The following is a 123,254-nucleotide window of genomic DNA, read 5'->3' as shown; positions in this document are numbered from 1 at the left end:
ACCCAAAGGGTGCTCATCAATGGCTCCTCCTCATCCTGGAGAGTAGTGACTAGTGGGGTGCCACAGGGTTCTGTCTTGGGCCCAGTCTTATTCAACATCTTTATCAATGACTTGGATGGGCTTGAGGGCATCCTGAGCAAGTTTGCAGACGACACCAAATTGGGAGGGGTGGCTAATACCCCAGAGGACAGGATCACACTTCAAAATGACCTTAACAGATTAGACAACTGGGCCAAAGCAAACAAGATGAATTTTAACAAGGAGAAATGTAAAGTACTACACTTGGGCAAAAAAATGAAAGGCACAAATACAGGATGGGAGACACCTGGCTTGAGAGCAGTACATGTGAAAAGGATGTAGGAGTCTTGGTAGACCACAAACTTGACATGAGTCAACAGTGTGATGCAGCAGCTAAAAAAGCCAATGCAATTCTGGGCTGCATCAATAGGAGTATAGCATCTAGATCAAGGGAAGTAATAGTACCACTGTATTCTGCTCTGGTCAGACCTCACCTGGAGTACTGTGTCCAGTTCTGGGCACCACAGTTCAAGAAGGATACTGACAAGCTGGAACTTGTGCAGAGGAGGGCAACCAAAATTGTCAAAGGCCTGAAAATGATGCCTTATGAGGAACGGCTTGCGGAGCTGGGTATGTTTAGCCTGGAGAAGAGAAGGTTAAGGGGTGATATGATAGCCATGTTCAAATATATAAAAGGATGTCATATATAGGAGGGAGAAAGGTTGTTTTCTGCTGCTCCAGAGAAGTGGACCCAGAGCAATGGATTCAAACTACAGTACAAGAAAGAAGATTCCACCTAAACATTAGGAAGAACTTCCTGACAGTAAGAGCTGTTCGGCAGTGGAATTTGCTACCAAGGAGTGTGGTGGAGTCTCCTTCTTTGGAGGTCTTTAAACAGAGGCTTGACAGGCATATGTCAAGAATGCTTTGATGGTGTTTCCTGCTTGGCAGGGGGTTGGACTGGATGGCCCTTGTGGTCTCTTCCAACTCTATGATTCTATGATTCTAGGTCTCAGTTACAATCCTCAGCATCTCCAGGCAGGGCTGGACTCCCCGTCTGAAATCCTGGAGAACCGATGCCAGTTAGTGAACTAGGTGGAGCCAGGGTCTGGCTCCATATAAGGCTGCTTCTTAACAAGTGGCACTCCAGATTGTGCACTGTCACAGAATTGTAGAAGGGACCACGAGGATCATCTAGTCCAACCCCCTGCAATGCAAGAATCTTTTGCCCAACATGGGGCTCAAACCGACAACCCTGAGAATGAGAGTCTCAGGCTTCACCAGCTGAGCTGCCCATTACCCACACTTTCCTGGACTTCCCTTTGTATCTTTCCTGCCAATCTAATCAGCTCAATGTAATCATCTCTTCTTCGGGCTGCGAGAGTGCTATATTTTCCCAAACAGATTGACCACTTTGTTCTCGAGTTATCGTGACCAGATAAATGATGCAATTTCTCTTTCAGAACAAACAAACAAAAAAGCAGATAAAAATGACAAACCGATTTGTTACCTTCAGAATAGCCCGCCATTCGGCAAAGAAAACAAACACTTTCTGGTGTTTCGGGCACCGAGCAGTTTTTGAAGGGCCGCCAGTCATCAACCTTGGCCAGGGGAACAGAGGGTTATCTCTTCAAAACCACCACTTATCGCTTTGATTCATGGCTCGTAAGTATGGAAAATGCCAGGCATTTTTCACACCCTGGCAGTTGGTGTGGGGGTTTAATGTGGGAGTGGGGGACGGCACACTGACCTTAAAACGTCTGTTATCTGTTAAAATACTTGTGGGGCATATGGGGTGTTAAGGGAGACACATCATTCTGGGATAGTTTGCCCACCTTTGGTCCCCACCCTGCACTCAGCTCTCTCACCTGTGGCTCCTAGAAGCTGTCAGCATGCAACAGGGGCCACACTCCGGGAAACAGCTTCGATTGGCCAGCTTAACCAGGTGAGGGCAGCTGATGGGTCTTAATAATAATAATAATAATAATAATAATAATAATAATAATAATAAATATTTGTACCCTGCCCACTCTGGGTGGCTTCCAACAAAGACTTCAAATACATTAAAATGCATGCTGCCTGGGCTTGAGCCCCAGGGAGGTCACCTTGGTGCTGATAACACAGTGGTTTGAGGCGCACTCCGTTCTCTCTCAAGATGAGTGGATGCCAAAGACAATACACCACTACTGAAAAATAAAATCAAAGCAATTTACAGTATCTAGCCGCTCAGCAACCCCACACCTGACCAACCTCCTCCCTTAATTCCTCACCCACCCTCTCTCCTATCCCCCCACAGCTCACCCCATCCGCTTTTAATGGAGAGGTAGGCAAGCCACACAGCAGCTTGCTAAACCACTGTGTAAAGAAGGGCCTCCCCCCTCCATTGAACCTGCTGCTCCTCACGTTGGAGAGCGTGACAACACCTTCCATTTTTATGTATATAGAAAGACAATTGTTGTTTAGTCGTTTAGTCATGTCCGACTCTTCGTGACCCCATGGACCAGAGCACGCCAGGCACTCCTGTCTTCCACTGCCTCCCGCAGTTTGGTCAGACTTCGAGAACACTGTCCAACCATCTCATCCTCTTTCATCCCCTTCTCCTTGTGCCCTCAATCTTTCCCAACATCAGGGTCTTTTCCAGTGAGTCTTCTCTTCTCATGAGGTGGCCAAAGTATTGGAGCCTCAGCTTCACGATCTGTCCTTCCAGGGAGCACTCAGGGATGATTTCCTTAAGAATGGATAGGTTTGATCTTCTTGCAGTCCATGGGACTCTCAAGAGTCTCCTCCAGCACCATAATTCAAAAGCATCAATTCTTCGGCGATCAGCCTTCTTTATGGTCCAGCTCTCACTTCCATACATCACTACTGGGAAAACCATAGCTTTAACTATACGGACCTTTGTCGGCAAGGTGATGTCTCTGCTTTTTAAGATGCTGTCTAGGTTTGTCATCACTTTTCTCCCAAGAAGCAGGCACATTTTAATTTCGTGACTGCTGTCACCATCTGCAGTGATCATGGAGCCCATCTGACTGCCTCTATTTCTTCCCCTTTTATTTGCCAGGAGGTGATGGGACCAGTGGCCATCTTAGGGTTTTTTTCGATGTTGAGCTTCAGACCATGTTTTGCACTCTCCTCTTTCACCCTCATTAAAAGGTTCTTTAATTCCTCCTCACTTTCTGCCATAAAGGTTGTGTGATCAGCATATCTGAGGTTGTTGATATTTCTTCCGGCAATCTTAATTCCAGTTTTGGATTCATCCAGTCCAGCCTTTCGCATGATGAATTCTGCATATAAGTTAAATAAGCAGGGAGTCAATATGCAGCCTTGTTGTACTCCTTTCCCAATTTTGAACCAATCAGTTGCTCATCTTCCAGCTCCATAACTTTTATATACCTGTTGTCTTTGTCCATGGAGTTTTCTTGGCAGGGATACTGGAATGGCTCCAGGTGGATCACGTTTAGTCAAAACTCTCCACTATGACCTGTCCATCTTGGGTGGCCCTGCACGGCATAGCTCATAGCTTCTCTGAGTTATTCAAGCCCCTTCGCCACACAAGGCAAATGATCCATGAAGGATGATAATAAAAATGTGTTATTCAATGCCAGCTCTTCACAGAGTATAAACATTGAAATGAATGAGCCTGTTAGCTGTACATGTTAATTGCAGCAGGTCTACTCTGAGCAGGGCCAGGGATATCAGAGAATTTCAACAGGAGCGGAAGAGTGGCAGGCAAAAACTCCTACCGTGTACATATTATTCTTAAGAATAATTTTATTATTTATATGCCACCTACCTGACTGGGTTGCCCCAGACAATCGTCACACGTTGTTAGGAATGGATGCAACTGGACTATAACTTTGAACTCTGGCAATGCCTCTTCCCTGCCCTTGGATGGACGTCAGAAAGGTGTGTGTTCAGAAACTTGTCTACTGTCCAAAGGTGAACATTTGTTGCTCCTCCCACTTTTGCCTCTGTTGGCATATGGCCCTTGAAAGTTTGCCTATAAGGCAATGTGGCCCACAGATTCCCCAAACTTTGGCTGGTCCAGTAAGGTTCTCCTCCTGTTCTTACACCCTCCTCACCACCGTACACACCCAGGAAGGACGGAAAAGGTGTACAAATGTTCAAACCCGCTTTATTAAAACTTTGACAGAAAACATCGTGCATTGTTTAAAAAGAAAAGGGGGTTCACTCATTCCTCATCTCTCCATCCCGGCTCTGCTGCCCTGGCATTCACTGTTGGTTTGGAAAATGACCTGTGTGTATTTGCTCTGCAGGTTTCTGACAGGATTTTTCTGACAGAGGAAAGTGTAGCAGTTACATGGACACCCGCAACACACTTATCAGAGCACCAAAGGAAAAAGGAAACTTGTGGGGAAAGGAGAACTCGAATCATGAAGAAAATGGTGATGAAATTAGGCCAAATCCTCACTCAGCTACGTGGTTTGCTGTTGGCCAAATCACCGCCTCTCTGCCTACCTCGCAGGGTTGTTGAGAGTCTTTCTGCATCTCACACTCATTGGTTAAATGAGCAACATTTTTCTTTAAAAAAACAATTATGTCTTTTAAAAAAAATTGAGGACTGCAAATTACCTACTTTTCTAGACTTTTCTAGAGACACCACTCTAACCACTACACCACCGTGAGCTCCCCAGCAGCTGGTCACAGTGCTGGGCAGAGAGTCCCCTTGCCTAGGACCTCAGAAAGCCACCGGGAGCTGATGTGAGTCAAAACCAGCTGCAAATTATTCCCAGATCCATTCCGATCAAGATTATCGGGCTGCAGCCCCAAGTGTGCATCAACTTGGAAGCCAACCCCACTGAAAGCACAAATGCATCACCAGCCATGTGATCCTTCTCCAACTCTCACCCCCCCCCCAAAAAAATCCACTTTTTAGGCTTGTTCCAAATGAAGCCGAGGCTTCTGCCAACAGCAACAAATCCCTTTAATCAAGGTCCGGCAGATATTTCAACAATTGCCAAGGTCAGATCTCTAGGGTCCCCCCCCCCAAATCTATCTAGCCTTGCTTGGAAGGACTAACTCCACCGCCACACTGTCCAGGATTTCGTAATCCATGCAAGTTCCATGTTCCCAAAATGTTTTATTCTCATGTATTGATTGATAAATATTTACACACTGGGAGGTACGAATCAGCTGATTTTCAGCTGCCTGTCCAGCAGCTTTTCCAGGAAAGGGGAATGTTTTTTTCCTGGGTTTGCTTTCAAAGAAAAGCAGAGTTGTACCAAATATCACATTTGTTGTTGTTGTTGTTTTTTAGTCGTTTAGTCGTGTCCGACTCTTCGTGATCCCATGGACCAGAGCACGCCAGGCACTCCTGTCTTCCACTGCCTCCCGCAGTTTGGTCAAACTCATATTCGTAGCTTCGAGCACTCCTTCGTAGCACTCCTGCCTTGAGTGCTTGCAGGTCCTGTCCCTGCCTCCCACCACCTGGCCTAGGGCGGGGCCTGGCAGGCCTCATAAGAACTTCCAGCTCTGCTGCTGCCCAGGACAGTAAGAGCTGTTCGGCAGTGGAATTTGCTACCAAGGAGTGTGGTGGAGTCTCCTTCTTTGGAGGTCTTTAAGCAGAGGCTTGACAGCCATATGTCAAGAATGCTTTGATGGTGTTTCCTGCTTGGCAGGGGGTTGGACTGGATGGCCCTTGTGGTCTTTTCCAACTCTATGATTCTATGACTCTCCTGCCGTGTGTGCCTGCAGGTCCTGTCCCTGCCTCCCACCACCTGGCCTAGGGCGGGGCCTGGCAGGCCTCCCGGGGACAGTTGTTGTCCAGTGTGAACTGTGCAGAGTCCTTTTTAAAATGTTTTAAAATGCTTTTTTATTTCCTTTCACCTTTTTAATTTGGAGGTTTGTTTGGGGTTGGGAATTTGTTTAATTTGGGTTTGCTTAATTTTAGTTTGTAATTTTCTGTCTTTGGTTGTATTGTTTTATTGTATTTTTTGTTTTATATAGGTTTTATTCTGATTTTAAGGGGAGGGGTCAGGGCTGCCTGGGAGTGGGTCCCAGCCAACAAAATGGCTGGGGCAGGTTCCACCGGGGGGGGGGGGTGCACTGGGACAACAGATCTCAGTGATCATGGGTAGGAGGAGGAGTTATGCTGAGACCAGACCATGTCATTACCGAGGAGGCAGGCTCAGTCATTGTTTGAGGACTATCCCTGCCTCCGGGTCTGGTCCTGACCGGACAGATACTGGAATCGGCAAGGGATACCCACATGACCTGAAGGTGCTGCTGTGCAATGCCAGGTCAATTATCCACAAGACCACTGCCATCCAGGACCTGATTGTGGATGGAGGATTTGACCTGGCTTGTGTGACAGAGACCTGGTTGCATGAAGCAGATGGGCCTGTCCTTGCCGCTGCTTGTCCACCAGGTTTCTCTTATGCACAGCAACCCAGGCCATCTGGGCAGGGAGGGGGGGTTGCAGTGATTTTTAGGAAGTCACTAGTTTGCACCAGGCGCCCTATTAGTGAGACCAGGTTTTCTGAGTGCATGTTCTGGAAGTTGGGCAATAGGGGCAGTACAGGATTCCTTTTGGTGTACCAACCTCCCCGCTGCACCAAGGATTCCCTGCCCGAGCTGCTTCAGGTCGTGTCGGATATGCTCCTGGAGACACCTAGCTTGGTTGTCTTAGGGGATTTTAACATCCATGCCGAAATGACCTTACAAGGAGCCGCTCGGGACTTCATGGAAAGCATGGCCTCCATGGGGCTGTCCCTGAATAAGTCTGGCCCAACTCATAGCCGCGGACATGCCTTGGACCTGGTGTTTACCTCTATGGATGTTGGTGATCTGACACTAAGTAAAAGCGAAACTAACGAAGTGCCATGGTCAGATCACTACCTGGTGCAACTGGACTTCTCCGCGACCCTTCCCCTCTGCAGGGAGGTGGGACCTATTCAGATGGTCCGCCCCCGCCACTTAATGGATCCAAAAGGTTTCCAGAGAGTGGTAGGGGATGCTTTATCCCATGTTGATGGCCTCTCAGCCGACTCCCTGGTGGCCCGCTGGAATGTGGAGTTAACCAGGGCCATTGACTATTTGGCTCCGAAGCGCCCTCTCCGATTGCATGGAGCCCTGACAGCCCCGTGGTTTTCCCTGGAGCTGAGGGCGATGAAACAGTCGCTGAGACGGCTAGAGCGCCGGTGGCGGAAAACTCATTCTGAATCTGACCGAACACAGGCTAGAGCTCAACTTCGAGCCTACCAAGTGGCAATAGCGACGACGAAGAGGAGCTTCTTCACCGTTTCTATTGCATCTGCAGAAAACAGCAGCAGGAGACTATTCCAGGTGATTCGCAATCTATCCGAACCACCTTCGTCATCGGGGCCTGATAGGGACCCCAATATCTCCTGCAATGCTTTTGCGAAGTTTTTTGCAGATAAAGTAGCTCAGATTCGGAGGGAGGTAGACTCCACCGTGGGAGCAGGGCCGGGGCGGGAGAGTGCTAGAGACCTGTCTAGTCCAGTTGTGTGGGATCAATTCCAATCTGTTACCTCCGAGGATGTGGACAGGCTGCTTGGACGAGTGAAACCAACCACCTGTCTCCTTGATCCTTGCCCATCCTGGCTTATAAAAGCTAGCCGGGAAGGGCTGGGCGATGGGCTTCGCGGGTTGGTGAATGCTTCTCTCTGTGAGGGAGCCTTTCCAGACCCGCTGAAAGAGGCGGTTATTAAACCGCTTCTTAAAAAACCATCTTTAGATGCGGCCAATATGGCCAACTATCGCCCAGTCTCAAATCTTCCATTCTTGGGCAAGGTGATTGAGCGGGTGGTTGCTGAACAACTCCAGGCATTTGGATCCCTTCCAGTCGGGATTCAGGCCTCATCATGGGACTGAAACTGCCTTGGTCGCACTGGTTGATTATCTCCGGCGTGCTAGGGACAAAGGTGACAGCTGTTTCCTAGTTCTGCTGGATCTCTCAGCGGCTTTCGACACCATTGACCATAACATCCTTCTGGACCGCCTAGAGGGGTTGGGAGCTGGGGGCACTGTCATACAGTGGTTCCGCTCCTTCCTACTGGGCCGTGTTCAGAAAGTGGTGGTGGGGGATGAGTGTTCGGACCCCTGGGCTCTCACTTGTGGGGTGCCTCAGGGTTCTGTCCTCTCCCCCATGCTTTTTAACATCTACATGCAGCCACTGGGAGAGCTCATCAGGGGGTTTGGGCTGGGTGTTCATCAGTATGCGGACGATACCCAGCTCTACCTCTCTTTCAAATCAGAACCAGTGAAGGCAGTGAAGGTCTTGTGTGAGTGCCTGGAGGCGGTTGGAGGATGGATGGCGGCTAACAGATTGAGATTGAATCCTGACAAGACAGAAGTACTGTTTGTGGGGGACAGGAGGCGGGCAGGTGTGGAGGACTCCCTGGTCCTGAATGGGGTAACTGTGCCCCTGAAGGACCAGGTGCGCAGCCTGGGAGTCATTCTGGACTCACAGCTGTCCATGGAGGCACAGGTCAATTCTGTGTCCAGGGCAGCTGTCTATCAGCTCCACCTGGTACGCAGGCTGAGACCCTACCTGCCTGCAGATTGTCTCGCCAGAGTGGTGCATGCTCTGGTTATCTCCCGCTTGGACTACTTCAAAGCGCTCTACGTGGGGCTACCTTTGAAGGTGACCCGGAAACTACAACTAATCCAGAATGTGGCAGCTAGACTGGTGACTGGGAGTGGCCGCCGAGACCACATAACACCGGTCTTGAAAGATCTACATTGGCTTCCAGTACGTTTCCGAGCACAGTTCAAAGTGTTGGTGCTGACCTTTAAAGCCCTAAACGGCCTTGGTCCCGTATACGTGAAGGAGCGGCTCCACCCCCATCGTTCTGCCCGGACACTGAGGTCCAGCTCCGAGGGCCTTCTGGCGGTTCCCTCATTGCGAGAAGCCAAGTTGCAGGGAACCAGGCAGAGGGCCTTCTCGGTGGTGGCGCCTGCCCTGTGGAACGCCCTCCCATCAGATGTCAAAAAGGAAAACAGCTACCAGATTTTTAGAAGACATCTGAAGGCAGCCCTGTTTAGGGAGGCTTTTAATGTTTAACAAATTAGTGTATTTTAATGTTTCTGTTGGAAGCCACCCAGAGTGGCTGGGGAAACCCGGCCAGATGGGCGGGGTATAAATAATAAATTATTATTATTATTATTATTCGAGAACACTGTCCAACAATCTCGTCCTCGGTCGTCCCCTTCGTCCCCTTCTCCTAGAATATCACATTTATTTATTTTTTAAGGCATGGGAAGACAAAGGAGTGTGGAGGGGAGGGGGGGAGAGAGAATAGGCTCCTACTAGGATATATTGAAATCTTGCTACACTGTTAGGCTTTGTAATCCTGCCAAGCCACACAATTTGCCCAAAATCACAAAAAGGGATTTGGGAGAGATGGAGACTCCTCCCCAAAGGTGCTATTCATCCTGGGTGATGTAGAGCAGGGATGGGGAAACATACAGGTGAAACTCGGAAAATTAGAATATCATCGAAAAGTGCATTTATTTCAGTAACGCAACTTAAAAGATGAAACCAATATATGAGATACAGTAGATGCATGACATGTCAAGCCTTTATTTGTTGTAATTGTAATTATTTGTCATTAGGTGGGTCAATTATAAATGGAATGTAATTAATGAAATGTAATAGCGATGTTTATATTTGTTTATTATTGTATTATTGTAACTGTTTGTTTTATTACTGTGGAATTTCCAAAAGAAAGCATTCGTAAAAACTAAAAGAAAAAGAAAAAAAATAAGAAGTTACATTACTGAAATAAATGCACTTTTTGACGATATTCTAATTTTCCGAGTTTCAACTGTATATGGCCCTCCAGGTCTCTCAATCTGGCCCCCTGAACTCTCCTCAGGCCACCCTTTGTGCTCTCCTTGAGTGCTCTGGCCTGGCTGGGATGTGGCCTTGAACTCCCTCTTTCTTGCCTGGATACAGAGGGGTGTGTGAGCGTGGGTACAAACTACCCCCTAAATTCATCATAGATACATCATGTAAGGGGAGGTCTGGTGGCAGTAATCTGAGCATCCTGGACCCTGCCCCCTGCCCCGAAAACCTAACCAAGTAAAAAAAGAGAGAGAGAGAGAGAGAGAGAGATTTACATTTCCCTGTTTCCCAGCCAAGTTAATCACACCCTTTTGTCCGGCACTCAGGTATCAGGATGCCAGGAATTATCACTTTAATTCCTGAGACAATGAGAAGGTTTCCCCCACCCCCCTTCTTCCTTGCAGAGGAACACCTGGTCAGAGAGAGTTAAATTGGTGTCAGTCAGGCCTGTCTTCCTGTGCTGCTTCAGACATGTGCCTGTACATTCATGTGCATGTTTATGAACAATTATTTTATATATATAATTTTAAGGTTATATATATATATAAAACCTTAAAATTTACAACATCTTCTAAAAGTCTGGTCGTTGTTTTCCTCTTTGACATCTGCTGGGAGGGCGTTCCACAGGGCAGGCGCCGCTACCAAGAAGACCTTCTGCCTGGTTACCTGTAACCTCACTTCTCGCAGTGGGGGAACTGCCAGAAGGTCCTCGGAGCTGGACCTCAGCGTCCAGGCACAACGATGAGGGTGGAGACGCTCCTTCACATATACTGGACCGAGGCCGTTTAGGGTTTTAAGGTCAGCACCAACACTTTGAATTGTGCTCGGAAAATGTACTGTAAAGAGTTTATTGAGCATAATACGTTCTTGCAAGAGCGGAGTCCAAAGCAGGCACAGTTCAGCGGGCAAAGTATGAGTTTATATTCCCTATGCACACGTTTCTTCCCTCGTCTCCCCATTGGCTGGGTGCTACAAGGTTTTCCTTCCCCCAATTATCAAATAACAGGCGCGGCGTGGGGGGAAACTTCTCCTTCCTCCCCAGAGTTGCCTCCACTTCCGGCTTCACCAGCAGAGATAAAATCGGGGCTTGCAAAGGAGGGAGGGAAGGAGGCGGGGGGCGGGGCTGCATCGTGCGGAGGCAGAGGAGGGGGCTGCTTCCCAATTAAGCCTCCTAATTAAGCGCCATCACTCCTTACCCCACACGCGGGGTCTCCCATTCCCGTTCCCCCCTGCCCAGGATTTCAGGTGAGTGCAAAGCCAATGGCGGGGAAGGAGGGAAGGGGCTTTGCAAGGGGGCCCAGGATGAGAAGCCCCGGGACAAGGGGGTTGAAGAGAGAGGAGGAAAGGGAGCTGTTTTTTAAATGGGGGCTTTGAAGGCGGAGTGGGGGGGGGGGGAGAGAAGCTTCCTCCTGCATGGATCTGGTGCAAAGGGAGTTGCAGGGAAGGAGGCGGGAGAGGAGTGGACATTGCTGGCCAGGATCGCCTTAATAATAGTTTTAATTTTAATATCTGTACCCTGGCAGAAGACCCCCTCGGAGGAGGACCTTATCTTTAGGCAACAGGCGAAAGCATTCCTCTTCTCCCAGGCGTTTGGCTCCTTAAACAATCTATGGCCTTCACAACTGCGGTTGGGGGGGGGGGTTGTCGATTTTGTTTCTTACTCTGTTATGCATCTCTGTGTTTTTCTATTGCAAGCTGCCCTGTGATCTTCGGAGGAAGGACAGTAAAAAATGTAAAGAATAGCAGTAAAAACAGGAGACCATGTTGCATTAAAGGGGATGGTTGGAACAGAGTATGATCAGCATGCATAGCAAGACAGGCTTAGCAAGGAGTAATAATAATAATAATAATAATAATAATAATAAATTCATTACTTGCACCCTGCCCATCTGGGCGGCTTCTAACAAAATAAAACACATTAAAACATCAAAAACTTTCCTGTACAGGGCTGCCATCAGAAGTATTCCAGTTTGTAGAAATGGTCTTCAATTTTAAAGAAATGCCCACTTTAATGAATCACGTGGTATAAACATGTATGTTATCCTCTAGGTCCATACACACACATAATATTGGCAAGCAGTGCTCCAAAGTGCTTATCCTGGGAACTTGCAATCTAAGTTGATTACTTAGGGGGAGCAGAGGAGCAAATGGATGGGTTTGAAGGCTCTTTCCATCAGCCGCCTCTCTCCCCTGAGCAACAAGAGAAAAGGGTGTTTGCAGGGCAGGAGAACAGAGGAGGAGGCAACGAGGGCAGAGGGAGCAGTGGGTAGATCCACCTCCTCTCCCAGGGGAGTTCAGATGCAAGCAAGGGGGTTCCTCCATCTCCATGCAAGGGCCACTCATGTATTCAGAGCAGTCCATTGCAGGTTAACTCTTAAGTTCCATGGGATCTTCTCTCAGGCCACTAATGTGCATACCATGCCAGCCTTGGAAGGGAGGTGGGCCAAGGAAGATAAAAGGAATGGGCAATGTTGTTTGAAAATGGGCGGGGGCTCTTGGGAAGGGGTCTTTTTGTATGCAACAATGGCAGCGAGGATGCTGATTGCCAAGGGATAGAAAGGAGATAAAATTCCATCAAAAGAGGAGTGGCAAGTAAAAATGCTTCAATATATAGAAGTAGCATAGATGATGGAAAAGATCAGAGATCGATCAACCCAAAAATTGAAAAGAGAATGGGAGATCTGTAGACAATATTTAAAAGAACAGTGTCCCCATATAAAAACTTTAGAACGCTTCAAATAACTCTCGGAATTGAGTAAGGTTTAAAGAATTCAGACAAGATTTAATCAAGATAAAGTTTATTGAAAAATAGAGGCAAGTAATTAAGAAAACAAATAATCCATATAAAGGAAGACGGAAGTTGATGGTTGGAACAATTCTGTGCATCTGTGATGCGTTCTATTTTTGTAAGATGTATTGTGCTTTTTTGTTTTGTTTTCTTCTTTTTCCTTTTTCCTTTTTATACACTTTCATTGTGTGTGTGTGTGTGTGTTGATTTTAAACCAATAAAGATTGAATATCGAAAATAAAAAAGGGAGGTGATGAAAGGAATTACTAAAGGTGTTTGAATATGGGTGGGGGCTCTTGGGATGGGGGTGCCCAATTGGAGCTTCTCCAGGGGCAGCAGAATGTCTTGGGCAGGAGAAGCCCTGCAGGGGCTCTGTGACTCCCTTGACTTCTTCCTCCCTCCCAGGAAGCTGCAACTTGCTGTGATTTCTGCCCTCCTTGGGAAGCTGAACCTGAAAACCTGGCCAGGATGGAAGGAGGATGATGGACTGTTGACCTGGTCAGGCTGTCTCCCGCATCCCTCCCCACAACCTCTGAGCATTCCCTCCCAGGACCCTGGGAGAAATCTGGTGAGTTCCAGGGGAGAGGAGATGGGGACAGGGATGGATGGATGGTGGAGGGAGAAAGAGGAAAAGATGGAGAGGAGACAAAAGGCAGAGAGTTCCTGGCAGGAAGAATGAAGAGGTGAGGCCTTCTCCAAAGTAGCTCTTTGTTTTTTTAATCCTTTTCATAAAGTAGTGGGGACAGATTTTCTTCCTCCAGGCTTTTAGGTGCTATTCCCACTGCAGAATTAATTGACTATAATGATGTTGCACATCAATCCAAAAAAATGGGTGAAGGGGGCTATGGAAATGCTTCCCATAATTATTTATACTTCATATATTTAAATTGTATCTGTTACTTGCATTTTTATAGACACGTCAGAAAGAGGCTTTTAATGTTTAATAGATTACTGCAGGGGTGTCAAAGTCAAATTCATCGGGGCCGCATCATCAGTTTGGTCACCCTCAAAGGGCCGGTTGTATCTGTAGGACTATGTGTCCACTCTTTATTATCATAAATTATTGTCACTGCATTCAATTCTTACTGTTTTTTGTAATAATGTAAGTAATAACTAGCTCTGAAAGCAGAAACATAGTCAGAATAATGGCAGTAGATATTCAAATGTACAATTATTGTACAATTTATTGAAAAATGATTTTTGGTAACTGCACTGGGTGGTGGAGGCTCGCTAGGGTTTCATGCAGGACCTTTGCAGAGCTACTAGTACCTGGAGATGCTGGGGTCCTTCTGCATGCAGGACAGATGTTCTGCCAGTGAGCCACCACCCTTCACCAAAGGGACTGGCTGAGGTTGACTCACTGGAGCTGCTCTCCTGGTTCCAGGGTTTAAGGGCCAGAAGTATAAAGCAGCATCCTATGTTTCTAAGGAGAGGGAGAGGGAGGGGAGGGAGGAAGGAAGGAAGGAAGAAAAGAGGGAGTGGGAGGGAGAGAGGAAGGAAGGAAAGAGGGGAGAGAAAGAAGAGTAGGAAATAAGGAAGGGAATGAAGAAGGAAAGAAAAAGAAAGAGGGAGAGAAGACGGAAAGGGAGAAAGAAGGAAGGAAGTAGAGGGAAAGAAAGAATAAGAATGAGGGAGAGGAAGAAAGATGGGAAGGGAGGGAGGGAGGGAGGGAGGGAGGGAGGGAGGAAGGAAGGAAGGAAGGAAGGAAGGAAGGAAGGAAGGAAGAAAAGAGGGAGCAGGAGGGAGAGGAAGGAAAGAGGTGAGAGAAATAAGAGTAGGAAAGAAGGAATAAAGAAGGAAAGAAAAAGAAAGAGGGAGAGAAGACAGAGATAAAGAAGGAAGGAAGGAGAGGGAAAGAAAGAATAAGAACGAGAGAATGTTCTCCTAGAGTGGACATTCAAGGGAATGTTTGGTCCAGCCAGTTGAAACTTCCTGTTCCTCCTGCCCTGGAGCATCCTTCCTTGCATGTGACTAGTGGGTGGGCGTGACCTTTCCAGACTTGGTAAAAGGCCAAGGCATGCTGCCACTCTCTCCGTTTCCATTTTCCTTTCATCATGTGAACTTCCCGGACTGCTAACTGCAGTCACTAGGTCGGGGGTCGGCAACCCGCAGCTCCGGAGCCGCATGCGGCTCTTTTACACCTTTGCCGCGGCTCCGGGGCGGATACTAACGCCACCGTCGCCTGCCGCCCTCCCACGGCGCCCCTGTGCGCCTTTCTTTTGGTTTTTCCCCCCCGGCGCGTCTGTGGATTCCTTTTTTTTCTGAAGCTGCCGGGCTGGGGGGCGGGACCTGGGAGGTGAGGGGCGGGCTAGGCTAGCATGGCGGCGCGTTATTGGCTGGCTGACGCTGACGCCCCTCCCTCCTAACTGGCCCGCCCCTCGCCTCCATGCCGGCTGCAGCTTCCTCTTTTATTTTTTCTCCTCCCGCTGCTGCCGGGCGAGGGGCGGGCTAGCGAGGCGCCACGCTAGTGGCTGACTGGCGTGACGCCCCTCCTCGCTGGCCCGCCCCTCGCCCGACAATGCCGGGAAAAGAGAAAATTAAAAAGGAAGCACCGGCCGAGCGAGGAGCCCCGCCCAGCAGCCCTCCGGGCACTGAGCCTATGCCTGAGCCAGCAGGCACGGAGTGGCAGCCCTGCCTGCCAGGGCGTGCTGCCAAGCGCCAGGGCCGGAGACGGCTGGGCAAGCCAGCAAGCCTTGGGTGCCTGGTTCCTCAGCGGAGTCTCCTGGGTGCGTCGCCGCTGGGACAGAGAGAACTTAGCTGAGGAAAGAGAAGGTGTGTGTGGGTGGGTGTGAGTGAGTGAGTGAGAGAGAGACAGACAGACAAACAGACTGTGAGGGAGAGGGGGGAGCCTTGCCCCCTTCTCTGTTTCTTCCCCTCCCTCCCATCCCTAGTCTGTACAAAGTGGGCCAATGCCATGTGGGGAATTTCTTGATAGGCATGGAGTGATCGGCCAATAGGGGTGTAAGGAAGGGAGGCCAAAGAGGGAGGCTGGTCAGGCTTTACCCCACCCTCTAAGAGAGGCATCATAGAACCATGGAATGGGGTGGAATTGGAAGGCACCCAGGGATCATCTAGTCCACCCCCCTGCAATGCAGGAATCTCAACTAACGTATCCAAATGGTCCTCCAACCTTTTTTTCAAAGCCTTCCCGGAAGGAGAGTCCACCACCTTGGGGGGGGGGGGCGCCAGAAGGTGATCTTGCCTAGGGCGTAAAAAACCCTAGCACCGGCCCTGCTAACGAGGCCAACTGGCCTGGGCCAACAAGGCTCCGCCCCTTGTCCGCCGGGCGCGCTCCGGCTTTTCTCGATCGCGAGGTACGCACTTTTGCCGGGCGACCTCCACTGCCGTGCGCCATCAACGGCATTTTAAAGAGGCGCAGGGCAGCGCATGACTCCGGCTTTCCGGCTGGCTTTCCCGAGGGGGCCAGCAGCGCGCGCGCCTCCAGTCTCACATTTCCACCACGTCTTCTTTCTTGGAAAGGGCTTTTGCGAGGCGAGCAGCTACTTGTGGAAAAATGTAACCGAAGGGGAGGAAGGAGGAGAAGAGCTGAGCGGGCGGTGGCGGGGTGTGTGTGGAGGAAAAGGAGGGACACACACACACACACACACACGTCCCGGGCGCCCTCCGTCCTTTCCTTCCTTCCTTCCTTCCTTCCTTCGCCAGCCACTCAGTCTCTCCAAGGTACAGTCAGAGGGCGCTTTAGCCATGCCTGCCCCCTGCGGTTGCTGCTGCTGCTGCCACTCCAGCGCTGAGGAGGCTCCCGTTCCCGGGCTTCCGGTTCAGCGCCAGCGCCGTCCGGCGGGGTTCGTCTCGAGCTGCGAGGCGACCCGACTCTGCAGGGGGAGGGGAAGCAGCGGGAGCGCCGCTGCTCCCCATAGAACCCCAAATTGAGCGTTTTGGGGGCGGATTTTGCCCAGCAGCGCCCCAATCCCGACTCCCCAACTCTCCGGTAGACTCTAATAAGAGCTCCGGAGCGAGAAGGGTCGAAGTCGCGGGGGCCATTTTGGAGCGCCATCGCTACCCTTGCAGAGAGAAGCTCCGTGCCGGAGGCGGAGAGCGCTGGATTTTTCCGAAGAAGGATTTGGCAAATTGAGAGACTGTGAGTAAGGATTTAAAAGTTTTAAAAAATCTTAACATTCGGAATGGGGGTGAGATTTAAAAAACGGAAGCCGATCTCCCCCCTACTGGTATAAGAGGAAGCAGCTTAAAGAAGATTCCCGGTGCCGGGGCATAGAACTTTATTGCTTGAATATACCCAAAAAGCGGACTTAAGATTCTCCCCCGGAGGCAGGGTAAAGGGGGAGAAAGGTCTCTGATTGTAAGAACCCTGCACGTACATGTAATTGAAGAATAGACCCCTCCTTGCCTTGGAAATCGGCACCCCGAACAGAACAGTGAGTGGAAAATAATGGGGTGAGTGAAAGGAAGAAATTATTTTTTTTAAAGACTTTGTTTGGACCTTTGAGGGCTGAACGCAGCCTTTTGGAAATTTCTAAAAAGTTGAAGAAACATATGGGATATAATGCATCCAGTTTGGACTATATGGAATAATTATAATTTGTAACCACCTCCTGTTTTCCAAGCTTTGCTCTGACCTTGAAAGCTAGAAAAATGTCAACAGGAGATTATACATCCGGCTTCCAGGAGAAAGTTCTCAGACTCTTGTGGGAAATAAAAATTAGCATGCATAAGACTTTACAACAATCTGAAGGAATAAATCAAGATGTACAGAAAGGCGAGATATCTCAAGAAATGGTCCAAGAGGAATCTCAAGAAATGGTCCAAGAGGATAAAAAGACTGATGACTCGAACTACAACAGAACCGAAGAAAATGGGGACGGGACACAGGATCCGCCAAAGAGCAAAGAAATAGCTGAGAGTTGGAAAACCCCTCCTTTCGAGGGGAAGAAGCAAGAGTTTTGGATGAGACAGAAAATCCACAAGAAAAGCACCCAGCAAAGAACAAGGGCCTTCTGGGGGGAAGAGATCAGACAAGATTGGACTGAAAAATTTGACAGGAAGGGGGTGGGATGAAGTAGGAAAGTATTTTGTTTAATAGGATGGATAAAATAAGGTTTGAAAACTGGATTGCAGACTTTGGTACTTGCTGGACTGAAAGGGGAAGGCCGAGACCAGGGGAGGGGGGGGGGGAGAATTGGGGATAAGGAGAAAATTTAGAATTGGAAATGTAAAAAGGTGTTAAGGAATCTAGAAGTTTTTTGGGGGGAAATTGGGGCATGGGAAGAAAAAATATGATGATGAAATAGAAACATGATTTAAGAGTTATTTAGAAGTTTTATATAAGAGTTGGAGGAGGGAGAGAAGATTCAATTGGAAAAAGAATCATTGTCTCCTCCCCTTCTTCCCCCTAGGAACTCTCTGTGGCAGGGGGAGTGCTAGGGGGATATGGGGGGGAGAGAATGAGAAATGATGATAGAAGAAAATTTAATAGAAAACAAGGATGGTATTGATTTAAGATTGGAGAATATTGAAAATAGACTGGGGAATATGACAAGAAAACTGCTCAAAGGGTGTTGAAAATGAAAATCAGTAAGGGGGGAGGTAGGGGAAGCCCATAATATAAGGTTTTGGAAAAAAGATTTATTCTATTATTATTATTGTTGTTGTTTTTCTTAATTTTTTCTTTCTACTTCTTTTTTTGTTTTTTTTTCTCTTTTTTTTGTTTGTTTTTCTTTTAGAGGAAATGGTTGGGTGGACTCCCACCTATTCTCTTCTCACCATTCTGGGACCCCTCGGTGGCAGGGAGGGTTCCCGGGGGGAGGAGGGAGGGGTGGAGACAAGTCCTATTATAAACTGCATTATCTTCGACTGCGCACTGTTCATGGGAACACCTTGTGGCAGGAGGGGCCTCGTGGAGGGTGGGTTAGAAGAAGAGGGAAATTATGTATTTAATTGTGTATGTGTTTTTTCTTTCTTTTTTCGTCTTGTCAATATGCAAAAACTAATAAAAATTAATTTAAAAAAAAAAAAAGAGGAGGCTCCCGTTCCCCGGCCCCTGCTGCCGCTGCCACTGACAGACGCCCGGGGAAGCGGTGAGGAGTCGGAGCCGCGCCACTGCCCCTCACCGCCTTTGTCCCTCCTTGGCATATAGCCCCCCCTGGTGGCTTTTCTGTATGGGGGCTGGTGGCTTTTTTGTATGGTTGGACAAATCCATCTATTTCTGGTCTATACTAATTCTGCACAAGTCCATTCCATTAATCTGCCACCTATTTAAACAAGAACCCCAAAAACACACATTTTGAAATGTATATTCTTTTAAAAAGACATGTTTCTAAAGATATTTTCGCTTTTTTAAATAGGCATTTTTAAACAGAGGGGGTTTTTTTGGCCAGTAACTACATTTGAACATCTGAGAAGTCTAAAAGCCAGTAGATAATGATCCTAACCATGTTTCTCAGAAGTAAGTCCCACTGAATTATATAGCATTAAGGTAAGAAACAATATATGCAGTGTTATATTTGTTTTAAATGTCGCAATGGTTTTGTGGCTCCCAGTTTGTTTGTTTTCTTTGGAAACGGGTCCAAGTGGCTCTTTTTGTCTTAAAGGTTGCAGACCCCTGCACTAGGTCAACCCACATATGGGGTAAACCTGTTTGTATATGCTTGTAACTTTAAGCCTTAAGCCTGCCTTCAGGGATCACATTGTGCTCTGTCTGATAATGAGTAAACTTTCTTTTTATTGCTTATGAATAATACTATGGTGTCTTTATCCTTTTAATGAGGGATTTGAAAAGGGGATCTTATCCAGGAACATATAATTCAATCTGAGGGAGATTGAAATGCATAATAGTAAGTGGATCTAACAAGCCTGCAACCAGATTTCTGCTGTGTGTGAGAAGAGGAATGTAAATTGTGCTAAGTAAATGAACATACTAGCGCAAGTTAGGAAGGATATTAATAAACAATATGTCCCCTCCTGCCACCCTGAGCATTCCCACAAAGCCAACAAAGAGACTCACAAGTTTATAGTGGCCCCAGCTTTCCTGGTCAAGAGTCCACTTTGTCAGACTGCAGCCCACAAAAGTTTAGGCCATAATACATTTATCAGCCTGAATCTCGTGACTTCCGCCCATTCCCTTCATGGCATTTTGATGCATTCTCCACAGTTTTCATTTATCTGAATTGTCCATAAACTTCTTTAGAAGTGATTCTTAAAGCCCATCTAACGTTTTGATTTGCTTGCAGCTTGCTCTGGCTTCTGGGCTCCTTGGGAAGCTGAACCTGCAAACCTAGCTGAGACGGAACCTGCAAACCTGGCCAGGATGGAAGGAGGAAGATGGACGGTTGATCTTGTCAGGCTGTCTCCTGCATCCCTCCCAGCAACCTCTGAGCATTCCCTCCCAGGACCCTTGGAGAAATTGGGTGAGTTCCAGGGGAGAGGAGATGGGGACAGGGATGGATGGATGGATGGTGGAGGGAGAAAGAGAAAAGATGGAGAGGAGACAAAAGGCAGAGAGTTCCTGGCAGGAAGAATGAAGGGGTGAGGCCTCTTAAACAGCTCTTTGTTTTTTGAATCCTTTTCATTAAGTAGTGGGGGCAGATTTTCTTCCTCCAGGCTTCTAAATCTTAGGAGTTACAGTGGTACCTTGGTTCTCAAACTTAATCGGTTCCGGAAGACTTCCAAAACCAGGGCGCACTTTACCATAGAAAGTAATGCAAAATGAGAAAATAAAATATTTTTAATTGGAAAGAATTGGCCACAGGAGGAAATTTAAACAGGACGTTGATTTCCCCCGATTGAGAGAACTGTAACACAGTTAATTTGCCTGTAGCCGGAAAGATTGAAAGGAATCTTCCAATTTACCAAGAATTGGACTTGAACCAGGGGACCCCAAACTAAGGCCCGGGGGCCGGATGCGGCCCAATCGCCTTCTAAATTCGGCCCGCAGACATTTCAGGAATCAGCATGTTTTTACATGAGAATGTATTCTTTTATTTAAAATGCATCTCTAGTTATTTGTGGGACCTGCCTGGTGTTTTTACATGAGTAGAATGTGTCCTTTTGTTTAAAATGCATCTCTGGGTTATTTGTGGGGAGTCCGGCCCCGCACAAGGTCTGAGGGACAGTGGACCGGCCCCCTGCTGAAAAAGTTTGCTGACCCCTGACTTAAACCCTTCTCCCGAGGAAGGGTAAAGGGGAGAAGGCTTAAATTTACTAAAATCCCAGTTTGGACGGGGGAAGGGCCCCCTGGAAGCTGGAGTCGGGTCCCTGGAGAGGGATCAGCGAGCCACCATTATGACGTTACAATAGAAAGGAATGTGTTTACCTATTTGAGACTGAGAACTGTCTTTTTTTTTTAAACATACTTTTTATTAATTTTACAAAATACAAAAAAGAAAAAAACGGTACATACATAAACACCTTTTCCACCTCCTTCCTACCCACCCACATGGGTCCTCCCCTGCCACAGAAGTATCCCATGTATGTGAACAGTCAGAGATGGTCCATTTTATGCTTGGATTTCTGTCTTCCTCCCCCTCCCCTGACCCCAAAGCCCCCCCCTGCCACCAGGGAACTCCAGCAAACCAGGGCAGTACGCAGGAGGCCATCCATCCAACCATCTATTGTCATACCAAAAAAAGAGAAAAATAGAAATAGGAAAAAAGAGAAAAAAGAAAAAGCAAAAAAAAAGAGGAAAAAAAACACAATACAAAACAGAAAAAAATTTCTTACATTCATAATTGTAAAACCATATTTTGTGGGCTTCCCCTCCCCCCCCTTCCCCGGTTTTCATCCCTTTTTTATCATCTGCAACAGTTTCTTACTTTATAAAAATACACCTTTGTATCTTATACAACTTATAAATCAATTATTAACATTTTCATCTAATATTCAAATCACCGAAAAATCAAACTCTCATTTTATCTTCCCGTGCCTAATTTTTCTCCCTCTATAAGCCTCCATATTTTCACATTTTTCCAAAATCCATTCACCTTTAAAACTATAACTATTCTCAAATTAACCTTACATCCCCGATTACCGGCTCCACCCCCCCAATCCAGCAAATTCCATAATCAGCAGACCAGTTATAAACCTGTTAATCCATCCTAATAATTACAACATCACTTTCCCTTCACCCCACCCCCTGTTTACAGTCTTTTGCCATCCAGGCCACCATACAGGACCCCTGAATTTCTTCTCTTCTCTGCATATTTTTTCCTTCTTCCCTGTGGGCGTTCTGGAATTCCAATAATACCAATCGTGCCCCCCTCAAAGGCAGGGCACTCCATCCAACTTTTTGTAGAGTAAAGTCATCATTTTTTTCGTGGTGTGCTACATTTTGTGTTGAATCATCACAGTCCTCATCTTCATCTTTTGCTTCCAAATCACAGTCACCATCACTGTCATTCTCGCATTCATCTTTTTCAATGTCAAAAACTTCATCTTCTAAAAAATCATATTCTGCCATCACCATCTGAAATTTTTGCTGTAACTCTTGCCGTCGTGCCTCCTCTTGACATAGCTCTATTCTTGTTTCCCACATTAAAGTCAAAACAGACCGCTGGAACTCAGTGGAACACTTTTTTGTTGACATAATTCAATCCTGCCAAGGTCAAAACTTGTCACGTGGGGTGGAATATGATCACAGTTTATTTTCTCGACTCCATTTTAACAAGCTGGCTGCATTCTTCAAGTCTTATTAACAATAAAGTTCGAACTCACATTTCACAAACATTTAAACCAAAAAAGAAATTCCACAAAGTCCAGAAATACAAAGTGAAAAAATTGACTTATAAATCCTGATCAACTCACTGGGTTGTCTGAGCTGCCGGCTCCCGGGGAAAAAAAAAGGTTTTCCTTAGTCTTTACCATAAACCACAGTCTCTCTCCTCTTTCACCCTGCATCAAAGGGTAGATTCTCTTTGATGCCTTTGAGGGATCCTTTTAAGTTAAGATCTTCTGTTTACGGCTTCGGGTTTCTGTTTACTGTCTCTTATGTTACCGTGGGGGGGGGGGTGGCTTCCTCTTTTCCCCCTCTCTCCCAAATCCAAATTGCCTTAATTTAAATTCCAAACAATCCAAATTACTCACAGTCTATTCATTTGCTAATTATTCTTGGAAGAATTGGCCGCCTCCACTTCCCAGACTCGCAGCTTCGCGCTCTCAGAGCAGCAGTGTCAGCCTGTCCGCCGCGGTTCACCTCCTCGCTCTCGGGGGCTTAAACAAAGCCGATCCGGGGAGGAGAGAGCCCGCTTTTGGCGCCGCCAGGCAAAATCCGTCCCCAAAAAGCTCGATTTGGGGCTTTTAAGGAGGTTTTGCTTCGCTGGAGCAATTCCCTCCACCTCTGAAGCGCCGAGGTCCGCTCCGCTGATCGGACCCCCGTCTGAGCAAAGATGGCGCGGTCAACCGGAAGCCCGAGACTGAGAACTGTCAATTGCGAAGAGAGCGTAAAATATGTAAAAAATGCGTATATGAAGTTTAATCAATGCACTTTTCATAAATAGTCACAAGATTTTTAAACCATGAAGAAGATTTTAAAAGGAGACTATAATTAGATCAGATAAAAACTTGATTTTTTGATGCTTTTGGAAATATGAATCACGCCACCTCCTGCTCTGCTCAGTTCCTATGAAATTAGAGATGAACAGGATGTCTGTAGTCTGATGACCTTTTGGGATTGCTTTTGGATGTGAAAGATGAAATATTACAAAATAATATGCAGCTGCGTGAATGTCGTGAAAGGAATCAGAATTGTTTGGACAGTCAAAAAGGATTAACACTAACAGAGAATGAAGTTGAGCAAGAGGAACAACCATCAGTCATGAACAGTGTCACTGACATTAAAAAAGATGAGGAAGAAATATGGAATATTGTTCCCCCAGTGAGACCCAAGGAGTCTCCAAACAAGAACCAGCATGGAGTAATGTCCTCCCAGTGAAAGAGGGAGGGCAGGATCCATAATGGAGCCAGAACCCAAAGGGAATAAAATTTGACATCGATTTTTTTTAGGGGGGGGCTTAAATTAGCTGTGCAACAGTAAAAATGGACGCTCAGGAGCGGAACACTACTTCTGGGTTTGCAGTGTTTCGGTTCCGAGTTGTTCAGGAACTCAGCTGTTCGAAAACCAAGATACAGCACCACTGTATTTCCACTGCTGGAACAACAAACCAAAAAATGGGTGAAGGGGGCTATGGAAATGCTTCCCATCATAATTTATATATTGAAATAGTTTCTATTTTTTTTTTATGGACTGGGTCAGAATGATACATTCCACCAGCATCAAAACACAATAAATGCATGCACCTCCCCAGTTTGGTGGGCTTAAAGGACAAAGGGCCCAGTATCAAGATACACAATTCCTGTGGCTGGAGGCTCTACACATAGGATTGAGCACAAAAAGACCAAGGGTGGCCAGAATTAAAGGCCAATTGTGCAAATTTACCAATCTTAAAGACTAGGGTTGGGTGAGTGAATGAGTGGAATAATTTATAGCGCCCCTGTAATTTTGTCCATTCCTTAGCTTCCATGGAGATAATGCGGTTCAACCTTGGTTCAAATTTCAAAATAAGTACATAAAGCCAACAAAGAGACTCACAAGTTTATAGTGGCACCAGCTTTCCTGGTCAAGAGTCCATTTTGTCAGACTGCAGCCCACAAAAGCTTAGGCCAGGGCTCCAAAACTAAGGCCCAATCACCTTCTAAATCCGGCCCACGGACGGTAAAGGAATCAGCATGTGTCCTTTTATTTATAACTAGTTGACCCGGCCACGTGTTGCTGTGGTTCTTTCCTGTGATCCCCACCCCACCCTGTCCCGATCCATGACGTATCCTGCCCCTCCTCCCTCCACCCCGGCTCATCCCTGTGTTTCGGTAGGATACCCTTCCCTCTGTTATCCCTGGGGAGTGTTGACCCCTCCCCCATGTATCTCCATACCTTGGCCCCCACCCTTGGAGAAGGAAATGTCAGCTGCTAGGTTCTATTTCTCAGCATGCACTTTTGTCTGAGCCTTCTGTTGTCCCTGGGGAGTGTTGGCCCCTCCCCCTGTATCTCCATACATTGGCCCCTGCGCACGGGCCTGTGCCACCCCCTCCGAGGCAGGCCCCTACCTCCACTTGGCAATGTTGGTTATTTGGTGGGGGTTTTTTTGGGGGGGGGTGTAGTGGTGCTAAATGGTAAAGTGAAAACCCCTTACCGTGCAGGGGCCTACATAAATCAAAGGCCGTGCTGCGGTCTGTGCCAAACCCCCCCCCCCAGGCATGCCCCTACATCCACTTAGCAATGTCAAATCACACACCTGGGCAGGTACAGACCTGGTTTTCCACCAAGTCAAACAGCGCCCTCAAGTGGCATTATACCCTCCTCCACCCCCTCCCTTCCTGTGAAATATAAGCCACACCCACAAACCAAGTGACATACCGTGTTTCTCCCAAAATAAGACGGGCCTAAAAAATAAGACATGGCATGATTTTTTAACGGCAAAAAAATATAAGACATCCCCCCAAAATAAGACGTGTTGGGGTACTGGAGCAGGTCTGGATGGCGCTTCCGTAAGGAACAGGAAAAGGGAGGTGCCTTTCCTGTCAGGAAGCGGATGCGCAACGTGCGCCACATGGAGCGCAGACGGACCGGGAGCCGGGAGAAGCTGCAGCACGCGCCGCGCAGAGCCTCGACCCAGCAGGACCCTGCGCGATCCGCAGCTCGTGCCGCGCCAAGCCCTGACCCAGCGGGACCGGCAAGGGCAGCAGCGCGCGCTTTTCTGAGCCCTGACCCAACGGGAGCCAGCAAAGGCAGCAGCGCGCGCGCCCTGCCGAGCCCTGAACTGCCGAGCCCTGCCGACTGAACTGAGCGGCAGCTGGCAAAAGCAGTAGCGTGCGCGTCCTGCCAAGCCCCGACAGAGCGGGAGCCGGCAAAGCCAGCGGCGCGCGCGTCCTGCCAACCCCTGAGCCGGCAAAAGCAGTAGCGCGCGCGCCCTGCCAAGCCCCGACAGAGCGGGAGCCGGCAAAGCCGGCAAAGCCAGCGGCGCACGCGCCCTGTGGACCCCTGAACTGCCGAGCCCTGCCGACTGAACTGAGCGGGAGCCGGCAAAAGCAGTAGCGTGCGCGCCCGCCCTGCCAAGCCCCGACAGAGCGGGAGCTGGCAAAGCCAGTGGCGCGCTGTGCCGAGCCCCGACAGAGTTTAATAAAAAAATAAAAAAATAAAAAATAAGACATCCCCTGAAAATAAGCCGTGGTGTGTTTTTTTGCAAGAAAAATAAATATAAGACGTGTCTTATTTTAGGAGAAACACGGTAGTCAACTCAGCAACTGAAACCACCAAGGCGGCCATTATCAGACCCCTAGGCCCCTGCCAGGCTCCTAGGGAGAGGACAAGCGCATGGATCACAGGCCGCAGCACGGCCTTTGATTTATGTAGGCCCCTGCACAGCAAGGGGTTTTTACTTTACCATTTAGCACCACTACACCCCCCCCAAAAAAAATTCCCCGCCAAATAACCACCATTGCCAAGTGGAGGTAGGGGCCTGCCTCGGGGTGTGTGTGTGTGGCACAGGCCCGTGTGCAGGGGCCAATGTATGGAGATACAGGGGGGAAGTGACAACAGAGGGCTCAGTCAAAAGTAAATACTGGGAAATGAAACCCAGAACCTAACAGTTCCTTCTCCAAGGGTGGGGGCCAAGGTACAGTGGTGCCTTGCTTAAGGATTGCCCTACTTAACGAAATTTCCGCTTAACGAAAGGATTTTTCGAGCAGAAGTTGCCTCGCTAGACGAATTCGTTTTACGAAAAATTCGTCTAGCGAATCGCTGTTTCCCATAGGAATGCTTTGAAATTCAATTAATGGGTTCCTATGGGCAAAAAAAATACAAAAAAATCCAATGCATTCCTATGGGATTCGCTAGACGAATTTTTCATGTGGAACGAATTAAATTCGTCTAGCGAGGCACCACTGTATGGAGATACATGGGGGAGGGGCCAACACTCCCCAGGGACAACAGCGGTAAGGGTATCCTACTGAAACACAGGGATGAGCCGGGGTGGAGGGAGGAGGGGCAGGATACGTCATGGATCGGGACAGGGTGGGTGGGGGCATCACAGGAAAGAATCACAGCAACGCGTGGTCGAGTCAGCTAGTAGATTATAAAATAATGCAGTTTATTAAGTGTGAGTGGAGTTATTGTGTTGTTCTTGCCATTTTCTCATCAGCATTCCTGAAAATTTGGAACATACAGTGGAGAAAGGAAACAGTGTTAAAATAAGAGAAGGTGCATGTTGGGATTGGTGTGTGTTCAGTTTCTTTCTTGTATTTCTTGTATTTCAAACAGGATTCTCTTTCCATCCAGACTCCCAAACAGGTGAGGAAGATGATAGCCAGAATTCTATGGAGTCATCTGTGAATTCATTGGGAAGAACAAAGGGAAAGTTTAAATGCATGGAATGTGGGATGTGTTTTAGTCACAGTGGAACACTTAGAAGACATCAACAAACTCACACAGGGGAGAAACCATTTGAATGTATTGAATATGGAAAGAGCTTCACTCAATATGGACACCTTAGAATACATCAACGAACTCACACAGGGGAGAAATCATTTAAATGCATTGAATGTGGAAAGAGCTTCAGCAACAGTGGAGCACTTAGAAGACATCAACGAACTCACACAGGGGAGAAACCATTTAAATGTATTGAATGTGGAAAGAGCTTCAGTGTAAATGGACACCTTAGAAGACATCAACGAACTCACACAGGGGAGAAACCATTTGAATGTATTGAATGTGGAAAGAGCTTCAGTGAAAATGGACACCTTAGAATACATCAACGAACTCACACAGGGGAGAAACCATTTAAATGTATTGAATGTGGAAAGAGCTTCAGTGTAAATGGACACCTTAGAATACATCAACGAACTCACACGGGAGAGAAACCATATGAATGTATTGAATGTGGAAAGAGCTTCAGTCGAAATGAACACCTTAGAATACATCAACGAACTCACACGGGAGAGAAACCATATGAATGTATTGAATGTGGAAAGAGCTTCAGTGAAAGTGGAGCACTTAGAATACATCAACGAACTCACACGGGGGAGAAACCATTTAAATGTATTGAATGTGGAAAGAGCTTCAGTGAAAATGGACACCTTAGAATACATCAACGAACTCACACAGGGGAGAAACCATTTGAATGTATTGAATGTGGAAAGAGCTTCAGTGTAAATGGACACCTTAGAATACATCAACGAACTCACACGGGGGAGAAACCATTTAAATGTATTGAATGTGGAAAGAGCTTCAGTCGAAATGAACACCTTAGAATACATCAACAAACTCACACGGGAGAGAAACCATATGAATGTATTGAATGTGGAAAGAGCTTCAGTCGAAATGAACACCTTAGAATACATCAACGAACTCACACGGGAGAGAAACCATATGAATGTATTGAATGTGGAAAGAGCTTCAGGGAAAATGGAACTCTTAGAAAACATCAACGAACTCACACGGGGGAGAAACCATTTGAATGTATTGAATGTGGAGCAAGCTTCAGTGAAAGTAAAAGGCTTAGAATACATCAACGAACTCACACGGGGTAGAAACCATTTAAATGTATTGAATGTGAAAAGAGCTTCAACAGGAAGGATAAACTTACATTACATTGGCGAACTAACACGGGGGAGAAACCATTTAAATGTATTGAATGTGGAAAGAGCTTTAACAGGAAGGATAAACTTACATTACATTGGCAGACTCACACAGGGAAGATGCTTTAGTCAATATGGAACCTTAGGAAACATCAGCTAACTTCCTCGGGGAAACCACCGATTTATGAAATGTGGAAAGGGCTTCAGAGGGAGTGGAGACCTATAATAATAATAATAATAATAATAATAATAATAATAATAGGTTTCCCCAGCCACTCTGGCTGGCTTCAAACAAAGATTAAAAATACATTAAAATGTCACACATTAAAAACACATATTAAAAACATATCTGAACAGGGCTGCCTTCAGATGACTTCTAAATGTCAGGTAGTTATTTATCTGTTTGACATCTGATGGGAGGGCATTCCACAGGGCAGGTGCCACTACCAAGAAGGCCCTCTGCCTGGTTCCCTGTAGCTTTGCTTCTCGCAGTGAGGGAACAGGCAGAAGGCCCTTGGCACTGGACCACAGTGTCCAGGCAGAATGATGGGGGTGGAGAATTTCATAAGCAAATTCACACGGGAAAAACCAGATAAATGTATGGAGTTTTCCACTCATGTTTCCCATATTTCCTGGGAAGTGAAGATGACTGTCAAGTCTCTGGGCCATAGCTGCCAAGTTCCGCATTAAAAAATAAGGGATCGGCTGACTCACCCAGCGGCGCGGCACCGGAAGTCGTTTCTGCACATGTCCAGACAGCACCAGAAATCCTGTAAATTCACCGGATTTCCCAGCAGGGAGGGAGAGGAGCTGCTTCCTCGGAAATCCGGTAAATTTACAGGTTTTTACCAATCCGGAGGTGCAGCGGGAAACGGATTTAAATCCGGGGGTTTCCCGCCAAAAACGGGAGACTTGGCAGCTATGCTCTGGATGTGTCGAAAAGAATTTGGTAGTGTTTGTTTTCTGTCTTGGAGGCTACGCTATTTGGCGATCCTCTCTTTTTCAGGAGGTATCTGAAGACTGTTGATCTGGATAACTTGGAATCTGGCATTCTGGAATTTCCCTGCAATGCTGCGTATTGCTCAGAACAGAGAGCTGGATTTGTATTTCCTGTGTCAGTCCTTCATTCCCACCTACAGTTCCTCCGTTTGTGAATATGGCTGGCTTGGGTTCCTTTCGACCAGTTGCTAATAATATACTGTATTCTGCTCTGGTCAGACCTCACCTGGAGTACTGTATCCAGTTCTGGGCACCACAGTTCAAGAAGGATACTGACAAGCTGGAACGTGTCCAGAAGAGGGCAACCAATATGGTCAAAGGCCTGGAAACGATGCCTTATGAGGAACGGCTTAGGGAGCTGGGTATGTTTAGCCTGGAGAAGAGAAGGTTAAGAGGTGATATGATAACCATGTTCAAATATATATAAGGATGTCATATAGAGGAGGGTGGAAGGTTGTTTTCTGCTGCTCCAGAGAAGCGGACACGGAGCAATGGATTCAAACTACAAGAAAGAAACTTCCACCTAAACATTAGGAAGAACTTCTGACAGTAAGAGCTGTTCAACAGTGGAATTTGCTGCCAAGGAGTGTGGTGGAGTCTCCTTCTTTGGAGGTCTTTAAGCGGAGGCTTGACAGCCATATGTCAAGAATGCTTTGATGGTGTTTCCTGCTTGGCAGGGGGTTGGACTGGATGGCCCTTGTGGTCTCTTCCAACTCTATTGTCACAGGTGCCTGGTGTAGGCTACTTCAGAGTAACGACTCTACACAGCTCTGCATTTTATTCTTTTATTGGTGCTGTGTATTTACAGTGCTAATCAATAGGGCTATTTACAGGTAGTTACTACATGTTAGTCTCCCACAGAACCTCTGAATGGCGGTTCACACGTTTTCCTCCAGCATAATAATCTCAGCATACTGAATCTCCTCCCCCGGCGCTTCCTGCGCAATTCCGGCGTCGGTGGGATCGGCCTCTTTTCCACCGTCTCCCTGCTCCCTTGTTCCCTTCCCCGGCGGTGCCTTGGCTCCGCTAGGGTACTCATGCTCTTGTCTCCACTTCCTGACTCACCACTCGAAGTCTCCCCCTCCCCGCTGGGGGAGGAGCTAGTATTCAAGATGGGAGGGGGTTGTCGGTAACTCTTCTCCCTCACATCTATGATTCTATGATTCTACTTTTGTTGTTCTAAATGGGGTTTTGCTGGTAATGGGTTCATAAAATTTTAATAAAGCACAGATCCGTTTCAAAAAGTTCATTCTGACGTATTCTATTATATAGTTTGGTGGACTCCCTCACCCGGTTGTTTTGTTTCTTGCAGTCTTTTGGGGAAGTGTGTTTGTTGTGCAAGAACTCCAATGCAGCTTTAATTATGCAACCTGAATTTGCCTGTGCGTGACTGAATCCCACCCCAAAACAGAGATTGTTTGGAAATGTGCTTTGTCAGATGCATGAAGTATGAAATTAAGGTTGCAGTTACAGTGGACCATCCAGATACAAATGGGTATAAATAATACCCTCCAGATGGGCGGCATATAAATAAATAAATAAATAAATGATAAAATAATTCGTTCCAGGGGTCCGTGCATAACCCGAAAAGTCCGCAACCAGAGGTGGAGATAACAAGGGGTATGACTGTATGTTTATCTCTAACACACACACACACACACACACACACACACACACACACACATGTATGTTCATGGGTGGAAAGAAGAAAAGTGAGAGAGGTCAGTCAGACAGACAATGAAATGCAAGGAATCCAGAAGGGCAGGTTTCTCAAGTTGTTCCAGCTCATTTCCATTTCTATTGTTGTTTTGCAGCAGATTTAGTTAATGTAAAAGCACAAAACAACCACAAAGAATCTTGAGGCAGGTTACACATTTATTCCAGATCATTCTTTCGTTCTTGGCATTTATAGCCCCCAAACCTATTCAGCTAACAGACTGCCTCTCTCCCCTGCCCCTACAGGACCAACAGTAAGATTTTCTGTAGAGACACTGGGGATTGTTCCATGACAGTTGTCACTTGCTGACAATGCAGAAGGAAGCCACCTTGGCACAACCTGAAAATACCAGGTGTTTGGTTGTAGTTGCATCTATACAGAGTGCATTGCCTTTGCCCCTCCATAAAGAAATGGGGAGGAATGATGAGCAGGGATGGGGAAACATACAGGTGAAACTAAAATTCTTACAACACGGGAAATTAGAATATCATCGAAAAGTGCATTTATTTCAGTAACGCAACTTAAAAGTTGCTCATACCAAATTAAAAACTTAGTTGGTCTTTAAGGTGCTACTGAAGGAATTTTTTTATTTTGCTTCGACTCAGACCAACACGGCTGCCTACCTGTAACTGCAACTTAAAAGGTGAAACCAATATATGAGATAGATGCATGACATGCAAAGCAAGATATATCAAACCTTTATTTGTTGTAATTGTAATTATTTGTCGTTAGGTGGGTAATTATAAATGGAATGTAATTACAATTAAATGTAATAGCGATGTTTATATTTGTATTATTGGAGCTATTTCTTTCATTACTGTGGAATTTGCAAAAGAAAGCATTTGTAAAAATTAAAAGAAAAATTAAAAATAATAAGTTGCGTTACTGAAATAAATGCACTTTTTGACGATATTCTAATTTTCCGAGTTTCACCCATATATGGCCCTCCAGGTCTCTCAATCTGGCCCCTTGAACTCTCCTCAGGCCACCCTTTGTGTTCTCCTTGAGTGTCCTGGCCTGGTTGGGATGTGGCCTTGAACTCCAATAATGTAGTATTATATCCTGGACAATGTATTCCTATGATTCAGTCTGATCAGTTGTGCCGATGATCGGTGAAGCTTGACCAAGGGGTACTTGGTGGGAGTTGTAGCTTAGAGAATTGGCTGGGTCAGACTGAATGATCTTGGGATACCTTTGTCTACAGAGGAGATGTTTCTCCATTCTGTGAAAGTGAAGGGTCATGTAAAGTGATGCAGAAACAATTTGGTTTCCTCTGCCTTTGATGTAGAATTCCAGCCTTAATGCAGGAGTGTTAAGAGTTTATCTCTCATCTTTTGTTCTCTGCAGATCCCAGGAATTACAGATCTGCATACCCTGCCATTCCCCTCTCTTCCTGTTTTCCTGTTTAGAGGAATGCTTTGAGGTGTAGATAAGGGATGACCAGAACTTCTTCAATGCTTGACTGTACACGTGGAAGATGGGTGGAAACTTTGTGGGTTGTCCTGGGATGTGTTGGAGAGATTTCATTGGTTTGTTTGAATTCTACGACGCAAGTTCTTTTCTGTAATAAAGAACCCTGGGAGGATTGAGAGAAGGAACTTCACTCCACTTCTATTCTCTCTTTTTCTCCATCGGGGCTTTCCTGGCAAGGCTCCTGTGTGTTTCTTTCTTTGCACTCTGTACATGTGGAGACACTACACGATAAGGCCTCTTTCTTGCCTGGATACAGAGGGGTGTGTGAGTGTGTGTACAAACTACCCTTTTTTGATATTCACCTCAAGAGGTCGCTCTAGCTGCGGAGCGGTATCGGATCTCTCAAGCCAGGTGGGCCCTAGCATCCCATCCTCATTGCCAAAGTTATATAGACAACTTGAAGGGAGACCGAGTCAGCATTGTTCTTTTAAGATCGTTTATTCAACACTGGTCAGTTAACAACAGCAACTCCAACTGTCAAAAACTGCCACCGGAGAAAAACTGCTGAATATAACTACCAGTTCGCACGCTTAGTTCTGATTGGAGCGTTCGCCTGCCCATACACTACAGCGATTGGTTAGGTCACGCCAGGCGGCGGACCCTGATTGGAAGCCGAACTGTCCCTAGTAATTTCAGTCTCAATACATAACAGATTCTGCTTAACCTTTCCCCGTCTGCTCCTTTTCTGGATCAAAATCCCCAGTTGGGCTGCCTGGCGGCAGCTGCTCCAATTACTCCATATCACTGTTCCTGTGTCTCTGTGGTGTGTTTCTGTGAGGAGAATACAGGACACTGTCTGTCCAGGAGATTTCTGTATAAAGGACTCTTTGGTGAGGTGGAAGTGGGGTCTAAGTGAGGTTGGAGTGGAACCATGACATGTTTGCATGAACATGAGAAGGTAAAATATGCTCTTCATTGAAATATTTATTAAAATAATTTATTCAGTTACCCAGAAGAGCTATTAGGCTTTTTTGCCGTAAGTTACTTCATACATTGTAAGTGGGTCCTGACACTTGATCCCGTTCCTTAAAACACCATATGAACAAAATTGGGGAAGCAGTAAAAAGTTTATTGAGGACAACACGTTCTTGCAAAAGCGGGGATCCAAAGCAAGCACAGTCCGGCGGGCAATGTATGAGCTTATATTCCCTATGCACCCGTTCCTTCCCTCGTCTCCTCATTGACTGCTGCGCTACAAGGTTTTCCTTCCCCCAATTATGAAATAACAGACAAAAGGCTGGGCGTGGAGAGAAACTTCTTCCTCCCCAGAGTTGCCTCCACTTCCGCCTTCACAAGCAGAGATAAAATCGGAGCTTGCAAAGGAGGAAGGGAAGGAGGCAGGAAGCGGGGCTGCATTGTGCGGAGGCAGAGGAGGGGGCTGCTTCCCAATTAAGCCTCCTAATTAAGCGCCGTCGCTCCCTGCCTCACACGCGGGGTCTCCCATCCCCCCCCCCGCTGCCCAGGATTTCGGGTGAGTGCAAAGCCAATGGCGGAGAAGGAGGGAAGGGGCTTTGCGAGGGGGTCCAGGATGAGAAGCCCCGGGGCGGGGAGAAGAGAAGGGAGGAAAGGGAGCTCTTTTCTTAAAGGGGGCCTTGAAGGCGGAGTGGGGGGGGGAGAGAAAAGATTCCTCCTTCAGGGATCTGGTGCAAAGGGGGAGAGGACTGGGCATTGCTGGCCAGGATCGCCTTAATAACATTATTAATTTTAATTTTAATATCTACCCTGGCAGAAGACCCCTCTTCTCCCAGGCGTTTGGCTCATTAAACCATCTATGGCCTTCACAACTGCGTTTGGGGGGGGGTGTTTTTGTTTCTTACTCTGTTATGCATCTCTATGTAAAGAATAGAAGTAAAAATAGGAGGCCCTGTTGCATTAAAGGGGATGGTTGGAAAAGAGTCTGATTAGCATGCATAGCAAGAAAGGCTTAGGAAGGAATAATAATAATAATAATAAATTCATTACTTGCACCCTGCCCATCTGGGCGGCTTCCAACAAAATAAAACACATTAAAACATCAACATCAAAAACTTAACTGTACAGGGGTTCAATCAGAATTATTCCAGTTTGTAGAAATGGTCTTCAAATGCCCTCTTTAATGAATCACGTGGTATAAACATGTATGTTAACTGCGGGAGGCAGTGCAAGACAGGAGTGCCTGGCGTGCTATGGTCCATAGGGTCACGAAGAGTCGGACACGACTAAACGACTAAACAAACAAAACAAACATGTATGTTATCCTCTCCATAAACACATATAATATATAGACCTTTACTCCTGACCAAAGTTCCTGTTTCCCAAAAGGACAGGAGGTGCAGCAGAGCATCAAAGGGATGGGTTTGAAGGCTCTTTCCATCAGCCGCCTCTCTCCCCTGAGCAACAAGAGAAAAGGGTGTTTGCAAGGCAGGAGGACAGAGTAGGAGGCAGGGAGGCCAGAGGGAGCAGTGGGTAGATCCACCTCCTCTCCCAGGGGGTCCAGATGCAAGCAAGGGGCTTCCTTTTTCTCCATGCAAGTGCCACCCATGTATTCAGAGCAGAGCATTGCCGATAAACTCTTAAGGTCCCAGAGATCTACTCTCAGGCCACTAATGTGCATACCATGCTAGCCTTCGAAGGGAGGTGGGACAGGCAGATAAATGGAAAAGATCAGAGATCGATCAACCCAAAAATTTAAAAGAGACTGGGAGATCTATAGATAATATTTAAAAGAACAGTGTCCCCATATAAAAACTTTAAAGGTAAAAGGTAAAGGGACCCCTGACCATTAGGTCCAGTCGTGACCGACTCTGGGGTTGCGCGCTCATCTCGCATTATTGGCCGAGGGAGCCGGCGTATAGCTTCCAGGTCATGTGGCCAGCATGACAAAGCCGCTTCTGGCAAACCAGAGCAGCACATGGAAACGCCGTTTACCTTCCCACTGTTGTTGTTGTTGTTGTTTAGTCGTTTACTCGTGTCCGACTCTTCGTGACCCCATGGACCATAGCACGCCAGGCACTCCTGTCTTGCACTGCCTCCCGCAGTTTGGTCAAACTCATGTTCGTAGCTTCGAGAACACTGTCCAACCATCTTGTCCTCTGACGTCCCCTTCTCCTAGTGCCCTCAATCTTTCCCAACATCAGGGTCTTTTCCAAGGATTCTTCTCTTCTCATGAGGTGGCCAAAGTATTGGAGCCTCAGCTTCACGATCTGTCCTTCCAGGGAGCACTCAGGGCTGATTTCCTGAAGAATGGATAGGTTTGATCTTCTTGCAGTCCATGGGACTCTCAAGAGTCTCCTCCAGCACCATAATTCAAAAGCATCAATTCTTCGGCGATCAGCCTTCTTTATGGTCCAGCTCTCACTTCCATACATCACTACTGGGAAAACCATAGCTTTAACTATACGGACCTTTGTCGGCAAGGTGATGTCTCTGCTTTTTAAGATGCTGTCTAGGTTTGTCATTGCTTTTCTCCCAAGAAGCAGGCGTCTTTTAATTTCGTGACTGCTGTCACCATCTGCAGTGATCAAGGAGCCCAAGAAAGTAAAATCTCTCACTGCCTCCATTTCTTCCCCTTCTATTTGCCAGGAGGTGATGGGACCAGTGGCCATGATCTTGGTTTTTTTGATGTTGAGCGTCAGACCATATTTTGCGCTCTCCTCTTTCACCCTCATTAAAAGGTTCTTTAATTCCTCCTCGCTTTCTGCCATCAAGGTTGTGTCATCTGCATATCTGAGGTTGTTGATATTTCTTCCGGCAATCTTAATTCCTGCTTGGGATTCATCTAGTCCAGCCTTTCGCATGATGAATTCTGCATATAAGTTAAATAAGCAGGGAGACAATATACAACCTTGTCGTACTCCTTTCCCAATTTTGAACCAATCAGTTCTTCCATATCCAGTTCTAACTGTAGCTTCTTGTCCCACATAGATATTTCTCAGGAGACAGATGAGGTGATCAGGCACTCCCATTTCTTTAAGAACTTGCCATAGTTTGCTGTGGTCGACACAGTCAAAGGCTTTTGCATAGTCAATGAAGCAGAAGTAGACGTTTTTCTGGAACTCTCTAGCTTTCTCCATAATCCAGCGCATGTTTGCTATTTGGTCTCTGGTTCCTCTGCCCTTTCGAAATCCAGCTTGCACTTCTGGGAGTTCTCGGTCCACATACTGCCTAAGCCTGCCTTGTAGAATTTTAAGCATGACCTTGCTAGCGTGTGAAATGAGCGCAATTGTGCAGTAGTTGGAGCATTCTTTGGCACTGCCCTTCTTTGGAATTGGGATGTAGACTGATCTTCTCCAATCCTCTGGCCATTGCTGAGTTTTCCAAACTTGCTGGCATATTGGGTGTAGCACCTCAACAGCATCATCTTTTAAAATTTTAAATAGTTCAGCTGGGATATCATCACTTCCACTGGCCTTGTTATTAGCAATGCTTTCTAAGGCCCATTTGACTTCACTCTCCAAGATGTCTGGCTCAAGGTCAGCAGCCACACTACCTGAGGTGTACGAGACCTCCATATCTTTCTGGTATAATTCCTCTGTGTATTCTTGCCACCTCTTCTTGATGTCTTCTGCTTCTGTTAGGTCCTTACCACTTTTGTCCTTGATTATGGTAATCTTTGTACGAAATGTTCCTTTCATATCTCCAATTTTCTTGAACAGATCTCTGGTTTTCCCCATTCTATTGTTTTCCTCTATTTCTTTGCATTGCTCATTTAAGAAGACCATCTTGTCTCTCCTTGCTGTTTTTTGGAAATCTGCATTCAGTTTCCTGTATCTTTCCCTATCTCCCTTGCATTTTGCTTGCCTCCTCTCCTCCGCTATTTGTAAGGCCTCGTTGGACAGCCATTTTGCTTTCTTGCATTTCCTTTTCCTTGGGATGGTTTTCGTTGCTGCCTCCTGTATAATGTTACGAGCCTCCATCCATAGTTCTTCAGGCACTCTGTCCACCAAATCTAAATCCTTAAACCTGTTCCTCACTTCCACTGTGTATTCATAAGGGATTTGATTTAGATTGTATCTTACTGGCCCAGTGGTTTTTCCTACTTTCTTCAGTTTAAGCTGGAATTTTGCTATAAGAAGCTGATGATCTGAGTTACAGTCAGCTCCAGGTCTTGTTTTTGCTGACTGTATAGAGCTTCTCCATCTTTGGCTGCAGAGAATATAATCAATCTGATTTCGATGCTGCCCATTTGGTGATATCCATGTGTAGAGTCGTCTCTTGTGTTGTTGGAAGAGAGTGTTTGTGATGACCAGCTTGTTCTCTTGACAGAACTCTATTAGCCTTTGCCCTGCTTCATTTTGAACTCCAAGGCCAAACTTGCCAGTTGTTCCTTTTATCTCTTGATTCCCTACTTTAGCATTCCAATCCCCTGTAATGAGAAGAACATCCTTCTTTGGTGTCATTTCTAGAAGGTGTTTTAGGTCTTCATAGAATTGGTCAATTTCACTTTCTTCAGCACCGGTAGTTGGTGCATAAACTTGGATTACTGTGATGTTAAAAGGTCTGCCTTGGATTCGTATCGAGATCATTCTGTCATTTTTGAGATTGCATCCCATTACAGCTTTTGCCACTCTTTTGTTGACTCTGAGGGCCACTCCATTTCTTCTACGGGATTCTTGCCCACAGTAGTAGATATGATAGTCATCCGAACTGAATTCGCCCATTCCCTTCCATTTTAGTTCACTGATGCCCAGGATGTCAATATTTATTCTTGTCATCTCATTTTTGACCACATCCAGCTTACCTCCATCCATGGTTCTTACATTCCAGGTTCCTATGCAATATTTTTCTTTACAGCATCGGACTTTCCTTTCGCTTCCAGGCATATCTGCAACTGAGCGTCCTTTCGGCTTTGGCCCAGCCGCTTCATCAGCTCTGAATCTACTTGTACTTGTCCTCCGCTCTTCCTCAGTAGCATGTTGGACGCCTTCCGACCTGAGGGGCTCATCTTCCAGCGTCATAACTTTTATATGCCTGTTGTCTTTGTCCATGGAGTTTTCTTGGCAGGGATACTGGAGTGGCTTGCCAGTTCCTTCTCCAGGTGGATCACGTTTAGTCAAAACTCTCCACTATGACCTGTCCATCTTGGGTGGCCCTGCATGGCATAGCTCATAGCTTCTCTGAGTTATTCAAGCCCCTTCGCCACGACAAGGCATTGATCCATGAAGGGGCCTTCCCACTGTAGCGGTTCCTATTTATCTACTTGTATTTTGACATGCTTTCGAACTGCTAGGTTGGCAGGAGCTGGGACCAAGCAACGGGAGCTCTCACTTTAGAACGCTTCTCACTTTAGAACGTTCTCACTTTAGAACGCTTCAAATAACTCTAGGAATTGAGTAAGGTATAAAAAATTCAGACAAGATTTGATCAAGATAAAGTTTATTGAAAAATAGAGGCAAGTAATTAAGAAAACAAATAACCCATATAAAGGAAGACGGAAGTTGATGGTTGGAACAATTTTGTGCATCTGTGATGCGTTGTTCTATTTTTGTAAGAGATGTATTGCAATTTTTTGTTTGTTTTTTCCTTTTTGTACACTTTCATTGTGTGTGTGTGTGTGTGTGTGTTGATTTTAAACCAATAAAGATTGAACATCGAAAATAAAAAATAAAAAAGGAAGGGAGGTGATGAATGGAATTACTAAAGGTGTTTGAATATGGGTGGGGGCTCTTGGGATGGGGGTGCCCAGTTGGGGCTTCTGAGACTCCCTTGGCTTCTTCCTCCCTCCTAGGAAGCTGCAACTTGCTGTGATTTCTGCCCTCCTTGGGAAGCTGAACCTGAAAACCTGGCCAGGATGGAAGGAGGAAGATGGACAGTTGACCTGGTCAGGCTGTCTCCCGCATCCCTCCCCACAACCTCTGAGCATTCCCTCCCAGGACCCTGGGAGAAATCTAGTGAGTTCCAGGGAAGAAGAGATGGGGACAGGGGTGGGTGGTTGGAGAAAGGAAAAGATTGAGAGGAGACAAAAGGCAGGGAGTTCTTGGCAGGAAGAATGAAGGGGTGAGGCCTTCTTCAAAGCAACTCTTTGGTTTTTTTTTAACCTTTTTCATAAAGTAGTGGAGGCAGATTTTCTTCCTCCAGGCTTTTAAATCTTAGGTGCTATTTCCACTGCAGAATAATGATGATAATGATGTTGCATATCCAAAAATGGATGAAGGGGGCTATGGAAATGCTTCCCATAATTATTTATACTTCATATATTTTAATTGTATCTATTACTTTTATTTTTTATAGACACGTCAGAATGATACATTCCACCAGCATCAAAACACAATAAATGCATGCACCTCCCCAGTTTGGTGGGCTTAAGGGACAAAGGAGCCATTATCATGATAGAGGACTCCTGTGTCTGGAGGCTCTACACATAGGATTGGGCATATGAAGACCAAGAGTGGCCAGTATTAGAAGCAAATTGTGTAAACTTGCCAATCTTACAGACACAGGTGGTGCTGTGGGTTAAACCACAGAGCCTAGGGCTTGCTGATCAGAAAGTCGGAGGTTCGAATCCCTGCGATGGGGTGAGCTCCCGTTGCTCAGTCCCAGCTCCTGCCAACCTAGCAGTTCGAAAGCATGAGCGCCACAACCCCAGAGTCGGTCAAGACTTGACCTAATGGTCAGGGGTCCCTTTACCTTTAAGCTTACATGGAGATACTGTGGTACAAGCTCGGTACAAATTTCAAAGTAAGTACACAAAGCCTGTGGGATGTAATCCACTGGGAGCATTCCCTGTTTTCTTAGAGTGGACATTCAAGGGAATGTTTGGTCCAGCCAGTTGAAACTTCTTGTTCCTCCTGCCCTGGAGCATCCTTCCTTGCATGTGACTAGTGGGTGGGCGTGACCTTTCCAGACCTGGTAAAAGGCCAAGGCATGCTGCCACTCTCTCCGTTTCCATTTTCCTTTCATCATGTGAACTTCCCGGACTGCTAACTGCAGTCACTAGGTCAACCCACATATGGGGTAAACCTGTTTGTATATGCTTGTAACTTTAAGCCTTAAGCCTGCCTTCAGGGATCACACTGTGCTCTGCCTGATAATGAGTAAACTTTCTTTTTATTGCTTATGAATAATACTATGGTGTCTTTATCCTTTTAATGAGGGATTTGAAAAGGGGATCTTATCCAGGAACATATAATTCAATCTGAGGGAGATTGAATTGCATAATAGTAAGTGGGTCTAACAAGCCTGCAACCAGATTTCTGCTGTGTGTGAGAAGAAGAATGTAAATTGTGCTAAGTAAATGAACATACTAGTGCAAGTTAGGAAGGATATTAATAAACAATATGTCCCCTCCTGCCACCCTGAGCATTCCCACAAAGCCAACAAAGAGACTCACAAGTTTATAGTGGCCCCAGCTTTCAAGAGTCCACTTTGTCAGACTGCAGCCCACAAAAGCTTAGGCCTTAATACATTTATCAGCCTGAATCCCGTGATTTCCCCCCATTCCTTTCATGGCATTTTGATGCATTCTCCACAGTTTTCATTTATCTGAATTGTCCATAAACTTCTTTAGAAGTGATTCTTAAAGCCCATCTAATGTTTTGATTTGCTTGCAGCTTCCTCTGGCTTCTGGGCTCCTCAGGAAGCTAAACCTGCAAACCTAGCTGAGACGGAACCTACAAACCTGGCCAGGATGGAAGGAGGAAGATGGACGGTTGACCTGGTCAGGCTGTCTCCCGCATCCCTCTCCACAACCTCTGAGCATTCCCTCCCAGGACCCTCGGAGAAATCTAGTGAGTTTCAGGGAAGAGGAGATGGAGACAGGGATGGATGGATGGTGGAGGGAGAAAGAGGAAAAGATGGAGAGGAGACAAAAGGCAGGGAGTTCTTGGCAGGAAGAATGAAGGCGTGAGGCCTTCTCCAAAGCAACTTTTTGTTTCTTGAATCCCTTTCATAAAGTAGTGGGGGAAGATTTCAAAACCAGGGCGCACTTTCCCCTAGAAACTAATGCAACATGGATTAATCCATTCCGGACTTTTAAAAACAACCCCTAAAACAGCAATTTAGCATGAATTTTACTATCTAACAAGACCATTGATCCATAAAATGAAAAGCAATAATCAATGTTCTGTACCATAAAATAAATAAGACAGTATTGTAGATAAAAATTAAAATAAATTTTTTTTGTACCTGCACTGATGATAGTCATTGTTTGGGTGGGGAGCTTTTATCCCTTTCCACAGTCACTCTCACTCACTCACTCACTCAAACAATCAATCAGAAAACATAAAAACAAGTCACAGTCAAAAATGGAGAAGCCACACAAACAGAAACGCAAAATAATGGAAGCCCAGGAGCACGTTCGGTTTCCGAGGGAAAGTTCAAATACAGGAACACCTACTTCTGGGTTTGCAGCGTTCGGGTTCTGAGTTGTTCAGGAACTAAGCTGTTTGAAAACGGAGGTACCACTGTATTTCCACTACAGGAACAACAATCCTGCAGTAACAAAACACAATAAATGCATGCACCTCCCCAGTTTGGTGGGCTTAAAGGACAAAGGACCTATTATCATGATACACAATTCCTGTGGCTGGAGGCTCTACACATAGGTTTGGGCACATGAAGACCAAGGGTAGCCAGTATTATGAGTCAATTGTGCTAATTTACCAATCTTAAAGACTAGGGTTGGGTGAGAGGGTGAGTGAATGAGTGGAATAATTCATAGCGCCCCTGTAATTTTGTCCATTCCTTAGCTTACATGGAGATACTGTGCTTGCTTCAAATAAGTACACAAAGCCAACAAAGAGACTCACAAGTTTATAGTGGCACCAGCTTTCCTGGTCAAGAGTCCATTTTGTCAGACTGCAGCCCACAAAAGCTTAGGCCATAATACATTTACAAGCCTTTAAGGGCTGCAAATGATGAATCCACAGAAGCATAGTCAATCTATGAACTTCTTTTTTGGGGAAATATTTTTATTGGTTTTACAAATACAAGTTTATATCAAAGACATTTATATAATCATTTCATGAGATTCTCTGAATCACATGACTTCGCTCCATCCCTTTCATGGATCCTTATATTAATTTTTCCAGAACTACATACAGTGGTACCTCCGGTTCTGAACAGGATCCGTTCCGGAGCTCCGGACGGATCCCGAAGTTTTTGCAAACCGGAGGGCCGCTTCTGCACACGCACATGGCGCAATAGAGTGTTTCTACGCGTGCGAGCAGCGAAACCCGGAAAAATACCAGAGGGTTACGTAACACGAGGTACCACTGTATTGACACATTCTCCACAGTTTTCATTTATCTTAATTGTCCATAAACCTAAGTCCTTGTTTTCTTCATTCCCGTGTCTCGCCGCTAATTTTGCCATTTTTTTCATCTCCTCTTTCCCAATCTTATAGCCCTCTATCCTTCCAAAGTTCCTCATCCTTTCCACTAGTTGTTCTATAACCATTATAAATAGGAACGGCGAAAGAGGACACCCCTGTCGAACTCCTCTGTATATTGGGAAAGATTGGGAGTATTTACCATTAACTCTCACTGCTGCTGTTCCGTCCTTATATAGTTCGTGTATCACAAACCTCTCCTATTCCATATTTTGTCATTATTTCCCATAAAAATTATTGTGAGAATGTATCAAATGCTTTAAAGACGTCTAATTTCAGTAGCCCAAACTTTTTCCCTTGTACGTGATATATTAGATTAATAATATTTCTAACCGGGTGCGTGATATTCCTACCCTTAACAAATCCATATTGGTCTTCTTTTATTATTTGAGGGAAGACATTTTTTAGCCTAGTTGCAGGTAGGTAGCCGTGTTGGTCTGAGTCGAAACAAAATAAAAAAATTCCTTCAGTAGCACCTTAAAGACCAACTAAGTTTTTATTTTGGTATGAGCTTTCGTGTGCATGCACACTTCATCAGATACACTGAGACAGAATCCACCAGACCCTTATGTATATTCAGAGGGTGGGGGTGGGGGTGATGGGAATGGGTGATGGGCTGATAGGAGTGGTAAACCTGTTGATGACTGTTAACGACTGTTAATGACTGCAATTGGTCTTGCGGGGGGGGGGAAGCAAGGGCTGAGGTGCTAAGGAAAGCTTGATCATGTATAATGAGATAAGAATCCTATGTCTTTGTTCATTCCAGGTGGCTCCATGGTTTTCAGCTTGCTAATGAGTTGCAATTCAGCAACTTCTCTTTCCAGTCTGTTTCTGAAAATTTTCTGTAATAAAACAGCTGCTTTGAGATCTTGTATAGAATGTCCTGGGAGATTGAAGTGTTCTCCTACTGGTTTCTATGTCTTGTGGTTCCTGATGTCAGATTTGTGTCCATTTATCCTTTGGCGTAGGGTTTGGCCTGTTTGTCCAATATAGAGAGCTGAAGGGCACTGTTGGCATTTGATGGCATACACAATGTTAGAAGATGAGCAGTTAAATAGTCCTGAGATGGTATGTTGGATGTTGTTGGGGCCAGTGATGGTCTTGTCCGGGTGTATGTGGCAGCAAAGTTGGCATCTGGGTTTATTGCAGGCTCTGGTACCAGTGTCCATGTTAAGTCTGGTGGTTGTATTATTGTGGGTGAGGAGTTGTTTAAGATTGGGTGGCTGTCTGTAGGCAATGAAAGGTCTTCCTCCCAGAGCTTGAGAAAGAGAGCTGTCATTGTCCAGGAGAGGTTGTAGATCTCTGATGATGCGTTGTACTGTTTTAACTTGGGAGCTGTATGTGATAACTAGTGGTGTTCTGTTATTTTCTTATTTGGGTCTGTCTTGCAGCAGGTTGTCTCTAGGTATCAGTCTGGCTCTGTTGATCTGTTGTTTAACTTCATCAGGTGGATATTTTAGTTCTAAAAAGGTTTGCTGTAGATCTCTTAGGTGAGATTCTCTGTAGAGTTGGAACAGATTTTCATACCAAAATAAAAACTTAGTTGGTCTTTAAGGTGCTACTGAAGGAATTTTTTTTATTTTTTAGCCTGTTTGCCATAATTTTGGCAAAGATTTTATAATCTTGGTTTAATAGACTTATACGGTAGGTCTATATGAGCCTACTTCTTTAGGGTCTTTGTTTGGTTTTAAGATTACCATTATTTCTGTCTTTCTCTCTTAGATCCGTTAATTTATTTTCTATCCTTGGTTTCTTCCCTTTCCAGATAAACCTAGATACCGTATTTTTCGCTCCATAAGACACACCTGACCATTTGACGCACCCAGTTTTTAGAGGAGGAAAACAAGAAAAAAAATTCTTTCTTGAATTGTCCTAGGCATAGCGGCCAACTCCTAGAGGCCTAGCTCCCTTTGCCCCCCATTAAATATTTGAGGAAGTCGTCGTCGTCGTCCCCATGTTGATGGGCATTGTCATTCATATAGTGTGCATGCACTTTGTCTTGAGATCAATTGCAGATCAATCTCAACCTGTTGGTCCCCAGATGTTGTTGGACTACAACTCCCATCATCCCTCAACTCCCATCATCCCTGAGCTCTGGCCTTGCTAGCTAGGGGCGATGGGACCCAAAGGTTGAGAAAAGCTGATACGGTATGTGAGGTGGGGCTTACCTGTCCGTCCCCCAATATTTTATTCATGCTGGAAGAGGGATGGAGGGAAGGAAGGAGTGAGTGAGAGCGAGAAAGAGACAAGGAAGGAAGGGGTGAGAGAGAGGGGGGGAAGCAGCCCTCTCCGCTGTCATGGAAGCAGCCCGAGATCCGGTCTCCCGCTGTGTGCAGCTCTAGCTCTTGCTCTGGCTCTTGCATTCGCTCCATAGGACGCACAGACTTTCCGCCTTCCTTTTTGGGAGGGAAAAAGTGTGTCTTATGGAGTGAAAAATATGGTATATCTTCTTGCCATTTTTCAAAGCAACCTGCGTTGCCTATTGCTGGGACTGATTGGAATAAAAAGAACATTTTTGGCAATACATTCACTTTTATTACAGATATTCTTTCACTAAATGATAAATTCATTCTTCCCATATCTAATTTTTTTTTATTTCCGCACATTCTCGTAATTGTCTTTAAAAATATTAATATTCTTAGCTGTCAAACAAATCTCTCAGAATTTGACTTTTTATGTATAACTAACTAAGCCTGTTTTCTGTTGCAATTCCTTTTTGTCTTGCTCCATCGTGTTTTTTACCAAAAGCTTAGTCTTATTCTTGTTTAGTTTAAAGCCTGCGACCTGCCCGAAGTCCTGTATCTTTTCTACCAACTTCGGTAGAGTATTTTTGGGATCCGTCACTGTAATTACAAGGTTAACTGCAAAAGCTTTTAATATACAGTGGTGCCTCGCTAGACGAATGCCCTGTAAAACAAATTTTTTGCTTAACGAATAGGTTTTGTGATGGGAGGTTGCCTCGCAAGACGACGAGGTTTTCTATGGCCGCCGCTTCGTCTTGCGAAACGTGGCCATAAAAACCTCCAATCACAAAACCTATTTGCAAAAGGCATTCCTCTAGCGAAAGGGGAACCAGCTGTAGGAAGGGAAGAAGGCAAAGGAAGATCAGCCGAGAGGCGCTGACAGTTGTTGCTACAGCTGGTTCCCCTTTGTTTTCCGCTGGTCTCTGCCGGTTGCCCCGAGCAGTGAGGGGCAACCGGCAGAGACCAGCGGAACACTAGCGCAGGAAGAAGGCAAAGTTCTTCCCCCGCCTCATCTCCGATCCAGGCGGGAGGCAGCAGCAAGGAGAAGAGCTTTCCCGCCGTCTCTCGCCTCGCACAGCCGGCATGGAGCGCAGTTTTGGAGACCTCCACAGCTGCGCTCCATGTCGGGGGAGGTGGCAGCGGGAGAAGCTCTTCCCCCGCTGCCGCCTCTTGCAGCGCAAAGCTGTATGGAGCGCAACTTCGGAGGTCTCCGAAGCTGCGCTCCATGTTGTGGGAGGTAGGCAAGGCGGTGGCTGGGAGAAGAGAACTTCTCCCCCTGGGCCCCACCACCTCGCACACAGCCGGCATCGGACGGGGCTTCGGAGACCTTCTCCGAAGCCCCGTCGCATGCCCCCGCCAGTCCCCCAGAGCCTATAGGAACACATTGATTAAGTTTCAATGCATTCCTATGGGAAACTGGGACTCGCTAGACGAAAAATTCATTACACGAATTGACCCGTGGAACAAATTAATTTCGTCTAGCGAGGCACCACTGTATATGCTTTATTTCCTACTGTTATTCCTCTAATTAATTTCTCCGCTCTTTCTCTCTTGCCAGGGCCTCTAATACCAAAATAAATAATAATGGTGATAGGGGATATCCTTGTCCTCTTCATTATTTTACAGTTTTCTGTTATAACCTTATTAACAATCAGCATGGCCTGTTGGTAAGAATAAATTGCATCAATTCCTCTCCCACATTCATTTATTTCTATTATCGTTTTCATAAAAGCCCATGAAACGTTATCAAAAGCCTTTTCAGCATCTAAAAGTATTGCCTCTTTTCCCCTCATTTCTTACTTCCAAATATTCAATAATATCTATTATATTCCGTATATTCTCCTTCATCTGATGTCCTGGTAGAAAGCAGGCCTGAGTGTGATGAATTTTTTCCTGCTAAAACACCTTTCATTCTGTTGCCCAAAATATGCCCAAAATATGAGCAATACTCTAAATCAGTGGTCCTCAACCCCCGGGCCGCCCAAGGAACATTTAAAAACAATTAAATTAAAATTATTAACTCAAAACAATCTAAATAAAATATAAACAATCAATGTCGTCCCCCTCCTCAGCGGGCCGCGGTAAAATTATCGAACGTCGACTGGTCCACGGCGATAAAAAGGTTGGGGAGCACTGCTCTAAATGGAATAATTTTCTCACCTTTTAGTACAAGAAATATTGAGTTCTGGTCCGAAAGCGTTCTTCGTTGTATTTCTACTTTTCCAATCTATGGACTTCCATCCTACAGGAGACATTGATGACCAACAACTGGATAGCTTGAAAAAGAGGATTAGACCGATGTCTGCTCTGCTCTGCCCTCACGGTCCTAGGCAATAATGCTTCTTAATACTAGTTCCTGGAAGGCAGAGGGCTCTTTTGCTCAAATCCTGCTTGTTGGTTTCCCACAGGCATCTGGTTGGCCACTGTGAGAACAGGATGCTGGACTAGGATGCCTAATCGAGCGGGCTCTTCTTATGTTCTAATACAGGCACCCCCAAACTTGGCCCTCCACATGTTTTGGGACTACAACTCCCATCATCCCTAGCTAACAGGACCAGTGGTCAGGGATGATGGGAACTGTAGTCCCAAAACATCTGGAGGGCAGAGTTTGGGGGTGCCTGTTCTAATATATTGCAATATTTTTAGACTTACATTTGGCATACCGGCAGTAACACTAAAGTTTTACTTCTTAGTCATAGGAGAGACTGCTACTCAAGCCTGTGATCACTTCCTAATTCCAATATATATGATAAAATAATGCAGTTTATTAAGTGTGAATGGATTTAGCGTGTTGTTCTTGCCATTATCTCATCTGCATTCCTAAAAATTTGGAACATAGCAAGGACAGTGGAGAATGGAGACGGTGTTAAAATAAGAGAAGGTGCATATTGGGATTGACATGTGTTCAGTTTCTTTCTTGTCTTTCTTGAAAGTCTAATAGGATTTTCTTCTGCTCAATCCAAAACAGGTGAGGAAGATGAGGGCCAGAATTATCTGGAGCCACCTGTGACTTCATTGGGAAGAACAAAGAAACAGTTTAAATGCATGGAATGTGGAATGTGCTTTAGTCACAGTGGAACACTTAGAAGACATCAACGAACTCACACGGGGGAGAAACCATTTGAATGTATTGAATGTGGAAAGAGCTTCAGTGTAAGTGGAGCACTTAGAAGACATCAACGAACTCACACAGGGGAGAAACCATTTAAATGTATTGAATGTGGAAAGAGCTTCAGTGTAAATGGACACCTTAGAATACATCAACGAACTCACACGGGAGAGAAACCATTTGAATGTATTGAATGTGGAAAGAGCTTCAGTGTAAGTGGAGCACTTAAAATACATCAACGAACTCACACAGGGGAGAAACCATTTAAATGTATTGAATGTGGAAAGAGCTTCATGGAAAATGGAGTACTTAGAAGACATCAACGAACTCACACGGGGGAGAAGCCATTTAAATGCATTGAATGTGGAAAGAGCTTCAGTCAATATGGACACCTTAGAATACATCAACAAACTCACACGGGGGAGAAACCATTTAAATGTATTGAATGTGGAAAGAGCTTCAGTGTAAGTGGAGCACTTAGAATACATCAACGAACTCACACGGGGGAGAAACCATTTAAATGTATTGAATGTGGAAAGTGCTTCAGTCGAAATGAACAACTTAGAATACATCAAAAAAATCACACGGGTGAGAAACCATTTATGTGTACTGAATGTGGAAAGTGCTTCAGTCAAAATGGACACCTTAGAATACATCAAAGAACTCACACGGGGGAGAAACCATTTAAATGTATTGAATGTGGAAAGAGCTTCAGTGAAAATGGACAACTTAGAATACATCATCGAACTCACACGGGGGAGAAACCATTTAAATGTATTGAATGTGGAAAGAGCTTCAGTGTAAGTGGAGCACTTAGAAGACATCAACGAACTCACAAAGGGGAGAAACCATTTAAATGTATTGAATGTGGAAAGAGCTTCAGTGTAAATGGACACCTTAGAATACATCAACGAACTCACACGGGAGAGAAACCATTTGAATGTATTGAATGTGGAAAGAGCTTCAGTGTAAGTGGAGCACTTAGAAGACATCAACGAACTCACACGGGGGAGAAACCATTTGAATGTATTGAATGTGGAGCGAGCTTCAGGGAAAATGGAACTCTTAGAAAACATCAACGAACTCACACGGGGGAGAAACCATTTAAATGTATTGAATGTGGAAAGAGCTTCAGTGAAAATGGAACACTTAGAATACATCAACGAACTCACACAGGGGAGAAACCATTTAAATGTATTGAATGTGGAAAGAGCTTCCGTGAAAATGGAACACTTAGAATACATCAACGAATTCACACGGGAGAGAAACCATTTGAATGTATTGAATGTGGAAAGAGCTTCAGTGAAAGTGGAGCACTTAGAATACATCAACGAACTCACACGGGGGAGAAACCATTTAAATGTATTGAATGTGGCAAGAGCTTCAGGGAAAATGGAACTCTTAGAAAACATCAACGAACTCACACGGGGGAGAAACCATTTGAATGTATTAAATGTGGAGCAAGCTTCAGTGAAAGTAAAAGGCTTAGAAAACATCAACGAACTCACACGGGGGAGAAACCATTTGAATGTATTAAATGTGGAGCAAGCTTCAGTGAAAGTAAAAGGCTTAGAATACATCAACGAACTCACACGGGGTAGAAACCATTTAAATGTATTGAATGTGGAAAGAGCTTCAGTCAATATGGACACCTTAGAATACATCAACGAAGTCACACGGGGGAGAAACCATTTAAATGTATTGAATGTGGAAAGAGCTTTAACAGGAAGGATAAACTTACATTACATTGGCAGACTCACACAGGAGAAGCTTTAGTCAATATGGAACCTTAGGAAACATCAGCTAACTCCCTCGGGGAAACCACCGATTTATGAAATGTGGAAAGGGCTTCAGAGGGAGTGGAGACCTTTAATAATAATAATAATAATAATAATAATAATAATAATAATAATAGGTTTCCCCAGCCACTCTGGCTGGCTTCAAACAAAGATTAAAAATACATTAAAATGTCACACATTAAAAACACATATTAAAAACATATCTGAACAGGGCTGCCTTCAGATGACTTCTAAATGTCAGGTAGTTATTTATCTGTTTGACATCTGATGGGAGGGCATTCCACAGGGCAGGTGCCACTACCAAGAAGGCCCTCTGCCTGGTTCCCTGTAGCTTTGCTTCTCACAGTGAGGGAACAGGCAGAAGGCCCTTGGTGCTGGACCTCAGTGTCTGGGCAGAACAATGGGGGTGGAGAATTTCATAAGCAAATTCACACGGGAAAAACCACATAAATGTATGGAGTTTTCCACTCATGTTTCCCATATTTCCTGGGAAGTGAAGATTACTGTCAAGTCTCTGGATCATAGCTGCCAAGTTCCGCATTAAAAAATAAGGGATCGGCTGACTCACCCAGTGGCGCGGCACCGAAAGTCGCTTCTGCGCATGTCTGTACATGCGCAGAATTGATTTTCGGTGCCGGCTCTGCCCATGACGGCACCAAAGGAAAATCGCTTCTGGATTTTAATAGACTTGGCTTCATGCCTGGGACAAAGCTGAGCTCCGTGAGTCAACTGATGTTTGTCTTTCGTACACTTGGAAAGATACAAACCATGTCAAAAGTGTATGATTTGTTGTTAGAATGGTATACAAAAGATGAATTGACAAAAGATGTGATGATAAAATGGGCAAAAGATTTTGGGTATAATATCGAATACGATGCGTGGTTGAAATTATGGAATCAAACACTGAAGTTTACTGCATGTACTGCCCTGAAAGAGAATGTTTTGAAGATGATGTATAGATGGTATTTAACTCCAGTAAAATTGGCTAAGATGTATAGGATGAGTAGTAAAACATGCTGGAAATGTAGAGAGAAGGGTGGTGAATTTTACCATATGTGGTGGACATGCAAAAAAATTAAAATGAACTGAAAAAGATTTTTAAACACACCTTTCCCAAAAAAAAGGAGGCTTTTTTGTTAGGACTTATAGAAGAGATTGCAAAAGGAGATCAAGTATTATTTATGTATGCGACAACCGCGGCTAGGACTTTGTTAGCCCAAAAATGGAAAACTCAGCAGTTACCGACAATTGAAGAGTGGCAGACGAAAATGATAGACTATGTGGAACTAGCAAGACTGACTAGCAGGATCTGAAACCAGGGAGAGGCAAAGTTCCAAAAAGACTGGAGTAAATTTGTGGACTATATGGAGATGAACTGTAGGAGTTTAAAGACACTTGCAGGACTCAAATAAATCAGGTAAGCTGAGCTTGGGAGACACTCTGTAGGTTTTGTGGTTTTGTCTTTTGGGGCTGTGTGTGAGTAAGTTTGTGTGCTTATTTGTTTTCTTACTTGTTTGTGTGCTTGTGCTGGTTTTCAAGGGCTGCTGCCTCTTGGATTTGGGTGACTGTCCAGGCTTGTGTGGGTGTTTGTTTCTGGCTGTGACCTTGTTTGTTTCTGGCTGTGACCTTTCACCTAGAAGTGTGAGTCAGGAAGTTCAGGTGATTAGCTGTGGGCGGAGCTAGTCAGAGCTTGGAGTGCAGCGACTGAGGAAGGAGCAGAAGGGCTGCTGCCTCTTGGATTTGGGTGACTGTCCAGAGCTTGGAGTGCAGCGGCGCGCGCAGTTTGACCCATCTTTTTGACCTAGGGCAGCAAGTCTCATACGTTTGTTAGGGGGGACCTAGGCCTCTTCCTCTTTCCCCCTTGACCTCAAGGTTTTCAAGATGGAGGTGGAGGGAACAACCATTGTCACCTGCAATTCCTGTGCAATGTTTGTTTTCTTGCCAAAGGATGTGGGTAGCTACACCTGCAACAATTGCAAGTTGGTTGCCCTACTAGAAAACAAGGTTGCCCTTCTGGAAGAGAAGGTGCAGCAGCTTCAGGGGCGTGTATCTACGCTCCAGAGAATTAAAGAGCTGGAGCTTTTCTTGGATGCAGCAGAGCACACTGTCTGCACCAAGGAGGAGACAGGGGATCTCCCTGAGGAGGAGGTCAGTTCCCCAACACAGCAGCCAGATGTATGGAGGAACGTGACTCATAGAAGTAGAAGGCCCAGGGATCGCTCTGAGTGCTTAGAATTACACAACCGTTTTGAAGTGCTCATGGAAGACGAGGAACAGACTCCACCTGAGGATCTCTCCCTCATCACAGTTGATGAGGAATATGAAGACGAGCAACCAAGTCAGTCCTCTGGAAATATGCAGGTAACCTTGGAAGGGACAGCACATAGAAGAATCCCAACCAAGCCTATGAAGAGGCGTGTAGTGGTGATTGGGGATTCCCTACTGAGGGGTACAGAAGCAGTGATCTGTGGGCCTGACAAGATGTCTCGAGAGGTGTGCTGTCTACCTGGGGCCAAGATCAAAGATGTAACAGAACGGCTGCAAGGAATCATAAAACCCACCGACAAATACCCCTTCCTTTTGGTGCATGTGGGAACCAATGACACTGCAAGCCATAGCTTACAGAAGATCAAAAATGATTATGAGGCTCTGGGCAGGAAGTTGAAGCAATTAGATGCACAAATTGTCATCTCTTCTGTCCTCCCAGTTGAACGACATGGCCCAGGGAGAGAGGGAAAAATAGGGGAAGTGAACAACTGGCTTCGCAAATGGTGCAAACAGGAACGGTTTGGATTCCTAGATCACGGTCTGCAGTTTCTTGAAGATGGACTTCTGGCAAGTGATGGACTGCACCTCACAAAAGTTGGGAGGAATGTTTTTGCCACAAAACTCAAAAACCTCATCAGGAGGGCTTTAAACTGACTTATGTGGGGGAGGGAGACAGTGGTCCTGAAGGTAGGAGTCTATCAAATGCTGAAGATGATCATCCAAATGTCAAGGACCAAATGGAGCAAGCAGCATGCAGACCTAGTGGTGGGACGAAAATATCCTTCAATAAGAGACATGGGGGAATGATCAACGGTCTTCAATGTCTGTATACTAGTGCACAGAGCATGGGAAATAAACAAGATGAACTTGAGCTCTTGGTACAGCAAACTAAATATGACATAATAGGCATCACTGAAACCTGGTGGGATGAGTCTCATGACTGGAATGTAGTAATAGAGGGATACAATCTATTTAAGAGAAATAGACCAAACAGGAAAGGAGGAGGAGTAGCTTTATATGTTAGGGATATGTATACCTGTGAAGAGATCCAGGATTTAAAACTTCAAAGCCAAATTGAGAGTATCTGGGTCAAAATTAAGGGAGAGAAAAACAACAGTGATCTCATTGTGGGAGTTTACTATAGATCCCCAAGCCAAACTGAGGACACAGATGATGCCTTCCTGGAACAGATGGCCAAGCATTCCAAAGGAAGTGAGATAGTAGTAATGGGGGATTTCAACTATCCTGATATTTGTTGGATGTCAAACTCAGCCAAGAGCATAAGGTCGAACAGATTCCTCACTGGCCTTGCAGACAACTTCATTGTCCAGAAAGTGGGAGAAGCAACAAGAGGATCAGCCATTTTAGATCTGGTCCTAACCAATAGTGATGACTTGGTTAGTGGGGTAGAAGTGGCAGGATCATTAGGTGGGAGTGACCATGCTCTTCTGGAGTTTATTATCCAGCGGAAAGGAGCAACCAAGCATACTAAGGTCCAAATTCTAGACTTTAAGAAAGCCGACTTCAGAAAACTTAGGGAAACGCTGGGTGAAATCCCATGGACAGTAATACTAAAAGGGAAGGGAGTTCATGATGGTTGGGAGTTTGTTAAAAGGGAGATATTAAAAGCACAACTTCAGGCAATACCAATGAGACGGAAACATGGAAGGTGCCTAAAGAAGCCAGGCTGGCTATCTAAAGAACTTTTGACTGAGTTAAGATTTAAAAGGGATATGTACAAAAAATGGAAAAGGGGGGAAATCTCCAGAGAGGAATTCAAACATATAGCCAGCACGTGTAGAGACAAAGTCAGAAAAGCTAAAGCACAGAATGAACTCAGGCTCGCCAGAGAGGTTAAAAGCAACAAAAAGGGCTTTTATGGGTATGTCCGTAGCAAAAGGAAAAACAAGGAAACAGTGGGGTCACTCAGAGGAGAAGATGGTGAAATGCAAACAGGGGACAGAGAAAGGGCAGAACTCCTCAATGCCTTCTTTGCCTCAGTCTTCTCCAAGAAAGAAAACAACGCCCGACCTGAAGAATATGGAGCAGATGATTCAGCAGGGGAAACACAGCCCAGAATAAGTAAGGAGGTAGTACAAGAATACTTGGCTAGTTTAGATGTATTCAAGTCTCCAGGGCCAGATGAACTACATCCAAGAGTATTAAAAGAACTGGCAGAGGTGATTTCAGAACCACTGGCAATAATCTTTGAAAATTCCTGGAGAACAGGCGAAGTTCCAGCAGACTGGAGGAGGGCAAATGTTGTCCCTATTTTCAAAAAGGGGAAAAGAGAGGACCCAAACAATTACCGCCCAGTCAGCCTGACATCAATACCAGGAAAGATTCTAGAGCAGATCATTAAGCAAACAGTCTGTGAGCACCTAGAAAGAAACTCTGTGATCACTAAAAGTCAGCATGGGTTCCTGAAAAATAAGTCATGTCAGACTAATCTGATCTCATTTTTTGACAGAATTACAAGCCTGGTAGATGAAGGGAACGCTGTGGATGTAGCCTATCTTGATTTCAGCAAGGCCTTTGACAAGGTGCCCCATGATATTCTTGTAAAGAAGCTGGAAAATGTGGGCTAGACAATGCTACCATTCAGTGGATTTGTAGCTGGATTACTGACCGAACCCAAAGGGTGCTCATCAATGGCTCCTCCTCATCCTGGAGAGTAGTGACTAGTGGGGTGCCACAGGGTTCTGTCTTGGGCCCAGTCTTGTTCAACATCTTTATCAATGACTTGGATGATGGGCTTGAGGGAATCCTGAGCAAGTTTGCAGATGACACCAAGTTGGGAGGGGTGGCTAACACCCTAGAGGACAGGATCACACTTCAGAATGACCTTAACAGATTAGACAACTGGGCCAAAGCAAACAAGATGAATTTTAACAAGGAGAAATGTAAAGTACTACACTTGGGCAAAAAAAATGAAAGGCACAAATACAGGATGGGAGACACCTGGCTTGAGAGCAGTACATGTGAAAAGGATCTAGGAGTTTTGGTTGACCACAAACTTGACATGAGTCAGCAGTGTGATGCAGCAGCTAAAAAAGCCAATGCAATTCTGGGCTGCATCAATAGGAGTATAGCATCTAGATCAAGGGAAGTAATAGTACCACTGTATTCTGCTCTGGTCAGACCTCACCTGGAGTATTGTGTCCAGTTCTGGGCACCACAGTTCAAGAAGGATACTGATAAGCTGGAACGTGTCCAGAAGAGGGCAGCCAAAATGGTCAAAGGCCTGGAAACGATGCCTTATGAGGAACGGCTTAGGGAGCTGGGTATGTTTAGCCTGGAGAAGAGAAGGTTAAGGGGTGATATGATAACCATGTTCAAATATATTAAAGGATGTCATATAAAGGAGGGAGAAAGGTTGTTTTCTGCTGCTCCAGAGAAGCGGACACGGAGCAACGGATTCAAACTACAAGAAAGAAAATTCCACCTAAACATTAGGAAGAACTTCCTGACAGTAAGAGCTGTTCGGCAGTGGAATTTGCTGCCAAGAAGTGTGGTGGAGTCTCCTTCTTTGGAGGTCTTTAAGCAGAGGCTTGACAGCCATCTGTCAGGAATGCTTTGATGGTGTTTCCTGCTTGGCAGGGGGTTGGACTGGATGGCCCTTGTGGTCTCTTCCAACTCTATGATTCTATGATTCTATGAAATCCTACGAAATGATTTTAAGCAGATGGAGTAAAGGAACTGCGAGAAAGGAGTGGATGAGAAAACCGAATGAAGGGAGGGAGGGAAGTCAAAGCTTGGCAGAGGATAGTGAATTTGAGATAATTGAATAGATGTTAAAAGGATAAAATTTTGTGGTTATTGTGTGTTTTTGTGTTGTTGAATGTTTTGTTATTGTTTAATTTAATAAGTTGCTTTTTTTAAAAAAGATACAAACCATTTGACTAGTGGAAACTCGCTGCAACGAAACTTTGAAAATCCTTGCTCATAGCTGAAGTCCAGCCTAATTTGCAGTCCTCTGGTCTCCTAAAACAGTATTTTCCTCTTTGGGCATGGGAAAACAATAAGGAACAGGGCAGAGCAAGTCTCATAGGCCCTAAGGGAGCCTTCATCAACCAGGTGCCCTGCAGATGTGTTGGGCTACATCTGTCCCACCCTACACATCCTGAGGGCAGAGGATGCTCAAATAGTTAGTTGTTGTTAGTTTACACTTCGACTAAACTGTGGGAGGCAGTGGAAGACAGGAGTGCCTGGCGTGCTCTGGTCCATGGAGTCATGAAGAGTCGGACACAACTAAATGACTAAACAACAAACAAAACCATTTGCGGTTGTCGCATACATAAAAAACCATTTGCAGTCGTTTCCGGTCATCAACAGCTATCAGTCAGTCAATCACCCATTTCCACCACCCTTCTGAGTGATCCCCCCTCCTCATCCCCACCCCTCCCCACCCCTTCTCTACATAAGTGCCTGGAAACTTCCATTTCACTGTATCTGAAGAAGTGTGCATGCACACGAAAGCTCATACCAAAATAAAAACTTAGTTGGTCTTTAAGGTGCTACTGAAGGAATTTTTTTATTTTACAATAAACAAAAGTTTACACTTGTCTAGGACTAACAGATCAATCCTAACCACGTCACTTTAAGTTCTTTTTTTAATAATAATAAAAAAGCAACTGACTAATGCAATTAACAGCACTGCTACTCATAGGTAAGTCATATTGAATTCAATGGAGCTTACACCCAGGTAAGCAGGGTTAGGGCAGCTACCGAAACCAGTTTAAATTTCAAGTGCAGTGTAAATGGGTCACAGCTTATGACTGGGGAGGGGGAGCTGAAAGGGGGTCAGCTGGGAAATTTTGCCTTAAATCTGATGCAAGAGATGGATGGCCAAGTTGCTCCTATACCCCAAACTCCATCCACACAAGAGGAACTAATAAAGGAGGAGTTTATACTATAAAAACCAGACAAAACAACAGCTGGTGTTCCTTGCTCTTCATATAATAGCACAAGCTGCACATTTGGTGAGGAAGGAAGCACCAGGTATATGAAAAGGAGAGGGATTTCAAAGCAGGACACAGCCAGTTTGGAGAGCTGGAGGGAAGAAATGTGGGAAGCGTATCAACAAAAGGTCACCACACAGAGAAAAGCTGGCAGGAAAAACCTCTTAGAAGTACAACCTCCCTGGCTGCTGAGGAAACTCCGATTTTCAAAAAAGACAAACGGCAAAGCTGGTCTCAAGGAGCAAGAAAGATTCGTACAGAAGTTGAAAAGCAGATATAAGAACCAGAGGGTTCATCCTTGCCGTCGTCCCTCCACAAAATGTAAACACACACGAGGCATGCTTCAGTTGAGATTCCTGCATCGCAAGGGGGTTGGACTAGACGACCCTCGGGGTCCCCTTCCTATTCTATGGTTCTGTGAGGCAATCTGCCGCCCAAGTTGCAGAGCCACGATCGCCTCCCCTCACAAAACTCCCTGGCTTCCCTTGTCCCAGAAGAGAATTTGAGGGGCAGGTGGGGGGTCTCCACAGAACCCAGAGTTGAGCCAAAGAGCAAAGGTGGGGCGGTGGGCGTCTCAGCTGTACCCACCTCTCTCCTCCTGCTGCTTCTCTCGCTTCTACCACCCGCACCGCACCCACAGCACCTCTCCTGCAGAAAACGAACTTCCGCCGCTCGCGGCTCCTTTGTGACCCCTCCCCTTGGCCAATACCAGTGTGCTCTGCTTCCCTTTTTCCGGAGGCTACCGCCAATGCTCCTCCCTTGAGGATGTCCACGCTGAAGCGAGCAGCCTCCAGCTCGCAGGCGATTTTTCCCTTGCAGCCTCCCCAGCCCGCTCTGCCCACCCCGGATTCCTTTCAGGAGCAGCCGTGGCACACAATGGCTCTCCTGCGCGTTCCTCTTCCCAGGCAGGGGACCGACATGTCTGGGCAGCCGCGCAGCACCAGAAATCCCGTAAATTTACCGGATTTCCCAGCAGGGTGGGAGAGGAGCTGCTTCCTCTGAAATCCGGTAAATTTATGGGTTTTTTACCAATCCAGGGGCGCAGCAGGAAACGGATTTAAATCTGGGTGTTTCCCGCCAAAAATGGGAGGCTTGACAGCTATGCTCTGGATGTGTCGAAAATATTTTGGTAGTGTTTGTTTTCTATCTTGGGGGCCACGCTATTTGCATAGCTGCCAGGTTATCCCTTTTTTCAGGGATTTTCCATTATGCTGAATAGGCTTCCTCGCGAGAAAAGGGAAAACTTGGCAGCTATGTATTTGGCGATTCTCTCTTTTTCTAGAGGTCTCTGAAGACTGTTGATCTGGATAGCTTGGAATCTGGCATTCTGGACTTTGTCTGCAATGCTGCGTATTGCTCAGAACAGAGAGCTGGATTTGTATTTCCTGTATCAGTCCTTCATTCCCACCTAAAATTCCTCGGTTTGTGAATATGGCTGGTTTGGGTTTCTTTCAACCAGTTGCTAATAATCTACTTTTGTTGTTGTTCTAAATGGGTTTTTGCTGGTAATGGGTTCATAAAACTTTAATAAAGCACAGATCCCTTTCAAAAATCTTTTGGGGAAGTGTGTTTGTTGTGCAAGAACTCCAATGCAGCTTTAATTATACAACCTGAATTTGCCTGTGTGTGACTGAATCCCACCCCAAAACAGAGATTGTTTGGAAATGTGCTTTGTCAAATGCATGGAAATTAAGTTTGCAGTTACAGTGGTGCCTTGCTTTCCGAATGCCTCGCACGACGAAAAACTCGCTAGACGAAAGAGTTTTGTGTTGCGCGAGGCATTTGCAAGACGACACGGTTTTTAATGATCGCCGCTTCATCTTACGAAGCGCGGCCATAGAAAGCGGCAAAGGAAAATCAGCTGACAGCGCGGGAAGCTGACAGCTAATCTTCCTTTGCCATGGGGGACGGAGCCGAAATGTGGCGGTGCGACTGCTGCCCCTGCCTGTCTTCCCCTTGGCTCGGGGAAGACAGGCAGGGGCAAGCAGCACCCGCCGCGATTTGTCTCCGTTCCCCCGGAGCTACCACACCGCCGCGCACATCCGGGGAAGGGAGGCGGCAGGGGGGGAGAAGCGCTTCTCCGCCTCGCCGTGCACCGCTGGCAGCCCGCCTGCTTGCCTTCGCCGAGGAAGCCGAAGTGCAGGCGGGGCGGGGGGGAAGCGCAGACTCTTTCCTCCGCTTCCCCCCCCCTGCCTGTCACACAGCGGGGAGAGAACGAGGCTTCTCAAGCCCCGTCCCATCCCCGCTGTGTTCCTCGCGCTTCGGCTCGGGGACTGGCAGCGGCAGCGCTTGCTCTCTTGGCTCGGGGAAGGCAGGCAGCACTCGGTAAAATAATGAAAGTCTACTACCCTCTCCCCCCCCTCTCCCCACCTCTCTACTCCCCAACCTTATACTGTATACAACATTAAAGTCTGTGTGTGAATTTTGATGATATCCAAAGTAACAAAGTTGCTTACAGCTAGGAAGCTATCTTTTAGGTGTTAAGTTTCTTTTTACCGACTCTACATGTCCATACATGTAACTGAGAATAATATATTTATAATCTCCTGCTTATTCAAACACGGGTACATTCTCACTTGAATTCTCTTACCGTTTCTTACGAAAGGTTTTTCCTTTCACCTCAGCAGTATTCTCTCTGTTCCTGCACAGGTTTCTCCCTATTTACATTTAGAGATCTTCCTCAGTTTCACTTCAGACAGATCACTCTGACGCCAGGGATGTAGGAAGGGGGGGCTGCGGGGGTGGTCTGCCCCAGGTGTCATCCCTGACAGAGGGAGACAGTCCCCCCCAGGTGGATCACTACGCCGCCCCCCTGGGCGCCAATCTCTGTGCCAATTGCCCGCCTGGGTGCCAGTCACCCCACCTATTGTCCCTAATGGGCGCCAATTGCCCCCCTGAGTGGCTCACCCCACTCCCTTGGGCGGCCCAATCCACCCCCACCCAGGTGCCTGAGTGAATAGCTCTGCTGCTGCCGGGGGTGAAGCCAAATGGCTGCGTCAGCAGCACCAAAGTGACCTTTCCCGGGGCACAAGCCTGGGCTGTGCATCTGGAGGTCCTGGGCTACCCAGACGACAACACCCCCCTCTTGCTGGAAAGAGGCGTACAAGGCCCACCCAACCTTAGGGATTCCACTCTGGATTTCTGTAGGGTTTACTCCTGTGCCTCTTCTTCTCCCGAAAATATCCCCAAAGGAAGGCATCCCCAAACTCGACCCTCCAGCTGTTTTGGGACTACAACTCCCAGCATCCCTAGCTAACAGGACCAGTGATCAGGGATGATGGGGATTGTAGTCCCAAAACAGCTGGAGGGCCGAGTTTGGGGATGCCTGCCCAAAGGCAATGGGTATGGATTGTTCCTCAAGGTTTACTCCTCAATGGGTATAGCTGCAAGCCAGTGGAGGTTTAGGACCAGAGTTTACCTTCTCCTAGACTGGCCACCTTCCCAGGTTGATGAGCCCCACCTACCCCTCACTTCCTTGTACAGCACATGCACAAACGGCCTTATTGATCGTTGGACCTGCTGCCAGTCTTGTCCACTCCATCCGCCGGAGCCTGTCTTTGCATGCAGGGGAAGTCCCTAATTCATGGACAGTTTGAGTCCTATCTGCTCCCTTCACTTGGTTCAGCCAGCCAGTCAAAGCCATTCCCAGGGTGTGACCTCTGTGGCATGCTGAGAGCTTTTAGGAGCCACAGGAGACAGCTGAGTGCAGGGTGGGGACCAAAGGGGGGACAAACAACCCCCACAAGGATGGTGTATTGAGGAGGGGTCATACCCCTCTTGGGGGACATGCGGTGCTCCTTCTGGGGTAGTTTGTCCACCAACTAAACTACTGTACAAACTTTAAATTTGCATTCATTGCTCCACCCACTTTTGCCACTGGCCCCACCCACTGCCAGCATGCAGCCCTTGGAAACTTTGCCAGGAGGAAATGCGGCCCTCAGGCTGAGAAAGGTTCCCCATTCCCGAAGCAGAGAAAGCCCAGCACTCTGCATCAACTCACTTCTTTTTTTTTTTTATAATATTTTTTATTGAACATTTTTTCAACAAACATACAAAATACAAAACACATCAAAAACATCAAAATACAGAATACAAAAATAGAGAAACCAAACAACATATAACAAAAAAAAAAAAAAATCATTTCTCATCCAATTTAATATTCATTGTCTTCAGGCTTCCCCAATTCCCTACTATCTGATTTTCATTTTTATAAACTTCTATAGCAGTTTCTAACTCATCTTATATCCCATCATATAATCCCTTTAAAACTTCCAAATTAATTCATCTTCATATCATTAACCCTAATTTCAAACTTCTAATCTTCTATTATTTCCCTAATGCCTTTACCTCTTTACTTTCCTGGATATTCAAACTCTAATTATCGAATACATTCCCTATATACATTTTAAATTTCTTCCAATCCTTTAAAACTTTGTCATTTGTCTGGTCCCGGAGTCTTCCTGTCAATTCTGCCAATTCCATATAGTCCAGCATTTTCATTTGCCATTCCTGCTTCGAAGGCAATTCTTCTTTTTTCCAATATTTTGCTATTAAAATCCTAGCAGCTGTGGTGGCATACATAAACAGATTAACATCATCCTTGGGGATTTCTTCCCCAATTATTCCAAGCAAAAAGGCTTCCGGTTTTTTCAAAAATGTGTTCTTAAACATCTTTTTCAATTCATTATAAATCATTTCCCAGAAGCCTTTTATCTTAGGGCATGTCCACCACATATGATAGAATGAGCCAACATCCTGTTTACATTTCCAACATTTATTGTCGCTTTTGTGGTACATTTTAGCTAGCTTGACCGGCGTCAGATACCATCTATACATCATTTTCATCAAATTTTCCTTCAACACCGTACAAGCCGTAAATTTCATACCCTTCTTCCACAATTTTTCCCACTCCGACATCATCACATTATGACCCAGATCCTTGGCCCATTCAATCATAACTGATTTTGTTTGTTCATCTTTCAAATGCCATTCTAACAACAAATTATACATTCTGGACAAATTCTTGTGATCTGTCTCTAATAACTCCGTCTCTAATTTCGATCTTTCTGATTGGAATCCTAATTTTTTGTCTAACTTAAATGCTTCATTTATCTGCACATACTGGAACCAGTCACTCAACCTATCTTTCAGTTGTTCGTATGGTCTTAACTTAAAGTGGTTTCCCACTTCCATCAAGATATCTTTGTATTTCAACCTATTCTCATCCATATTTGTCCTTTTAGGTTTCTTTGCCTCAAGTGGTGAGATCCACCTAGGAGTTCTCCTTTCCAACAAGTCCTTATATCTCATCCAGACATTAAACAGTGATTTCCTAATTATATGGTTTTTAAAACCTTTATGCAATTTCACTTTATCATACCATAAATATGCATGCCAACCAAATGCGTTGTCGTGACCCTCTAAATCCAACAAATCATCATTATCTAACAAAAACCAATCTTTCAACCAACAAAAGGCAGCAGCTTCAAAATAAATCTTTAAGTCCGGCATGGAAAATCCTCCTCTCTCTTTAACATCAGTCAAAAGTTTATATTTAATTCTTGGTTTCTTCCCCTGCCAGACAAATTTAGACAATATCTTCTGCCATTCTTGAAAACATTTCATATTATCAACTATCGGTAGGGCCTGAAATAAAAACAACATTCTCGGCAAAACATTCATTTTAACAGTTGCTATTCTACCCATTAAAGACAAATTTAACCTCGTCCATACTTCCAAATCTCTCTGGATTTCTTTCCATAATTTCTCATAATTGTCTTTATACAAGTTCAAATTTTTTGACGTCATATTAACTCCTAGATATTTCACCTTTTTTACACACTTCAGTCCTGTGCATTGCTCTACATTCTGTCTCTCTTGTAATGTCAGATTTTTATCCAATACTTTAGTTTTCCCTTTGTTCAGCTTAAAACCCGCCACACTGCCAAATTCTTGAATTATCTGCAGTGCTCTCACTGCACTCTGTTCGGGATTCTGCAAAGTCAATACTAAATCGTCTGCAAAGGCCTTTAACTTATATTGTTTCGAACCCACTGTAATCCCTTTGACACCTTCATCGCTCCTTATCATATTCAGCAAAACCTCTAGGACAGAAATAAATAGCAGGGGGGAGAGTGGGCACCCTTGTCTTGTTCCTTTCTCAATTCTTATCTCATCTGATACCACATTATTTACAATAATCTTCGCTTTTTGCTCAGAATAGATTCCATTAAGCCCATTAACAAAATTTTGGCCAACCTCCATTTTTTCAAAATTTCTTTTCATAAAATTCCAAGAAATATTGTCAAAGGCTTTTTCGGCGTCCACAAAGATTAACATTGCTTTAGTGTTTATTTTCACTTCCAGTCTCTCTAAAATGTCTATTATAAATCTTACATTGTCCTTCATGTGTCTTCCAGGCAGGAATCCTGCCTGGTCTTTATGAATTAAGTCTTTCAACACCCTTTTCAATCTAGACGCCAAAATACTAGCAAATATCTTATAGTCCACATTTAATAAGGAGATTGGTCTATAATTCTTAACCTGGGTCTTATCCACATCCGGTTTTGGTATCAGAGAGATAAAAGCTTCTTTCCAAGTCTCTGGTGCTTTGCCCCCCCCTAAAATCTCATTTGCTACCTCCATTAATGGTTGTATCAACCAGTTTTTTAATGTTTTATAGTACTTGGAGGTAAGTCCATCCGGTCCTGGGGCTTTGTCACTTTTCAGTTCTTGAATTGCCATTTCGATCTCTTGTCTTGTAATCAGTCCATTCAGTAGGTTCTTTTGTCGTACTGGAATTTTCTGCAGCCCATTTTCTTTTATGAATTTCTCTATCCCATCTAAATCTTCTTTTTCCCTTTTATATAGCTGTTTGTAATATTTTGTAAAACATTTCCTTATCTCTGCAGGGTTCTCAATAGATTTTCCTTCTTCCATAATCTTTATGATAGTATTCTCTTTTTGTCTTTTCTTCAATTGCCAGGCCAACAGTTTCCCACATTTATTAGCCGATTCGAACGATCTTTGCTTCATTCTTCTAATTTTCCATTCAATTTCTTCATTTATTATTTGGGAATACTGTACCTGCAAAGCTTTTATCTCTTTTTGTACTTCTTGACTTTTCGGATTATCTCTCAAATTTTTTTCCATTTCTTTCAATTTGTCCAAAATATTTTCCTTCTTTTCATTTCTCTTCTTCTTCCAAATTGTATTCTGTTGAATCAAAAATCCTCTCATTACTGCTTTGCTGGCATCCCAAACCACTGTAATATTTTGTCCTTTATTCAAATTTAATTCGAAATAATCTTTCATCATCTTCTGGGCCTTACTAATTATCTGGTCATTTCTCAATAAAGAGTCATTCATTCTCCATCTAAAAGAACCCTGCTGGTACTGTTTCATCTCCATTAGAACTGCGTTGTGGTCTGAATAAGTTCTGGGGCATATCTCGCTTTTTGTCACTTTTGGACATAGGTCCTTTGTAATCCAGATGTAGTCCAATCTACTTCCTGACTTTTGCGAGTCCGAGAAAAAAGTGAACTCTTTTTCCAATGGATTTCTTAGCCTCCAAACATCTACCAAATCTAGGTTCTCTACCAAATCAAAAAATGTTTTTGGAAGCTTACCATCATTAGATATTTTTTGTCTTTGAGTTCTGTCCATCATTGTCGATACGGCCCCATTAAAGTCTCCCATCATTATAATCTTATAATCCAAATAGTCCAACAACGCAGTATGTATATTCTTGAAAAAGTCTGATTTAGCTTCATTTGGTGCATAAATTCCAAGTATCAAACATTTTTCGCCTTGCAGGGATATTTCCACTGCAATATATCTCCCTATTTCATCCTTAAACAGCAATTTAGGATTATATTTTTCCTTTACATAAATGACTACCCCTCTTTTCTTAACTTTATCAGCAGATATAAACTCTTGGCCCAATGATTTATTTTGTAAAATTTTTCTATGAGTCCTGATTACATGGGTCTCTTGCAAACAAATAATATCCAAATTCTGCTTTTTAACTACATGATAAATCTTCCTTCTTTTAACGCTTGAATTTAGTCCATTCACATTCCACGAAAGTACTCTTAACGCCATCTTATCTTGCTTTGTAATTTAAACGTCTTCCCCTGGCCCAGCACCAATCCCAGCTCCTACTCCAGCCAGCAGCTCTAAATCGAATGCTCCTGGTCCAGCACCTGCTCCCAAACCTTGGTCTCCTCCAATTGATGATTTAAAATCCTCTGCGTGACTTTCCAGAAATCTTCTTTTGTCCTCCACCGATCGGATCTTATACTCTTTTTGTTTATATTTAAATGCCAGGCCTTCTGGAAATTTCCACTTAAAAAAAATATTTTTCCTTGTCAAAATCGTTGTCAGGTCTGTATATCTATTTCTCTTAGATAAAAAGAATTTAGGAATTTCTTTAAACAAAATTATTGTATGCTGGAGAACTTCCAATTTTTTCTGGTAGTGATGGCCTAATATCTTATCTCTTTGATCCTTTGTTTGGAAGACCACTATACAATCATTCCGAAAATTAGAATCTTTTTTCTTTTTTGGGCCTACTCTGCATCAACTCACTTCTGCCCCTCATGTTGGGACTCAGCGCCTCTTACCTGCCTCTTCTGCGGGTGGCTCCCAGCAAGGATGCATTGTTCTGTTTTTGGAAGAGATTTATTGTGCTTTTTTGTTTTGTTTTTTTCCTTTTTATACACTTTCACTGTGTGTGTGTGTGTGTGTTGATTTTAAACCAATAAAGATTGAATATCGAAAATAAAAAAGGGAGGTGATGAAAGGAATTACTAAAGGTGTTTGAATATGGATGGGGGCTCTTGGGATGGGGGTGCCCAATTGGAGCTTCTCCAGGGGCAGCAGAATGTCTTGGGCAGGAGAATCCCTGCAGGGGCTCTGAGACTCCCTTGGCTTCTTCCTTCCTCCCAGGAAGCTGCAACTTGCTGTGATTTCTGTACTCCTCAGGAAGCTGAACCTGAAAACCTGGCCAGGATGGAAGGAGGAGGATGGACGGTTGACCTGGTCAGGCTGTCTCCCGCATCCCTCCCTACAACCTCTGAGCATTCCCTCCCAGGACCCTGGGAGAAATCTGGTGAGTTCCAGGGGAGAGGAGATGGGGACAGGGATGGATAGATGGATGGTGGAGGGAGAAAGAAAGAGGAAAAGATGGAGAGGAGACAAAAGGCAGAGAGTTCCTGGCAGGAAGAATGAAGGGGTGAGGCCTTCTCCAAAGTAGCTCTTTGTTTTTTTAATCCTTTTCATAAAGTACCTGTAGTGGGGGCAGATTTTCTTCCTCCAGGCTTTTAAATCTTAGGTGCTATTCCCACTGCAGAATTAATTGACGATAATGATGTTGCACATCAATCCAAAAAATGGGTGAAGGGGGCTATGGAAATGCTTCTCATAATTATTTATACTTCATATATTTAAATTGTATCTGTTACTTCCATTTTTTATAGAAACGTCAGAAGGAGGCTTATAATGTTTAATAGATTACTGTGTTTTACTTTTCTGTTGGAAGCCGCCCGGTATGGCTGGGGAGACCCAGCCAGATGGGCGGGGTATAAATAAATTATTATTATTATTATTATTATTATTATTATTATTATTATTATTATTATTATTATATAATGATACATTCCACCAGCATCAAAACACAATAAATGCATGCACCTCCCCAGTTTGGTGGGCTTAAGGGACAAAGGAGCCATTATCATGATAGAGGATTCCTGTGGCTGGAGGCTCTACACATAGGATTGGGCATATGAAGACCAAGAGTGGCGAGTATTAGAAGCAAATTGTGTAAACTTGCCAATCTTACAGACTGGGGTTGTGTGTGAGAGTAAGTGGGATAATAATTTATAGTGCCCTTGTAATTTTGTCCGTCCCTAAGCTTACATGGGGGATACAGGTGGCGCTGTGGGTTAAACCACAGAGCCTAGGGCTTGCTGATCAGAAGGTCGGAGGTTCGAATCCCTGCGATGGGGTGAGCTCCCGTTGCTCAGTCCCAGCTCCTGCCAACCTAGCAGTTCGAAAGCATGAGCGCCACAACCCTAGAGTCGGTCACGACTGGACCTAATGGTCAGGGGTCCCTTTACCTTTAAGCTTACATGGAGATACTGTGGTACAAGCTCGGTACAAATTTCAAAGTAAGTACACAAAGCCTGTGGGATGTAATCCACTGGGAGCAGTCAAATACAACATTTCCTGTTTTCTTAGAGTGGACATTCAAGGGAATGTTTGGTCCAGCCAGTTGAAACTTCTTGTTCCTCCTGCCCTGGAGCATCCTTCCTTGCATGTGACTAGTGGGTGGGCGTGACCTTTCCAGACCTGGTAAAAGGCCAAGGCATGCTGCCACTCTATCCTTTTCCATCTTCCTTTCATCATGTGAACTTCCCGGACTGCTAACTGCAGTCACTAGGTCAACCCACATATGGGGTAAACCTGTTTGTATATGCTTGTAACTTTAAGCCTTAAGCCTGCCTTCAGGGATCACACTGTGCTCTGCCTGATAATGAGTAAACTTTCTTTTTATTGCTTATGAATAATACTATGGTGTCTTTATCCTTTTAATGAGGGATTTGAAAAGGGGATCTTATCCAGGAACATATAATTCAATCTGAGGGAGATTGAATTGCATAATAGTAAGTGGGTCTAACAAGGCTGCAACCAGATTTCTGCTGTGTGTGAGAAAAGGAATGTAAATGAACATACAGTCGTACCTCCGGTTACGAACACCTCGGTTTGTGAACAGTTCGGGTTACGAATTGCGCAAACCCGGAAGTGTTTTCGCCGTGCGCGCGCAGAAGCAGCGCACGCATGCGCGATCTGCACATGCGCAAAATGGCGCTGCGCATCGCGTTCGGGTTACGAACTATTCGGGTTACGAACTGCGATCCGGAATGGATCACGTTCGTAAACCGAGGTATTACTGTACTAGCGCAAGTTAGGAAGGATATTAATAAACAATATGTCCCCTCCGGCCACCCTGAGCATTCCCACAAAGCCAACAAAGAGACTCACAAGTTTATAGTGGCACCAGCTTTCCTGGTCAAGAGTCCACTTTGTCAGACTGCAGCCCACAAAAGCTTAGGCCATAATACATTTATCAGCCTGAATCTCGTTACTTCCCCCCATTCCCTTCTTGGCATTTTGATGCATTTTCCACAGTTTTCATTTATCTAAATTGTCCATAAACTTCTTTAGAAGTGATTCTTAAATTCCAGCTATCGTTTTGATTTGCTTGCAGCTTGCTCTGGCTTCTGGGCTCCTTGGGAAGCTGAACCTGAAAACCTGGCCAGGATGGAAGGAGGAAGATGGACGGTTGACCTGGTCGGGCTGTCTCCTGCATCCCTCCCCACAACCTCTGAGCATTCCCTCCCAGGACCCTTGGAGAAATCGGGTGAGTTCCAGGGGAGAGGAAATGGGAACAGGGATGGATGGGTGAATGGTGGAGGGAGAAAGAGGAAAAGATAGAGAGGAGACAAAAGGCAGAGAGATCCTGGCAGGAAGAATGAAGGGGTGAGGCCTCTTAAACAGCTCTTTGTTTTTTGAATCCTTTTCATTAAGTAGTGGGGGCAGATTTTCTTCCTCCAGGCTTCTAAATCTTAGGAGTTACAGTGGTACCTTGGTTCTCAAACTTAATCGGTTCCGGAAGACTTCCAAAACCAAATCCTTTCAAAACCAGGGCGCACTTTCCCATAGAAAGTAATGCAAAATGAGAAAAAAATAAATTTTGAATTGGAAAGAATTGGCCACGGGAGGAAATTTAAACAGGACGTCAATTTCCCCCCATTGAGAGAACTGTAACACAGTTAATTTGCCTGTAGCCGGTAAGATTGAAAGGAATCATCCAATTTACCAAGGATTGGACTTAAACCCTTCTCCCGAGGAAGGGTAAAGGGGAGAAGGTTTAAATTTACTAAAATCCCAGCAAAAAGTTTTCAGTTTGGTCGGGGGAAGGTCCCCCTGGAAGCTGGAGTCGCGTCCCTGGAGGGATCAGCGAGCCACCATTATGACGTTACAATAGAAAGGAATTTGTTTACCTCTTTGAGGCTGAGAACTGTCAGTTGTGAAGATAGCGTAAAATATGTAAAGAATGTGTATATGAAGTTTAATAAATGCACTTTTCATAGTCACAAGATTTTTAAACCATGAAGAAGATTTTAAAAGGAGACTATAATTAGATCAGATAAAAACTTGATTTTTGATGCTTTTGGAAATATGAATCGCGCCATTGTGTTAGAATGATTTAAGATATAAGATTAAAATTGCCTAAATGGGATCTTAATCTGGACCCAGTGAGAGGTGAATCGAGGAAGTCTACAATGTTAAGAATAATAATGTAAGAATTTATATGCTTTTCTTTTTTATGTTTTATTTTTGTTTTGTTTTTTGTATTTTTGTTTTTTGTGATTTGATAAATTGGAAAACGAATAAATATATTTTTTAAAAAGGAAAAAGAATGGAATGCAAAATGGATTAATCTGTTCCAGACTTTTAAAAACAACCACTAAAACAGCAATTTAATATGAATTTTACTATCTAACAAGACCATTGATCCATAAAATGAAAGCAATAATGTTCTCTACCATAAAACAAATAAGACAGTATTGTAGATCATAAACATTAAAATTCATTTTTTTATACCTGTACTAATGATAGTCATTGTTTGGATGGGGGGCTTTTATCCCTTTCCACAGTCACTCACTCAATCAAACATAAAACATAAAAACAAGCCACAGTCAAAAATGATAAAGCCACACAAACAAAAACGCAAAAAAATAGGAAAATAACTAAAGCACTGTCACCTCAGAACACTGCAACCAGAAACTGCTTTAATGTCGTTTTTTTTAGGGGGGGAGGCTTAAATTAGCTGTGGAACGGTAAAAATGGACGCTCAGGAGCACGTTCGGTTTCCAAGGCGAAGTTCTAATAGAGGAACAGCACTTCTGGGTTTGCAGTGTTTCGGTTCCGAGTTGTTCAGGAACTCAGCTGTTCGAAAACCGAGATACAGTACCACTGTATTTCCACTGCAGGAACAACAAACCAAAAATAGGTGAAGGGGGCTATGGAAATGCTCCCCATAATTATTTATAATTTATATATTGAAATAGTTTCTATTAGTTTTATTTTTTATAGACTGGGTCAGAATGATACATTCCACCAGCATCAAAACACAATAAATGCATGCACCTCCCCAGTTTGGTGGACAAAGGACCCAGTATCATGATACACAATTCATGTGGCTGGAGGCTCTACACATAGGATTGAGCACACAAAGACCAAGGGTGGCCAGAATTATAGGCCAATTGTGCAAATTTACCAATCTTAAAGACTAGGGTTGGGTGAGTGAATGAGTGGAATAATTTATAGCGCCCCTGTAATTTTGTCCATTCCTTAGCTTCCATGGAGATTATGCGGTTCAACCTTGGTTCAAATTTCAAAATAAGTACACAAAGCCAACAAAGAGGCTCACAAGTTTATAGTGGCACCAGCTTTCCTGGTCAAGAGTCCATTTTGTCAGACTGCAGCCCACAAAAGCTTAGGCCAGGGCTCCCAAACTAAGGTCCGGGGGCCGGATGCGGCCCAATCACCTTCTAAATCTGGCCCACGGACGGTCCAGGAATCAGCATGTTTTTACATGAGTTGAATGTGTCCTCTTATTTATAATGCATCTCTGGGTTATTTGTGGGGCATAGGAATTCATTCATATTTTTTTTCATTGTACCTAATGCCAATTTCCTGGGTCCTATTGCAGATTTCGAGTCTTTGATTACATTATTTGTGAAAATTCCAAATCTTCCTGCGCCATTGTTTACTTCGTCTCAAATTTCATCCACTTTTGTTTGTTTTCAACTGCAATTTCTAGTAAAGTTTTTAATTGAACAGCTTTATAATAATTGTAAATATTTGAGAGGCCCCACCCTAGTTCTGATTTGTGATTGTACACAAATCTCTTTTGTATCCTTGATTTTTTACTTCCGAATATCCATTCTCTTATCTCACAATTCCATTGTTCCATTTGCTGTTTTCTCATCTCTAATGGAATAGCTTGAAAGAGATAGCTCAACTTAGGGACCCATAATATTTTAGTAATCTTGATTCCTATAGTTGAGTTCTGCAGTCTTGTTAATATTTCTGCAGAGTTCGATACCCAAGTATTTTATTATTTTAGTCCCCAGGCCCATACCTGTTATGTTGTTCATTACTTTTCCCCCGCTAGATTCACATTAAAATACATTATTTCTGATTTTGTTATTTACCCCTAATACGGAGTATTCCTCAAAATCTTCTAATATTATCTTTATTTCTTTTATCCCTTCCTTAGGATTTGTTATGATTACAATAATATCATAGTCAGCAGTGTGATGCAGCAGCTTAAAAAGCCAATGCAATTCTGGGCTGCATCAATAGGAGTATAGCATCTAGATCTAGGGAAGTAATAGTACCACTGTATTCTGCTCTGGTCAGACCTCACCTGGAGTACTGTGTCCAGTTCTGGGCACCACAGTTCAAGAAGGATACTGACAAGCTGGAATGTGTCCAGAAGAGGGCAACCAAAATGGTCAAAGGCCTGGAAACGATGCCTTATGAGGAACGGCTTAGGGAGCTGGGTATGTTTAGCCTGGAGAAGAGAAGGTTAAGGGGTGATATGATAGCCATGTTCAAATATATGAAAGGATGTCATATGGAGGAGGGAGAAAGATTCTTTTCTGCTGCTCCAGAGAAGCGGACACGGAGCAATGGATTCAAATTTCAAGAAAGAAGATTCCACCTAAACATTAGGAAGAACTTCCTGACAGTAAGAGCTGTTCGGCAGTGGAATTTGCTACCAAGGAGTGTGGTGGAGTCTCCTTCTTTGGAGGTCTTTAAGCAGAGGCTTGACAGCCATCTGTCAGGAATGCTTTGATGGTGTTTCCTGCTTGGCAGGGGGTTGGACTGGATGGCCCTTGTGGTCTCTTCCAATTCTATGAATATCGTCTGCAAACAAATTGATTTTCATCTCCTCTTTCCCAATCTTATAGCCCTCTATCCTTCCAGAGTTCCTCATCCTTTCCGCTAGTTGTTCTATAGCCATTATAAATAGGAACTGCGAAAGAGGACACCCCTGTCGAACTCCTCTGTATATTGGGAAAGGTTGGGAGTATTCACCGTTAACTCTCACTGCTGCTGTTACTTCCTTATATAGTTCTTGAATTGCAAACCGAAAAACCTCTCCTATTCCATATTTTGTCATTATTTCCCATAAAAATTCCTGTGAGAGTGTATCAAATGTTTTAAAGACGTCTAATTTCAGTAGCCCAAACTTTTTTCCTTGTCTGTGATATATTAGATTAATAATATTTCTAATTGGGTGTGTGATATTCCTACCCTTAACAAATCCATATTGGTCTTTGATTATTATTTGAGGGATTACATTTTTTAGCCTGTTTACCATAATTTTGGCAAAGATTTTATAATCTTAGTTTAATAGACCTAATAGGTCTATACGAGCTTTAGGGTCTTTCTTTGGTTTTAAGATTACCATTATTTCTGCCTTTCTCTCTTACATCTGTTAATAATTTATTTTCTATCCTTTGTTTCTTCCCGTTCCAGATAAACCTAGATATATCTTCTTGCCATTTTTCAAAGCATCCTGCGTTGCCTATTGCCGGGACTGATTGGAATAAAAATAACATTTTTGGCAATACATTCATTTTTATTGCTGATATTCTTTCACAAAACGATAAACTCATTCTTCCCCATATCTCTAAATCTCTTTTTCTTTCTTTCTGCACATTCTTGTAATTGTCTTTAAAAATATTAATATTCTTAGCTGTCAAACAAATCTCTCAGTATTTGACTTTTTATGTAAAACTAACTTTGTTTTCTGTTGTTATTCCTTTTTGTCTTGCTCCATCGTGTTTTTTACCAAAAGCTTAGTCTTATTCTTGTTTAGTTTAAAGCCTGCGACCTGCCCGAAGTCCTGTATCTTTTCTACCAACTTCGGTAGAGTATTTTTGGGATCCTTCACTGTAATTACAAGGTTAACTGCAAAAGCTTTTAATTTATATGCTTTATTTCCTACTGTTATACCTCTAATTAATTTCTCTGCTCTTTCTCTCTTGCCAGGGCCTCTAATACCAAATTAAATAATAATGGTGATAAGGGGTATCCTTGTCCCCTTCATTATTTTACACTTTTCTGTTCTAACCTTATTAACAATCAGCATGGCCTGTTGGTAAGAATAAATTGCATCAATTCCTCTCCCAAATGCTTCCCCAAAATTCTTTTTTTTCTATATCTTTTTCATAAAAGCCCATGAAACGTTATCAAAAGCCTTTTCAGCATCAAAAAATATTAAGGCCGCTTTTTTCTCATTTCTTACATCCAAATATTCAATAATATCTATGATATTCCTTATATTCTCCTTCATCTGATGTCCTGGTAGAAAGCAGGCCTGAATGTGATGAATTTTTTCTGCTAAAACACCTTTCATTCTATTGCCTAAAATATGAGCAATTCTCTAAATGAAGTATTTTTCTCACCTTTTAGTTCAAGAAATATTGAGTTCTGGTCCAAAAGCGTTCTTGGTTGTATTTCTATTTTTTCAATCTATGGACTTCCATCCTACAGGAGACAGTGATGGCCAACAACTTGGATAGCTTGAAAAAGAGGATTAGTTTGATATCTGTGCTCTGCTCTGCCATCACGGTCCTAGGCAATAATGCTTCTTAATACTAGTTCCTGGAAAGCACAGGAAGGCAGAGGGCTCTTTTGCTCAAATCCTGGTTGGCCACTGTGAGAACAAGATGCTGGACTAGGGTGCCTAATCAAGCTAATTCCAACATAGATTATAAAATAATGCAGTTTATTAAGAGTGAGTGGAGTTATTGTGTTGTTCTTGCCATTTTCTCATCTGCATTCCTGAAATTTTGGAACATAGAGAGGACAGTGGAGAAAGGAAACAGTGTTAAAATAAGAGAATTGGGATTGGTGTGTGTTCAGTTTCTTTCTTGTCTTTCTTGAAAGTCTAACAGGATTCTCTCTCCTCCCAGACTCCCAAACAGGTGAGGAAGATGATAGCCAAAATTCTATGGAGCCATCTGTGAATTCATTGGGAAGAACAAAGGAAAAGTTTAAATGCATGGAATGTGGGATGTGCTTTAGTCACAGTGGAACACTTAGAAGACATCAACAAACTCACACAGGGGAGAAACCATTTGAATGTATTGAATGTGGAAAGAGATTCAGTAGCAGTGGAAACCTTAGAATACATCAACAAACTCACACAGGGGAGAAACCATTTGAATGTATTGAATGTGGAAAGAGCTTCGCTCAATATGGACACTTTAGAATACATCAACGAATTCACACGGGGGAGAAACCATTTAAATGCATTGAATGTGGAAAGAGCTTCAGCGGAAGTGGATACCTTAGAATACATCAACGAACGCACACAGGGGAGAAACCATTTAAATGTATTGAATGTGGAAAGAGCTTCAGCGGAAGTGGATACCTTAGAATACACCAACGAATTCACACGGGGGAGAAACCATTTAAATGTATTGAATGTGGACAGAACTTCAGTGAAAGTCAAACACTTAGAATACATCAGCGAACTCACACAGGGGAGAAACCATTTAAATGTATTGAATGTGGACAGAACTTCAGTGTAAGTTGGGCACTTAGAATACATCAGCGAACTCACACGGGGGAGAAACCATTTGAATGTATTGAATGTGGAAAGAGGTTCAGTGAAAATCAAACACTTAGAATACATCAGCGAACTCACACAGGGGAGAAACCATTTGAATGTATTGAATGTGGAAAGAGGTTCAGTGGAAGTAGGGCACTTAGAATACATCAGCGAACTCACACGGGAGAAACCATTTGAATGTATTGAATGTGGAAAGAGCTTCAGTGTAAGTGGAGCACTTAGAATACATCAACGAACTCACACGGGGGAGAAACCATTTAAATGTATTGAATGTGGAAAGTGCTTCAGTCAAAGTAAAACACACCACCGAACCCACACGGGGGAGAAACCATTTAAATGTATTGAATGTGGAAATAGCTTCAGTCAATATGGAAACCTTAGAATACACCAACGAACTCACACGGGGGAGAAACCATTTAAATGTATTGAATGTGGAAATAGCTTCAGTCAATATGGACACCTTAGAAGACATCAACAAACTCACACGGGGGAGAAACCATTTAAATGTATTGAATGTGGAAAGAGCTTCAGTGGAAGTGGAAACCTTAGAATACATCAACGAACTCACACGGGGGAGAAACCATTTAAATGTATTGAATGTGGAAAGAGCTTCAACAGGAAGGATAAACTTACATTACATTGGTGAACTCACACGGGAGAAGCTTTAGTCAATATGGAACCTTAGGAAACATCAGCTAACTCTCATGGGGAAAGCACAGATTTATGAAACGTGGAAAGAGCTGCAGAGGGGGTGGAGACAACAACAACAACAATTTATTTGTACCCCAGCCACTCTGGCTGGCTTCAAACAAAGATTAAAAATACATTAAAATGTCACACATTAAAAACTTCCCTGAAGCCTTCAGATGTCTTCTAAATGTCAGGTAGTTATTTATCTGTTTGACATCTGTTGGGAGGGCATTCCACAGGGCAGGTGCCACTAGCAAGAATGCCCTCTGCCTGGTTCCCTGTAGCTTTGCTTCCCGCAGTGAGGGAACAGGCAGAAGGTCCTTAGCGCTGGACCTCAGTTTCTGGGCAAAATGATGGGGGTGGAGAATTTCACAAGCAAATTCACACAGGGGTGAAACCACATAAATGTATGGAATTTTACACTCAGGTTTCCCAGATTTCCTGGGAAGTGAAGATGACTGTCAAGTCTCTGGATGTGTCGAAAAGAAGTTGGTAGTGTTTGTTTTCTATCTTGGAGGCCACGCTATTTGGCGATCCTCTCTTTTTCAAGAGGTATCTGAAGACTGTTGATCTGGATAGCTTGGAATCTGGCATTCTGGACTTTGCCTGCAATGCTTCGTATTGCTCAGAAAAGAGAGCTGTGTTTGTATTTTAAAAGAGAGCTGTGTTTGTTTAAAGCCCTCCCTCATCAGGAGGGCTTTAAACTGACTTATGGGGGGGAGGGAGACAGTGGTCCTGAAGGTAGGAGTCTATCAAATGCTGAAGATGATCATCCAAATGTCAAGGACCAAATGGAGCAAGCAGCATGCAGACCTAGTGGTGGGACGAAAATATCCTTAAATAAGAGACATGGGGGAATGATCAACGGTCTTCAATGTCTGTATACTAATGCACAGAGCATGGGAAATAAACAAGATGAACTTGAGCTCTTGGTACAGCAAACTAAATATGACATAATAGGCATCACTGAAACCTGGTGGGATGAGTCTCATGACTGGAATGTAGTAATAGAGGGATACAATCTATTTAAGAGAAATAGACCAAACAGGAAAGGAGGAGGAGTAGCTTTATATGTTAGGGATATGTATACCTGTGAAGAGATCCAGGATTTAAAACTTCAAAGCCAAATTGAGAGTATCTGGGTCAAAATTAAGGGAGAGAAAAACAACAGTGATCTCATTGTGGGAGTTTACTATAGATCCCGAAGCCAAACTGAGGACACAGATGATGCCTTCCTGGAACAGATGGCCAAGCATTCCAAAGGAAGTGAGATAGTAGTAATGGGGGATTTCAACTATCCTGATATTTGTTGGATGTCAAACTCAGCCAAGAGCATAAGGTCGAACAGATTCCTCACTGGCCTTGCAGACAACTTCATTGTCCAGAAAGTGGGAGAAGCAACAAGAGGATCAGCCATTTTAGATCTGGTCCTAACCAATAGTGATGACTTGGTTAGTGGGGTAGAAGTGGCAGGATCATTAGGTGGGAGTGACCATGCTCTTCTGGAGTTTATTATCCAGCGGAAAGGAGCAACCAAGCATTCTAAGGTCCAAATTCTAGACTTTAAGAAAGCCGACTTCAGAAAACTTAGGGAAACGCTGGGTGAAATCCCATGGACAGTAATACTAAAAGGGAAGGGAGTTCATGATGGTTGGGAGTTTGTTAAAAGGGAGATATTAAAAGCACAACTTCAGGCAATACCAATGAGACGGAAACATGGAAGGTGCCTAAAGAAGCCAGGCTGGCTATCTAAAGAACTTTTGACTGAGTTAAGATTTAAAAGGGATATGTACAAAAAATGGAAAAGGGGGGAAATCTCCAGAGAGGAATTCAAACATATAGCCAGCACGTGTAGAGACAAAGTCAGAAAAGCTAAAGCACAGAATGAACTCAGGCTCGCTAGAGAGGTTAAAAGCAACAAAAAGGGCTTTTATGGGTATGTCCGTAGCAAAAGGAAAAACAAGGAAACAGTGGGGTCACTCAGAGGAGAAGATGGTGAAATGCAAACAGGGGACAGAGAAAGGGCAGAACTCCTCAATGCCTTCTTTGCCTCAGTCTTCTCCAAGAAAGAAAACAACGCCCGACCTGAAGAATATGGAGCAGATGATTCAGCAGGGGAAACACAGCCCAGAATAAGTAAGGAGGTAGTACAAGAATACTTGTCTAGTTTAGATGTATTCAAGTCTCCCGGGCCAGATGAACTACATCCAAGAGTATTAAAAGAACTGGCAGAGGTGATTTCAGAACCACTGGCAATAATCTTTGAAAATTCCTGGAGAACAGGCGAAGTTCCAGCAGACTGGAGGAGGGCAAATGTTGTCCCTATTTTCAAAAAGGGGAAAAGAGAGGACCCAAACAATTACCGCCCAGTCAGCCTGACATCAATACCAGGAAAGATTCTAGAGCAGATCATTAAGCAAACAGTCTGTGAGCACCTAGAAAGAAACTCTGTGATCACTAAAAGTCAGCATGGGTTCCTGAAAAATAAGTCATGTCAGACTAATCTGATCTCATTTTTTGACAGAATTACAAGCCTGGTAGATGAAGGGAACGCTGTGGATGTAGCCTATCTTGATTTCAGCAAGGCCTTTGACAAGGTGCCCCATGATATTCTTGTAAAGAAGCTGGTAAAATGTGGGCTAGACAATGCTACCATTCAGTGGATTTGTAGCTGGATTACTGACCGAACCCAAAGGGTGCTCATCAATGGCTCCTCCTCATCCTGGAGAGTAGTGACTAGTGGGGTGCCACAGGGTTCTGTCTTGGGCCCAGTCTTGTTCAACATCTTTATCAATGACTTGGATGATGGGCTTGAGGGAATCCTGAGCAAGTTTGCAGATGACACCAAGTTGGGAGGGGTGGCTAACACCCCAGAGGACAGGATCACACTTCAGAATGACCTTAACAGATTAGACAACTGGGCCAAAGCAAACAAAATGAATTTTAACAAGGAGAAATGTAAAGTACTACACTTGGGCAAAAAAAATGAAAGGCACAAATACAGGATGGGAGACACCTGGCTTGAGAGCAGTACATGTGAAAAGGATCTAGGAGTCTTGGTAGACCACAAACTTGACATGAGTCAGCAGTGTGATGCAGCAGCTAAAAAAGCCAATGCAATTCTGGGCTGCATCAATAGGAGTATAGCATCTAGATCAAGGGAAGTAATAGTACCACTGTATTCTGCTCTGGTCAGACCTCACCTGGAGTACTGTGTCCAGTTCTGGGCACCACAGTTCAAGAAGGATACTGATAAGCTGGAACGTGTCCAGAAGAGGGCAACCAAAATGGTCAAAGGCCTGGAAACGATGCCTTATGAGGAACGGCTTAGGGAGCTGGGTATGTTTAGCCTGGAGAAGAGAAGGTTAAGGGGTGATATGATAACCATGTTCAAATATATAAAAGGATGTCATATAGAGGAGGGAGAAAGGTTGTTTTCTGCTGCTCCAGAGAAGCGGACACGGAGCAACGGATTCAAACTACAAGAAAGAAAATTCCACCTAAACATTAGGAAGAACTTCCTGACAGTAAGAGCTGTTCGGCAGTGGAATTTGCTGCCAAGGAGTGTGGTGGAGTCTCCTTCTTTGGAGGTCTTTAAGCAGAGGCTTGACAGCCATCTGTCAGGAATGCTTTGATGGTGTTTCCTGCTTGGCAGGGGGTTGGACTGGATGGCCCTTGTGGTCTCTTCCAACTCTATGATTCTATGATTCTATGATTCTATGATTCTATTTCCTGTGTGTCAGTCCATTATTCCCACCTGAAATTCCTCTGTTTGTGAATATGGCTTGTTTGGGTTCCTTTCAACCAGTTGCTAATAATCTACTTTTGTTGTTGTTCAAAATGGGGTTTTGCTGGTAATAGGTTCATAAAACTTTAATAAAGAACAGATCCGTTTCAAAAAGTTCATTCTCACGTATTCTACTATATAGTTTGGTGGGTCCCCTCACCCGGTTGTTTTGTTTCTTGCAGTCTTTTGGGGAAGTGTGTTTGTTGTGCAAGAACTCCAATGCAGCTTTAATTATGCAACCTGAATTTGCCTGTGTGTGACTGAATCCCACCCCAAAACAGAGATTGTTTGGAAATGTACTTTGTCAGATGTATGAAGTATGAAATTAAGGTTGCAGTTACAGTGGACCATCCAGATACGAACTTAATTCGTTCCAGGGGTCCGTGCGTAACCTGAAAAGTCCGCAAGCAGAGGCACTGCTTCTGCGCACTCATGCGGTGCAATAAAGTGCTTCTGTGCACGTGTGTGGCATGCTAGAGTGTTTCTGTGCACCCGCGAGAGGCAAAAACCCAGTAGTATATCTCTGGATTTGCCGTGTGTGTATCCCAAAAGATACACAACCAGAGGTGGACGTAATAAGAAGTACAACTATATATTTCTCTCTCTCGCCATACACACACACACACACACAACACACATATATTTATGGGTGGAAAGAGAAAATGTGAGGTCAGTCAGACAGACAATGAAATGCAAGGAATTCAGAAGGGCAGGTTTCTCAAGTTCTTTATTATTATTATTATTATTATTATTATTATTATTTATACACCGCCCATCTGGCTGGGTTTCCCCCGCCACTCTGGGCTGCTTCCAACAAATACAAAAATACATTAAAACATCACAGATTAAAAACTTCCCTAAACAGGGCTGCCTTTAGGTGTTTTCTAAATGTCAGGTAGTTGTTTAACTCCCTGACCTCCGATGGAAGGGCGTTCCACAGGGCGGGCGTCACTACCGAGAAGGCCCTTTGCCTGGTTCCCTGTAGCTTTGCTTCTTGCAGTGAGGGAACTGCCAGAAGGCCCTTGGCGCTGAATCTCAGTGTCTGGGCTGAATGATGGGGGTGGAGACGCTCCTTCAGGTATATATTCCAGCTCATTTCTATTGTTGTTTTGCAGCAGATTTAGATAATGTAAAAGCACAAAACAACCACAAAGAATCTTGAGGTAGGTTACGCATTTATTCCAGTTCAGTCTTTGGTTCTTGGCATTTATAGCCCTCAAACCTATTCAGCTAGCAGACTGCCTCTGCCCTGCCCCTACAAGCCTATCAGTAAGATTTTCTGTAGAGACACTGGGGATTGTTCCATGACAGTTGTCACTTGCTGACAATGCAGAAGGAAGCCACTTTGGCGCACCCTGAAGATACCAGGTGTTGGCTGTAGTTACATCTATACAAAGTGCATTGCCTTTGCCCCTCCATAAAGAAATGGGGAGGAATGATGAGCCGGAATAGCTGTCTAGAAAGAAAGGTAACCTGGGAACTTCATGTTGATTGACCACCCCAGCTCCCTGACCCCAAGAAAAGACTCATCCAGGGAGGCAGGTGAGCATTACAGCTTAACCCCATACTACGCTCTCCAGTGGCTATTCACTCAGACAGGGCTATATTTTCATTCAATTCTTAGTGTGTCCATGTGTGGTGTGTTTATTTTAACCTTTTCTTCTCCCCTTCCTTGCAGTCATGACAAAAATCAAACATCCATGTTGATGCTTTTCGCCTCAGAAGAGGAGCTCCTCTTGCTGTCAAGGCAGCATCTGGAGCCCTGCCATTCCTTCTGTCCCTGGCCCCTTCCCCTCCTCTCTTGACCATCCCAGGTCCACTCTTGACCACAGCAGGAGACAGGATCTGTCTGTGATGGTGAGATGTCCTGGCTGGCTGAAGGACCACTTCCTGTTTCCTGGAACTCCATCCTTCTTTCTCATGCAAGGTGGAGTCATGAAGCAGCTGAAGGCTGAGCACACCTAAGGGTTACATGAGGTGGATTCTGCTTAACCTCCTCCTTTTGTGGATCAAAATCCCCAGCTAATCTTTCTTGCTGCTGCTGCTGCATGTCACTGTTCCTGTGTCTCTGGTGTTTCTTTGAGAATACAGGACACTGCAAAAGACAGAGAGTGTAATGAGTATGCAATAAGGTAGACAGAGAGTCATCCCTCCCTATAATCTAAACAGAGACTTACGTCCAGGAGACTTCTGTATAAAGAACTCTCTGCTGAGGTGGAAGTGGGGACTAAGTGAGGTTGGAGTGGAAACATGTTTGCATGAACATGCTGTTAGGGAAAAATCTGGGTGCGAGGCTGCTCTGCCACCCAGCTCGTCAGTCCACTGCGGAATGAAAAGGAAGGAGTCCAGCCACCATCCGGAGCAAACAGCAAGGTTTATTACTGCGCAGCAGGTTCAAGCCAAGACTGGACACTGAGAACAGGGTTACAAGAACTTTTAAAACTTCCCACCTGAATCCCATAATGCATTTCAAAAGCGTCATTCCTACATCACTGTTACATAGCTAAACATCAGAAAAGGGGAGGTACATACAATATTAACATACTGGTAAACAAGATTAACATAAGGGTTAATGGAAAATAAAAAAAATCCTTCAGTAGCATGCATGCACACGAAAGCTCATACCAAAATAAAAACTTAGTTGGTCTTTAAGGTGGTATCTGACGAAGTGTGCATGTACACGAAAGCTCATACCAAAATAAAAACTTAGTTGGTCTTTAAGGTGCTACTGAAGGAATTTTTTTATTTTGCTTCGACTCAGACCAACACGGCTACCTACCTGTAATAAGGGTTAATGGTTCAGGGCAAAAGTAAATGTGTGATAAGTACCAGGAGGAACTTCTTGAGTATCCACAGAGAAATAACAATAAGGTCCTGGCTTTGCATCGACTGTCACCTGGGTGGGTCTGGTGATGGGATTAAGCTTGGCCAAAAATCAGCTCAGCAAAGTGCCTCTGGGCACTTCCTGAAGTCACTTTTCAAGGGCAAAATAGTGTTGGAATGGGGAAACGAGTTGATTTTATATGATTTTTAAAACTAGGTAACTTCCCTGAGCTGTCAAGTTGAAAGGATACATTTACACATATTTTTAATAAAGATGTGCCCCCCCGTGAATTCCCTAACAATGTGAAGGTAAAATTTGCTCTCCATTTAAATATTTATTAAAATAATATATTCAGTTACCCAGAAGTGTTATTAGGGTGTTTTGTTTTTTTGTTTTTTTTTGTTTTTGCCGTAAGCTCCACGATCACGGATGCCTTTACTTTTACTTCATACATTGTAAGAAGTTGGTCCTGAGACACTTGATCCCGTTCCTTAAAATACCATCTGAACAAAATTGGGGAAGCAGTAAAAAGTTTATTGAGGACAACACGTTCTTGCAAAATAAAAAAATTCCTTCAGTAGCACCTTAAAGACCAACTAAGTGCTACTGAAGGAATTTTTTTATTTTACTTCGACCCAGACCAACACGGCTACCTACGGTACCTGTAACACGTTCTTGCAAAAGCGGGGATCCAAAGCAAGCACAGTCCGGCGGGCAATGTATGAGCTTATATTCACAGATCGTGAAGCTGAGGCTCCAATACTTTGGCCACCTCATGAGAAGAGAAGAATCCTTGGAAAAGACCCTGATGTTGGGAAAGATTGAGGGCACTAGGAGAAGGGGACGTCAGAAGACAAGATGGTTGGACAGTGTTCTCGAAGCTACGAACATGAGTTTGACCAAACTGCGGGAGGCAGTGCAAGACAGGAGTGCCTGGCGTGCTATGGTCCATGGGGTCACGAAGAGTCGGACACGACTAAACGACTAAACAACAACAACATATTCCCTATGCACCCGTTCCTTTCCCCGTCTCCTCATGGACTGGGTGCTACAAGGTTTTCCTTCCCCCAATTATGAAATAACAGACAAGAGGCTGAGCGTGGAGAGAAACTTCTCCTTCCTCCTCAGAGTTGCCTCCACTTCCGGCTCCACCAGCAGAGATAAAATCGGGGCTTGCAAAGGAGGAAGGGAAGGAGGCGGGAAGCAGAGGCAGAAGAGGGGGCTGCTTCCTAATTAAGCCTCCTAATTAAGCACTATCACTCCCTGCCTCCCGCGCGGGGGCTCCCATTCCCGCCCCCGCTGCCCAGGATTTCGGGTGAGTGCAAAGCCAATGCCGGGGAAGGAGGGAAGGGGCTTTGCGAGGGGGTCCAGGATGAGAAGCCACGGGACGGGGAGAAGAGAAAGGAGGAAAGGGATCTGTTTTTTAAATGGGGGCTTTGAAGACGGAGTGGGGGGGGGGAGAGAGAAGCTTCCTCCTGCAGGGATCTGGTGCAAAGGGAGTTGCAGGGAACGATGCTAGCCAGGATCGCCTTAATAACATTATGGATTTTGATTTTAATATCTGTACCCTGGCAGAAGACCCCTCGGAGTAGGACCTTATCTTTAGGCAACAGGCCAAAGCATTCCTCTTCTCCCAGGCGTAAGTCTCATTAAACAATCTATGGCCTTCACAACTGCGTTTATTCTGTTATGTCTGTTATGCATCTCTATGTAAAGAATAGCAGTAAAAATAGGAGGCCCTGTTGCATTAAAGGGGATGGTTGGAATAGAGTCTGATCAGCATGCATAGCAATAAAGATTTAGGAAGGAATAAAATAAAACACATTAAAACATCAACATCAAAAACTTTCCTGTACAGGGCTGCCAGCAGAAGTATTCCAGTTTGTAGAAATGGCCTTCAATTTTAAAGAAATGCCCACTTTAATGAATCACGTGGTATAAACATGTATGTTATCCTCTAGGTCCATACACGCACATAATATTGGCAAGCAGTGCTCCAAAGTGCTTATCTTGGGAACTTGCCATCTAAGTTGATTACTCCTGACCAAAGTTCCTGTTTCCCAAAAGGACAGGAGGGGGAGCAGAGGAGCAAATGGATGGGTTTGAAGGCTCTTTCCATCAGCCGCCTCTCTCCCCTGAGCAACAAGAGAAAATGGTGTTTGCCGGGCAGGAGGACAGAGGAGGAGGCAGCGAGGGCAGAGGGAGCAGTGGGCGGATCCACCTCCTCTACCAGGGGGGTTCAGATGCATGCAAGGGGCTTCCTCCTTCTCCTTGCAAGGGCCACCCATGTATTCAGAGCAGTCCATTGCAGATTAACTCTTAAGTTCCCAGAGATCTACTCTCAGGCCACTAATGTGCATACAATGCCAGCCTTGGAAGGGAGGTGGGAAAGGTGGGTGAAAGGAATGGCCAATGTTGTTTGAAAATGGGCGGGGGCTCTTGGGAAGGGGTCTTTTTGTATGCAACAATGGCAGTGAGGATGCTGATTGCCAAGGGATAGAAAGAAGATAAAATTCCATCAAAAGAGGAGTGGAAGTAAAAATGCTTCAATATATAGAAGTAGCATAGATGATGGAAAAGATCAGAGATCGATCAACCCAAAAATTTAAAAAGGAATGGGAGATCTGTAGACAATATTTAAAAGAGCAGTGTCCCCATATAAAAACTTTAGAATGCTTCGAATAGCTCTCGGAATTGAATAAGGTATATAGAATTCAGACAAGATTTAATCAAGATAAAGTTTATTGAAAAATAGAGGCAAGTAATTAAGAAAAGAAATAACCCATATAAAGGAAGTCGGAAGTTGATGGTTGGAACAATTTTGTGCATATGTGATGCATTGTTCTATTTTTGTAAGAGATGTATTGTGCTTTTTTGTTTTGTTTTCTTCTTTTCCTTTTTTCCTTTTTATACACTTTCATTGTGTGTGTGTTGATTTTAAACCAATAAATATTGAATATCGAAAATTAAAAAGGAAGGGAGGTGATGAAAGGAATTGCTAAAGGTGTTTGAAAATGGGTGGGGGCTCTTGGGATAGGGATGCCCAGTTGGGGCTTCTCCTGGGGCAGCAGAATGTCTTGGGCAGGAGAATCCCTGCAGGGGCTCTGAGACTCCCTTGGCTTCTTCCTCCCTCCCAGGAAGCTGCAACTTGCTGTGATTTCTGCCCTCCTCAGGAAGCTGAACCTGCAAACCTGGCCAGGATGGAAGGAGGAAGATGGACGGTTGACCTGGTCAGGCTGTCTCCCGCATCCCTCCCCACAACCTCTGAGCATTCCCACAACCTCTGAGCATTAAATCTGGTGAGTTCCAGGGGAGAGGAGATGGGGACAGGGATGGATGGATGGTGGAGGTAGAAAGGAAAAGATGGAGAGGAGACAAAAGGCAGGGAGTTCCTGGCAGGAAGAATGAAGGGGTGAGGCCTTCTCCAAAGTAGCTCTTTGTTTTTTAATCCTTTTCATGAAATAGTGGGGGCAGATTTTCTTCCTCCAGGCTTTTAGGTGCTATTTCCACTGCATAATTAATTGATGATAATGATATTGCACATCAATCAAAAAAATGGGTGAATTATGCTCCCCATAATTATTTATACTTCATATATTAGTATTAGAAGCAAATTGTGTAAACTTGCCAATCTTACAGACTGGGGTTGTGTGTGAGAGTAAGTGGGATAATAATTTATAGTGCCCTTGTAATTTTGTCCGTCCCTAAGCTTACATGGGGGACATAGGTGGCGCTGTGGGTTAAACCTGATCAGAAGGTCGGCGGTTCGAATCCCTGTGATGGGGTGAGCTCCTGTTGCTCAGTCCCAGCTCCTGCTAACTTAGCAGTTCGAAAGCACGTCAAAAGTGCAAGTAGATAAAAAGGTACCACTCCAAACGGGAAGGTAAACGGCGTTTCTGTGTGCTGCTCTGGTTTGCCAGAAGCGGCTTTGTCATGCTGGCCACATGACCTGGAAGCTGTACGCCGGCTCCCTTGGCCAATAACGCGAGATGAGCGCCGCAACCCCAGAGTCGGTCAAGACTTGACCCAATCGTCAGGGGTCCCTTTACCTTTAAGCTTACATGGAGATAGTGTGGTACAAGCTCGGTACAAATTTCAAAGTAAGTACACAAAGCCTGTGGGATGTAATCCACTGGGAGCATTCCCTGTTTTCTTAGAGTGGACATTCAAGGGAATGTTTGGTCCAGCCAGTTGAAACTTCTTGTTCCTCCTGCCCTGGAGCATCCTTCCTTGCATGTGACTAGTGGGTGGGCGTGACCTTTCCAGACCTGGTAAAAGGCCAAGGCATGCTGCCACTCTCTCCGTTTCCATTTTCCTTTCATCATGTGAACTTCCCGGACTGCTAACTGCAGTCACTAGGTCAACCCACATATGGGGTAAACCTGTTTGTATATGCTTGTAACTTTAAGCCTTAAGCCTGCCTTCAGGGATCACACTGTGCTCTGCCTGATAATGAGTAAACTTTCTTTTTATTGCTTATGAATAATACTATGGTGTCTTTATCCTTTTAATGAGGGATTTGAAAAGGGGATCTTATCCAGGAACATATAATTCAATCTGAGGGAGATTGAAATGCATAATAGTAAGAGGATATAACAAGCCTGCAACCAGATTTCTGTTGTGTGTGAGAAAAGAAATGTAAATTGTGCTAAGTAAATGAACATACTAGCGCAAGTTAGAAAGGATATTAATTAAACAATATGTCCTCTCCTGCCACCCTGAACAATCCCACAAAGCCAACAAAGGGACTCACAAGTTTATAGTGGCACCAGCTTTCCTGGTCAAGAGTCCACTTTGTCAGACTGCAGCCCACAAAAGTTTAGGCCATAATACATTTATCAGCCTGAATCCTGTGACTTCCCCCCATTCCTTTCATGGCATTTTGATGCATTCTCCACAGTTTTCATTTATCTGAATTGTCCATAAACTTTTTTAGAAGTGATTCTTAAAGCCCAGCTAACGTTTTGATTTGCTTGCAGCTTCCTCTGGCTTCTGGGCTCCTGAGGAAGCTGAACCTGAAAACCTAGCTGAGACGGAACCTGAAAACCTGGCCAGGATGGAAGGAGGAAGATGGACGGTTGACCTGGTCAGGCTGTCTCCTGCATCCCTCCCCACAACCTCTGAGCATTCCCTCCCAGGACCCTCAGAGAGATCTGGTGAGTTCCAGGGAAGAGGAGATGGAGACAGGGATGGATGGATGGTGGAGGGAGAAAGAGGAAAAGATGGGGAGGAGACAAATGGCAGGGAGTTCTTGGCAGGAAGAATGAAGGCGTGAGGCCTTCTCCAAAGCAACTCTTTGTTTCTTGAATCCCTTTCATAAAGTAGTGGGGGAAGATTTCAAAACCAGGGCGCACTTTCCCCTAGAAAGTAATGCAACATGGATTAATCCATTCCAGACTTTTAAAAACAACCCCTAAAACAGCAATTTAACATGAATTTTACTATCTAAGAAGACCATTGATCCAGAAAATGAAAAACAATAATCAATGTTCTGTACCATAAAATAAATAAGACAGTATTGTAGATAAAAATTAAAATTAATTTTTTTTGTACCTGCACTGATGATAGTCATTGTTTGGGTGGGGAGCTTTTATCCCTTTCCACAGTCACTCACTCACTCAACCAATCACTCATAAAACATAAAAACAAGCCACAGTCAAAAATGGAGAAGCCACACAAACAAAAACGCAAAAAATAGGAAAAACCTAAAGCACCAAATGTCACCTCATAACACTGCATCCAGAAACGGCTTTAATATCAATGGGGGGGGGGGGGCTTAAATTAGTTGTGCAAGGGAACAAATGGAATGAGAAAAGCCTTAATCACAAGGGGGGGGGACTTAAATTAGCTGCACAACAGTAAAAATGGAAGCCCAGGAGCACGTTTGGTTTCTGAGGGAAAGTTCATATACAGGAACACCTACTTCTGGGTTTGCAGTGTTCGGGTTCTGAGTTGTTCAGGAACTAAGCTGTTTGAAAACCAAGGTACCACTGTATTTCCACTACAGGAACAACAATCCTGTAGTAACAAAACACAATAAATGCATTCACCTCCCCAGTTTGGTGGGCTTAAAGGCAGGGTGGATAAAAATCAATGATTTAAAAACAAAAAAATCAAAAATATCGGATTTCTTTTATTTAAATCGGATTTTTTTGATTTAAATCTATTTTTTTGATTTAAATAAGATTTTTTTTAAATAAAATGCTTTTTGAGGAAAATATATTACCATCCAAAGGTTATTCCATCATGAAATAAAGATTGGTTTTTTAATTATGTAGAATAAGGTTGTATATGTTTAATTTTTTGGGTAAATAAATTCCATTAATCCATTCACAATGTCATGCTCTTCCAGAGGTTTTTGTAAGATTATTGGGCAGTTTCTCTGCCTACAAGATATTATCACAGATGCTTGGTTTACTTTTGCAGTTCTCAAAACTGAATTTGACTCAACAGAGATCACATGCCTCTTCTTCACAGCAAAAATGTTATAACATGAACAGAGTTGAGAAAAAGACCTTAATCCTATTGTTCTACAAACCTATGAATACAGAAACAACCCCTTCAGTGCTAAGTTTCAATAAGTTCAGTGAATAGAATAGAAACAATATTTTTCTGATTGTTTGGAGTGGACAGTATTTAAGTTTTTCATTTGTAGGCTGGGCTGACAGTCTTAAGTTTCTTAAAATATATATATATAGTTTTTTCTTTAGCCAAATTAGTTAACAAACGTGGATGTTTGTTTAAGCAAATAACATATGCTGTAATTTTATTGTTAAGGTAATGATTATTTTTCTCCTTCCTAAGTACAACAGTAAAGTTGTCCAAATATGAATGATTAACCTATTAAACTGGGGATAAAAAAACTAATATGAAAAGTTGTTATTCTAAAAATCTTCATCTACTTGCATATTAAAGTTATACCAGCAAGAATTAGTCTTTATGTAGAAAACTATGATTTAAATCAAGCCTTACTGACTAGTGATTTAAATCGTGATTTAAATCGTGATTTAAATCAGTTTGATTTAAATCAAATCCACCCTGCTTAAAGGACAAAGGACCCATTATCATGATACACAATTCCTGTGGCTGGAGGCTCTACAGATAGGATTGGGCACATGACGACCAAGGGTGGCCAGTATTATAAGCCAATTGTGCAAACTTGCCAATCTTAAAGACTAGGGTTGGGTGAGAGGGTGAGTGAATGAGTGGAATAATTCATAGCGCCCCTGTAATTTTGTCCATTCCTTAGCTTACATGGAGATACTGTGGTTCAACTTGGTTCAAATAAGTACACAAAGCCAACAAAGAGGCTCACAAGTTTATAGTGGCACCAAGCTTTCCTGGTCAAGAGTCCATTTTGTCAGACTGCAGCCACAAAAGCTTAGGCCATAATACATTTACAAGCCTTTAAGGGCTGCAAATGATAAATCCACAGAAGCATAGTCAATCTATGAACTTCTTTTTCGGGGAAATATTTTCATTTGTTTTTACAAATACAAGTTTATATCAAAGACATTTATATAATCATTTCATGAGATTCTCTGAATCACATGACTTTGCTCCATCCCTTTCATGGATCCTTATATTAGTTTTTCCAGAACTACATACAATGGTACCTCCGGTTCTGAACAGGATCCGTTCCGGAGCTCCGGACGGATTCCGAAGTTTTTGCAAACCGGAGGACCGCTTCTGCACACGCACATGGCGCAATAGAGTGTTTCTACGCATGCGAGCAGCGAAACCCGGAAAAATACCAGAGGGTTACGTAACATGAGGTACCACTGTATTGACACATTCTCCACAGTTTTCATTTATCTAAATTGTCCATAAACCTATTTACTTTACAAGTGATTACTAAAGTCCAGCTAACATTTTGATTTGCTTGCAGTAATTTCATAGGTAAATTATAAATTTTCCCCATTCTTTTTTAAAGTCCTTGTTTTCTTCATTCCCGAGTCTCGCCGCTAATTTTGCCATTTTGGCATAGTCCAGCAGTTTGGCTTGCCACTCTTCCCTAGTTGGGATTACTGCATCTTTCCGTCTTTTCTGGACTTTTGGGATCTCGGTACATGTAATTCCAAATATTAGTATGAAGCCAGAGCCGTGCACACCAGGAAACCGGATCTCGGGCTACTTCCGTGCCAGCGGACAGGGCTGTTTCCCTCTTTCTCCCCCCCCCTTCACACACACACACACACACACACACCCCTTCCTTCCTTGTCTGTCTCTCTTTCTCTCTCTCTCTCTCACCCCTTCCTTCCTTGCTTCCTTCCCTCCCTCCCTCTTCCAACTTGAATAAAATATTGGGGGGGGGGACAGGTAAGCCCCACTTCACATACCATATCAGCCTTTCTCAACCTGTGGGTCCCCAGATGTTGTTGAACTACAAATCCCATCGCCCCTAGCTAGCAAGGGCAGAGCTCAGGGATCATGGGCGTTGTAGTCCAACAACATCTGGGGACCCACAGGTTGAGAACCACTGCAATTGATCTCAAGACAAAGTGCATGCACACTATATGAATGACAATGCCCATCAACATTGGGGGGGGGGAAACGACTTCCTCAAATATTTAATGTGGGTGCAAAGGCACATAGGCCTCTAGGAGTTGGCTGCTATGCCTAGGAGAATTCAAGAAAGCAAGAATTTTTTTCGTTGTTTGTCCTCCTCTAAAAACTAGGTGTGTCCTATGGTCAGGTGCGTCTTATGGAGTGAAAAATTCTTGCTGTGATACTTAGAGTTTTATTTCTCCATCTTTTCATGTACTTTAGTATTTTCCCCCATACCTTCCTATAGTTGAGTTCTGCAGTCCTGTTAATATTTCTGCAGAATTCGATACCCAGGTATTTTATTCCCCAGATGTTGTTGGACTACAATGCCCGTCATCCCTGAGCTCTGGCCTTGCTAGCTAGGGGCGATGGGAGTTGTAGTCCAACAACATCTGGGGACCCACAGGTTGAGAAAGGCTGATATGGTATGTGAAGTGGGGCTTACCTGACCCCCTCCCCAATATTTTATTCAAGCTGGAAGAGGGATGGAGGGAAGGAAGGAGTGAGAGAGAGCGAGAAAGAGAGACAAGGAAGGAAGGGGTGAGAGAGAGAGTGAGGGAAGCAGCCCTCTCCGCTGTCATGGAAGCAGCCCGAGAGCCGGTATTCTGCTGCGCGCAACTCTGGCTCTGGCTCTTGCATTCACTCCATAGGACGCATGGACTTTCCCCCTTCCTTTTTGGGAGGGAAGAAGTGTGTCTTATGGAGTGAAAAATATGGTATATCGTCTTGCCATTTTTCAAAGCATCCTGCATTGCCTATTACCGGGACTGATTGAAATAAAAAGAACATTTTTGGCAATACATTCATTTTTATTGCTGATATTCTTTCACAAAATGATAAATTCATTCTTCCCCATATCTAAATCTCTTTTTATTTCCGCACATTCTCGTAATTGTCTTTAAAAATATTAATATTCTTAGCTCAGAATTTGACTTTTTATGTATAACTAACTAACTCTGTTTTCTGTTGTAATTCCTTTTTGTCTTGCTCCATCGTGTTTTTTGCCAAAAGCTTAGTCTTATTCTTGTTTAGTTTAAATCCTGCGACCTGCCCGAAGTCGTGTATCTTTTCTACCAACTTTGGTAGAGTATTTTTGGGATCCGTCACTGTAATTACAAGGTTAACTGCAAAAGCTTTTCATATACAGTGGTGCCTCGCTAGACGAATGCCCTGTAAGACGAATTTTTCGCTTAACGAATAGGTTTTGGGATGGGAGGTTGCCTCGCAAGACGACGAGGTTTTCTATGGCCGCCGCTTCGTCTTGCGAAGCTCTTCTCCCGCCGCTGCCTCTCGCCGCGCACAGCCGGCATGGAGCACAACTTCGGAGGTCTCCGAAGCTGCGCTCCATGTCGGGGGAGGCAGCAGCGGGAGAAGCTCTTTCCCCGCTGCCGCCTCTCGCAGCGCAAAGCCGGTATGGAGCGCAGTTTCGGAAACCTCCGAAGCTGCGCTCCATGTCGGGGGAGGCAGGCGGGAGGCGGCGGCGGGAGAAGCTCTTCCTCCGCTGCCGCCTCTCGCAGCGCAAAGCCAGCATGGAGTGGAACTTCGGAGGTCTCCGAAGTTGCGCTCCATGCCGGGGAAGGCAGGCAAGGCGGGTGGCTGGGAGAATAGAGCTTCTCCCCCTGGGCCCCGCTGCCTCGCACACAGCTGGCATCGGGTGGGGCTTCGGAGACCTTCTCCGAAGCCCCGTCGCATGCCGCCGCCAGTCCCCCAGAGCCTATAGGTACGCATTGATTAAGTTTCAATGCATTCCTATGGGAAACTGGGACTTGCTAGACAAAAAATTTGTTACCTGAATTGACCCATGTAACAAATTAATTTCGTCTAGCGAGGCACCACTGTGTATGCTTTATTTCCTACTGTTATTCCTCTAATTAATTTCTCCGCTCTTTCTCTCTCGCCAGGGCCTCTAATACCAAAATAAATAATAATGGTGATAGGGGATATCCTTGTCCCCTTCATTATTTTACAGTTTTCTGTTATAACCTTATTAACAATCAGCATGGCCTGTTGGTAAGAATAAATTGCATTAATTCCTCTCCCACATTCATTTTTTTCTATTAGCGTTTTCAAAAAAGCCCATGAAACGTTATCAAAAGCCTTTTCAGCATCTAAAAGTATTGCTGCTTTTTTCTCATTTCTTACTTCCAAATATTCAATAACATCTATTATATTCCTTATATTCTCCTTCATCTGATGTCCTGGTAGAAAGCAGGCCTGAGTGTGATGAATTTTTTTCTGCTAAAACACCTTTCATTCTATTACCTAAAATATGAGCAATACTCTAAATGGAGTATTTTTCTCACCTTTTAGTTCAAGAAATATTGAGTTCTGGTCCGAAAGCGTTCTTCGTTGTGTTTCTACTTTTCCAATCTATGGACTTCCATCCTACAGGAGACATTGACGGCCAACAACTTGGATAGCTTGAAAAAGAGGATTAGACCGATGTCTGCTCTGCTCTGCCTCCACGGTCCTAGGCAATAATGCTTCTTAATACTAGTTCCTGGAAGGCAGAGGGCTCTTTTACTCAAATCCTGCTTGCTGGTTTCCCACAGGCATCTGGTTGGCCACTGTGAGAACAGGATGCTGGACTAGGATGCCTAATCGAGCCGGCTCTTCTTATGTTCTAATACAGGCACCCCCAAACTTGGCCCTCCACATGTTTTGGGACTAAAACTCCCATCATCCCTAGCTAACAGGACCAGTGGTCAGGGATGATGGGAATGGTAGTCCCAAAACATCTGGAGGGCAGAGTTTGGGGCTGCCTGTTCTAATATATTGCAATATTTTTACACTTTTGGCACACTAAAGTTTTACTTCTTAGTCATAGAAGAGACTGCTACTCGAGCCTGTGATCATTTCCTCCCTGGAAAAAGGGAAATACAGAGATGTGTCTAAGCAGCCAATTCCAACATAGATGATAAAATAATGCAGTTTATTAAGTGTGAATGGAGTTAGCGTGTTGTTCTTGCCATTATCTCATCTGCATTCCTAAAAATTTGGAACATAGCAAGGACAGTGGAGAATGGAGACGGTGTTAAAATAAGAGAATTGGGATTGGTGTGTGTTCAGTTTCTTTCTTGTCTTTCTTGAAAGTCTAATAGGATTTTCTTCTGCCCAATCCGAAACAGGTGAGGAAGATGAGGGCCAGAATTCTCTGGAGCCACCTGTGACTTCATTGGGAAGAACAAAGAAACAGTTTAAATGCATGGAAGGTGGGATGTGCTTTAGTCACAGTGGAACACTTAGAAGACATCAACAAACTCACACAGGGAAGAAATCATTGAAACATACAGAGTGTGGAAAAAGCATCAGTCAAAATGGAACACTTAGAATACATCAACGAACTCACACGGGGGAGAAACCATTTAAATGTACTCAATGTGGAAGCAGTTTCACTCAATATGGACAACTTAGAATACATCAACAAACTCACACGGAAGAGAAACCATTTGAATGTATTGAATGTGGAAAGAGCTTCAGTGTAAGTGGAGCACTTAGAATACATCAACGAACTCACACAGGGGAGAAACCATTTAAATGTATTGAATGTGGAAAGAGCTTCAGTACAAGTGGAAATCTTAGAATACATCAACTAACTCACACAGGGGAGAAACCATTTAAATGTATTAAATGTGGAAATAGCTTCAACAGGAAGGATAAACTTGCATTACATTGGCGAACTCACACAGGGGAGAAACCATTTAAATGTATTGAATGTGGAAAGAGTTTCAGTGAAAATGGACACCTTAGAATACATCAACGAACTCACACAGGGGAGAAACCATTTAAATGTATTGAATGTGGAAAGAGCTTCAGTAGAAGTGGAGCACTTAGAATACATCAACGAACTCACACGGGGGAGAAACCATTTCAATGTACTGAATGTGGAAAGAGCTTCAGTGTAAGTGGAGCACTTAGAATACATCAACAAACTCACATGGGAGAGAAACCATTTATATGTACTGAATGTGGAAAGTGCTTCACTCAATATGGACACCTTAGAATACATCAACGAACTCACACGGGGGAGAAACCATTTCAGTGTACTGAATGTGGAAAGTGCTTCACTCAATATGGACACCTTAGAATACATCAACAAACTCACACGGGAGAGAAACCATTGAAATGTATTGAATGTGGAAAGTGCTTCACTCAATATGGACACCTTAGAATACATCAACGAACTCACACGGGGGAGAAACCATTTAAATGTATTGAATGTGGAAAGAGCTTCAGTGAAAATGGAACTCTTAGAAAACATCAACGAACTCACACGGGGGAGAAACCATTTAAATGTATTGAATGTGGAAAGAGCTTCAGTCAATATGGACACCTTAGAATACATCAACGAAGTCACACGGGGGAGAAACCATTTAAATGTATTGAATGTGGAAAGAGCTTCAACAGGAAGGATAAACTTACATTACATTGGCGAACTCACACAGGGGAGAAACCATTTAAATGTATTGAATGTGGAAAGAGTTTCAGTGAAAATGGACACCTTAGAATACATCAACGAACTCACACTGGGGAGAAACCATTTAAATGTATTGAATGTGGAAAGAGCTTCAGTGTAAGTGGAGTACTTAGAAGACATCAACGAACTCACACGGGGGAGAAACCATTTAAATGTATTGAATGTGGAAAGCGCTTCAGTGAAAATGGAACTCTTAGAAAACATCAAAAAACTCACACGGGGGAGAAACCATTTAAATGTATTGAATGTGGAAAGAGCTTCAGTCAATATGGACACCTTAGAATACATCAACGAAGTCACACGGGGGAGAAACCATTTAAATGTATTGAATGTGGAAAGAGCTTCAACAGGAAGGATAAACTTACATTACATTGGCGAACTCACACGGGAGAAGCTTTAGTCAATATGGAACCTTAGGAAACATCAGCTAACTCCCTCGGGGAAACCACAGATTTATGAAATGTGGAAAGGGCTTCAGAGGGAGTGAAGACCTTTAATAACAACAACAACAGCAGCAGCAGCAGCAACAACAACAATAATAAATTATTTGTACCCCACCTATCTGACTAGGTTTCCCCAGCCACTCTGGCTGGCTTCGAACAAAGATTAAAAATACATTAAAATGTCACACATTAAAAACATCCCTGAACAGGGCTGCCTTCAGATGACTTCTAAATGTCATGTAGTTATTTATCTGTTTGACATTTGATGGGAGGGCATTCCACAGGGCAGGTGCCACTACCAAGAAGGCCCTCTGCCTGGTTCCCTGTAGCTTTGCTTCTCGCAGTGAGGGAACAGGCAGAAGGCCCTTGGCGCTGGACCTCAGTGTCCAGGCAGAATGATGGGGGTGGAGAATTTCATAAGCAAATTCACACAGGGGGAAAACCACATAAATGTATGGAGTTTTCCACTCAGGTTTCCCTTATTTCCTGGGAAGTGAAGATGACTGTCAAGTCTCTGGATCATAGCTGCCAAGTTCCGCATTAAATAATAAGGGATCGGCTGACTCGCCCAGCAGCGCAGCACCGGAAGTCGTTTCTGCGCATGTCTGGACATGCGCAGAAGCGATTTTCGGTGCCGGCTCTGCCCATGACGACACCGAAGGGAAATCGCTTCTGGATTTTAGTAGACTTGGGGTCAGAGGCACTGATGCGGCTACTCTAGAGTAACGACTCCTCACAGCATTGTCCTTTTAGGCTTTTATTAAGTGCTGATTATTTACAGTGCTCAGAGCGATCTATATACATGCTTTCGGTCAGGTGTCAGTACCTCCGAATGGAGATTGGCGCGTTTTCTTCCAGCAAAGAAGCTTTGGGAGACCCAGCCTCTTCCCCGGACGTTTTCTGCGCAATTCCGGAGTTGGGGGAATTGGCCTTCCCCCCGGGCTCCCCCCTTCCTGTCTCACCTGGGTCAGTGGCTCCGCAACCTTGCCTGAGCCTCGGGCACCACTTCCTGATTCTCCGCTGGAGGCAGAGCTCTCCCTGCTCTCCCCAGCGCTTGGGGATGGGCTGGAACTTAAGAGGGGAGGGACCTCCCGGTATCCCCGGTCCCTCACACTTGGCTTCATGCCTGGGACAAAGCTGAGCTCCGTGGGTTAACTGATGTTTGTCTTTCTTACATTTGGAAAGATACAAACCATTTGACTAGTGGAAACTCGCTGCACCGAAACTTTGAAAATCCTTGCTCATAGCCGAGGTCCAGCCTCATTCTCATTTGAAGCTGGAGATAAGCTTCAACTCTTGCAACCCCCAAAGCTTTGCTTTTACAGTAAGAAATGCATGGCGGTATTTGTTCTGTCAGAAGCACCCGTCTTCCAGAATAATATGACAAAACTACCAAGGGCACACAAGAGCTTGCTTTGAAGCTAAAATGTCACTCAGGGTTCCTTGGAAGAACAGCAAGACACATGGGTTAACCCAGGAAGCTGTCTTATACCGAGTCGTAGCCTTGGACCATCCAGCTCAGTATTGTCTCGGTTTCAGGCAGGGAATATATCTGAGCCCTACCTGCAGGTGTTTGGAATTGAACTTGGGGCCTTCTGAAGAAGAAGAAGAGTTTGGATTTGATATCCCGTTTTATCACTACCCGAAGGAGTCTCAAAAGCGGCTAACAATCTCCTTTCCCCTCCTCCCCCACAACAGACACCCTGTGAGGTGGGTGGGGCTGAGAGACTTCAAAGAAGTATGACTTGGCCAGGGGTCCCCAAACTAAGGCCCGGGGGCCGGATGTGGCCCAATCGCCTTCTCAATCCGGCCCGCGGACGGTCCAAGAATCAGCATGTTTTACATGAGTAGAATGTGTCCTTTTATTTAAAATGCATCTCTGGGTTATTTGTGAGGCCTGCCTGGTGTTTTTACATGAGTAGAATGTGTGCTTTTATTTAAAATGCATCTCTGGGTTATTTGTGGGGCACAGGAATTCGTTCATATTTTTTTCCAAAATATAGTCCGGCCCCCCCACAAGGTCTGAGGGATAGTGGACTGGCCCCCTGCAGAAAAAGTTTGCTGACCCCTGGACTAGCCCAAGGTCACCCAGCAGCTGCATGTGGAGGAGCAGAGACGCGAACCCGGCTTCCCAGATTACGAGTCTACCGCTCTTGACCACTACACCACACTGGCTCACTGCAATTGAAGCAGATGCCCCTGCACTGATGGCCCTTTCCCTGATACTTTGGGTTGGGCAGTCTAGAAAAGTAGGTAATTTGCAGTCCTCTAGTCTCCTAAAACAGTATTTTCCTCTTTGGGCATGGGAAAACAATAAGGAACAGGGCAGAGCAAGTCTCATAGGACCTAAGGGAGCCTTCATCAACCAGGTGCTCTGCAGTTGTGTTGGGCTACATCTGTCCCACCCTACACATCCTGAGGGCAGAGGATACTGAAATAGTTAGCTGTTGTTAGCTTAGACTTTGACCAAACTGGGAGGCAGTGGAAGACAGGAGTGCCTGGCGTGCTCTGGTCCATGGGGTCATGAAGAGTCAGACACAACTAAATGACTAAACAAGAAACAAAAGTTTACACTTGTCTAGGACTAACAGCCCCTTCATGGATCAATGCCTTGTCGTGGCGAAGGGGCAGAGGAACCAGAGACCAAATAGCAAACATGCGCTGGATTATGGAGAAAGCTAGAGAGTTCCAGAAAAACGTCTACTTCTGCTTCATTGACTATGCAAAAGCCTTTGACTGTGTCGACCACAGCAAACTATGGCAAGTTCTTAAAGAAATGGGAGTGCCTGATCACCTCATTTGTCTCCTGAGAAATCTCTATGTGGGACAAGAAGCTACAGTTAGAACTGGATATAGAATCATAGAATCATAGAGTTGGAAGAGACCACAAGGGCCATCCAGTCCAACCCCCTGCCAAGCAGGAAACACCATCAAAGCATTCCTGACAGATGGCTGTCAAGCCTCTGCTTAAAGACCTCCAAAGAAGGAGACTCCACCACACTCCTTGGCAGCAAATTCCACTGCCGAACAGCTCTTACTGTCAGGAAGTTCTTCCTAATGTTTAGGTGGAATTTTCTTTCTTGTAGTTTGAATCCGTTGCTCCGTGTCCGCTTCTCTGGAGCAGCAGAAAACAACCTTTCTCCCTCCTCTATATGACATCCTTTTATATATTTGAACATGGTTATCATATCACCCCTTAACCTTCTCTTCTCCAGGCTAAACATACCCAGCTCCCTAAGCCGTTCCTCATAAGGCATCGTTTCCAGGCCTTTGACCATTTTGGTTGCCCTCTTCTGGACACGTTCCAGCTTATCAGTATCCTTCTTGAACTGTGGTGCCCAGAACTGGACACAGTACTCCAGGTGAGGTCTGACCAGAGCAGAATACAGTGGTACTATTACTTCCCTAGATCTAGATGCTATACTCCTATTGATGCAGCCCAGAATTGCATTGGCTTTTTTAGCTGCTGCATCACACTGCTGACTCATGTCAAGTTTGTGGTCTACCAAGACTCCTAGATCCTTTTCACATGTACTGCTCTCAAGCCAGGTGTCTCCCATCCTGTATTTGTGCCTTTCATTTTTTTTGCCCAAGTGTAGTACTTTACATTTCTCCTTGTTAAAATTCATCTTGTTTGCTTTGGCCCAGTTGTCTAATCTGTTAAGGTCATTCTGAAGTGTGATCCTGTCCTCTGGGGTGTTAGCCACCCCTCCCAATTTGGTGTCATCTGCAAACTTGCTCAGGATGCCCTCAAGCCCATCATCCAAGTCATTGATAAAGATGTTGAACAAGACTGGGCCCAAGACAGAACCCTGTGGCACCCCACTAGTCACTACTCTCCAGGATGAGGAGGAGCCATTGATGAGCACCCTTTGGGTTCGGTCAGTAAGCCAGTTACAAATCCACTGAATGGTAGCATTGTCTAGCCCACATTTTACCAGCTTCTTTACAAGAATATCATGGGGCACCTTGTCAAAGGCCTTGCTGAAATCAAGATAGGCTACATCCACAGCGTTCCCTTCATCTACCAGGCTTGTAATTCTGTCAAAAAATGAGATCAGATTAGTCTGACATGACTTATTTTTCAGGAACCCATGCTGACTTTTAGTGATCACAGAGTTTCTTTCTAGGTGCTCACAGACTGTTTGCTTAATGATCTGCTCTAGAATCTTTCCTAGTATTGATGTCAGGCTGACTGGGCGGTAATTGTTTGGGTCCTCTCTTTTCCCCTTTTTGAAAATAGGGACAACATTTGCCCTCCTCCAGTCTGCTGGAACTTCGCCTGTTCTCCAGGAATTTTCAAAGATTATTGCCAGTGGTTCTGAAATCACCTCTGCCAGTTCTTTTAATACTCTTGGATGTAGTTCATCTGGCCCTGGAGACTTGAATACATCTAAACTAGCCAAGTATTCTTCTACTATCTCGTTACTTATTCTGGGCTGTGTTTCCCCTGCTGAATCATCTGCTCCATATTCTTCAGGTCGGGCGTTGTTTTCTTTCTTGGAGAAGACTGAGGCAAAGAAGGCATTGAGGAGTTCTGCCCTTTCTCTGTCCCCTGTTTGCATTTCACCATCTTCTCCTCTGAGTGACCCCACTGTTTCCTTGTTTTTCCTTTTGCTACGGACATACCCATAAAAGCCCTTTTTGTTGCTTTTAACCTCTCTAGCGAGCCTGAGTTCATTCTGTGCTTTAGCTTTTCTGACTTTGTCTCTACACGTGCTGGCTATATGTTTGAATTCCTCTCTGGAGATTTCCCCCCTTTTCCATTTTTTGTACATATCCCTTTTAAATCTTAACTCAGTCAAAAGTTCTTTAGATAGCCAGCCTGGCTTCTTTAGGCACCTTCCATGTTTCCGTCTCATTGGTATTGCCTGAAGTTGTGCTTTTAATATCTCCCTTTTAACAAACTCCCAACCATCATGAACTCCCTTCCCTTTTATGGAACAACTGAGTGGTTCAAAATTGGGAAAGGAGTACGACAAGGTTGTATATTTACAGGTAGGTAGCCGTGTTGGTCTGAGTCGAAGCAAAATAAAAAAATTCCTTCAGTAGCACCTTAAAGACCAACTAAGTTTATATTTTGGTATGAGCTTTCGTGTGCATGCACACTTCTTCAGATACACTAGAAACAGAAGTGTCAGACCCTATATATATATACAGAGGGTGGTGGGGGTGGGTGGGAATGGGTGATGGGCTGATGGGAGTGGTAAACCTGTAGATGGCTGTTAATGGCTGCTGATGGCTGCAATTAGTCCTGGGCTGAGGTGCTAAAGAAAGCTTGATTATGCATAATGAGATAAGAATCCGATGTCTCTATTCATCCCAGGTGCTTCCATGGTTTTAAGCTTGGTAATGATTTCCAATTCAGCAACTTCTCTTTCCAGTCTGTTCCTGAAATTTCTCTGTAATAAAACAGCTGCTTTGAAATAAGCAGGTTGTATATTGTCTCCCTGCTTATTTAACTTATATGCAGAATTCATCATGCGAAAGGCTGGACTAGATGAATCCCAAGCCGGAATTAAGATTGCCGGAAGAAATATCAACAACCTCAGATATGCAGATGACACAACCTTGATGGCAGAAAGCGAGGAGGAATTAAAGAACCTTTTAATGAGGGTGAAAGAGGAGAGCGCAAAATATGGTCTGAAGCTCAACATCACAAAAACCAAGATCATGGCCACTGGTCCCATCACCTCCTGGCAAATAGAAGGGGAAGAAATGGAGGCAGTGAGAGATTTCACCTTCTTGGGCTCCTTGATCACTGCAGATGGTGACAGCAGTCACGAAATTAAAAGACGCCTGCTTCTTGGGAGAAAAGCAATGACAAACCTAGACAGCATCTTAAAAAGCAGAGACATCACCTTGCCGACAAAGGTCCGTATAGTTAAAGCTATGGTTTTCCCAGTAGTGATGTATGGAAGTGAGAGCTGGACCATAAAGAAGGCTGATCGCCGAAGAATTGATGCTTTTGAATTATGGTGCTGGAGGAGACTCTTGAGAGTCCCATGGACTGCAAGAAGATCAAACCTATCCATTCTGAAGGAAATCAGCCCTGAGTGCTCCCTGGAAGGACAGATCGTGAAGCTGAGGCTCCAATACTTTGGCCACCTCATGAGAAGAGAAGAATCCTTGGAAAAGACCTTGATGTTGGGAAAGATTGAGGGCACTAGGAGAAGGGGACGTCAGAGGACAAGATGGTTGGACAGTGTTCTCGAAGCTACGAACATGAGTTTGACCAAACTGCGGGAGGCAGTGCAAGACAGGAGTGCCTGGCGTGCTATGGTCCATGGGGTCACGAAGAGTCGGACACGACTAAACGACTAAACAACAACAACAACAATTCTTTTTAAAAATCAAATAAGAAATATCTACAAAAAAAAGTGTATTGGGCAAATTCATGAAATGCAAGGCAGTCAATGGCTATGAGCCACATGGACTATGCTGTGCCTGCATGCTCAGAAGCAGCAATGCTTCTGAATACCATTTGCTGGAAACTTCAGTCGAGGAGAGGGCTCTTGTGCTTGGGTCCCGCTTGTGGGTTTCCCAATAGGGCATCTGTTTGGCCACTGTGAGAACAGGATGGTGGACTAGACGGGCCACTGGCCTGATCTAGCAGGCTCTCTTTGTGTCTTTGTGGCTCAGTGATAAGGTGGGGATATGTGGATCATAAACAAACAAGCCTATGTAAGAAGTCTGCCCAAACATGCCACAGAGGCCAGCAAGATACAGACATAAGAGCCAAGAACAGGGTTCCCGAAACTTGGGTCTCCAGCTGTTTCTGGTCCTGACCCTTGGTCCTTCTAGCTGAGGATGATGGGAGTTGTAGTCCAAAAAAACAGCTGGAGACCAAAGTTTGGGAGATGGGAACACAAAGTAAATCTCCCCTGGGAATTGGCTGTGGGTGTGTAACATAACTCTGTATTGGACAAACAGGCCAAACCCTATGCCAAAGGATAAATGGACATAAATCTGACATCAGGAATCACAAGACAGAGAAACCAGTAGGAGAACACTTCAATCTTGCAGGACATTCAATACAAGATCTCAAAGCACCTGTCTGATTACAAGAGAATTTCAGAAATAAACTTGCAAGAGAAGTTGCTGAATTACAACTTATTACTAAACTGACGCAGGTGGCGCTGTGGTCTAAACTATAGAGCCTAGGGCTTGCCAATCAGAAGGTCGGTGGTTTGAATCCCCGTGACGGGGTGAACTCTTGTTGTTCGGTTCCAGCTTCTGCCAACCCAGCAGTTCGAAAGCAGGTTAAAGTGCAAGTAGATAAATAGGTACTGCTCCGATGGGAAGGCAAATGCCATTTCTGTGCGCTGCTCTGGTTCACGGCTTAGTCATGCTGGCCACATGACCAGGAAGCTGTCTGCAGACAAACGCCGGCTCCCTTGGCCAGTAAAGTGAGATGAGCACCGCAACCCCAGAGTCATCCGCGACTGGACTTAACGGTCAGGGGTCCCCTTACATTTACCTTACGAAACTGAAAACCATGGAAAGACCTGGTCTGAATAGAGATATTGGATTCTTGTCTCATTAAACATGCTAAAGCTATTTTTGGTCACCTGCATACCATCCCTTGTTTCTTCCTGTAGGACTAATCGGTTGTTAACAGTCGTCAACAGGTTTACCATACCCTTTGAGTCAATCACCCATCTTCTACTAGCCTTCTGAGAAATACCCCACCCCACCCTCCCACTATATATAAGGGTCTGGTGACTTCTGTTTCAATGGATGTGAAGAAGTGTGCATGCACATGAAAGCTTATACCCAAAACAAACTTAGTTGGTCTCTTAGGTGCTACTGGACAATTTTGTAATTTTATCCTGACTGTGTCAGACCAACACGGCTACCTACCTGAATAACTCTCGACAGTTGGTCACAACCCGAGGCGCCCATCCCACCCACACAAGTGCCCAATGGAAGAAGCCACCACTTGGTGTCAGTGCCACGAACGATAGGGGCTGTGACGTCACAATGCCCAATGCTCTTTTTGCGAGGGGTGAAAAGAAGCAGCACTACAAATCGTGGTCTTACCTCCTGCAGCAGCAGTTCTGACAATCCTCGCCTCCTCCGGTTGAATTTGCACCACATGGCTGGTCTCGAGCCCCCACTCCTCCCCAGGAAGGCTGTCCACCGATATGCTCCTCAAACGCCACTGTTCAAATCACCAAAACCAATCAGACAGAGCAGGGAGGCGCCTGGGCAGAAAGTAGGAAGCAGGATGCAAAAAACACACAAAATAGTTCATGGGGGGGGGGGAGCAGGCAGGAGGTTTTGTTATGTCATTCCTATATTCCCAGCGGTGATTGGAGAGAAATACAGGAAGTTAGTCCAATAGTACCTCCAAGGATGTGGGCAGGCTGCTTGGACGAGTGAAACCGACCACCTGTCTCCTTGATCCTTGCCCATCCTGGCTAATAAAAGCGAGCCGGGAAGGGCTGGGCGATGGGCTCTGCGGGGTGGTGAATGCTTCCCTCTGCGAGGGAGCCTTCCCAGACCCACTGAAAGAGGCAGTCATTAAATCACTTCTTTAAAAAAAACATCTTTAGACCCGGCCAGTATGGCCAACTATCACCCAGTCTAAAATAAACCATTATTGGGCAAGGTGATTCAGCAACTCCAGGTACGCCTGGAGGATGCAGACCATTTGGATCCCTTCCAATTGGGATTCAGGCCTCATCATGGCACTGAAACTGCCTTGGTCGCGCTGGTCGATGATCTCCGGCGGGCTAGGGGCAAAGGTGAGAGCTGTTTCCTAGTTCTGCTGGATCTCTCAGTGGCCTTTGACACCATTGGCCATAACATCCTTCTGGACTGTCTAGAGGGGCTGGGAGCACTCATGGCTCCCCGCAAAGAATTCTGGGAAGTGTAGTTTGTTAAGAGTGCTGGGAGTTGGGAGTCCACTCACGTGGCTTCCTGTCCCTGTTTCAGATAAACAAAGCATCTCCCACAAGCAGAAGGTAAAGCAAGAAGGATGCCAAGGATAGGCCTGGTGCAATTCTGCACCCAGAGGCTGGTGGCCTCCAACTCCCATCATCCCTGGCTGTTGCCGGCTGGAGCTGATGGGAGTTGGAGTCTAGTACCATCAGGGAAGCCACAGGCTCCTGAGCTATTCCTGAAGACAGACTCACCACGTGGGAAAATGGCAGCAAGTTGGTGGTCTTTTAGTACTTCCAAATCTCCAGGATGGCACGCTGGCTAGGTCGGTTCCCTTGCCGACGCTCTGTGTGGGGAGGAGGGGAGATTAACAAGGCTCACAGAGTCCATGGGAAAGTGTTGCCTCGCTCTGGACCTTTTCCCTTAAGCCGGACTTGCTCTAAGCTTGGCATGGGCTGCTGTAGCCTGACCGGCAATGTCTCCCCAGGGTCCCAGTGGTCAGAGATGGTGAGGTTTGTAGCCCAATAACAGCCAGAGACCCAAGTTTGAGAGACACCACTCTAACCACTACACCACCGCGAGCTCCCCAGTAGCTGGTCATGGTGCTGGGCAGAGAGTCCCCTTGCCGAGGCTTCTGCCAAAAGCAACAAATCTCTTTTAATCAAGGTCCGGCAGATATTTCAACAATTGTCAAGGCCAAGGGCAGATCTCTGGGGTTCCTCCCCCATCTATCTAGCCTTGCTTGGAAGGACCAACCCCACCGCCACACTATCCAGGATTTCGTAATCCGTGAAAGTTCCATGTTCCCAAAATGTACCAAATATCACATTTAAAAATAAAGAAAGGGCATGGGAAGTGTTATAAGAGAAATATTGTATAAAAATAAGGCGATTATCAGGGAGGGGAAAACCACATAAATCAAACCCGTCACCCCCCCCCCCATAAATGTCTTGACCTAATTCGGCCATAATCAACCCATCAGGTCTCTTTCCTTTGCAGAAAACCACTCAGACTCTTTTTATTTTGCAAAACAGCTCTCCACCCATTCCCATTTCCCTGAGGAGTCACTTCCTTATGTACCGGTATAGTTAAACCAGGGGATCCCAAACTAAGGCCCGGGGGCCGGATGTGGCCAAATCCGCCTTCTAAATCCGGCCTGCGGATGGTCCAGGAATCAGCATGTTTTCTTTTTATTTATGTGTTCTTTTTATTTATTTTTTGTTTATGTGTTCTTTTTATTTAAAATGCATCTCTGGGTTGTTTGTGGGGCATAGGAATTCATTCATATTTTTTTCCAAAATATAGTCCGGCCCCCCACAAGGTCTGACAGATAGTGGACCGGCCCCCTGCTGAAAAAGTTTGCTGACCCCTGTGTTAAACCCGTGTTTGCCCAGGTCAAGCTCTCCACCCGTTCTCATTGCCCTGAGGAATCACCCTATGTACAGTATGTGTTAAATCAATGCTTGCTCAAGTGAATTTAAATGCATATGCTTAGCTTAGGTGGTTGGCAAGTGATCTTTTGAAATTGTATCTGCTTTAAAATGTATCTACTAATACTGACTTCCAATGCATCTGTTTTATCATTGTATCCGTTTAAAATTGTTTTACTTTAAATGACCTTCTTGTATCTGTTTAAGTTTCAATTCATGTGCCTACTTAGGAAAATGAAAAGTTTTATTCCTGTTTTATTTCCAAGTGTATCTGTGTATAAGTTTTATTCCTGTTTTATTTCCAAATGTATCTGTGTATAAGTTTTATTCCTGAATTATCTGTGTATCCGTTTTAACCTTACCTTTGAAAGGTGACTCCCAAATTATGCACCTCTTGTATGATTATATGTAATTCATTCCTGTAAATTTTATACTGTACATCATATTACTAAGCAAGCCCTCATACAAAGGAAAACTAGTACTCACCGATGGTAAATTACAATAAGCCTATCGAAGCTATACTCAGAATCTGTATCATTCTATCACTTAACTGAAAATCATATTTGGAAATCTACTTCTTTAAAGTCTTTCCATCCCCGAACTACAAGGGAACAGCTACCCCTTCTGGGTCTGTAGAACAACAACAAGTAACAGGTAGGTAGACGTGTTAGTCTGAGTCAAAGCAAAATAAAAAATTCCTTCAGTAGCACCTTAAAGACCAACTAAGTTATTATTGTGGTATGAGCTTACGTGTGCATGCACACTTATCTGAAGAAGTGTGCATGCACACGAAAGCTCATACCAAAATAATAACTTAGTTGGTCTTTAAGGTGCTACTGAAGGAACAACAAGTAAATTCGACAAATACACAAACACATTAGAACAATAGGGTTTTACTGAATAGATCACATACCAAACAAGATGAACAGGTTTTAAGTAAAAATCTCTTTATCACTGATACTTAAATTTACATTGACAAGAAATTCCAAAACCCATCACGGCAAACAAAATGACATTTCCAGGCATTCACAAGAAAAGAAATTCACAAGCATCCTGTAATTTGAAATTGTTAATCTGTTCCAAGTCCTCTGTTTACTCAAGATGTTAATTCTTCCCGCCTTTTCCCTCCATCCACTTACATGTAAGCCAAAAGGTATATAAGTGAAAATGTTCTTTTGTTCGAGTTTCCTCTTTCCATCTATGCTGTTGGGGGGGGGGGGGACCTCTGTATATTAGAACTCTACAATAAATCACTCTTTGCTTCTTCAACCCTGGTTACAGGTAGGTAGCCGTGTTGGTCTGACGCAGTCAAAACAAAATTTAAGAAATCCTTCCTGTAGCACCTTAGAGACCAACTAGGTTTGTCATAGGTATGAGCTTTCGTGTGCATGCACACTTCTTCAGACAAGAGGCTGGGCGTGGGGAGAATCTTCGCCTTCCTCCCCAGAGTTGCCTCCACTTCCGGCTCCACCGGCAGAGATAAATTCGGGCCATGCAAAGGAGGCGGGAAGCAGGGCTGCATTGTGCAGATGCGGAGGAGGGGGCTGCTTCCTAATTAAGGCTCCTAATTAAGCGCCATCACTCCCTGCCTCACACGCGGGGTCTCCCATTCCCGCCCCCGCTGCCCAGGATTTCGGGTGAGTGCAAAGCCAATGGCGGGGAAGGAGGGAAGGGGGTCCAGGATGAGAAGCCCCGGGACGGGGAGAAGAGAAGGGAGAAAGGGGATCTGTTTTCTTAAAGGGGGCCTTGAAGGCGGAGTGGGGGGGGGAGAGAAAAGATTCCTCCTTCAGGGATCTGGTGCAAAGGGGGAGAGGACTGGGCATTGCTGGCCAGGATCGCCTTAATAACATTATGAATTTTAATTTTAATATCTGTACCCTGGCAGAAGACCCCTCAGAGGAGGACCTTATCTTTAGGCAACAGGCGAAAGCATTCCTCTTCTCCCAGGCGTTTGGCTCATTAAACCATCTGTGGCCTTCCCAACTGCGGGGTTTTTTTTGGGGGGGGTCGTTTTTTGTTTTTGTTTCTTACTCTGTTATGAATCTCTCTGTTTTTCTATTGCAAGTTGCCCTGTGATCTTTGGAGGAAGGACAGTAAAAAATGTAAAGAATAGCAGTAAAAATGGGAGGCCCTGTTGCATTAAAGGGGACGGTTGGAAAAGAGTCTGATCAGCATGCATAGCAAGACAGGCTTAGCAAGGAATAATAATAATAATAATAATAATAATAAATTTATTACTTGCAGCCTGCCCATCTGGGCGGCTTCCAACAAAATAAAACACATTAAAACATCAACATCAAAAACTTTCCTGTACATGGCTGCCAGCAGAAGTATTCCAGTTTGTAGAAATGGTCTTCAGTTTTGAAGAAATGTCCTCTTTAATGAATACGTGGTATAAACATGTATGTTATCCTCTAGGTCCATACACACATAATATTGGCAAAGCAGTGCTCCAAAGTGCTTATCTTGGGAACTGGCCATCTAAGTTGATTATTCCAGACGAAAGTTCCTGCTTCCCAAAATGACAGGAGGGGGAGCAGAGGAGCAAATGGATGGGTTTGAAGGCTCTTTCCATCAGCCGCCTCTCCCCTGAGCAACAAGAGCAAAGGATGTTTGCAGGGCAGGAGGACAGAGGAGGAGGCAGCGAGGGCAGAGGGAGCAGTGGGTAGATCCACCTCCTCTCCCAGGGGGGTTCAGATGCATGCAAGGGGCTTCCTCCTCCTCCATGCAAGGGCCACCCATGTATTCAGAGCAGTCCTTTGCAGATTAACTCTTAAGTTCCATGGGATCTACTCTCAGGCCACTAATGTGCATACCATGCCAGCCTTTGAAGGGAGGTGGGACAGGCGGGTGAAAGGAATGGCCAATGTTTTTTGAAAATGGGCGGGGGTTCTTGGGAAGGGGTCTTTTTGTATGCAACAATGGCAGCGAGGATGCTGATTGCCAAGAGATAGAAAGGTGATAAAATTCCATCAAAAGAGGAGTGGCAAGTAAAAATGCTTCAATATATAGAACTAGCATAGATGATGGAAAAGATCAGAGATCGATCAACCCAAAAATTTAAAAGAGAATGGGAGATCTGTAGACAATATTTAAAAGAACAGTGTCCCCATATAAAAACTTTAGAATGCTTCGAATAACTCTCGGAATTGAATAAGGTATATAGAATTCAGAAAAGATTTAATCAAGATAAAGTTTATTGAAAAATAGAGGCAAGTAATTAAGAAAAGAAATAACCCATATAAAGGAAGTCGGAAGTTGATGGTTGGAACAATTTTGTGCATCTGTGATGCATTGTTCTATTTTTGTAAGAGATGTATTGTGCTTTTTTGTTTTCTTTTCTTTTTCTTTTTTCCTTTTTATACACTTTCATTGTGTGTGTGTGTGTGTGTTGATTTTAAACCAATAAAGATTGAATATCGAAAATAAAAAAGGAAGGGAGGTGATGAAAGGAATTGCTAAAGGTGTTTGAAAATGGGTGGGGGCTCTTGGGATGGGGGTGCCCAGTTGGGGCTTCTCCAGGGGCAGCAGAATGTATTGGGCAGGAGAATCCCTGCAGGGGCTCTAAGACTCCCTTGGCTTCTTCCTCCCTCCTAGGAAGCTGCAACTTGCTGTGATTTCTGCCCTCCTCAGGAAGCTGAACCTGCAAACCTGGCCAGGATGGAAGGAGGAAGATGGACGGTTGACCTGGTCAGGCTGTCTCCTGCTTCCCTCCCCACAACCTCTGAGCATTCCCTCCCAGGACCCTCGGATAAATCTGGTGAGTTCCAGGGGAGAGGAGATGGGGACAGGGATGGATGAATGGATGGTGGAGGTAGAAAGAGGAAAAGATGGAGAGGAGACAAAAGGCAGGGAGTTCTTGGCAGGAAGAATGAAGGCGTGAGGCCTTCTCCAAAGCAACTCTTTGTTTCTTGAATCCCTTTCATAAAGTAGTGGGGGAAGATTTCAAAACCAGGGCGCACTTTCCCCTAGAAAGTAATGCAACATGGATTAATCCATTCCAGATTTTTAAAAACAACCCCTAAAACAGCAATTTAACATGACCTTAACAAGACCATTGATCCATAAAATGAAAAGCAATAATCAATGTTCTTGTGAGGGACAAGGGATACAGGGAAGTCCCTCCCATCTTAAGTTCCAGCCCATCCCCAAGCGCTGGAGAGAGTAAGGAGAGCTCTGCCTCCAGCGGAGAGTCAGGAAGTGGTGTCCGAGGCTCAGGCAAGGTTGTGGAGCCCAGGCCGCAGGTGGGGCAGGAAGTTGGACGCACGGGGGCGAGGCCAATCCCCCCAACTCCCGAATTGCGACGCAAACGTAGGGGGAAGAGGTTGGGTCTGCCAAAGCTGTGGTGCTGGAAGAAAACGCGCCAATCGCCATTCGGGAGTTCTGACACCTCACCTTAAGGATGCATTTTTACTGCTCTGAACACTGTAAATAATCAGCACTTAATAAAAGCCTTAAAAGACCATGCTGGAGTCGTTACTCTAGAGTAGCCATACCAGGCCCTCTGACAGCAACTCCCGAATCTTTTTTTGGCTACTTTGGAGTGCAGCGATGAGCGCTCAAGAGGCTGAGCATTGGAGGCTGGAGGCCGAAGCAGCGAAGCAGGAGCTGCAGAACCTCACAGCGCAGGCACGGCAGCAATTGCAGGCCGCTCAGGAGGAAGCGCGAGGGGCGCAGGAGGAGCTGAACAAGCTGGTGGACCAGGTGAGGACAAAAGAGGAGACTGAGAAACAGCTAAGGGTGATGGTATTGGACCTGCAGAAAAAGTTGGAAGAGGAGAAAGCCGCTAGAGGTGGGGGGGCGCCCCAGCCGCAGCTAGTCCAAGTGAGAAGGGGACAGAGCCTAGTCACCAAGTTCAGCGGCGACCCTAGGGAGTACCTAGGATTCGAGACAGAAATAAATTATGCGCTGGAATTGCATGCAGCAGAATTCCCAGATGACGCGCACAGAGTCTCCTTTATCATAGAGCATTTGACGGGGGCCGCCCGGGAATGGGTAAGACCGCTCATAGCGCAAAAAAATCCTTGCATGAAGAACGCAAAATTATTTCTAGAAGCCTTAAAAATAATGTACGCTAGCGACAGTGAAATGGAGGCCACTAAACAGGAGCTTCATAACTTAACACAAGGAAAATCGACAGTTAGGGACTACTGGGCGAGATTCACCATGCTGGTGCACAAACTGGGGTGGGATCTGCAAAGTGAGCCAGTGAAATCAGCCTTCTACCTGGGTTTGCATGCAGACGTTAAGGATGAGCTGGCAAGAGGTCCTAGACCGCAGACTATGGATCAGTTGAGCAAAGCGGCGCTAGCGGTGGGGGTGAGACAGGAATCCAGATGGTATGACAAACAAGCGACGCGCGCAGCAAAACCTTGGTTCCCACGCTCCCAGGACAGACCACATCACCAAACCCCACCCCAGGGCCCGCCCCCAGACCCGCCCAGACCAAGCCCAGAGCCGGAACCGATGGAGATCGGGGGAGCGCGTGCGCGGGCTTTTCAAACCCCGGCGGCGCCAAGACGTCGCGTCAGAGACTGCCCTCATCGCAGAGAGTGGCAAGGAAAGGCGGGAACGGTTGTACCTTCCCCCACTGACGCAGCACCACAGCAGGGAAACGAGACAACCTGGCTGCAGGAGACAAGGGGCAGCAGCCAGGCACAGTCAGCAGACAACAGCCCCAGCCCGCCCACCCGCACAGAGAGGAGCAGAGCCAGCCCACCCCTCCCAGAGCAGGAGTGGTTCTAGAAGTCACGCTAACGCTCCCAAATGGCTATCCCCTGACAGTCCTCGCCTTAATTGACAGTGGTGCCTCAGCCAACTTCTTCTCGAGAAACTTTGCAGAAGAGCACCAGATCCAACTTCTGCAGCTGGATTTTCCCCTGCACGTAGCCACCATTGACGGCAGAGAGTTGCTGGGAGGGGCCATCACTCACCAACCCCCCCCCATGAGAATGACGGTGGGAAGGCACTCAGAGACACTGGCTTTCAACGTCACAACCATCTCAGACCCCCCCATCGTTTTGGGAATGAGCTGGCTGGCGCGCCACGACCCCTCCATAAGTTGGCACCAGAGATGCATCACGTTTGGGTCGGACTTTTGTCTGGAACATTACATGCAGCACCAACCAGGGGAGGGGCCTCCGATAGCCACGGTGGCCTCCATGCATGTCAAAGGGGGTGAGGCGATACCCAAGCCGTACTGGGACCTGCAGGAGGTCTTCAGCGAAGTGGAGTCCGACCACCTACCCCCACACAGGCCTTTTGACTGCCAGATCAACCTGGTGCCAGGGGCAACGATACCCCCAGCCAAGCTGTACGCCATGTCAGATCAGGAACTGGAGGATCTGCGCGCTTTCATCGACAAGAACCTCAAGCGGAGGTTCATCAGAGAAAGCAAGGCAGCAGGGGGCAGCCCGGTCTTCTGGGTGGACAAGAAAGACTCGCAACAGCGCCGTCTTGTGGTGGATTTTAGACGACTGAATTCAGTGACAGAGCCAGTGGCTTTCCCCATGCCCAGAGTGGATGATCTCCTGACAGCGGCACGCAGGGGCAAGATTTTCACCAAGCTAGACCTAAGAGGGGCGTACAACTTGATCAGGATCCGGGAAGGCGATGAATGGAAAACCACGATGTTCACGCCTCTGGGCTCTTTTGAATATCTGGTGATGCCCTTCGGGTTGCAAGGGGGCTCAGCATGCTTCCAGGCCTTCATGCACCACGTCCTGGGGTCCCTCCTCTTCAAGAACTGCTTGGTCTTCCTAGATGACATCCTTATCTATTCCAATGACCCAGTGCAGCATGTGAAGGATGTCAGGGAGGTGTTGCAGCGCCTGAAGGACAACCACCTGTATGTGAAGCTGGAGAAGTGCAAGTTTCACACCAAAGAGGTGGACTTCCTGGGCTACAAGCTGTCAGACAAGGGGCTGGCGATGGACAAGGACAAGGTGCAGGCCATCCTGGACTGGCACAGCCCCAGGACGCGCAAAGATGCCCAACGCCTACTAGGCTTCGCTAACTTCTACAGGAAGTTCATCAAGAACTTCTCTCGTGTCACGGCTCCTATCACCGACTGCCTGAGAGGCAAGCAGAAGTTCCGGTGGACACCAGAGGCGCAAGCAGCGTTCGAAAGCCTCAAGAGGGTATTCGCTTCAGACCAGCACCTGTTCCACGTGGTGCAGGATGCGCCCCTACGCCTGGAGACAGATGCTTCAGACAAGGCTCTGGGAGCGATTCTGTTGCAACTGGACGCCAACAGAGAGTGGAGACCCTGTGCCTTCTTCTCCAGGAAGCTAACCCAGCCAGAACGCAACTACACAGTGTTTGATAGGGAACTTCTCGCGATCCACGCTGCATTCCAGCACTGGCGACACTTCCTGGTGGGCGCCAAGCACCCCATCCAGGTGTGCACAGACCACAAGAACCTGGAGTTCTGGAGAACTGCCAGGGTGCTCAACCAGCGGCAGATACGGTGGGCAGAGTTCTTATCGAACTTCAACTTCTCCATCCACTACATCCCGGGGGAGCAGAATGTCAGGGCGGATGCCCTCTCCCGCAAGCCAGAGTACATGGAGGAGGAGTTGCCACCAGCACCCAGGCACATTTTCCCCCCATCAGCATGGTCCTGCGGAGCAGCAGTGGTGAGCGAGGCAGAACTCACAGCACTGACAGCAGCTGATGAATTTGCCACCCGCATCTTCAGAGAACTGAGAGGGGGGAGGGAGCAGGCTAAAGACTTTGAGGAAAGGAGGGGTTTGCTTTTTTACAGGGGAGCCCTGTACCTGCCAACCAAACAGCTGAGAGGTAAGGCCCTCAAGCAGATGCACGACAACCCAACGGCGGGTCATTTCGGAAGGGACAAAACCACTCACCTAGTCATGAGACACTTCTGGTGGCCAGGGGTGCGGGAGGATGTTCGGGATTATGTAAGGGGATGTGACACCTGCCAGCGAGCAAAGGTGGTCAGAGCGCCACCAGCAGGTTTGCTGGAGCCATTAGCCACACCGCACAGGCCGTGGGAAGTAGTGTCCATGGACTTCATCACAGACCTGCCGTCGTCCAGGGGCAAGACCGCAGTGTTGGTGGTGGTGGACCTCATGTCCAAAATGTGCCACTTTATACCGTGTGCCAGGGCGGTCTCGGCAGAAGAGACGGCCAAACTGTTTGTTGACCACGTATTCAGACTGCATGGATTGCCTTTAAGAGTTATTTCGGATCGTGGCCGCCAATTTGTTTCCAGTTTCTGGCGGCGGCTAATGAACCTCCTGCAGGTGGAGGTCAGTTTGTCTACGGCTCGGCACCCGCAGACCAATGGACAGGCGGAGCGGGTCAACGCCATTCTGCAGCAGTACCTGAGATGTTACGTCAGCCAGAGGCAAACGGACTGGGTGGATCGCCTGCCACTGGCAGAATTTGCCTACAACAATGCGGTGCACTTCTCCACAGGGGTGTCGCCCTTTAAGGCCAACTACGGGCGCGACCTCAGATCTTTCCCGGAGAGGGAGGGGGAGGAGGAGGAAGAGGGCCCACAGGCAGAGGATTGGGCAGAGGACCTGGAGACGGTGCACCAGCAGCTCAGAGAACACTTGGAGAGGGCCAAGGAAGCGTACAAGAAGGGGGCAGATCGCCACAGGCGACCGGGAGAGGTCATCAGGGTGGGGGACAAGGTTTGGTTATCCTCGGAAGGTCTTCCCACCAGGGGGCGATGCAAAAAGTTAGCACCCAGGAGGCTGGGCCCCTTCACGGTCATGCAACAGGTCAACCCGGTAGCCTTCAGGCTAGCACTGCCGGAGGACATGAGAGTGCACCCAGTGTTTCATAGATCACTGCTGTCGCCGTACAGGGAAAGTACCAGGTTCAGGGACAGTGATCAGCCTCCAGAGGGAGGGGGGGAGACGGGAGACGCCCGACAGCTCAATGAGGCAACTGAGATTTTAGACTCAAGGAGAGGGGTGAGAGGGCTGGAGTACCTGATAGCATGGGAGGACACTCCGCCGTCCCACAATGAGTGGATACCGGCCACGGAAGTACCTGAGGAATTTTTAGTGGAAGAGTTCCACGCCCTGTTCCCCCACAGGCCCAAGCCCTGGCACATGGAAAGGGAGGGAGAGGGGGAGGGGCAGGAGGAAGGGATAGCAGGCAGCAGCTCTCCATGGAGATGGGAAGCGGAATTTGAGGACACGGAAGAAGAGGTGTGGGTTTCACCGAGGTCGACGACGTCAGAGGCAGGAGAGGACTGGCAGAACATTTTTACTCCCACCAGCTCTGACGCCACTGACTTCTTGGGATTCCCGTCTTCTCAGGGGGAAGGAGAAAGATCGCAGGATTGGGGGGAAATTTTTACACCCACAGGCTCGGATGCCACAGACTTCTTGGGGTTTCACTCGTCCCCAGCAAGCAGAGAGCCACTAGGGAGGGGGGAAGAGGAGCCTGGGAGGGGGGTGGATGTGAGGGACAAGGGATACAGGGAAGTCCCTCCCATCTTAAGTTCCAGCCCATCCCCAAGCGCTGGAGAGAGTAAGGAGAGCTCTGCCTCCAGCGGAGAGTCAGGAAGTGGTGTCCGAGGCTCAGGCAAGGTTGTGGAGCCCAGGCCGCAGGTGGGACAGGAAGTTGGACGCACGGGGGGGAGGCCAATCCCCCCAACTCCCGAATTGCGACGCAAACGTAGGGGGAAGAGGTTGGGTCTGCCAAAGCTGTGATGCTGGAAGAAAACGCGCCAATCGCCATTCGGGAGTTCTGACACCTCACCTTAAGGATGCATTTTTACTGCTCTGAACACTGTAAATAATCAGCACTTAATAAAAGCCTTAAAAGACCATGCTGGAGTCGTTACTCTAGAGTAGCCATACCAGGCCCTCTGACAGTTCTGTACCATAAAATAAATAAGACAGTATTGTAGATAAAAATTAAAATTAAAATTTTTTTGTACCTGCACTGATGATAGTCATTGTTTGGGTGGGGAGCTTTTATCCCTTTCCACAGTCACTCTCTCACTCACTCACTCAACCAATCAATTATAAAACATAAAAACAAGCCACAGTCAAAAATGAAGAAGCCACACAAACAAAAACACAAAAAAATCGGAAAAAACTAAAGCACCAAATGTCACCTCATAACACTGCAACCAGAAACGGCTTTAATATCAATTGGGGGGGGGGGCTTAAATTAGCTGTGCAAGGGAACAAATGGGATGAGAAAAGCCTTAATCACAATGGGGGGGGACTTAAATTAGCTGCACAACAGTAAAAATGGAAGCCCAGGAGCACGTTTGGTTTCCGAGGGAAAGTTCATTCTTCCCCATATCTAAATCTCATTTTATTTACATTAACTTTTAATGCGTTCCTATGGGAAAGGGTGCCTCGCAAGACGAATATTTCATTGGATGAATTGACCGTTGGAACGAATTAAATTCGTCTAGCGAGGCACCACTGTATTTCCTCACATTCTCGTAATTGTCTTTAAAAATATTAATATTCTTAGCTGTCAAATAAATCTCTCAAAAAAAATTATGTATAACTAACTCTGTTTTCTGTTGTAATTCCTTTTTGTCTTGCTCCATCATGTTTTTTACCAAAAGCTTAGTCTTATTCTTGTTTAGTTTAAAGCCTGCGACTTGCCCGAAGTCCTGTATCTTTTCTACCAACTTCAGTAGAGTATTTTTGGGATCCGTAACTGTAATTACAAGGTTAACTGCAAAAGCTTTTAATATATATGCTTTATTTCCCACTGTTATTCCTCTAATTAATTTCTCCGCTCTTTCTCTCTCGCCAGGGCCTCTAATACCAAAATAAATAATAATGGTGATAGGGGATATCCTTGCCCCCTTCATTATTTTACAGTTTTCTGTTATAACCTTATTAACAATCAGCATGGCCTGTTGGTAAGAATAAATTGCATCAATTCCTCTCCCAAATTCATTTTTTTCTATTATCGTTTTCATAAAAGCCCATGAAACGTTATCAAAAGCCTTTTCAGCATCTAAAAGTATTGCCGCTTTTTTCTCATTTCTTACTTCCAAATATTCAATAATATCTACGGTATTATATTCCTTATATTCTCCTTCATCTGATGTCCTGGTAGAAAGCAGGCCTGAGTGTGATAACAAATTTTCTGCTGAAACACCTTTCATTCGGTTGCCCAAAATATGAACAATACTCTAAATGGAATATTTTTCTCACCTTTTAGTTCAAGAAATATTGAGTTCTGGTCCGAAAGCGTTCTTTGTTGTATTTCTACTTTTCCAATATATGGACTTACATCCTACAGGAGACATTGATGGCCAACAACATGTATAGCTTGAAAAAGAGGATTAGTCTGATGTCTGCTCTGCTCTGCCCTCACGGTCCTAGGCAATAATGCTTCTTAATACTAGTTCCTGGAAAGCACAGGAAGGCAGAGGGCTCTTTTGCTCAAATCCTGCTTGCTGGTTTCCCACAGGCATCTGGTTGGCCACTGTGAGAACAGGATGCTGGACTAGGATGCCTAATCGAGCGGGCTCTTCTTATGTTCTAATACAGGCACCCCCAAACTTGGCCCTCCACATGTTTTGGGACTACAACTCCCATCATCCCTAGCTAACAGGACCAGTGGTCAGGGATGATGGGAATGGTAGTCCAAAAACATCTGGAGGGCAGAGTTTGGGGGTGCCTGTTCTAATATATTGCAATATTTTTACACTTACATTTGGCATACCGGTAGTAACACTAAAGTTTTACTTCTTAGTCATAGGAGAGACTGCTACTCGAGCCTGTGATCATTTCCTCCCTGGAAAAAGGGAAATACAGAGATGTGTCTAGGAAGCCAATTCCAACATAGATGATAAAATAATGCAGTTTATTAAGTGTGAATGGAGTTAGCGTGTTGTTCTTGCCATTATCTCATCTGCATTCCTAAAAATTTAGAACATAGCAAGGACAGTGGAGAATGGAGACGGTGTTAAAATAAGAGAAGGTGTGTATTCGGATTGACATGTGTTCAGTTTCTTTCTTGTCTTTCTTGAAAGTCTAATAGGATTTTCTTCCGCCCAATCCGAAACAGGTGAGGAAGATGAGGGCCAGAATTCTATGGAGCCACCTGTGACTTCATTGGGAAGAATCAAGAAACAGTTTAAATGCATGGAATGTGGGATGTGCTTTAGTCACAGTGGAACACTTAGAAGACATCAACAAACTCACACAGGGAAGAAATCATTGAAACGTACAGAGTGTGGAAAAAGCATCAGTCAAAATGGAACACTTAGAATATATCAACGAACTCACATGGGGGAGAAACCATTTCAATGTATTGAATGTGGAAGGAGCTTCACTCAATATGGACAACTTAGAATACATCAACGAACTCACACGGGAGAGAAACCATTTGAATGTATTGAATGTGGAAAGAGCTTCAGTGTAAGTGGAGCACTTAGAATACATCAACGAACTCACACGAGGGAGAAACCATTTCAATGTACTGAATGTGGAAGGAGCTTCACTCAATATGGACAACTTAGAATACATCAACGAACTCACACGGGGGAGAAACCATTTAAATGTATTGAATGTGGAAAGAGCTTCAGTGAAAATGGACACCTTAGAATACATCAACGAACTCACACAGGGGAGAAACCATTTAAATGTATTGAATGTGGAAAGAGCTTCATGGAAAATGGAGTACTTAGAAGACATCAACGAACTCACACAGGGGAGAAACCATTTAAATGTATTGAATGTGGAAAGAGCTTCAACAGGAAGGATAAACTTACATTACATTGGCGAACTCACACGGGGGAGAAACCATTTCAATGTATTGAATGTGGAAGGAGCTTCACTCAATATGGACAACTTAGAATACATCAACGAACTCATACAGGAGAGAAACCATTTGAATGTATTGAATGTGGAAAGAGCTTCAGTGTAAGTGGAGCACTTAGAATACATCAACGAACTCACACGAGGGAGAAACCATTTCAATGTACTGAATGTGGAAGGAGCTTCACTCAATATGGACAACTTAGAATACATCAACGAACTCACACGGGGGAGAAACCATTTAAATGTATTGAATGTGGAAAGAGCTTCAGTGAAAATGGACAACTTAGAATACATCAACGAACTCACACAGGGGAGAAACCATTTAAATGTATTGAATGTGGAAAGAGCTTCATGGAAAATGGAGTACTTAGAAGACATCAACGAACTCACACAGGGGAGAAACCATTTAAATGTATTGAATGTGGAAAGAGCTTCAACAGGAAGGATAAACTTACATTACATTGGCGAACTCACACGGGGGAGAAACCATTTCAATGTATTGAATGTGGAAGGAGCTTCACTCAATATGGACAACTTAGAATACATCAACGAACTCATACAGGAGAGAAACCATTTGAATGTATTGAATGTGGAAAGAGCTTCAACAGGAAGGATAAACTTACATTACATTGGCGAACTCACACGGGGGAGAAACCATTTCAATGTATTGAATGTGGAAGGAGCTTCACTCAATATGGACAACTTAGAATACATCAACGAACTCATACAGGAGAGAAACCATTTGAATGTATTGAATGTGGAAAGAGCTTCAGTGTAAGTGTAGCACTTAGAATACATCAACGAACTCACACGGGGGAGAAACCATTTAAATGTATTGAATGTGGAAAGAGCTTCAGTGTAAGCGGAGTACTTAGAATACATCAACGAACTCACACAGGGGAGAAACCATTTAAATGTATTGAATGTGGAAAGAGCTTCAACAGGAAGGATAAACTTGCATTACATTGGCGAACTCACACAGGGGAGAAACCATTTAAATGTATTGAATGTGGAAAGAGCTTCAACAGGAAGGATAAACTTACAGTACATTGGCGAACTCACACGGGGGAGAAACCATTTCAATGTATTGAATGTGGAAGGAGCTTCACTCAATATGGACATCTTAGAATACATCAACGAACTCACGCGGGAGAGAAACCATTTGAACATATTGAATGTGGAAAGAGCTTCAGTGTAAGTGGAGCACTTAGAATACATCAACAAACTCACACGGGGGAGAAACCATTTGAATGTATTGAATGTGGAAAGAGCTTCATGGAAAATGGAGTACTTAGAAGACATCAACGAACTCACACAGGGGACAAACCATTTAAATGTATTGAATGTGGAAAGAGCTTCAACAGGAAGGATAAACTTGCATTACATTGGCGAACTCACACAGGGGAGAAACCATTTAAATGTATTGAATGTGGAAAGAGCTTCAACAGGAAGGATAAACTTGCATTACATTGGCAAACTCACACGGGGGAGAAACCATTTAAATGTATTGAATGTGGAAAGAGCTTCACTCAATATGGACAACTTAGACGACATCAACAAACTCACACAGGGGAGAAACTATTTGAATGTATTGAATGTGGAAAGAGCTTCAACAGGAAGGATAAACTTACATTACATTGGCGAACTCACACGGGGGAGAAACCATTTAAATGTCCTGAATGTGGAAAGTGCTTCAGTCGAAATGAACACCTTAGAAGACATCAACAAACTCACACGGGAGAGAAACCATTTCAATGTATTGAATGTGGAAAGAGCTTCAGTGCAAATGGACACCTTAGAATACATCAACGAACTCACACGGGAGAGAAACCATTTGAATGTATTGAATGTGGAAAGAGCTTCAGTGAAAATGGAACACTTAGAATACATCAACGAACTCACACAGGGGAGAAACCATTTGAATGTATTGAATGTGGAAAGAGATTCAGTGAAAGTAAAACACTTAGAAGACATCAGCGAACTCACACAGGGGAGAAACCATTTAAATGTATTGAATGTGGAAAGAGCTTCAGTGTAAGCGGAGCACTTAGAATACATCAACGAACTCACACGGGAGAGAAACCATTTAAATGTATTGAATGTGGAAAGAGCTTCAGGGAAAATGGAACTCTTAGGAAACATCAACGAACTCACACGGGAGAAACCATTTAAATGTATTGAATGTCGAAAGAGGTTCAACAGGAAGGATAAACTTACATTACATTGGCAGACACACAGGGAAGATGCTTTAGTCGGTATGGAACCTTAGGAAACATCAGCTAACTCCCTCGGGGAAACCACAGATTTATGAAATGTGGAAAGGGCTTCAGAGGGAGTGGAGACCTTTAATAATAATCATCATCATCATCATAATAAATTATTTGTACCCATGGCGACTTCCGGTTTGCCGCATCTGACTCCAGACGCACCCCGACGGAGCTCCGGAGGACGCGCACTCACCGCCAGAGGCTAAGGTGTTTTTGAGGCTTCAAAGCCCCTCAGAAAGGGACAGGGGGAATCCCTGTACCCGAAGGAGTCGCAGAGCGTTGGAAGGGTCTCTGTAAAAGGACAAAAAGTTCCAGAGGAAGACCATAGACGCTGGTAGTAGCGATCTCCTCCCCCGCGGCGAGAAAGCCTGACTTCTGGAATGGACCAGCGGCATAGCCTCCGATAAAATAAGAAGCCAGCTGCCTGCCTGCTCTCTGACTAAAAAGGTTGGTGCAACCCCTTTGAAATCTTTAAAAAAAATGCTACAAAGAAGCAGGAGACCCAGCCCGGGAAAAGCAGAGGTGGAAAAATAGACATAAACTCAGTGAGCTGCAGACAGCGGGCATATGTACTGAACACAGGGAAAAGAGGAGGTCAACTTCAAATCCCGTCGTATTGGGAGTATCTGCATCAACTCTAACGCCAAAGAACGAACTTTAGGCTTAGAACCTCATAAAACTTGGTAAAAACTTGGTAAAAACTGAATAAGAGGGGCGGAGAGACTAACAATACGATCAAATTGGAGCACGAAGTAACCCAAGTCATTTGAAAAGCTATTAAGGAGCGGGAAGGGGGTTTAAAGAAAAGTAAAGTAAAGCCCTTTGGGGATATTTTCGGGGCCCCAGTAAAGCCCAATTGGGGGGAAAGAAAAAATAAAAGAAAAAGATTTTCGAAGATATAGGTCTTGAAAGACTTGTGACTCTTGAAAAACAATTCCAACTACTTTGCTGAGTCATTGTTGCAAAGCTCTGTAACTTTAAGAGGTTACAGTCGAAACAGATATTGGATGTACAGTTACAAAGGAAGGAAGGAATTAAAGGAAGGAGTGGAGGGAGAAGGTAACTGCAAAGCTGCGCTGCCACCTGCAGGACAAAATAAAAAGTCCACATTTGAAGAATAAGAGAATATAGACTTAACTCTATACATTGTGGTTCCTTACCTCTCCCCTCCAAGTGGGAAATTTTATAGGAACAAAGCCCTCTGAAGCAAAGACATTAAAGACATTAAAAGATAAAGCACTGTACTGAGAAAGACACACTTAAAAATAAACAAAACAAAATAAAACTCAAGCCATTCTACAATTCTACAGAAAGGGAAGAGAACTGGGAGATCTATATATAGAGAGGGGGTCACGAAGAGTCGGACACGACTAAACGACTAAACAACAACAACAACATATATAACTGCACTTGATATGACCAACCCAAGCAAGAAACAGACAACCTTAAGCAACTTGACAACCAACTCCAACCAGCTCAGACGGAACTCAACCCAAGACGCTGACATGAACCTGGATATGAAAGAACTGATATTGGGATTAAAAAGAGACCTTTTAGAAATGAGAAAGGAATTGGGGGAGAACGCTAAAAGTACCGATCAAAAATTGGACATGATGGGTAAGAAAATAGAAAATGCAAAGACTGTAACTGACCTAACAGTTAAATTTAATGATTTAGTAACCAAAAATTTTGAAGTTACAAAAACAGTACAAGAACTGAAGGGTAAAACAATAAGTTTGGAGGAGGGGGTTAAGAGGGTACAAAAAGAATGCAGAGAACGGAAAGGAGAAACAGAAAAAGTTAAGAAAGATATGATGGAAATGAGGGACACACATGAGGCAGTCTTGGATGCAGTTGCGATGATTGAGATGCATAGGAGGGAGAAAGAGTTACCGTGTTTCTCATATTATAAGACATGTCTTATATTAATTTTTCCCTCAAAAAAACACGACATGGCTTATTTTCAAGGGATGTCTTATTTTTTAATAAAGTGCACGCGGGCGCTGTTTGCTGGGCTTGTCAAGCCCAGCAAACAGCGCCCGCCGATCTTCGGTGACAGGCGGGGGTGGGCGGAGAGCGGAGAACGATCTCCGCTTCACCCCCACCCCCGCCTGTCACACAGCACAGGTCCGAAGATCGGCGGGCGCTGTTTGCCGGGCTTGTCAAGCCCAGCAAGGAGCACCTGCCGATCTTCGGTGACAGGCGGGGGTGGGGGGAGAGCGGAGAACGATCTCCGCTTCCCCCCCACCCCCGCCCGTCACACAGCACAGGGCCGAAGATCGGCGG

The 123,254-nt window shown here is 44.8% G+C and overlaps 3 protein-coding genes and 1 pseudogene across 5 annotated transcripts; all 4 read left to right on the top strand.

Moving 5' to 3' along the window:
• Positions 1-13,040: 13,040 nt before the first annotated feature.
• Positions 13,041-28,502, top strand: LOC148687073 (uncharacterized; annotated as a pseudogene). The gene is made up of 4 exons (XR_015948511.1): positions 13,041-13,203; positions 18,956-19,056; positions 19,841-20,017; positions 26,947-28,502. The product of XR_015948511.1 is annotated as an uncharacterized LOC148687073 (transcript).
• A 5,249-nt stretch (positions 28,503-33,751) lies between these two features.
• Positions 33,752-122,723, top strand: LOC118079168 (uncharacterized). Of its 2 annotated transcripts, XM_088663480.1 has the most exons (5): positions 33,752-33,892; positions 39,128-39,290; positions 87,110-87,286; positions 93,806-95,547; positions 118,261-122,723. In XM_088663480.1, the coding sequence occupies exons 2-5, from the start codon at positions 39,191-39,193 to the stop codon at positions 120,871-120,873; spliced, it is 4,632 nt and encodes a 1,543-aa protein (XP_088519606.1). In that variant the 5' UTR covers positions 33,752-33,892; positions 39,128-39,190; the 3' UTR covers positions 120,874-122,723. The 2 variants fall into 2 exon arrangements, with proteins under 2 accessions (XP_088519606.1, XP_088519605.1); XM_088663479.1 differs by lacking the exons at positions 33,752-33,892; positions 39,128-39,290; positions 87,110-87,286; positions 93,806-95,547 and adding exons at positions 107,413-107,550; positions 109,511-109,673 and having other exon boundaries at positions 117,947-122,723.
• Positions 33,757-49,998, top strand: LOC148687072 (uncharacterized). The gene is given in 5 exon segments (XM_088663514.1): positions 33,757-33,892; positions 40,950-41,126; positions 42,429-42,605; positions 47,939-49,260; positions 49,262-49,998. Coding segments are annotated over 4 exon segments (2,193 nt in total). The 5' UTR covers positions 33,757-33,892; positions 40,950-41,026; the 3' UTR covers positions 49,856-49,998.
• LOC148687071 (uncharacterized) lies at positions 74,789-75,681 on the top strand (the record flags this gene model as incomplete). Its single annotated transcript, XM_088663662.1, has 1 exon — positions 74,789-75,681. A coding segment is annotated over one exon (687 nt), but the record flags the coding sequence as incomplete, so codon positions are not given.
• Positions 122,724-123,254: the final 531 nt, after the last annotated feature.

This window comes from Zootoca vivipara, chromosome 2 (genome assembly GCF_965207765.1).
Source record: "Zootoca vivipara chromosome 2, rZooViv2.hap1.1, whole genome shotgun sequence".
NCBI lineage: Eukaryota > Metazoa > Chordata > Lepidosauria > Squamata > Lacertidae > Zootoca > Zootoca vivipara.
Note: the sequence above shows the minus strand (reverse complement) of the source record. Positions and strands in the feature narration are given on the sequence as shown.

What these genes read in the sequence shown, in the direction of transcription:
- LOC118079168 (XM_088663480.1), top strand. Translation starts at nt 39,191, where the DNA reads ATGGAAGGAGGAAGATGGACAGTTGACCTGGTCAGGCTGTCTCCCGCA. An exon ending in AGGACCCTGGGAGAAATCTA is followed by an intron (nt 39,291 to 87,109) that starts GTGAGTTCCAGG and finishes ATTTGCTTGCAG; the next exon opens with CTTCCTCTGGCTTCTGGGCT. An exon ending in GGCGAACTCACACGGGAGAA is followed by an intron (nt 95,548 to 118,260) that starts GCTTTAGTCAAT and finishes CACACGGGAGAG; the next exon opens with AAACCATTTGAATGTATTGA.